Source organism: Acomys russatus, chromosome 25, assembly GCF_903995435.1.
Source record: "Acomys russatus chromosome 25, mAcoRus1.1, whole genome shotgun sequence".
Classification (NCBI taxonomy): domain Eukaryota; kingdom Metazoa; phylum Chordata; class Mammalia; order Rodentia; family Muridae; genus Acomys; species Acomys russatus.
This window is the reverse complement of record NC_067161.1, coordinates 11,574,369-11,710,422: the sequence shown is the minus strand read 5'-3', so window position 1 is coordinate 11,710,422 and position 136,054 is coordinate 11,574,369. Positions and strand designations below refer to the sequence as shown.

General features: G+C 52.0%; 10 protein-coding genes and 1 non-coding gene across 19 annotated transcripts; 5 read left to right on the top strand and 6 right to left on the bottom strand.

Annotated features, from left to right (window-relative positions):
* The first annotated feature begins 5,654 nt into the window (after positions 1-5,654).
* On the top strand, positions 5,655-10,042 carry Rab26 (RAB26, member RAS oncogene family). The gene is made up of 9 exons (XM_051168081.1): positions 5,655-5,960; positions 7,036-7,146; positions 8,814-8,855; positions 8,936-9,002; positions 9,193-9,245; positions 9,453-9,518; positions 9,595-9,651; positions 9,752-9,828; positions 9,940-10,042. The coding sequence occupies exons 1-9, from the start codon at positions 5,763-5,765 to the stop codon at positions 10,040-10,042; spliced, it is 774 nt and encodes a 257-aa protein (XP_051024038.1). The 5' UTR covers positions 5,655-5,762.
* Positions 10,043-11,260: 1,218 nt separating this feature from the next.
* LOC127208926 (small nucleolar RNA SNORD60) lies at positions 11,261-11,343 on the bottom strand. Its single transcript, XR_007833177.1, has one exon. It is a non-coding gene; the product is annotated as a small nucleolar RNA SNORD60 (small nucleolar RNA).
* Positions 11,344-11,901: 558 nt separating this feature from the next.
* On the top strand, positions 11,902-32,633 carry Traf7 (TNF receptor associated factor 7). 5 transcript variants are annotated; one of them, XM_051168209.1, is made up of 21 exons: positions 11,902-12,065; positions 22,172-22,287; positions 22,577-22,634; positions 24,833-24,924; positions 26,648-26,764; positions 27,240-27,332; positions 27,558-27,591; positions 28,157-28,340; positions 28,451-28,585; positions 29,112-29,329; positions 29,407-29,480; positions 29,660-29,708; positions 29,785-29,912; positions 30,085-30,167; positions 30,759-30,798; positions 30,897-31,013; positions 31,098-31,220; positions 31,397-31,516; positions 31,605-31,736; positions 31,821-31,940; positions 32,114-32,633. In XM_051168209.1, exons 2-21 carry the CDS (start codon positions 22,210-22,212, stop codon positions 32,126-32,128), a joined length of 2,010 nt encoding a protein of 669 aa, XP_051024166.1. In that variant the 5' UTR covers positions 11,902-12,065; positions 22,172-22,209; the 3' UTR covers positions 32,129-32,633. The 5 variants fall into 5 exon arrangements, with proteins under 5 accessions (XP_051024166.1, XP_051024167.1, XP_051024165.1 ...); XM_051168210.1 differs by having other exon boundaries at positions 24,830-24,924; positions 28,451-28,579; XM_051168208.1 differs by having other exon boundaries at positions 24,830-24,924.
* Positions 32,634-34,038: 1,405 nt separating this feature from the next.
* On the bottom strand, positions 34,039-54,143 carry Caskin1 (CASK interacting protein 1). Of its 2 annotated transcripts, XM_051168205.1 has the most exons (20): positions 53,841-54,143; positions 45,838-45,889; positions 45,629-45,726; positions 45,088-45,233; positions 44,910-45,005; positions 44,662-44,792; positions 42,392-42,500; positions 42,187-42,295; positions 42,008-42,102; positions 41,732-41,849; positions 40,747-40,848; positions 40,560-40,648; positions 40,395-40,479; positions 40,212-40,309; positions 39,320-39,430; positions 39,128-39,229; positions 37,609-37,747; positions 35,518-37,521; positions 34,599-35,013; positions 34,039-34,426 (listed from the first exon to the last, which is right to left on the bottom strand). In XM_051168205.1, exons 1-20 carry the CDS (start codon positions 53,932-53,934, stop codon positions 34,327-34,329), a joined length of 4,293 nt encoding a protein of 1,430 aa, XP_051024162.1. In that variant the 5' UTR covers positions 53,935-54,143; the 3' UTR covers positions 34,039-34,326. The 2 variants fall into 2 exon arrangements, with proteins under 2 accessions (XP_051024162.1, XP_051024163.1); XM_051168206.1 differs by lacking the exons at positions 39,128-39,229; positions 39,320-39,430.
* Positions 54,144-63,946: 9,803 nt separating this feature from the next.
* Mlst8 (MTOR associated protein, LST8 homolog) lies at positions 63,947-67,212 on the top strand. Its single transcript, XM_051168202.1, has 9 exons — positions 63,947-64,061; positions 64,537-64,738; positions 64,897-64,948; positions 65,033-65,195; positions 65,524-65,599; positions 65,682-65,834; positions 66,601-66,725; positions 66,841-67,004; positions 67,086-67,212. The coding sequence occupies exons 2-9, from the start codon at positions 64,610-64,612 to the stop codon at positions 67,202-67,204; spliced, it is 981 nt and encodes a 326-aa protein (XP_051024159.1). The 5' UTR covers positions 63,947-64,061; positions 64,537-64,609; the 3' UTR covers positions 67,205-67,212.
* A 330-nt stretch (positions 67,213-67,542) lies between these two features.
* On the bottom strand, positions 67,543-69,308 carry Bricd5 (BRICHOS domain containing 5). Its single transcript, XM_051168207.1, has 5 exons — positions 68,820-69,308; positions 68,517-68,672; positions 68,324-68,425; positions 67,920-68,073; positions 67,543-67,824 (listed from the first exon to the last, which is right to left on the bottom strand). The coding sequence occupies exons 1-5, from the start codon at positions 68,949-68,951 to the stop codon at positions 67,730-67,732; spliced, it is 639 nt and encodes a 212-aa protein (XP_051024164.1). The 5' UTR covers positions 68,952-69,308; the 3' UTR covers positions 67,543-67,729.
* Positions 69,309-71,389: 2,081 nt separating this feature from the next.
* On the bottom strand, positions 71,390-72,526 carry Pgp (phosphoglycolate phosphatase). Its single transcript, XM_051168203.1, has 2 exons — positions 71,866-72,526; positions 71,390-71,771 (listed from the first exon to the last, which is right to left on the bottom strand). Exons 1-2 carry the CDS (start codon positions 72,503-72,505, stop codon positions 71,446-71,448), a joined length of 966 nt encoding a protein of 321 aa, XP_051024160.1. The 5' UTR covers positions 72,506-72,526; the 3' UTR covers positions 71,390-71,445.
* Positions 72,527-84,787: 12,261 nt separating this feature from the next.
* Positions 84,788-96,402, top strand: E4f1 (E4F transcription factor 1). 3 transcript variants are annotated; one of them, XM_051167323.1, is made up of 14 exons: positions 84,788-85,024; positions 88,958-89,112; positions 90,687-90,798; positions 92,909-93,102; positions 93,190-93,310; positions 93,480-93,632; positions 93,714-93,880; positions 94,177-94,386; positions 94,790-94,895; positions 95,002-95,219; positions 95,403-95,601; positions 95,679-95,821; positions 95,895-95,957; positions 96,034-96,402. In XM_051167323.1, exons 1-14 carry the CDS (start codon positions 84,871-84,873, stop codon positions 96,388-96,390), a joined length of 2,352 nt encoding a protein of 783 aa, XP_051023280.1. In that variant the 5' UTR covers positions 84,788-84,870; the 3' UTR covers positions 96,391-96,402. The 3 variants fall into 3 exon arrangements, with proteins under 3 accessions (XP_051023280.1, XP_051023279.1, XP_051023281.1); XM_051167322.1 differs by having other exon boundaries at positions 84,789-85,024; positions 94,787-94,895; XM_051167324.1 differs by lacking the exons at positions 84,788-85,024; positions 92,909-93,102 and having other exon boundaries at positions 88,962-89,112; positions 94,787-94,895.
* Positions 96,403-97,216: 814 nt separating this feature from the next.
* Dnase1l2 (deoxyribonuclease 1 like 2) lies at positions 97,217-99,248 on the top strand. Its single transcript, XM_051167325.1, is given in 8 exon segments — positions 97,217-97,331; positions 97,538-97,696; positions 97,833-97,921; positions 98,010-98,093; positions 98,174-98,312; positions 98,315-98,467; positions 98,583-98,834; positions 99,143-99,248. Coding segments are annotated over 7 exon segments (915 nt in total). The 5' UTR covers positions 97,217-97,331; positions 97,538-97,552; the 3' UTR covers positions 99,197-99,248.
* A 2,327-nt stretch (positions 99,249-101,575) lies between these two features.
* Positions 101,576-116,075, bottom strand: Eci1 (enoyl-CoA delta isomerase 1). The gene is made up of 7 exons (XM_051167673.1): positions 115,994-116,075; positions 115,797-115,883; positions 109,066-109,193; positions 104,471-104,617; positions 103,479-103,600; positions 103,209-103,387; positions 101,576-101,748 (listed from the first exon to the last, which is right to left on the bottom strand). The coding sequence occupies exons 1-7, from the start codon at positions 116,031-116,033 to the stop codon at positions 101,582-101,584; spliced, it is 870 nt and encodes a 289-aa protein (XP_051023630.1). The 5' UTR covers positions 116,034-116,075; the 3' UTR covers positions 101,576-101,581.
* Positions 116,076-117,220: 1,145 nt separating this feature from the next.
* Positions 117,221-127,932, bottom strand: Rnps1 (RNA binding protein with serine rich domain 1). 2 transcript variants are annotated; one of them, XM_051167609.1, is made up of 8 exons: positions 127,888-127,932; positions 123,670-123,857; positions 123,283-123,438; positions 121,742-121,933; positions 120,376-120,478; positions 119,957-120,110; positions 118,395-118,536; positions 117,221-117,808 (listed from the first exon to the last, which is right to left on the bottom strand). In XM_051167609.1, exons 2-8 carry the CDS (start codon positions 123,738-123,740, stop codon positions 117,709-117,711), a joined length of 918 nt encoding a protein of 305 aa, XP_051023566.1. In that variant the 5' UTR covers positions 123,741-123,857; positions 127,888-127,932; the 3' UTR covers positions 117,221-117,708. The 2 variants fall into 2 exon arrangements, with proteins under 2 accessions (XP_051023566.1, XP_051023567.1); XM_051167610.1 differs by lacking the exon at positions 127,888-127,932 and adding an exon at positions 127,543-127,561.
* Positions 127,933-136,054: the final 8,122 nt, after the last annotated feature.

The window sequence follows — 136,054 nt, the reverse complement described above, 5'->3', positions numbered from 1 at the left end:
CCAAGCTGGACGTTATAAATAGTTTCATTGTGTTAAAACCTTTCCTTTTTGTTTAGACAAAAAGGGGGAAATGTTGCAGGATATTTGGTCACACTATGAGTCCTGAGATTGTGTTATTTACTGAGGGGGAAAAAAACTGTTTCTAATTGTGGTGTGGCTCAGCAGTAGCACACACCTTTAATCCAAGAGCTTTCTGTTTGAATATTGAAAACAGGATTAAATAAAGCCAACTATAGGTAAAGAGGCAGAGCAAGCAACCAGCTGGCAAGACATGAACTGTCTTGTTGTTTTGGTTTGGTTTGGTTTTTGTTTTGGTTTTTTCCAGACAGGGTTTCTCTGTGTAGCCTTGGCTGTCCTGGACTCACTTTGTAGACCAGGCTGGCCTGAAACTTACAGAGATCTGCCTGCCTCTGCCTCGAGAGTGCTTGGATTAAAGGCATGAGCTACCACCACCCGACTTCTCATGAGGATTTTGAAAAAAAAATTCTTTTTTTTTTTTTTTTTTTTGCTTTGTTTTGTTTTGTTTTGTTTTGAGACAAGGTTTCCCTGCGTAGCCTTGGCTGTGCCGGAACTCACTCTGTAGACCAGGCTGGCCTCGAACTCACAGAGATCCGCTTGCCTCTGCCTCCCAAGTTCTGGGATTAAAGACATTGATCATCATGCTTAGGTATTATTATTTTTTTTAATGATGTACTTATTTGTAGTATGTGTGTATGAGTGTTTTTAGCTGCCTGTATAAAGTGTGTTCCATGCATGCAGTTCCCACAGAGCCCAGAAGAGGGCACTGGATCCTCTAGAATGGGAGTTACAGACACTTGTGCACTGCAGGCTGGAAATGGAATCCAGTTCTTTTGCGAGAGCAGCAAGGGTTCCGACCCACAGAGTCATCTCTCCAACCCTTTCTTAGTTGTTGAACAGTCTCTCGTTGAACCTGCAGCTCAATGTTTCACCCAGACTAGATTACCATTGAGTCCCCAGAATCCCTTTGTCTCCGTTAGCCAAGGTTACAGACACATATTGTCAAACCTGCCTCTTCTGTTAGTTTGTTTAAATATGGGTGCTGGAAATCAGAATTCAGGTCTTCAAGCTTGCCCGTCTTGCACGTTACCCATTAAACCATCTCCCTGGCACTTCAGCTTGAGTGCTTTATTTTTTTTTAATATTTATTTATTTATTATTATGTATACAGTGCTCTGCCTGCACGTACATCTGCAAGTCAGACAAGGGCATCAGATCACATTGTAGATGGTTGTGAGCCACCATGTGGTTGCTGGGAATTGAACTCAGGACCTCTGGAGGAGCAGTCAGTGCCCTTAACCTCTGAGCCATCTCTCCAGCCCCAGCTTGAGTGCTTTAAACATGCGTCATTGGATACATTACCTAGACACCCATAAAACTGCTTTTGACAAAACCAGGCAGCATAAGCCTATATCCAAAAGCACCTCCCACTCTCCCCACCCCTCATAAAGAAAAAAGACACCATACAAGCTCAGTCCCAGAGAAGTCTGTCATTGGTATCTCTCGGAATTATGTGGTAAATCAAGGAACTGTTTGATCATTTCATGATAATGCTTCTTTTTGGGGGGTGGGAGGGGGTATGAGACAGGGTTTCTCTGTGTAACAGCGCTGACTGTCCTAGACTTGCTTTGTAGACCAGGCTGGCCTTGAACTCACAGAGATCCGCCTGCCTTTGCCTCCCAAGTGCTGGGATTACAGGCGTGTGCCACCACTGCCCGGATTTGTGATAATGTTTCTATCTCCCATGTTGTTCGAGGATGTGGATCCACCCAGCCCTTCTCTTGACAAAGGGTCCCACTCAGGAGCTGAAAGACTGCACCGCTGAGAACTGGTCTCCTTCCCCCCACCCCCACACCTCTGTAGGGGTGCAGATTCAGGGACCCTGGCCCCCAAGAAAATAGAGAATGTGAGTTTTATTTTCAGTGCTTTGGGTGCAACCTAGGGCCTCTTGTGTGCTGAGTGAGTGCCTGCTCACCTGTTACTACCAGACAGCAAGACACTCAGGACACCAAATTAAGGCCACCAAAATAAGTAGGCTCCTGGGGGTATCTTTTCAGGAGAATATATCTGGACCTTTTACACTGGGGTAACAGAGTCTACATACCTCTGACATCACCTGCTTTCTAGGGTGACTCTCTCTCTCTCTCTCTCTCCCCCCCCTCATACAATTCAGGGCTGTTGCAGTTCTTCTGATGTTTCCATGGCAACTTTCACAAGGATTTCATAGAACATAAGGTGTTTGAACAGGAAGGGCCCTTGGAGATCAACTCCTCCTCCTCCACGTTTCACAGAACAGGAAATAGGTCCAGAGAGGCGATGCCAAGTACCCAGGGTCACACAGTGAGAAAGGGACCCTCTGCTCTCTCCTCTGGCATTTAGAGAGCAGACAGCTGAGCTCCTCACGAAGTGCTCTGAGAACACAAGCTTTGGGGGCTCCATCTTGCTTGCTGAAGAACCCCTGAGGACCAATCTACCGTTCTGTTGCCCAATCACAGACCTTCCCCATCGGTGCCAGTGAGAACAGGAGCAGGCAGCACAGGGTCTGTCCTCAGGAAACTCCCAGATGGGTACAGAAGCTTCTGGAGAACCAGTGGAGGGCATCTAGGGTGCAGGAGGTAGGGACAGGAGGAGGGTGGGAAGCAGGGCTCCAAGCAAAACCTGTAAGGTCAAGGAGATGGCTCTCATGCCTGCCTGCACTGTTCTCCAGCACAAGCCAGACTCTGAGGTGAGGGTAAAGCTGGAAGCTTAGGTAAATGAGAGAGACCTGTTAGGCTGGGGACTCATGGGACATGCTATACCAGGGCAACTCCAGAAAGTGCAATTAGATGTTTACAGGAGCTGGCGGGCATGAGAGGATCAGCTGGTGGGCTGAGGGAAAATTCAGAGGCAAGGTTCCAGGAGACCTGGGTGGCTCCATTCGTTTGGAGACAAGAAGATGTGCACATCTTTTTTTGTTGTACTGAGACATCTTTGCGTTCCAAGTGCAGCCCACACTTTCCAAGGGCATACAGTGAGCTCTACCTCCCTGCCTTGGGGACTGGTCCCTGCCAGCGGTGCTCTTCTTTCCAAGTTTAAAGATCTCAGAGTTTGGGGGTACTCCAAGCCAGAATAAGGCTGTTACACCCTCCTTACCCTTTTCCACCAACCTGGCCTCTCCCCTCAAGCTTGCTCTGAGCTGGCACTAGTTATACACTGCTATGCAACAAACATCTCCTAAGTACCTAGGAAACTATGGTAAAGGCTCATCTCTGGAGTAATATGGTGGCCTGCACTTGAGAGGCTGACGCAGAAAGACTGTAAGTTTGAAGCCAGTCAGATCCACAGAGCGAAACCCTATACTATATGGCATCATCCACTAAGCCTATGTGTCCATCATAGACCTGGCTTATTCACTTACTCTCCATTGGCTGCTCCAGTGTTCTCTAATCATGGCGCCCAGATTCTGAAACCCACTGTCTCAGGGTGCAAGAAACTGGGGTCACTTCTGTCCTATCTTAGATTCAAGGGTAGGAGATACAGACCCACTCTATTCCTGGGGAAAATGCCAAAGAACTAGCCATCCTTTCTATTTTATTTATTTATTTATCTATTTATTGGTTGACTTTTTCTGAGACAAGTTTTTAAAAAACTAAAAAACAAACAAACAAACAAAAAAACCTCAACCAAAAAACAAAACAAAACAAAAAACCTTGTAGCCTCGGCTAAAACTCCATCTGTAGACCAGGCTGGCCTCTGCTTCCCAAGTGCTAGAATTAAAGGCATGCATCACCACTACCTAGCCTCCTTCTTCTTTTATTGTTTTGTATTTTGGGACAGGGTTTCAATATGTAGCTCTGGCTGTCCTGAAACTCGCCGTGTAGACCAGGCTCTCCTGGAACTCACAGAGATCTGCTTGCCTCTGCTTCCCAAGTGCCCCACCACGGCCACAACACCTGACTCTTTTTTATTTTAATTTTAATTAATTAATTTTGAGACAGAGTCTCACTATGTAGCGCTCACAGGCCTGGGTCTTGCTACGTAGAGCAGACTCACACCTTTAACTCACAGAGATCTGCCTACCTCTGCCACATGAGTACCAGGACTAAAAGCGTGCGCCGCCATACCCATCTGAGGCCTGTGTTTCTAACTTACATTTCTTCTGCCAATTTAGTAACTGCTTATTTAGGCCAGGAGCTGGCTGCCAGGGATATGGCAGTGACCATGAAAAGCTGCTTCCTGTGCCCAGAAAGCTTACATTGTAGAGTGAGAGACAGATGGGAACGGAAGAGCTTGAGGTACAGTGGTCAAAGATGCGGAGAAGTGTGGGGAAGAGAGAGGGCTGGGGCCTGAGGGTTCTCAGGAGGAAGCGGAGACCTGGATTTTATGTAAACGGCGCTCCTTATTTTAAGAGGCAAGTCTGTCTCCTTTGTTGCTGGAAGGCTCCCCTCCTCTGCCGCCCTCCCACTTTCTCTGGCAGGCCCTCTGTTCCTTCTCTGCTCCTAGCTGCCTGCTCCATCTTCACTCCTCACATCTCCTGCCCCAGAGCGTCCAAACTTGAACTCTTTGTTTGTTTGTTTTAGAGACAGAGTTTCTCTGCATGTAGCCCTGGCTGTCCTGGAATCATGCTCTAGACCAGGCTAGCCTCGAACTCACAGAGATCTGCCTGCCTCTGCCTCTGCCTCCTGAATGCTGGGAGTAAAGGCGAACGCCGCCACCACCCGGCCAAACTTGAACTCTTTGTGTATCCCACATACTGAACCGACTCTGGGCAGCAGCTGGAAGAAAGCTGTCTGAGCTCCTTCCTAAAGCAAGTAGGCACAGGCTGTTGAGGTTCCCAGCTGAGATGCTGGGCCAAGCATCTTGAGGTTGGCCTTGTGAGGGTGGGACAGCTGGAGTCCTCCGGGAATGCAAAGGTGGGAGCCCGGTACCCTCACTCTAGGTCAGGACATACAGATCTGGAGATCGGCCTGAAAGAGGTAGGCGGCTTTGGTCTGTTCAGGGCCAGCTGAGAAAAGCCGGGGAGGCTTCCAAGAGACCCAGAGTTTTGGTGACAGCGATCACCATCTTGGAGAACACCAAGAAATACTGTCTCAAGGGGACCGCCCTCCTGCAGCCACTGTCCTCTTCTCTGACCACTGAAGTCTCATTCTCCAGACCAGAGTATCCTGGGTAAGAGGCTTCTGACAGAGCTCCTCCAGTCAGCAGAGGTGGGGCAGCAGGATCAGGTCCTGGACCAGTTTGGAGTCTAGCAAATCAACACTGACCTCTTTTGGCTGAGAGCAAGCCATCTGTCCTAGCACCCTCATCTCAGAGGTCCCAGGTCCAGGGACCAGTCGATTGAGCTAGGTTACTGAGCTGGGACACTGAAGACTGGGAAAATGAACAGTGGACCAACGGGACACAGGGTCCTGATGCTTCTGCGCCCTTCGCACCGAATACCAGAGCGTTTTCCTAGGTGCTCACCTAGGGCTTTGATGGGACCTCCTGACCCCGCCCCCCGGGGGAAGAGGGGTTTATTTGCCTGGCTCCGCCTCAGAGCGGCCATTGGCAGCTGTGGCGGGAGGCTGGGCCTGAATGGCTGCGCCGCCTGTGGGGAGGCGGGGGCGGGGCTGGCGCTGAGTGCTGGAGATGCTGCTGTTGGTGCCACCGCCGCCGCCGCCGCCGCTGCTGCTGCTGCTGTGGGACAGGTTCGTGTCTGGCTTAGCGGGCACCTGGCGTGGGACGGTCTGGGGTGCAGTGGTAGCAGCAGGAACGCACTGAGTACCATGTCCAGGAAGAAGACCCCTAAGGGCAAGGGCGGGAGTGTGCCTGCTGCCTCTACGGTGCCCGCCGCCACCAACGGGCCCCGTCTGGCACATCCCAGGACTGCGCGCCCTGGCCCGGAGGCACCGCCCAATGGGGCCCCGCACTCCGGCCGGCCCTCACTTGGTAGCACTGGAGATTTCTACGACGTTGCTTTCAAGGTGAGCCAGGGACCTCCATGGGAATGCAGCAGGTGGCGTTGGATCCTAGACTATCCGGAGGGTGTTTGGGGAAGAGCACAGGGTCGTGGAGACCCTCGCTGAACTGGCCAAAGCAGCACCTTGCAACTGGCACGCCAGTACCTTAACATTGTCGCGGGAGCACGCGCGCGTGTTCTCTCTCTCTCTCTCTCTCTCTCTCACACACACACACACACACACACACACACACACACACACACTCCCTATTAGGCTCGGGTCTTGGGTATTCGACAGCTGGCAAGGCTTTTCCCCCACTCCGCCTACTGTAAGGCCAAGCAAGGGGTCCTGAAAGATCAGCGGCCTGAAGCTGTCCCTCCACGACCGACCTGTGCTCCAGCCTCATCAAATCCCAGCCATATGCTGCCTTCCCTCACCCCTATGGGCTGTAAAGTCTCCTTTTTGGCCCCCCTGGGAGGGAAGAGAAAGAGGCCACACCAGTCCAGACCAAAACTGAAGCTTGTGTCATTTGACCTCCTCCGAAGACAGGGCCATCACTGGTCTCTGGAGCATTTGGCTTCAGGGCTCACCGGAAGGGAAAAACTTGGATGGCCCTGTCCCTCAGGCCCACAGCTCATCCGTAGCCCCTCTTCACTTCAGACGCTAACTGACCCACCTCTCCTGAGCCTTGGTGCTGAGATTTGTGTCTTTGCTGGAATTTGAAGAAGGCCCTGGCACTGAGTCCCCACAGATCTCTTAGGAATTTCCAGCTGCACTCTCGTGGCTCTGCTCCCCCTAGGCCCCAAATGCTGCCCCTCCCAGATCAAATGTGACGTCTATGGAGGAGGGGTAGGTAAGATCCTGGATGGGGACAGCCATCCTCTCTCCCCACCGAGTGAGCTGGCACTGTGACAGGGGACTGCCAGGGGCAGAGAAGCTGGCCATCCATGCTATTGGGCGACCATGCTGCTGTGTTTCCCCAGGCTATGTTGAACCAACAGGCCTGGAACATTCATGGGCCTCTCCTGCCCCTCCCCCACAGCTCAGGGCAGACCCTCAGCTCCAAACCTGACTCCTCTGACCCTCCTGCCTGCTCTAGGTCATGCTGGTGGGGGATTCTGGTGTGGGGAAGACCTGCCTGCTCGTGCGCTTCAAGGATGGGGCTTTCCTGGCTGGCACCTTTATCTCCACTGTGGGCATCGACTTCCGGGTGAGAGTGAAGGATGAGGTCCTGATGATCTCGGACTGGGTCCAGCTCTACTATGGCTTATACATAGCCCCATCCCGTCATCCCCCACCCCCACCCCGCCCAGTATCCCAACCAACTATTTCTCCATCTCCTGATGTGTCCATAGGCCCAGGGGGTGGAGCCTAGCTCCCAAACCAGCTGCTTCCCAACACTGGAGAGTCCTCCTACCACCCAAGGTAGTAGCTGCCTTCAGCTGAAGCAGACTTTTCCTCATACCAGGGGCTGATGCTATGCTGAGCTGTATCTGTGTCCCATGGTAGTGACAGTGAGGGAACCCAAGGCCTGTTCACTCAGGAGGTCCCTGCCTTTGTATATGGAGACCCCCCTCTTAGGATCCCAGGCCTGGTCTGGGAGCTCCAGCCTTAAAGCCCTCCCACCCCCTATGCCCAGTCTGAGTCTCATGTGCTGAGGTGTTGTAGTGTTCTTGGCAAATCCTGAATTTGCATTTTTCTCACCCTTTAATTAGACCCAGTTAGCAGGAAGTTGGGAGGAAGGCCCATTCTGGAGACAGGGAAGGGGGCTCCCTCCAGTGGGAACTGTTCTTTATCTTGATTGAGGGTTGCAGGTCTCCTCAAGTCCTCTAGGTCATGAGTCTTGGATGAAGTAAATGCTGAAGAACCAGAGCGAGCAGGTGTTCCTTGCTGTCCTGTTCTCCTGTCCCCTTCCCAGGTCCCCCTGGCTCTGGGGTGGAAGGTGAGGGAGGTAGGGCTGTTTGGTTTGTACCCCTGTTCCGGGTGCAGGCAGATGGCTGAGCCTGGTTCCCTGGAGACCTAGAAGCACTGACAGCAGAAACTGGAGAAAGGGGGAGCCAGGCTTAGGCTCCCATGGCTCCAGCCTCTAGTCAACCCTTCTTTGGGGTGACAGGTGGGCAGGAACTCAAGTCTGGTGTCTAACCTTGACAGTGAATTCATGAATATCACCCATGTGTCAGCCATAGATCCAGGATGTGGGTATTAATAGAGTCAGACAGGCTTAAGTTCATCCCCTGGGAAATGGGTGTCCCAGTGATGGGGGTGTTAAAATTAGCCTCCGCAGGCGGGATGTAGTTCTCAGTGTACAGAGTAGCTCATTAGGCTGAAGATGCCCCATGTGCCCCCATCTGCAGGTAGGGAAAGTGGCAGTGTTAACAGATCATTTGTACCACTGATGACTTCCAACTCAGCTAATATCTACTTTTAAGCAGGAATAGTGCAGCAGTTACACTCTTGGCCAAGTAGGAACCTGTGTAGGACCTGGTGATGTGTGTGTGTGTGTGTTAGGGGTGGGGTGGCAGCAAGGGCCCAAAGTGGACATAGCAGTCATGATAACCTAGCATTAGGAAAACCATCTGAGGAGGGGCCCAGGCAGCCTCACCTGGAGAGGAGTACCCCAGGGGTAGAGGCAGGGAGTACCAGGCAGAGGTGCAAGGAGCATCTGATTTTAAGCGTAAATGTGAACTTAAGTTCTCAGAAAGAGAACCAAGAGGTGCTGCAGAAATGAGATGGGGGGGGGGTCCCCAACCTCCCATGGTAGTGATGGTATTTCAGCCATGGCTTCCACTACTCCCTTCCTTTAACTTGAGGAGCCTCGTCCCGCCCCCTAGGCCAGATGGCAGGCATCCTTATTGGTGCTGGCTGGTTCTGTTTCAGAATAAAGTTCTGGATGTGGATGGCATGAAAGTGAAGCTGCAGGTGAGGTTTCGGGAGTGCTAGCTTGGGGCTGGAGACACCGGGGTGGGGTTGGGCAGTATGACCAGCGCCTGTTGCCACAGATCTGGGACACAGCTGGCCAGGAGCGGTTCCGAAGCGTCACCCATGCCTATTACCGCGACGCTCATGGTAAGACCACAGACACGGGGGTGGGGACCAGCTCTCCTCCATGGGTAGTTTGGGTGACCTACGGGCGTGGGATGAGTAGGCCCACGATGGGGACAGCAGGTGAGGGTGATGCTGCCACATCCTATGACTGTGTGTGGGCACTAAGGAGCCACTGGGCCCCAGGGATGTCCTCATTGCTTTCTGTACCCAGCACTGTTGCTGCTCTACGACATCACCAACAAAGATTCCTTCGACAACATCAAGGTCAGTGGCTTTACTGGTGGGGAAATGGGTCTTATGGTGGCCAGGCTGTGCATCCATTAACCCCAATGGGCCTGGGTGACATCTTGCTCCATCAGCAGGACCCTGGATAAGGTACCAAGTGAGGTACATGGGAGGGCTTCTAGGAAAAAGCACTCAATGATATGGCACAAGAGGGCATTGGACCAGCCCCAGCCTTTCCCCACACAGGCCTGGTTGACGGAGATCCAGGAATATGCCCAGCACAACGTGGTGCTCATGTTGCTAGGAAACAAGGTGGGAATAGGGGGGGGGGGGGGCCGGGCAAGCCACAGAGGACTGACAGTAACAAAAACGTCTGTGCCTGGGCCAGGTGGACTCTACCCAAGAACGCGCGGTAAAGAGGGAAGATGGGGAAAAATTAGCCAAGGTGAGTCAAAATGGGGGTGGGGTACGAGGGTGTTGTCTGAGCTGCGGCACTTGGGTCGCCCCCATTGGGCCAGCACCCAGCTGGCAGCAGCTGTTTGCAGGAGTACGGGCTGCCTTTCATGGAGACCAGCGCCAAGACGGGCCTCAATGTGGACTTGGCTTTCACAGCTATAGCTAAGTAAGTCCTCAGTGAACAGAAAGCACCAAGCCTCAGGTTCCAGGCTCTAAGCCCCTCTGGAAGGGGCTGAGCAGGCTATCTTGTGCTCTGTTGTCACCCCCTGCTCTTCAGGGAACTCAAACAGCGATCCATGAAGGCTCCCGGCGATCCACGCTTCAGGCTGCACGACTATGTTAAGAGGGAGGGCCGAGGGGTGTCCTGCTGTCGACTCTGAACCTGGAAGGAAGCAGCCCTGCCTTGGAAAGCTGTACAAGAGTCTATAGCTTTCACGTCACCTGATGGAAGTCCCTAACGTACTTCTTTCCAAGACTCTTGAGGCTAACGCTCTCACACCTTTGCCCAGTGGCCACCACAGAAACGGTCTTGAAGAAATGGCAAACCATGCCATAGCACTTTACTGCCCCCTTCTGGGCACTTCCAGGACTACACTGTACACGTACTGCCTAGTGTCTCAAGAAAAGCCATGTTTACTGCACACTGCCCAGGAAGGACCCCACTCAGGACCGAGGGCCACGCATCCTTGTCCATTTGTCGGCCTGCTTCCAACTCACCAGAAGGCTCTCTGATATAGAAAAACCAGCTACGTGTAGGGAACCACAGGAATGCAAGGGCGATAGAGCCAAGTCACCACTTAGCAAGCTGGCCCACTCCGTATTCAAGTCACCAAACCACAACTTTTGAGTGCAAGCTTGTTCTCAAAAAGCCCTTATTAATAAATGTGTTTTCTGAAGTTTGTGTCATCTGTGGAAAGATCACCTTCTAGGGGCAAGAGGACGGCTCAGTGGGGGTAAAGGCACTTACAAGCAAGCCTGATTTGATTACTAGCGCCAGGACTCACCTGGTAGAAGCACCCAGTGGGTTATTCTAGCTTACACATGTGCAAATACCCTCACCAAAATACAGTCCCCCATGAAACCTGGATTGTCATGACTTGGGCTCCCCATGATCTGTTCCTGAGGCAGAACTAGTTTAAGCCGCTCACTCTAACACCGGGTATGGTGGCGCACTCGGGAGGCAGACTGATCGCTGTGAGTTCGAGGCCCGCCTGGTCTACAAAGAGTCCAGGATGGCCAAGATAACATAAACCCTGTACTCAAAAACCAAAAAAAAAACTTATTTTCAGGCCTCACACCCTTTGCAGACTGCATGAGGTCAGTCCAAGTTCTCTATATCACCGTGCTAACAGCACATGAAATAACTATGTTTGAAACCAGAGTAAGGTTGCATTTTCACTTTATTGCTTAAAAAAAAATTCAGACACAGATGTTTAGCTTACCACCAAACCCTCCCGGCCGTTGGATCTCTAGATTTGCAGTCAAGGTCTGCAGCCGACTCACCATGCTCTGAAAGTCAAGCAAAAGTAATGTAGGCATAAGTTTTTCCTTTGGGTAACTTTTCACTCAGAGATCTTCCACTTAAAGGCAGCGCCCCCAAGCCTCAGTCTTGCAATGTAATCAGACTGCACATGCAGTTTTCATACGAGGTGTCAGAAATTAAAGCAACTCATCACAGGCTTGGTGCTACAAAGGGAAGCCAGGCCCGAAGCGGTCTTACCTGTAGAAAAGGAGTCAGAAGATTCAGGAGAAAGGCTAAGCCTTTAGGCTAAAGCAAGGCCACACCACTGTAGCTCTCGAGGAAGGGAAGCCTGCAGCTGAGGGTGCCCTCGAGTTCTTTTGGCGACCACCGTCCACAAAACGTGCTTCATAAATGCAGAACGGAGACGAAGCTACACTACTCTCTCAATTCCAAAAGAACGCGTGCGGGCGACGCTCCAGCGTTTATAGAACTGCTCCTTATATGATTGGGCAATCTCTGAGGAAGTGCCCACCTTCCTCTGCTGCTGATATGCTCCTCCAGCGATCCTGCAGTTTCCACCAATCGTACCTTAGATTTTTCTTTTGGAGGCGGTATCTTGTTGTATCTTGTTGCGGTATCTCGGTTGTAGAGCCCATGAACGACGAGTGGACTTAGCCAATCAAATTCCGATCTGCAACATAGAGTGATCCTAAAGCCACCAATCCGGCCCTTCGGTGGCGAGGTCGCCGGAAGACGTAGTTTAGGAAGCTCAAAGCGAGAGGCAGCCGCCAGAGTCCCTGGAGTCCGTGAACTACAAGTTCCGACGTGCACAGCGCCCGGGCCCTTCCGGCTCCTGCATCCTGTATCTTTCCCGGCCGCGGGCCGAGGGGGCAAGATGATGCCGGAGGGTGTAGCCGCTGCTTCGAGGCAGCCGCGGGCGGGTGAGTGCGCGCGCGGCGCGCTGGACCTGGGGCTCCTTCTTCCCGGCTGTGCGGCGGGGCGCGGGCTGGTATGGGAGCATCGCGAGTGGTCGTGGGCCTAACCTGGGGGGCGGGACTGAGACCGCTGGGGTCTTAGCCTCCGTAAGACAGCCTTACTGTCAGCAGATCAGTGGTGTGTCACTCCTTTCCTTCACTCTCTCCTCCCGTTCTTTCTGCACTCCTGCATTTTTTTTTTTTTTTTTTAACGCTGCCTGTGAGCCAGGCAGTATCCTAGGCTCTGGAGAGTCGGCGGCGAACCGGATTCCAAACTGATAAGCTCATCTGGTTTGAGGCAGATCATTCTGCCTCTAGGGTCCTGTGCATTGTAAGCTGTTGAGCAGCTTTTCTGGTTTTGTTCCCTGGATGGTAGTAATACTCACAGCCCTGTTTTGTTACAACAAAACTATCCCAAGACTTTGGTAAATGTCTCACTCTCCAGAACTGTTATCTAAAAGGAGCGAGCAACTGACAAAAAGAGTTAAAAATCATAAGGAACCGTGATAAGTATTAGGGGGGAAAATGAGTGTTGGGCGTTCTTAGATTGTTTGGTAGGGAGTTTTCCAGTTGGCCAAAGACCTGATGAAGAAAGCAGCGAGTCCTGAGACATTCCTGGAAAAGCCTTACAGGCAGAGGGAGCCCGAGGGATAAAGGCTCTGTGAGGAAGGGCTTGGAGCAAGTGAGCAAGCACTAGCAAGCCATAGGTGAGGTGGTAGGCAGACCAGGGCAAAGTCTTGAGAACCTTCTGGTATGCATAATGATGAACTTTATGATTCAGGTGAGATGCAGGAAATGGAGGAAGCCGGACCATTGCTTTTTTTCTTTTCTTTCTTTTTTTTTTTTTTTAAGGAGAAAAGTTTACTGTGGGAGGGGGGAGGGAAAGAGAGAAATCCCAGAGAGACAGAGAGAATGAGAGACACTGAGGGAGAGTGAGACAGAGAGACAAAGAGTGGACTATTGCCTTCTAACCCTCACTAGAGGCCAGTTGTCCTAGCCTTGATTTTTATTTATTTTTATTTTTATTTTTGAGGCAGGCCAAGATGGCAGGCTGAGGCTGAGGGTCTAGAGAGACCTGCCACTTCAATCTCTTCTCCCCCCCCCTCCCCCGGCTTCCTGTGCACACTCGCCTTTTTGCAGATTTTTCACTGCTGTCCTTGATTCAACAACCATGCAGAGCCGGTTGTGGTGGCGCACACCGGTAGGATTTGCTGAAGGAGGCAGAGGCAGGAGGATCATGAGTTCGAGGCCAGCCTGGACTACACATTTAACTTTAATCCCAGCACTTGGGAGGCAGAGGCAGGTGGATCTCCATGAGTTCGAGGCCAGCCTGAGCTACAGAGCGAGTTCCAAGACAGCCAAAGCGGTTACACAGAGAGACCCTGTCTCGGAAACAAACAAACAAACAAAAAACAACCATGCAGCCCCATTCTTCAGTTTTCTTTGGGCCTCTCCATGCCTAGATACCTTTCTTGGGGCGGGTCCATGTGGCAGGCACTACTTCAGTCACAGACACAGTCCAGAAGACACTTCGTGCATTCTTGTTTCTCTGTGGAAACTCCAGTTCCTATACCCTGTGGTTCCCGCATCTGTTTGCTTCTGTCCCGTCAGGAAGTGAGAACCACTGTGTGCGCAACCTGACTGAGGTAACCACAGACCAGGAAGGCGTGGCCAGGAGTGATAACCAAATCCGAGAAGTTCCTTGATGTAACTTCTTGTAGCTGTATTATCAGAGTCTTTCTGGAAAGAGAATAGAAAGAGCTGAGTCTTTAGTTCTGATCTGTGGCCGAAGGAATAGAAATAAACGGGCCTTTGTACTCTTCCCCTTGGGGTTAGACTAAACAGTCTTTGGGGTGATCCCTATTCTCCAGCACCTAGCAGGTATAACAGTGCCTGAGGCAGAAAATAGGAAGAAGGTACAGACAGTGTAGGCAGCTTAGTTTTTGTGATGGGCTGCTTGGCTCCACTGAGCATGGACTAGCTTGAGGGTACACTGGGGCTCGTAGTTTACTAACAGCAAGGGAGGGAGCAGAAGGAACAAGGTCTGGCCAGCCTTTGGGTTCCCACACACTGGTTTGGCTGTGGGCCGGCCTTTCGGCCTTTCCCAGCGTTGACTCTCTCAGAGCTGCCGCTATTGGTATATCCACAGGTTTTAGTTATGTCACCTCTGACAGCTCCTTTCAGACTTGGATTCATTATAATGTCTCCTAGTGAGAAATACAGTCTCCTTCAAGGTCAGACAACTTACCCACTCTTTCCTCCCTTGAGTGGTCAAAGCAGAACTTGAAAACAGATCCGTCTAGGTCTGGAGCCTTGGTCGTGATCACTCTGCCATAAGTGCCATGTATGTGAAGTGCTAGCCTGTGCTAGCACTTTAAGAACAACCAGATGAGCCGGGCACGGTGGCGCTGGCCTTCAATCCCAGCACTCAGGAGGCAGAGGCAGGTGGATCTCTATGAGTTCGAGGCCAGCCTGGTCTACAAACAGTTCCAGGACAGCCAGGGCTACACAGAGAAACCCTGTCTTGAAAAACCAAAACCAGGGACTGGAGAGATGGCTCAGAGGTTAAGAGCATTACTTGTTCTTCCAAAGGTCCTGAGTTCAATCCCCAGCAACCACACGGTGGCTCACAACTATTTATAAGAAGATCTGGTGCCCTCTTCTGGTGTACAGGTGTACATGTGAGCAAAACACTGTATACATAGTAATAAATAAATACGCCTTTTTAAAAAAGAAAAGAAAAACCCAAACCCAAATAAACAAACAAACAAAAAGATCTATCAGCCGTTTGTACCTTGCTGTGGACCAGGGTCCCCTTAAGTCTGGTTTTACCAGCAAGCAGGCACCTAGCACTCCCTGCCTGACCCCCACCGAGGCAGGGTTTCTCTGTGTAGCCCTGGCTGTCCTGGAACTCTGTTTGTAGACCAGACTGGCCGCAAACTCAGAGATCCACCTGCCTCTTCTTTCTGAGTGCTGGGATCAAAGGCGTGCGCCACCACGCTCACCTTGGCACCTAGCATTTTAACAGTTCTCTGGCTTGTTCATGAGGAACATACTAAGCCCTCATCCTTCAACAGATACTCCTAGTATCCTCAGAATGCCAGTCCTAGGGAAGAGTAATATGCCTGAAAGAAAACCGATTACTAGGACTGAGCTACTAATGTAGGACTTGATGCTTGAAAGTCCCAGGCAGGGGCTGGAGAGGTGGTTCAGTGGTTAAGAGCATAGTCTGTTCTTCCAGAGGCCCAGAGTTCAATCCCCAACAGCCACATGGTGATGGCTCACAACCATCTACAATGTGATCTAATGCCCTCTTCTGGCCTGCAGGCAGGACACTGTATACATAATAAATAAATAAATCTAAAAAAAAAAAAAAAAAAAAAAAGGCCAGGTGGTGGTGGTGCATGCCTTTTATCCCAGCACTTGGGAGGCAGAGCAGGTGGATTGCTGTGAGTTCGGGGCCAGCCTGGTCCACAAAGCAAGTCCAGGACAGCCAAGGCTACACAGAGAAACCCTGTCTCGCAAAGCTAAAAAAAAGAAAGTCCCAGGCAGAAGAAGGTCACAGTGTAGAAGCCAAGAAATAGGGCTCTCCGGTCCCAAGAGATCCAGGGGAAGATACCCATTGTATGGGGGAAGGGGTGCAGGGGAGCAACCTTGAAGAAATCCAGGTTGGAGGGGTGGAGCTGCCTGGGTGCCAGAGCAAATGTATAGTGTGGGGTGGGCCTGGGCAGATCCCTGCCCTCTGCTGTCTGTCAGGCCTGGGACTTGAGTGACCATACCCAGCTTTTGTGTGGTGGGAAGACAAACACGCAAGGGAGTCAGAACCACAGTCGTGACACTAGTTGGATTTGTTTGAGATAGCAGGGCACTGGTGTGGTGACATACCTCAGAATGCTCTCTGTCTGCTCTGGCCAGGCTCCTCCTCTGGGAAGCCCTCTGCGCTTCCAGAAGAAGCCTGATTGCTGTCCACGGATGTGGGAGAGGAAGGACAGTGAGGTGCGGCAGGAGGAGTGATGAAGTTCAGGGGGTACAGAGGCTGGCTATGGGGTGCAAGAAGGGGGCAGACCGTTGGGAGGGAGAAGCCAGTTAAGGGACCCCTGCCAAGTGGAGACTGTGGACATAGACCGCAGGAAAACAGACAGGCAGGGAGAGGTCCGGCTGAGGAGCTGGGAGAGAAGGAGGTGAGCAACGCGTTTCTGCCCAGGGTTTGTAGAGAGATTCTGGGAGACCTTTGAGTCTGAGGTAAGCAGACGCACTCTAGGGACGCCGGCTGTCATACCCCGCCTCTTTGGGATGGAAAAGATGTGCTAAGGGGATGTCAAGGGAACAGCCAGAGGAAGTGCATGTGGCTTTGCTATGGCAACCAAGTGTGTTTCTATAGGATTTGGCAGCCAGATCTGGTTTTGAGCTAGGGGGGAGCTGAGGTAGGGGCTGGACATTCTTCAGGCCCTGCACTGGCTTTCTCATACATGGAACTCTGGCAAATAGAACCAGAGGGTGCTCTGGCTGAAGTCCAGCCTGCTGCCACCCACAGCTCAGATACGACTGAAGCCTTGAGCTGCTTGTCTGCTGGTGACAGCTACAGTAGATAATGCCCTCCTCCACCTCTACTGTCTGTCTGTCTGTCTGTCTCTCCCTCTCTCTCTCTCTCTCTCTGTAAGACAGAGTATCACTGTATTATATGCCAGGCTGGCTTTAGACTTAGAGTAATCCTCCTGCTTCAGGCTCTCAAACTTTTTGTTTTTAAAAAAACCAAATCTTAGCCAGGCGTGGTGGCTCATGCCTTTACCCAGCACTCAGGAGGCAGAGGCTGGTGGATCTTTGTGAGTTCAAGGCCAGCCTGGTCTACAAAGTGAGTCCAGGACAGCCAAGACTACACAGAGAGAGAGAGAGAGAGGAAAAAAAAAAAAAAAGACCAAATCTTGGGCTGGAGAGATGGCTCAGTGGTTAAGAGTGCCGCCTACTCTTCCAGAGGTCCTGAGTTCAATTCCCAGCAACCACATGATGGCTCATGACCATCTATGATGAGATTTGGTGCCCTCTTCTGGTATTCAGGTGTACATGCATATAGAACACTCATATACATAAAAATAAATAAGCAAATGTGTGTGGGTTTTTTTTGTTTTTGTTTTTGTTTTTAAAGAGAGAGAGTATTTCCTCTTGGAGGGGATCCTGGTCAGTTCTCAGCACCTATATGGCAACTTACAGCTGTTTGTAACTCCAGTTCTAAGGAATCCAATGGTCTCCTTTGGCCTTTGTGAGCACTGTGTGTTTATGGTATACAGACATACTTTTTGTTTTGTTATTGTTTTTCGAGACAGGCTTTCTCTGTATAGCCTTGGCTGACCTGGACTCACTGTGGTAGACCAGGCTGGCCTCGAACTCACAGAGATCTACCTATCTCTGCCTCCTGAGTGCTAGGATTACAGGCAATGTACCACTGCGCCCAACCTAATAAATAAATCTTAAGAAGAAAAAGCAAAGATAGACACTTAGGAAATTGGCTTAGAGCACACACTGCTTTGGCAGCAGTCTGGAGGTGAGTTCCTGGTGTTCACAGTGGGTGGCTTCTCTGACTCCAGAGATCCCAACACTTTTTTGGTTTCTGTAGGTACTGGTACACATGCATGCTTAAACACGCACGAAATTTTTTTTCCTCATTTTTTTAAAGATTTATTTATTTATTATGTGCACAATGTTCTGCTTGCATGTACACCTGCAGACGGGAAGAGGGCACTAGATCACATTGTAGATGGTTGTGAGCCACCATGTGGTTGCTGGGAAGTGAACTCAGGACCTCTGGAAGAGCAGGCAGTGCTTTTAACCTCTGAGCCATCTCTCCAGCCCTTTTTCCTCATTTCTAAGGTAAATCTTGGCAGGCTGGAAAGTTGGCTCAGTGGTTAAGAACACTTGTTGCAAAGGACCCAGGCTCAATTCCTAGCACCTCCTCAAGCACCAGCACGTGTGGTGCCCAGACACATGTGAAGGCAAAACACTAATACACATAAAATAATAAAAGTAAGTCTTAAAAAAAAAGAAAAGAAAAGAAAAGCCAAGCGTGGTGGCTCACACCCTTAATCCCAGCACAGAGGGAGGCAGAGGCAGGCGGATTGCTGTGAGTTCGAGGCCAGCCTGGTCCTACAAAGCGAGTCCAGGACAGCCAAGGCTACGCAGAGAAACCCTGCCTCGGAAAACAAAAAAAACAAAACAAAAAACAGATAAAGATTGGACTGGTGGGATGGCTCAGTAGGTAGGGGACCGTGCCACCAAGGCTGATGACGTGAGGTCAATCCCCAGGACCTACGTGACGGAAGGAAGAGAACAAATGCTTGTGAGTTGTCTTCAGACTTCCACGTGTGCCATAATCCATGCAGGTGCGCACGCATGCACCCACACACACACATACACACACACACAGAGAGTAAATAAAAGACTGTCTTGTGGGCTAGATTAGTGGTAAGGGTGCTTGTTGTCAAGCTTGGAAACCTAAGTGGAAGGAGAGACCCGACCCCTGTAGTTTGTGTTCTGACACTTGCGGTAGGGACTGTGGCGTGCGCATATACTGAAGCGCACACAGAAAAATAAGTGCGGCCAGGGGGCGGGGAAGAATCTGAAAAAGAAAAAAAAAAGTAAAATAAAGAAGTAAGATTCTGTTGCCAACTGTGGTATTTCATGCCTGTCATCCCAACATGTGGGAGGTTATAGCAGGAAGATCATCAGTCCACAACCAGCTTGAGCTATAGTAGGACTGTCTTAGGGGAAAAGCAAAAACAAAAACAAGCCGTGCTTGGTGTCCTGGGCTCCACTAACAAGCAAGTAGACTTGGATTTGGGGGAAGGGGCAAGGAAGCGTATGTGGCGACGCCTGGCTTAGCCCACTGCCCACAGCTTTTTCCAGCTTGAGAATGGCCTGCCAATCTTGGGGGACGCTGTCCTTCCACCCTGGGAGTTAGAGGGCAGGACACATAACCCCTGAGGAGTTAGTTCCTACTCTGCTTGACAGCTTTCCACCGGAGAGCCTCAGCCTAGTGTGGGCGCCACCTTCTGGTGGGTTTGACCTGCATGAAACTTTCCCTGCTGGCTGGGGCCTGCCCCCACCAGCTGGAGAGCCCTGTTACTGGAAAGCTCAGGCCCTGGGGAACTGACGTGAGTGAGCAGTGTGTTGCTCAATCCTGTAGTGCTAGTGCTGGTGGCTGCCTGTGGGTGCTGCACAGATAGGGGCTTTGGACCCTAGCCTGAGGTTAGCTTACCCTCAGGTCCCTGAAGGAGGCTGAACCCATGTGAATTCGGAAGCTGCTTCCAGGGCCCAGGGGAATCTGCTTTTCCCTTTTCCAGTTCAGCTTGGCTCTCTGCTTCTTCTCAGGCTAGCTCTGTGGGCTGGCCGCTGATTTGCATGCTGCCTTGTGTTTTCTTTCTTTTTTGTTATGTTTTGTTTTTCAAGACAGGGTTTCTCTGTGTAGTCCTGGCTGTCCTGGAACTCGCTCTGTAGATTGGGCTGGCCTAGAACTTGCCTCTTGAGTGCTGGGATTAAAGGTGTGTGCCACCTCACCTGGCCTTTTCTTTTAACCTTACTATAGAGCCAGGGAGAAGGCAGGTACTGTGCTCTTGGACTCGCAGGTCAGAGTAACAGGTGCTAGGAACAACTCTGTGGAATGTAGGTCTGCCTTGCGCTCGCGCTCTCTCTCTCTCTCTCTCTCTCTCTCTCTCTCTCTCTCTCTCTCTCTCAAATTTTTACTTTATGGACATTGGTGTTTTGCCTGCACATATATCTGTGTGACGATATCAGATCTTGGAGTTATAGACAATTGTGAACTGCCATGTGCTGGGAATTGAACCCGGGTCCTCAGGAAGAGGAGTCAGTGCTCTTAACCTCTGAGCCATCTCTCCAGCCATAGGTCTGTCTCTTAATACCACCCTATGAGCCCACCTCCTGGGTTTCTCTAATGAGCTAAACCTTTCACGCTGATGGAGCGAGCCCTGAAGCCCTAGGTTTATTTAGGCTAGTTGGACATCTGTGTGACAGAGGTGTTTTCATCTAAGTCACCATGACAAAGCAGGATCCGGGCAGGCTGTCAAGGACCTTCTTGCGCAGGGAGAAGACTGCTGGGGAAAAGGGGCAGAATATGGCCAGGCTTCCTCCTGGCCACATTCACATCTCTGCCCCTGTGGCTACCTCCTGCGCTTGCCTGTCCCTAGCAAACCCAGTCAAAAGTACCCAGAGCCTAGTCCTGGAATCATAGCTGGCCCTGGGGCTGTCTGGTGGTATTGGGGCCGGTGCAATGGGAGGGAGGAAGTGAGACCCATAGAACCTCTGGTCTGCATTGGCAGCTGTGCGGCAGGGGCTAAGGTCAAGAAGAGGTAGGCCTTGGTCGGCCTTCTAGAGAATTTCACTTACCTGTATTTGAATGTGGTTAGAGTGGCAGGTGCCTAACAGTGCCAATGACAGGCAGGGGCCAAGAGCTCCCCTGATTTGTGAGGTGGGGGGCTGAGGCCTGAGGCCCTAAGGCTATGTGGGTCCACGGCAGGCCGGTGGAATTGCAGGTGGCAGGTGAAGAGGCAGGGGAGGCCTGGGCAGGAAAGGAAAGGAATAGGATCAGAGGCGTTGCAGACAGGGTGGGAGTCAGTCCTTCCTCCAAGGCCTCTGGGTGGGGCTGAACAAGTTGGAAAAAAGCAGGACGTACTTTGTGGCCTTCCGGCGTTTGTATGGAAGAGACAGTGCCAGGAGGACCTGATGGAGAACGTGGCAGAAGCTGCCCACATGCAGAATTCCTAGGGAACTGGCATAGAGACTGTCTGTCCCTGCCTTGATCTGGGGCCTGAGCTCAGCACATGATCCACCTGGGCCCTCCTGGAGCTCGCTCCCTTCCTGTCCCTTCTTTGTCTGTGGCACAAACCAAGCCACCTTGTGGAATGGGTACTCCACCACCATGGCCTGCTCCCTAGAAGGCGGCTTCAAAGGCTCCCCTGAGGCAACAAGCCTGTGGCATGGGTCACTAGGTGGCCTCGTGTACAGTTGATTGTGACTTTTCTCCTTGCATGGAGCCCTCTGGGGCTTAAACAAAGCTGCTGCTTGTTTGCTGAAAAGCGGTGCCTTCCTAGCCCAACTCTTGCAGAGACCTGAGAGTGGGGAAGCCCTCAGGGGATGCCTGCTGACAATTCTGTGTTCCTGCAGTGTGTGCAGCTGTAGTGTCCCAGGGTGGATGTTGTCCTGGACCTGTCCTGAGTATGACCTACCGACAGGGTCTCTTTTAATCTTCCTTACCCTGCGGATGCCACATGTCTACTCTCTCCTGTCCCTTCTGGGCAGAGCAGGAACACTGGCCCTCGTATGCTTCCCTTATCCCTTCTGCCACCCTGGCCCCTGAGTGGCACCATTGATATGGCTGATCTCCATCGGTTGGTTGTCTAGGGTTCATCTTCTTCCTGTGGTGTGCCCTGTATGACCACAGTTGGGAGACAGATTCAAGTGACTGCCCGTTGGTTTTTTGGTTTGGTTTGATTTTTTGAGACAGGATTTCTCAGTGTAACAGTGGTCGCTTTTTTGGTCCTGGCTAGGTCTTGATAGCATCTCTATAGCAGAAAACACATTCGTGTTGCTCTGGTGGGTCCCCATGTGGCTAAGTCCTGGTATGTGTATGCTACACTTGAGGCCCAGTCTAACGGATGGGTAGAAAGCAAGATGCACCCTTAGCCATAGGGACATTTGAGCTGCAAAGAGTCAGGCCTCTAAGTGACCAGCTGTGACCAGGAGTAGATGATTAGCCAACACAATGGGCTTTTTCACCTCAGGGGTAGAGCTGGATGGCTTCCTCAAAAGGTCCAGGCCTGAGGGGATGGTACCACTAAAGGTCAGCTGTCCTCAGGTGCCCCCTTTTCCTGTACCTGGGACCCTTTTAACCTGGAAGGAGCAGGCTGGAAGGCCTCTGCCCACTCAACGTGGTATTAGTGGTAGGAAGAAGTTAAGGCCTCCCCTGTGATGGGCTGGCCAGAGGTCTAACAGGTGGGGACATTTGACTGACTTGCAGGAACCCAGGATGGCAACTCTCCAGCCCCTCACTTGTGTTCTCCCCATAGGGGACACTGCCCGAGGACCCTGGGTATCTCTCTAGAGTATGAGCTCAGCCAAGAGTGCCCGCTACAACCGCTTCTCTGGGGGACCCGCCAGCCTCCCTTCCCCAGACAGCAGTGGGGTAAGAGAGGTGCCTGAGGGTGAGGGTCTGCCCTCCGCACACCATACCCCAAGCTCCCAGCATGCTACACACACACACACACACACACACACACACACACACACACACAACTTGCCACTGAGGCAGAGCTACTGGCAGTCCTCTTCTTCCTGGGAGGGTCCCCTAGGACCACCTGTGCCTGTCGATGGTGTGTCCCTGCATGCGCATGCAGGTGGGCCTCCAGCAGGTAAGCATGCCGGTATGTGGAAGCCTGTGCATAGTGCACTAAGTCTTTCCCGTTGTCTATCAGACCAGAATGGAAACGACCTTTGGGCCGACCTTTTCGACCGTCACCACCATCACCAAAGGTGAGCCTGTGACCAGCAAGACTCTGTATACTACTGGGATCTAGGGGTGCTTCCTGGTGGGCTGGGCTCGGGTGCTTGTGTTGGTGAAGGAGCATTGGTCTCCTGGCTTCTGCTTCTTGCCATGGCCCAGTCGCCAGCTGGGTAGAATCAGGCAGTCCTGGCCCTGTGCGCCCGCCCCCAACCCCACCCCTGCCGCCCGGTCCTGAAAACTTGCCCATCCCCTCTCAGAGGGTCAGCTGTCTTGACTCTCGTGGCACCACTAGTTCTATCTATGTCTTATTACAGTGACCCGCGCCTCACCTCAGCCATGGCTCCTAGTGTCCAAGAGGGTGTGCGTGGCACAGCATCTTTTCTAGGGTGGGATCTGGTGCTGCCAGACAGTGTGCTTCAAGAGATCGGTTGGGGCAGGGGGGCAGCATCCTTGCTGATGGCCAGGGAAGGGCCAGGGTTCTGAAGCTCTCTGTTCTGCTTTTCCAGGACACTCCACTGCAGGAGTGCACCAGCTACTAATTGGTTTTTTAATTGCCTTCCCATGGCTGAAGGCACGGGGCTACCAGCTGCACATCGGTGCCTTTTATTCCTGGCTGACCTTAGAGGGCTCTGAAAGGGGCTCTTCTCTCACACCCCCTACCCAGGAGGCATTGCTTAACAGCTCATCTACCTGTAAAGACTAGACAGTGCCTGTCACCACTGTTGAGGCATGTGGTCTGCTGTACCCTGGTTTCTGAGTGGCTAGGGGTTGTTAGCTAGGCAACAAGGTATCAGTACTTGCCTCATCTGGCCCTTCTCATCACAGACAGAGAGACTGAGGCCTCATCACAGGCTAGGCAGTCATAGTCCTGATCTTGAATGGAGGCCTTTAGGGTTCTGGTTGCTATGACACCTGCATTTATTTCCACCTGAGCCGATTGCAGCCTGTCCCCGGCGCTGTATAGGGCCTAGGAGGAAGTTCTTTGGGTCCTATGTGACCCCTGACCTTTCACTCTCAGGAACCTTCTGCCTTCTGGGCCAGGCAGAGCAGAGTATTCTGTGGGCAGGAGGAGGGAGGCCAGCAAGGCTAGCTCCAGCCTGTTTCTGGTTGTACCAGGGAGGAGGCAGGAGACCCTAGGCTGCCAGAATGTAGCGTTAGACCAGCCATGTATTAGCCGAGGTCCTTCAGTCTCTCTGTGCCTTAGTTTCTCTTCTGAACAAAGGATGTAAGAGAATTCAACCTGACAGAGTTAACCTTAAAGGTCAAAGAGACGTCCCCAAGTGACCCACCCTAGAAAAGATGCCATGCCACTCAGGCACCACTTGAGGTTGATTGTGCACCCAGCTAGGCACAGAGGGCCCCTTGTTGGAAGGATGGAACCTTGTAGGTGCTCTGAAAGAAAGGTCTCAGTGGCCTATGGTGGTGCTTGGCTATAACCCTAGTGCTCAAGAGGAAGAGGCAGGAAAATAATACACTTGAAGTAACCCTGAGCTGTGTGGGGCGATCCTGTCGTAAAGCCAGGGTTGAGCCAGGCATGGTGGTGCATACCTTAGTCCCAGCCCTTTGGGAGGCAGAGGCAGGTAGATCTCCATGAGTTCCAGGCCAGCCTGGTGTGTATAGTGAGACTTGCTCAAAAAGCCAAATTCAATCAAGAACTGGATCTAGAGAGACACCTCTGTGGTTGAGAGCACTGGCTGTTCTTCCAGAGGACCCAGGTTCAGTTCTCAGCACCCACATGGTGTTGGATGACAATCTGCGACTCCAGTCCTAGGAGATCTGATGCCATCTTCTGGCCTCCGTGGTGTAGGCAAACCACTCATACACATAAAACTAAAAAAGAAGAAAAACAAGGGCTGGAGATCCAGAGCTCTTGATTAGCACCAGCCAAGTCTTGGGTTTTTCACACAGAGAGAGGAAAGAAATATTTTAAAAGTCTCCTGGTGGTAAGCAGGGCAGGGCAGCTGGCAATCCATCCGTTGTCTGCTGGTCCCAGCTAAGGAGCCAGGGCCACACTGCTGATGCTGCTTTCCCCTTGGAAAATAATCCTGACTAGCCATGTCCCATCCTAGGACCCTGTCATTAGAACCCTGTCATTGCTAGGGAGGCTGAGAACTAGAGGCAACCCAACAATCCCATAGACACGGGCTCTGCCAGCAGACGTCTCCCCTGCCTCATCTTCCTCCACTGACAGTCTTGTCACTCAGCCTTCCCTCTCTCTTTTCAGCAGCTGATGGGACTAGCACATACAAACAGCATCGCAGGACACCTTCCTCCTCTAGCACCCTTGCCTATTCTCCACGGGACGAGGAGGACAGCATGGTAGGTTCCCACAACGCAGGAGCCTAGTATGCCTCCCAACCCTCCCACCATGGCCTCCATCGGGAGGGACCAGGTCCTAGGAGGAGCTAACAGGAGAGCAGACAGTGGGGTGGTGAAATCCCTTGAGGTCTGAGCACTTGTTGCATTCCTGAAACTAAGAGGGGACTCCTGTAGCTGCATGGAGGCGGGAGGCAGCCAGTTTGTGGCAGTGGGCTTTAGAGCTGCCGAAGACCACTGTCAGGCAGTGTGGGTTCCCTCTTTGATGAAGTGGGAGTCACAGGAGGTTTACCCAGGCGAGTCTGCCAGTGGCACAGAGGACGGCTGGCACGGCTGGAGTCCTTGCTTGGAGGGTAGGCCAGGCAAGAGGCAGAGGGACCAAACTTTTTTTTCCCTTTTCTTTATTATGTTTTTGGTGGGGTTTGCTGTTGTTGTTTTGTTTTGTTTGAGACAGAACCCTCATTGCCCAGGAACTCATGAAACAGACCTGTCCTTGAACTCAGACATCTGCCTATCTCTGGAGTCTCTGGAATGCTGGGATTAAAGGCGTGCACCACCATGCCTTGCCCTTTTTCCTTTTTCAGTAGGAAGATAAACTCTGACTAGGTGAATTACGGGCCAGGCACTGCACTGAGCCCGAGGGTGAGTCAGGAATACTGTACTGTGCTCCCCACAGCTTCACCCATCTGAGTCTCCGCCCAGCTCCTCTGACTGCGGCCTGGGCCTTAGAAGTGAATTCATTGTGCCTTTTGGTTTTGGATAACTCTGGACCATCTGACAGGTTACAGTGACTGTACCGATGTACTGGAATCTTCTGTTTGCTGTGGGATGATGGGCAGCCATGCCCACCGCATTCCACTGGCCTGGCCTGGGTTCCTGTGCTCAGGGTGGGAGCCTGAGAGTTGCTGTAGGCAGAGAGGAGAGCACAGCTCCTCACTAGCTCCCGATCGGTACTCGCTGTTCCTCTGCCTGCCCCTGATACCTGCAGGGGTGTCTGACTCACTTCCTTTAACTTTGCCCTCTGGGTCTCACATGCCAGGTGTCGCTTGGGACACCATAGTGAGGGGAAATGGGCTGCACACAGGCTCAGGAAAGGCAGGTGAGCCTGGGGCATTGGGTCCAAGGCAGGTCATGGCTCACAAAAGAGGCTGCAGGTGTCTGTCAGCCTGCAGGGAGGAGCTATGGCAGCAGTGGCTCTTGAATACTGTGACTCTTTCACCCTAGGACCTCATCAAAGGTTGCTCTTTTCAGGTCTCAGGAGGCCAGGCCAGCCTCTGTAGAACATTCCTGCCATTACAGTGACCCTGGCTGCGTCTAGTGTCTCTCCTGGCCAAGAAGGCTGCTCAGCCCATGGGCACCTCTCCTTTCCAGGCTTTTACTCTTTGCTGTTCAGTAATCTGGGGTCTTAGCTGCCCCAGGATTGGCTGGTGGATGCAGCCTCTCTGCAGCCCACATTCCCTCACGGGAAGCAGGAAGAAGCCCGAGCATGTCCTGTAGAATTGAATAGCAGGAAATCTCTCCATTTACACAAAGAAAATTGGCAGGCAAGAACGGGCAGCCCAGTACCAAAGGCCAGGGCTGGCCACCAAGGCAGTGGGGCCGAGGCCACACCAGCCTCCCACACGCAATCCATAGCGTCGTGGGCTTGCTGAAAGTGGGGTGGCTTAGGGGCACCCCCTGCCTCCACAGGGTTCAACCCCCTGATAGGCTGCCTCCATCTGTGCAGCCCCCCATCAACACTCCACGCCGCTCTGACTCAGCCATCTCAGTCCGCTCACTACACTCCGAATCCAGCATGTCCCTGCGCTCCACGTTCTCGCTGCCTGAGGAGGAGGAGGAGCCGGTAGGTGTGGTAGAGTTGGCAAGAAACATCTTCCAGGGTTGTCGCTGCTGTGGTGGCTCTGGGCACTCTCCCCTTAGGCCACACCAGCAGAGTTCACAGTGACAATAGGTCAGACCTGGTTAGGGCCTCAGGTCCAAGTGGAAACTCCAGCGACCCCATCTCCCACGCCTACCGAAGGCTTCCTGGGGCTGAGTGGTGGGAAGGCGGGCCACAGATAGGGTGCTTTTCTAGTCTGTATGCCGGGAAAAGGGGCCAGTAAGGCTGTCTGAGACTGTGTGTGCAGATGCTGGATGTGTGGTTGGTCACGGCTCACAGCCTGCCTCGGAACACCCAGAGCGCTTTCTAGGATAGGCCTAGCCCCAGAGAACAGCCTTGGACAGGGTAGGCGTGCCACAGCGTCGGTAGTTACTGTTACTGAGGGTCTGCTTCTAAGGCCCCACCTGCCGACCACCTGCTCCTGCTCCACTCTGTCTAGGAACCATTGGTATTTGCCGAGCAGCCTTCTGTAAAGCTGTGCTGCCAGCTCTGCTGCAATGTCTTCAAGGACCCTGTGATCACTACGTGTGGGGTGAGGTCACAGACCCTCTTACTCTCCAACTCCTATGACTCTTGGGCCCCGTGGGCTACCCTATTCCCAGGACCTTAGCCTTGCTCACTGTCCACTTAGCCACTGGCTGTCCAGTGGGTGCTCTCTGCAGGGGTGTGACATGATGTGAGCTCTGGGTTCCCACTGACCTTGACTTGAGGGAAGGCAGTTACAGCTGTTCCCCAAGTCCACTCTTTGTCCCCACAGCACACCTTCTGTAGAAGATGCGCCTTGAAGTCGGGTAGGTCCATCTGTGCCTTCTATCCTGGGGAGGGTGGCAGGCAGTCCCTACCCTGCTATTCCTCTGGCTGCCAGCAGAGGTCACTGGTTTCTCATCCTGCCATGCGTGGCCTCTCTCAGCCTGGCAGAGCCGACCCCCAATTGCTGATGTCTCCAGATTCAGAGCCTTTGCTGTGGTGGACATGGGGTGGGCCCCAGGGTGAGGGCTTAGGCTCCCAACAGATGTTGTTGCCCCTGGCAGCCCCTGCTTCTGCTCCACACCAGTGTGGCTGCGCTTCTACCATCTGTCCACTACCACTTGACCCTGCCCACGACTCCTGGGTCAGCTGAGAGGCCTCTGTCACCACCTGCTCATCCTCTGGGAGGCTGCTGTGCAGTTTTTCCTGCACAGGCACCTTGGGGCAGTTGAAAGAGTGGACAAGGCACCCAGTGGGCTTCTGTCCACCTGTCCTACCATTGCACTCATACACACACACACACACCCAGGACTTGGCTTCCCACTAGGCAAAGCTGCTGGGGAGAGGAGGCTGGGTACGCAGTGGGCTCAACATGTTCTTCTCTCCCAGAGAAGTGTCCTGTGGACAATGCCAAGCTAACAGTAGTGGTGAACAACATTGCAGTAGCTGAGCAGATCGGCGAGCTCTTCATACATTGTCGGCATGGTTGCCATGCAACAGGCACTGGAAAGCCTGGCATCTTTGAGGTAGACCCCAGGGGCTGCCCCTTCACCATCAAGCTTAGTGCCCGGAAGTGAGTACCTCCTGATCCTCCCATCCCCCTGGGCTTGTAAAGCACCTTTATCTCTCTGGGGCTACACTGGGCAGCTCTCAGCTCAGCCCCTATGTTCTGCGCGTGCACAGGGACCACGAGAGTAGCTGTGACTACAGGCCTGTGCGCTGCCCCAACAACCCCAGCTGCCCACCCCTTCTCAAGATGAACCTAGAAGCCCACCTGAAAGAATGCGAGCACATCAAGTGTCCCCACTCTAAGTACGGGTGAGTGGGCGGGGGCGGGGTGTGGGCTGGTGGGTTTGAGTTCCTCAGCCGAGGGCCTCTGTGAGCTGGTGCCTGGGCTATGGACCCACGCCGATGACTGCCATCACAGCCCATATCCCGGTGCCCAGGAGAACTCAGAAAGGACTGAACAGGTTGGAAGTGAGTATCAGGGAAGGTGGATAAAGGGGCACAGATTTGAACAGGTGGCTGGAATGGATGCTGGGGGGCGGGGCGGGGAAGCAAGGGAAGGAGGGTCCTGCCAAGCTCTTCAGAGCAGGAAGGCTGCTGATGGCCAGAAGTTTTCTTCCTAGGGAGGGAGGGATCCTTGAAGCATTCTGGAGGTATATGATAAGACTTCATTGGTGAATGTCCTGTCTGCTGCCTGGTAGAGGTCGGGAAGGTGGCTGGATCTGGGGGTAATGGGCATGACCATGGTGATGACTCTCGTGGGATTTAATGGGGTTGGGGAGGGCTAAGGAGTCAGCCCTGCCTGGCAGGCAGGTGGGCAGCGCTCCTGTCCCCCCAGGTGCACATTTATTGGGAACCAGGACACCTATGAGACGCACCTGGAAACGTGCCGCTTCGAGGGCCTGAAGGAGTTCCTGCAGCAGACTGACGACCGATTCCATGAGATGCATGTGGCGCTGGCCCAGAAGGACCAGGAGATTGCCTTCCTGCGCTCCATGCTGGGCAAGCTCTCCGAGAAGATTGACCAGCTGGAGAAGAGCCTCGAGCTCAAGTTTGGTAAAGTCTAGTCTAGAGAGCCTGGGGTCCAGCACTGCTCTGGACCCCAGTAATACCTTTCTTTTCTTGTTGCTCAGATGTTCTGGATGAGAACCAGAGCAAGCTCAGCGAGGACCTCATGGAGTTCCGGAGGGATGCATCCATGCTGAATGTGAGTAGGTGAGGGGTGCAGTGGCGAAACACAGGACAGATTGGGGTCCCTCCTCTTGCCTTTGCTCCCTTAGTGCTTAGGGTTTGGGGTCTGTAATCCAGTAAGAGCTGACCTGCAGCTTCCCCAGCGGTCCTGTGAGCTCCACCCACCCATTTTCTGCTCTCTTCTTGGCCTTGCAGGATGAGCTGTCTCATATCAACGCACGCCTGAACATGGGTATCCTTGGATGTGAGTATAGCCCACTGCTGCTCCCACTTTGTCCCCTGAGCCCTACCGGTCCCTCATTGGCTTTTCCCATTTGCAGCCTATGACCCTCAGCAGATCTTTAAGTGCAAAGGGACCTTTGTGGGCCACCAGGGCCCTGTCTGGTGTCTCTGTGTCTATTCCATGGGTGACCTGCTCTTTAGTGGCTCTTCTGACAAGACGATCAAGGTGAGTGGTCCTGTTCTGCAGGCTTTGCAGCATGGCTGGGCCCAGGTGGGTACTGCGTGCCAGCCTCTGCTACCTGCGATCCGTGGTTGGGTTGTCTCCCCTAATGACTGCTAATCTGTCCTTTTGGCACCGAACTGACCCTACTGGGCCTGGTCTGGCCTGATCTCTGCAGGTGTGGGACACGTGTACCACTTACAAGTGCCAAAAGACACTGGAGGGCCATGATGGCATTGTGTTGGCGCTCTGCATCCAGGGGTGAGTCTCAATACGGGGCTCACTAACCGCAAGGCCAGGGTCACCCTGGGGGCCCTGAGCCAGTGTAGCTTGTGTCTCTTCTACCCATGGAACACTCACACCTGAGCCAGGCTAGATTCCTAGGTGACAGTCTATGAACCCCCAGTAGAGCTTGGCCCTGCCTGTCAGGTGGCTAGAAGCCAGAGGCGGCACTCTTAGAGGGTAGGACAGCTCAACTCTTACCAGAATGGCTCATACCTTGGGACTTAAATCTGGTTAAAGTCGATGTAGCGGCTGCCATGGTTAATTGTCAGTAGGCTCCTCCCAAGCCTGGCCCTCCTTTCTCATGTTGTATTGGGCCTTGTGTGCTCGTTCTAGGTACTGAGGGCGAGGCGAGGGCTTTGCTCAACTGTACTGGCGACTTGGTATTCAGGATAGGTGACTTCCCCACTCGCTTAACTCAGCCATCAAATGTTTCCCAGACTAGTTGTCCACATCTAACTGTGCCAGCTGAGAGTGGGGCTCAGGGAGCAGCAGTACTGGAACCGAGGCAGGCTGGTCCCTGGGGCAGCCAGGGCACCATGCTTCCACCTGTTGGCTTTGCTTCCCTAGGTGCAAACTCTACAGTGGGTCTGCAGACTGCACCATCATTGTGAGTGGGGCACATGGTGTGGGGTTGGGGGCAGAGATGGCCCAGTGCCCTTTCCTCCCTCACCAACCCTGAGTCCTGTCACACACACATACACACAGGTGTGGGACATCCAGAACCTACAGAAGGTGAACACCATCCGGGCCCACGACAACCCTGTGTGCACACTGGTGTCCTCCCATAACATGCTCTTCAGTGGCTCCCTGAAGGCCATTAAGGTATGGGCAAGGGGTGTGCATGTATGTGGGGGCTCCTGGGGCAGTGGATGCCTCCCTAGCCCGGGCTCCTGTCCATCCCTACAGGTCTGGGACATCGTGGGCACTGAGCTAAAATTGAAGAAGGAGCTCACAGGCCTCAACCACTGGGTGCGGGCCCTGGTGGCAGCACAGAGCTATCTGTACAGTGGCTCTTACCAGACAATCAAGGTGTGCCAAGCCACCCCTGGTGGCGGGGACTTGCCCTCTGCTGCACTTCCTATGGTGTCCTAGAGCTTCCTCCACCCTTTCCCTACCCTCCAACATGCTCTAAGGCTGTCTCCTCCTGAATCCCAGAGGCCCAAGGTAAGTGCCTGGCCTGAGATTAATGACATACTTTCCCCTAGATCTGGGACATTCGGACCCTTGACTGCATCCATGTCCTGCAGACATCTGGTGGCAGTGTCTACTCCATTGCTGTGACGAATCACCACATTGTCTGTGGCACCTACGAGAACCTCATTCATGTAAGAGGCTGCCGTGTAGCAGGCCTCCCTCTCCCCTGCCCTTGTTTGGGTCCCTCTCTCTTACTTGCTTGGCCTTGCCTCCTTTCAGGTATGGGACATTGAGTCCAAAGAGCAGGTGCGGACCTTAACGGGTCATGTGGGCACGGTATATGCCCTGGCAGTCATTTCAACACCAGACCAGACCAAAGTCTTCAGTGCATCCTATGACCGGTCCCTCAGGGTATGTGCTGCCCAGGAGCAGGAGGAGGCCAGAGGTGGCTGGGCCAGGGTAGGCCCTCATATCCCATGTGCCCCCCTCCCCCAGGTCTGGAGTATGGACAACATGATCTGCACACAGACACTGCTGCGCCATCAGGGCAGCGTAACGGCACTGGCTGTTTCCCGGGGCAGGCTCTTCTCAGGAGCTGTGGACAGCACCGTGAAGGTAAGTGCCTGTGACTCAGGCCGTTGATTGAAGTTGCACAGGATAGAGCTCTGAGAGTGGATGAGGGGCATGTCGCCCAGGCAGGTTAACAGTGGAGGGCTAGGAGACTTAGACTGGCTGGAAAGGGATCCTGGTGCAACAGGGTGATCTGAAATAGAACCCTTTCGTTGCAGGTTTGGACATGCTAACAGAATCCAGGCCAGGCTTGGCTCCCTTTGTGTCTGTCAGTCAGGCTGGTTCTACATGATGGCCTTGGAATGTCCACCTGTCTTGTGGACAGAGGTAGACAGACTCAAGCAGCTAGGCGGTGTCTTCTGCCCTGTGCTTGGCAAGGGATCTTTAGTTAGGCCCCGCTCTTACTTCTACCAGAGAAATGCCCAGGCCCTCTCTGGGCGCCAGGTACGATGCTTGCCCGGCTCCACCATTCATATCACGCCACAGATTTTTGTTTTGAGACAGGGTCTCACTATGTAGCTCTGGCTGTCCTGGAACTCACTATGTCGACCAGGTTGGCCTTAAACTCACAGATCTGCCTGCCTCCACCTCCCACGTGCTGGGATCCAAGGCATGCGTCACCACTCCTGGCAGGACCCAGATGGACCATGGGTCCTTTTTACTCACCTTTTCTACTGGTTTTAGATTGTATATAGATTTTATTACTTCCCTCTTGAAATAAAAGCTGCAGAGACTGTGGTTGTGAGTGGAGACAGCTTTCTGGGACCATGGCTCATGTGGCACCAAGGACATTGGTGTGACCAGACACAAGATGGGAGGGAAGGGAGAGAAGAAGGTGGCTGGGTGACTTCGCTTCCCTGCAGGAAGCACTTTATCAGCCCTTGGCTCCCAGCTTCCAGTCTCTGAGCTTTGCTTTTCCCACCACACATGCCCCCAAAGAGTCGAGCCAGGCAGCTCTGTTTTCTGCTGTTTATTGACAGCTGACAGCAGCTCCCTGTCCAGACCCCCCTCCCCACTTCCTAGAGCCCTATCCTGGGCCACCCAGACAGAGGAGGCTGACAAAATGGCCAGCACGTTCACTGATAAGGAAGCGCCAAGAGTGACAGTTGGAAGGGGCCCTGTGTCCACACTGCCTTAGTTGGCCCCCTCCACCAGCCTACACCACAATTACAGTTTTGTTCTTTGGGGTTTTGTTTTTGTTTTTTTAAAGAAATGTCAGTATTATTCCCAACACTTGTGGATCAGCAAACACGAAAGAGGAGACCAGTCAGTATTTTTTGGAGGGAGGAAGAGGATGAGAAGCACTACACAACACGGCCTCAGACCATGAGCAGAACTGTCCACAGGATTCAAGATGGGGAGGCTGGCTGCCTGGACAAGGCTGCCTTGGGGGATGTTGGGGGAGACACAGCCTCAAACACACATCTGCCCATAGTCTGGCATGCATGCCCTCGCACTCATGGCCACGTTCACACAGGGTTCACACTGGGTGCACCCTCACACCAGCACCCCAAGAACATGACCACACCCAGAAGGGAGAAGCACTCCCCGAGGCCTATGGGGCATTGAGGGGAACAAGTGAGAGCAAGGCACATCCTTCAAGTTCTTCAGACTCTCAGAAGCTAGAAGAATGGAGGAGAAGCTCTGGGCAGAGCTGCCCCTCCAGACTGTGCCTCCCAGGTGTGTGTGCTCATGACGAAGGGCAAAGCCACTCCTAGGTGAAAGAAGAGAAGGGCAGACAGGTGGTCGAGCCTCTGACAGCTTTAGTCTCAAGCAGGACTTGTGTCCTTCCTGTTGGTAAATGGTCTCTATAGAATCAATAATATTTCTTCTCTTTAAATATATATTTGTTAAAGTTATCTTTTTGTTTTTCTGGGGAAATCTGCCTCAGCTTATTCCCAATAAATTAATACTCTTGATAGCTTATATTCTGGGGTGCAGTGGGGCGAGCCCAACCTTGGCCCCCTGTCCCTTGTGCTGTGCCGGAGCGGCTGGCAGAGGTAACCCCAATGGGCAGTTCTGTGCTGGGCATAGGCCTGTGCTCTGCCACAGATTGGGGAGAGAGCCACAGTGGCCACCCCCCTCATCTTCCCTTGGTGTTCAGGCTGCCTAGGGTAAGGGAGGAGCTGCCCCCCCCCCCCCCGCAAGCAGAGCAAAGCCTGCAAGGGTAGGGCCCAGCGGGTGTTGCACAGGGAGCAGCAGACAGGAATGGGCACCAGCGGGCAGCGCATCTGCCCAGAGCCCTTGGAGCGCCCCCCCCCACCCCCGTGCCAGGGCGCTGATCACCAGCCTGGGCCAGGAGTACGAGTTGTGCTTGTGCAGAGCTGGGCCCGCTAGACCCCCGCCCACCGCCTGGAGGTGCCCGTCCTGAGGTAAAGGTCAAAGTGCGGGCCAGAGCTGGGAATATGGTGGGCCCATGTGGGTGGCTGCCTCACTCCAGCATGGCGTCCAGCTGGTCGGCCAGGTCGTCGAACATGCTGCCGATGTCTTCCAGGATACTGCCAGTGCTCTTCTCCTCGATGGAGGAGGGTCTAAGAGTGGGCATGCATCAGTGGGGTGGGGCAGCACAGGCCCCCTTTCTCAGGGCTATGTGGTGCCACAGCAGCCCATTCTTAAAGCCCCCAAGATGGCTCCTCCCAGTTCACCAACAAGAGCCACGCCCTGTGATGAACCAGAACTCCCGCCCCAGGCAGAAGTACTTACCGAGGGCCTTGCCCATCTTCCTGCCGGATCTTCTCTTCCACTGCCTGCAATGCAGCAGCTAAGCACGCACTAGTCTCTTCCAGCTTCTGCCGAGCGCTGTCCCCGGGGGAAGCGCAATCTGAAGCTACTGGGGGTCCCGAAGCCACTGAAGCGGCAGCGCGAGGGGGTTTGGCGGGTACGTGCAGCGCGGGTGTCCCTGGAGAAGGGGGCTTGGCGGGGCTGGCGCTCTGCGAGGGCGGTGAGCTAGCCGGCTTGACAAGGGCTGCTGGCGGCTGGCGCGCTGGCGAGGGCACAGGCGAGGGGGTGGTGCTGCTGGACTGTAGTCCCGCCAAAGCCTTGGCTGGCTTGGGCGCTGTGGGTGGCGGCGGAGGCTTGGGTGATACAGGCGGTGGCGTGCCGTGAGCGCGCTTTACCTCTGCAGGGAGGAGGACAAACGACACTGGTACCCAAGAAATAACAACACCCCTACCGTGTTCCCTGCGTCTAGCCTGCGAGATGCTGTACCCTGCGCTGTTCTCACCACAGCCGCTAGGGTCTGCGATTGCACTGTAAAACTTGTCACTGCTTCCTAAGCTCCTTCAGAGGTGGCCTGATGCATATGGCCACAATGCTTGTCTCAGCACTTTTGCACTGGTCTCCTGTCTGGAGCCTTATCAGGGAATTCCAGCTAGGCCTCCCCTGCTTATGTGCCACTACCCTTGGTCTTGTGCACCTCCCTCACTGAACAAGAGGCATGTCCACTACAGGGGTGGCAGAGCTGTCCCACAGTGGTAGTTAAGGAGGTCTGTAGACAGTCTTACCCCACACCACCTGGGCTTCATCAAGCTCGAACAGGAAAACCAGACTATGAGGTAGGGTAACAGGCAAGGGTCCTGTCCTGAGACCCCTCGGTCTGTCTCAGCTGGTTTTCTGGACCTACCTGGGCTGCCAGGGCCTGGCAGTGGCACCTTCTTGGAGGCAGGTGTGGGCGAGCCCTGGATCTTGGACACAGGCTGAGCCAGGATGGGCTTGGGAGAGACAGGTGGTTTCGCAGCCTTCCGGGCATTGCCATCAGGCAGGGGCAGTGGAGGCAGCTGCATCAGGTCGGCGGGTGGGGGCTCAGCAGGCGGAGGAGGAGGGGGCAGCTCTGGGGGCCCAGCCTGCTCTGAGGCTGGCCGTCGGCGAACAGTGGCCGTGCCATTCTGATACACAGACAGCGGCGGGGGTGGCTCAGGCCCAGTGTCACGCTCCTTAGCCTTAGGCCTCCGCTTGACCGTGTCGGACTCTGTCAGGATGAACTTGACGTTCTCCTGCTGGCTCTGCTTGGCCCGGATGCGCCTCTTGAGCGTTGCACTAGCCTCCACCCGAGCAAGGGGAGGGCCTTCCACATTTGCCTCACCCTTAGCTGGACCTCGAGGCCGTTGCCGGGCTGTGCCATCCTCCACAAAATGACTCTGTTCTGCTGCTTCCCCGGGTCCCCGGCGAGCAGTGGCCAAAAGTCCAGTGACGGGGCCACTGAGTGTGCGGCGCCGGTTCACCACTTCACCGTCAGGCCCAATTGCCTCTTTGTGTTTCACAGAGGCCAACACAGTAGCTACCCGACCTGGTTCTGGACTGGCAGGGCGAGGTGTGGGGTGGCCTTCGGGGGGCTTGCGAATAGCCCGCCCCCCGCCTCCAATGGAAGACAGCTCCAACATGGCTGCGATGCTCTTCACACTGCCAGCACTGCCCGTGTCCACACTGCCAGTGAGATCGCTAGCCCGCCGGCGCTGTGCCCGGACCCCCAGCCGGCCATCCTCCGTCTCAGCGTCTGGAGCCTGCTCATCAGCTAGGTTGGCACTGGCCATGGCTGAGCTGGAACGTTTGGGTGGAGGTGGTGGAGGGCCCTTCTTACGTGGCCGCACGGCAAAGGACTGACTGCGGTTTACATTCTTGTCGGCGCCGGCAGGAGCCCTCACCGAGTGGCTCCGACCCACTCGCCGCTGGACCGTGGCGTAGGGTCCAGCAGCGGCAGGCACCAGCAGCTCATCCCTCTCGGGCTCGCTGTCAGACGCTGCATAGCGATTCAGGCTGTGGGCACGTTTTTTGGGCCTCCCAGGCTCTACGTCAGCTTCTGGGGGCAGGCAGAGGGTGGGCACGGTTGCTGGTACTGGTGGGAGTGCAGGTCCTGGAGCAGCTGAGCCTGCCTCGCCCTCAACTGGCTGGGGTAGCACATAGGCAAAGCCACGGTGTGTGGGCGACTGAGGCAGGGAACGGGGTGACATGGGTCGGTCTGTCGGTGGCAGCAGCTGTGGGGTGGGCTTCACCTTGGCTGTGGCTGGACCATGAGGTCCCCCAAGGGCCTGAGGGGAGCCTGGCTGAGCTTTGGTGGGTGTCTGTGGGGGTGTGAAGTGGCTGGCACCGGACGGAAGGACCTGCCGTGGCTTGCCAGGCACCGGGGGCACACTGGCCCTTTTGACACTGTGGCCGTGGCGGCCAGACCGCACCTCCTTGGGTGGGGTGCCAGGAGCAGGCCCCTCATCCAGCAGGTATTCTTGACTTCGTGACATAGGACTGCCGGGCCCTTGGGGCCCATCACCCAGCAGCTCCTGAGAGCTGCTCATGTGCCGAGCACGTCCACTCAGGCTGGACTCCTGGCGCGAGGTGGCCCTTGGAGTGGGTGGCAGGTGGTTGGAGGCTTTCTCAGCAGCAGCTGCACCTGCTTCCGCTGGGCCAGACAGGGCAGCCTGCAGCTCACCACTGAGTTCACTGTCCTGGAAGGTGGTCATCTTAGGAGATTGGCACTCTGCCGCAGCAGGCTCCGATGGCGGTGGTGACTCAATAGCCATCATTTCAAGTGATTGGGGTGCCTTTCGACGCAGGGGTCCCCCCTCATACTTGGAGTATTCTGCCTTTTGCAGCTCTGCCAGTTTCCTCACCGCCAACATCAGCTTCTTTTGGTGTCCTGAGTTGGGAGTGGGGGAGAGGCTGGTCAGGAAGACAAGGCCTGTAGGGAAAAGGCGGATACGTAGGAGGCGGGCCAGGACATTACCCAGCTTGGTGATGCCAATCTCCTGCAGATCCTCCCAAGTGATATCAGTGATGAAGTCAATGTTCTCATAGCCATTGTCCACCAGCACCTTGTAATACTGGGCCAGACCAATCATCGAAAGCCACACAGCCAGGTTAGCCTGTGGAGAGGGGGACAGAGAAGGGCAGCCCAAGCTGGCTGCTCACACCATGGCCACCTACTTGGAACTATTAGAAGATGGGCCTGTGGGGGCACAGACAGACAGAAGGACAAACAGACAGGCCTGAAATGTCAGTAAGGCACAGCCTTGGTGGGAACTGCAGGCCAGCTCCTCCGCATACCAACTGTACATTAGGATACACACAAGTCAATACACGCAAACACTTGAGATATCTATCACTGGGGACAGTTTTCGGGTATAAGAAAGGGTTTCTTTGCCTGATTAGGTGGCCACAGGCAATGTCCTGAGAAGATGCACCCATACGCCAGATACAGATACACAGTGTCACATAAGATACATGTATGCACACGCACACCCGACATGCTACTTCCAGCTGCACAAAGCACAGGCACCCTTTCTTGGTCACTGTCACAGTGCTTTCCCACCCATGTCAGATGCATGCTTGCACACCTGTTACACATCCGCCACACAGCCATACCAGGGATGTGCAAATATCCACTGTCCACCAAGAACTGCCCACTCGTCCCAAGCTCCCAGCTGATGCCACTCTCGCACCCATACTAGCCCCTCCAGTCATGCAGGTGACAGAGGGAGGCGAGGTCCCTGAGACCCAGATGTGCTCCTGGGAAGATCCCAGAGCTGCTGACTGAGTAGCAAGGTGAGGCAGACGAGTGCAGCCCTGCTTACCGACAGATCCAGGACCCTGGGGAGGGCAGGCTTGGAGGCAGCCAGCAACACTTCTCCCATGGGTGAATGGGAGAACAGACCTAGTGTGCAACCCTGAGGGGCAGCATCACCTCAGCTGTCCCCATATATGGGCATCTCCTCATAAGTAAGAGCAAAGGCCACTGTGTGCAGAAGCCATCAAAGGAGGGTCGTCAGCCATTAGCACAGGCCAGCATGTGCAGCATGTGGGACCTGTGTGCATGCATGCAACAAGCATGTCCGACACCAGCCCATGTGCAGTCCACATAGGAGTAAAAGACAGTGCTATGGGGTGCTGGCCATGACTGGAGAAGGCATACCCTCCTGCCTTTAGGTTCTCCTCACAGCCCCTAGACTCTTAGCCATGAGCCTGCCTGCCTGGAAGTTTGCCTCCATGATGGACAAACAGGCTGTCTAAATAGCTCCTTGCTGGCAGGCCACCTCCGTAGCCCAGGCTGGCCTTGAGCTCACGATCCTCCTGCCTCAGCCTCCCTGAGGGCTGGTCATAGGCCTGTGCCACCAGGCCTGGCTCCATCCTCAAGTCTACTTCCTAGGGCCCCCGGAAGGCAGATGAGGGCTGTAGCCAGGGAGGCAGCCTGTCTGTCCATCTGCCTGCTGGTCCTGGCTCGGCCACCAGGGCGCAAGGAGCCTTACGGGTTTGTGTTCAGGCAGCCAGTCAGGGATGTTCAGGCCGCTGATCTCTGCTGTAATCTTCTTACGGTGGCCTGGCTTGGTAACACCAATGGCTGTGAGGTCCTAGGCAAAGAGGAGGCCCATTAACTAGCAGGTAGAAGGGCTCTGCCTTTTGGAAAGGAAGCGGCTGGCAAGAAGCCCACAGCAGCTCACCTCGGGGGTCATACGGCTGATGGTAGGCAGGTCATAGCCAGCACTGGTGAAGTTGGGTCCGTAGAGCTGCAGCTGGAATGTGGCGAGCCACTGACTGACCGCCTCTGCACTCTGCAAGACACAAGGCACCAACTGCAGCCTGCCCACTGCTGGGCTGCGCCCCAACCTCCACTGTGCCTCCTCGTCCGCTTGGTTCATGGCCAGAGGGCTGGATCCGCCGCTGTGGTCCACCACACCAGTACTCCATGATCTGTCATCCTGGGTTCAGCATTTGCCTCTGCAGCCTTCTTCTGCGAGCTCCACCAGGAAGGTCCTGCTGGATTTGTGCTGTGGCCTCCCGCCTCCCCCTCATCCCCCCGCCCCACATCTGCACCAAAGATATCCATACCATCTCAGAGATGCAGATGATGTGGCCCCATAGGAGGGGACTCTGGGGGAAGGTGGGCTCTGTGCCCTAGTTAGAAGTCCCTCGCCTCCTCTGCTGTATGGGATTCAGGCATCAGATCATGCCTCACAGCCACACAGGCGCACACACGCACGGCCTACTGCACCCACATACACGTTTACGTGTCTCACACCCATCCCCTTCCATCTGTGCAACCACACGCATGCATGCCCAGCTCATAGTTGACTGCTCCACATCCACACGACACCCTGCATACTTCTGCAAGTGTGCGCACACTAGCTCACAGCCTACACAATAGACAACACCTGCACACCTGTACAACACCTGTGTGTGTGTGTATGTGTGTGTGTACATATGACACAGAGACAGACAGAAAGACAGTCTGGTCTGTCAAGGCCTGCAGGAGCTGCTGTGACCAGGTATGCCTGTCAGACTATCAACCCCATCCCTCCCAAGTCCAGGCCTGGAGCTGACCAGGCCCTGTACCTTGCCCTCTGAGGCCGAGGACGAGTCCAGCTTCTTGGGTGGCTGCTCCCCGTATGCCTGGCCAGCATGGGCTGCTGGAGGCTGGGACCGGGCAGCACCTGGTGATGAGAGGGAGTGGCAGGGCAAGGGCTGTATAGCGGCTACCTATGTGCCAGGCCAACACAGCTGGGTACTCCCTCTTACCTGTAGAGCCCTCTTGAGGCTTGACTGGGCTATCTCCTGGGCTGGACTCAGAGACTGATTTCTGGGAAAGCACTGTTGCCAGGAGCTGGAACCCAGAAAGGCTGCCTGCTAGCACTGCTCTAGGTCTGGCCACCCCAACCTGGCCAACTCTCCCTCCTTACTCACCTTAACTCCTTCAGAGCCTGCATGCAGGGCATGGCCCCCAGTACTCCTGCCCCCGGCCACATTGCTCAAGCTGCCACTGCGATCTCCACCTGCCAGGACAGACAGGGACCATGAAGTGTGTTGGCCCAACAGCAGTACCCAGCAGCAAAAGTACTGCCCCGGTGTGTTCTGGAGGCCCCTGGCCTACCTGCAAAAGGCTTCCTAAGCACCCAGATCTCCTCCGGGGGTGCAGAGGGCCCCAATGAGCCACCTCCCTGGGGTGGGCTTGGCTCGCTGCCTGTTCGGGAACCTGTATGCCAAACACACAGCCTTCCTGAACCCTGGGCGGCCCAGGCACAGCCAGACACAGAGAGGAAGCAGCGCAGAGGCCTTGCTGTCTCCAGTAACATGAGGGACACTCGGTGTCTGAGATCAGATCAGAGTGGAGGAAGGAAGGGCCCTCAGGCCCTATAGGCAAAGGGACTGACTGAAGATCATTTATCTGTGGTAAGGGACAAGTAAGAAGCCACCCAGTGGTCCGATGCAAAATCTATCCTAGGAACCAAATGACCGCGGGTGGCTGACTATACTCTCTACCTGGTCCCCTCGCCCCATTGCCAGTCTCCATCCACGTCCACTCTAAAAGACAAATCAACCCCACCCCTACCGCACCTCCAGCCTCTTTAAACCACCCTGTGGAGCTTTCCTACTTGCTCCACCATGCCGCCCTCCTGTCCACTAGGTGCTGAGACCCTCCCCGCCCCACTGCCCTTGCCGGTACGGTGCGTGATGCCAGGACTGTGTTGCCCATGACCTGCCCGCCCTCTACCACCCGTCAGGGCCTTCTCTGATCTCCCTAACTAAGGCGGGCTTCACTTCACTTTCTCTTTGTCACTGGCTGGTTCTTTTCCTAGGTTAACATCAGTGTTCCCTGATTCCTACCTCAGGAGGAGACCAATGTCTGCCTGGGACCCTGTGTGGTTAGTGGTCGCCTAAGAACTGGACTACGGAAGCCTTGGTTGACCAAGTGAAGGAATGCATGTGCAACCCTGCCAAGACTGGGCCACCAGTAGGGCTTACTGGATGCTACTTGGCTCTGCCACCAACATGCTAAAGTATACTTCTTTCTTTTCAGTCCCCAATCCCAGCTGAGTGGGCCCTGCTTGCTTCTCTCCAGAGTGGGGTGGACTTACCTGCTCGCTTGACAATAGCCTCCCCAAGGGAGGATGGGAAGTAGCCCACCCTGTCATTGCCTGTCCGGTTGTCATGGATACAGCCTTTCCACCGGCCATCTGGATGCTGTTCAAGCACCTGACCAAACGAATGGGGTGTGTGCTCAGATGGACACATCAGCAGATGAGGCCTGCTGCCCTGCACCCCAAGCCCCGCCCCAAGTTGCAGCAGCACAGTGTCCTAGGCATGCCAGCGTGTCTCCCATCCCTGCCACCACACCAAGGGACTAGCCTCACCGTGATAATGTCCCCAGCCTTCACATTGAGACTGGTCAGATCATAATTGTTACAGTAATCCTTGGTTGCCCGGACCTGTAGAGCTGCTGAGGCCTCTGGAAATACAGGGGGTAGACACCCCAGTCCTGGGAGCTGCCCTTCCCAGCCCTGTCCCAGCCCCCAGGCCCACCCAGGCCCACCTCGAAGCAGTTGTTTGATCTCCTTGCTGGCCTGGGATGTGGTAAATTGGTGTACAATGTCCAGTGCTGTCTGGCTGTACGTGTTCCTCACCTGCGCGTTGATGCCGCTCTGCATACACCCAAGGCCAAGGCTTCGTCAGGGAGCCCCGTGTCCCCAGCTTGACCCAAATCTTCCCCCCTCTGTGTCCTGGGTCACCAGACTCACATCCAACAGCAGCCGAACCACTTCTGTCTTCCCACAGAGTGCAGCCTCATGAAGCGCCGTGCCAGACTTGGTCTGGCGGTTAATGTCGATGCCGGCCTGAAGAAGGAGTCTGCAAAGGTAGAGAGAGCAGGCAAGGCCTTTCAGTAGGAGCCCTTCTCCTCAGAACCATCAAACCAGACCGTGACCCTGTCTTCTGGGGCTGGGTGACAAGCCAGCCCCACCCTTGTGTGATGATACAGTGTCCACATTTCTGACGCTTTGCAGAAGGCCTGTCCTTCACTATGTTCTCACAGCTGTTAATTTGTTCAATCCTAGGGCATGCAATGTTGTGGGCCCTCCTCAAAGAAGAGGGAACTGAGGCTCGGGGAAGCTGCTTCTACAAGATTTCAACAGGTGGCAAGATCAAGTCAAAGCCAGCATGGAGGAAGTACAGGAGCCTCTCCTTATCCTGCCCGTTAGCTGGGCACTGAGGCCTGACCACAACTCTGCATCTCCCTTCAGGACCCGTGTACGTTTGTGTCCGTTCATATCCATTTGTAATGTACAAGTGTGTGAGTGCACCTTCACAAGTGTGCACATGTGTGCAGAGACCAGAGGTCAATGCTGGGGGTGTCTTCTTCAATCATTCTTCAACTTTTTAAAAATTTTTATTTTTTTTAATTAATATGTACTTGTGCTTGTCTGCAAAAATGAGAATGTGCAAATGTGCATGTGAGTGAACGAGTGAGTGAGAGAGAGTGAGAGAGTGAATGAGAGAGAGAGAGTAAGAGAGAGAATGAGAGAGAGAGGGTAAGAGAGAGAGAGAGAGAGAATGAGAGAGAGAGTAAGAAAGAGAATGAGAGAGAGTGAGAAAGAGAGAGAGAGAGCGAGAGCATGTGGAGGCTAGAAGAGGGCGTGGGGATTCCCTGGAGCTGGAGTTCTAGGAGGCTGTTGAGCTGCCCAACACGGGGTCCTCTGGAAGAGCAGCCAGTGCTCTTAACTGCTGAACCAGCTCTCTAGCCACCCCCCCCCACCCCCGTCCTTCCTGTTTGAGACAGGAGCTCTCACGGACACCTGAGCTCTCTGGTTCAGCTACACTGGCTGACCAGCAAGCCTCAGGGATCCTTTGGTCTCTCCCTCCCCCAGTAATGAGATTTTTATCTGGCTTTTACATGGACACTGAGGGGCAAAACTCAAGTCTTCAGCTGGACACCTTTGATCCCAGCACATGGGAGGCCGAGGCAGGCTGATCTCTGAGTTTGAGGACACCCTGGTCTAGAGAGTGATCCTAGGATAGCCAGGGCTACGTGGAGAAACTCTGTCTAAAAAAAAAAAAAAAAAAAAGGGCTGGAGAGATGAGAGATGGCTCAGATGTTAAGAGCACTGTCTGTTCTTCCAAAGGTCCTGAGTTCAATTCCCAGCAACCACATGGTGGCTCACAACCATCTAGAATGTGATCTGATCTAATGCCCTCTTCTGGCATGCAGGCACACATTTGGGCAAAATACTGTATAAATAATGAATAAACATTTTTTTTTTTTAAAAAGGGGGCCTCAGTGTTTAAGAGCACTGACTGCTCTTCCAAAGGACCCGAGTTCAATCACCTGCACCCACATGGCAGCTCATAACTGTCTGTAACTCCAAGATCTGACACCCTCACCAATGCACATAAAATAAAAATAAATAAATTATATAAAAAAATTCAAACTTGAATCTTCGTGATTGCATGGCAAGCACTTAAGTAACAGAGCTACCTCATCAGCCCCTCCCCCACTCTTGTTTATTTTTGGTATTTTGAGACAGGGTTTCTCTGTGTAGCCTTGGCTGTCCTGGACTCAGTTTGTAGACCAGGCTGGCCTCAAACACACAGCGATCCACCAGCCTCTGCCTCCTGAGCACTGGGATTAAAGGTGTGAGCCACCACTGCCCGGCTCTCCCTCCCCTACTCTTAAGACCCGGTCTCATGCAGCCCAAGCTGGCATCAAATTCATTATGTAGCAAGGATGACTCTGAACTCTTGATCTTTCAGGCTCCTCCCCCAGAGTAGATAGGCACCACCACACCTGACTCAAGACCTTTGTTTTTCATTTTTTAGTCAGTGTTCACCGGGTTGCCTTAGGTTAGCTTTGAACTTTCTATCCTCCTGCCTCAACTTCTCGAGGGCATGGCAGACCTGTGCCACTATCCTGGGGGCTCCCTCTTGTTCCCACGCTCAGAGCTTTGTGGCCCTGGATACCAACCACCGTGCCCTGGAGGCTCGAGGCTGGCCCCAGTCCTGTTCCTGACTGTACCTGATGATGTCGATGTGGCCATTCTTGGCTGCCAGGTGCAGGGGGCTGGTGCCATTGGGGTCAGTGGTATCCCCTGGTCGGGGCTCCAGCAAGGCCGCGCACATGTTGCTGCTTAGCAACAGCTGGACAACCTTGAAGGAAGGGATCAGGGTAGGGTGGTCCTGGCTTGGGGGCTGCCCCTAGCCCCACCCCAGCTGAGAAGGACAGGCAGGAGGGGCCCCACCCACCCACCTCTGGGAGAAACTTACCCCTACTCGGCCAAATTCACAGGCCAGGTCCAGAGGCGTCTTTCCGGAGTTGTCTACCACGCAGGGGTTGGACTGATGCTGCAGTAGCATCTCCGACTGCAGGACAAGGGTCCAGTTGTCCGTGGGGCCACCCAACCCTGTGCCCGGCTGCCCACCCAGACTCCCCATGAGGCCTCACCACATCGTAGTGACCATGCTGGGCGGCCAAATGCAGGGGGATGTGGCCCTCGTCGGATGGGACATTTACTGCTGAGCCTGCCTTCAGCACCAACTTCATGGGCTCCTTCCGGCCCTGCCAGGCCGCATAGTGCAGTGGCCTCATGCCTGGGGGACAGGTGTGGTTTGTTGGAAACTAAGTCCTGGCCCTAATTTTTTTTTTTTTTTAAAGATTTATTTATTTATTATACATACAGTACTCTGCCTGCATGTATACCTGCAGGCCAGAAGAGGGCACCAGATCTCATTGTAGATGGTTGTGAGCCACCATGTGGTTGCTGGGAATTGAACTCAGGACCTTCGGAAGAGCAGCCAGTGCCCTTAACCTCTGAGCCATCTCTCCAGCCCCCCCTGGCCCTAAATTGAACCCTCACTAAGGACACGTCACACTATCTCTAAGGTTCTGTCTTAACCCAGGCAGATACCATGGGCTGAGACCTCAATGGCGGGACCATCAAGGCTCCATGGCTGCCTCCCCTGCCCCCATCCCAGGCCAGGCTTGCCTTTGTTGTCCTTGATGTCTACAGCAGCTTGAGCCTCCAGCAGCAGGGAGATCAATTCCGTGTTGCCGTTCAGGGCGGCGTGGTGCAGGGCTGAGAAGCTGTGCAGGTGAAGGACAGGTCTAGGAGAGCCGCTGCCGACAACACCCAGCCGTTTCCCCCAGGGCCCACCTACCCCATCCACTCTGCCGCTGCCCAAGCTGACCACTCACCCATCTGGGTCCTGGAAGTTGACATTGATCTTCTTGGTAGAGCCCAGGAGCTCTGTGGAGAGAGGGAGGCCCAGTGAGGAGAAGCGGTCCAGACCTTCCTAAGATCTGCCGGGCTGCTCAAACTTGCTTAACTCTGCAGTCCCGCATCCAGCCCAGCAGGGACTCAGCTCTAGGTGCCAGCAACTTGGGCCTTGGTCTCCCGTTGTATAACATGGGAACTCGGGCCTGTCCTCATCTGGGAACGCGAGATGAGACCATGCACCCACATGGACACACACATGTGCACATGCACCCCTCCCTTGAGATGCTGGCTCGGCACCTGCCACTGGTGGGAGGGAGAGAGCCAGCCCCATCTGTCTTCTCTCAGAAGGACCCAGATGGGGCCGGGGGTGGCTGAGGAGGCTGGAACACCCGGAAATGGGGTATTTCTGGGGGAAAGGACTACAGCTCCAAGCCCTTGGCTGCCAGCTTTGGCTGCCATGTGGGTAAGCCCTACAATTCTGTGAGGAGAAGGGCTGTCTCGTGGGCGTGGGCCTCCAGGTGACCCATGCCAATGGCCACTTTGCCCACAAAGGCCATGTTCAGATTGACTGGAGCCCCGGGGGTCCACACTCTCTCTTCTGGGGTCTCTCTCATACTGGGGCCTCCCTCACCCTGACCCTCCTAGTGCTTTCAGAAGAGGGAGCCCACCGGAGCCATCCCAGTGGGCCCTTGTCCACCGGACTCTTGCCAACCCCCTGCTTGTCTGGGCCATGGTTATATAACCCATTTGTGGGTCAGTCACTCTGAGAGGGGGGGGCGCCTAGAAGGACAGAAGCCCCTTTGTCCAGGCTCAGGACAGGGGTGGGGGTGGGGGACCCAAAGGCAGGGGAGCCAAAAGAGTAGAGTCACAGTGGGCTGGCTGTAGGACTTGGCTTGGATTGGCTCAGCCTCAGCATGTGGGTCTCTTGACAACCCCTGAAGCCCAGGAAGCCAGCTGCACCTGAATTTGAATTTTCTTTCTGACACTTTCTAGCCCTGTGGCCTTGGCTGCTGATCTAAGGTGGTGTAGCCTGAACTGACACCCCTCACTTCACAGTGGGAAGCTACTGCCACCTCCTGGTTCCTCCCATGTCCTCAGACACTACTGGCGGCAGTTCATCAACTGCATACCTCTTTCCCAGTGGTCAGCCAGACCAAGCCTTGGCATCAAGACTCAACCCTGGCTGCCCGGTGTGGTGGTGCGTGCCTTTAATGCCAGAACCTGAGAGGCAGAGGCAAGCTGATCCCTATGAGTTCCAGGCCAGTCTGATCTACATAGTAAGTCTCCGTACAGCCAGAGTCACATACTGAGACTGTCTCAAAATAAATAAATAAATAAATAAATAAATAAATAAACTGGGCAGGGTGGTGCACGCTAGTAATCATGGCACTCAGGAGGCAGAGGCAGGCAGATCTTTCTGAGTTCGAGGCCAGCTTGGTCTATAAAGCGAGTCTAGGAGAGCCGGGCGTGGTGGTGCACGCCTTTAATCCCAGCACTCGGGAGACAGAGGCAGGTGGATCGCTGTGAGTTCGAGGCCAGCCTGGTCTACAAGGTGAGTCCAGGATGGCCAAGGCTACACAGAGAAATCCTGTCTCAAAAAACAAACAAACAAACAAACAAATAAATAAATAAAGTGAGTCTAGGTCAGCCAGGGCTACACAGAAAAACCCTGTCTTGAAAAAACAAACCAAGCTGGGCGTGGTGGCACACGCCTTTAATCCCAGCACTTGGGAGGCAGAGGCAGGCGGATCGCTGTGAGTTCGAGGCCAGACTGGTCTACAAAGTGAGTCCGGGATGGCCAAGGCTACACAGAGGAAACCCTGTCTCGAAAAACAAAACAAAACAAAAAAAGTAAAAAAAAAAAAAAGAAAAAAAGAAAAAAGAAAAACAAACCAGGCCGGGTGTGATGGCTGCGCCTTTAATCCCAGCATTTGGGAGGCAGAGGCAGGCGGATTGCTTTGAGTTCGAGGCCAGCCTGGTCTACAAAGTGAGTCTAGGACAGCCAAGACTACACAGAGAAACTCTGTCTCAAAAAACAAAACAAAACAAAAATGAAAAAAACAAACCAAAATAACAATAATAATAATAAAAACAATAATAATAATAATAATGAATAAAGAATAAGCTGGGCATAGTGGCACGCACCTTTAATCCCAGCCCTTGTGAGGGAGAAACAGGTGGATCACTGTGAGTTCAAGGCCAGCCTTGTCTACAAAGCAAGTCCAGGACAGCCAATGCTACACAGAGAAACGCTGTCTCAAAATAAAAAAATAAAAGGCTAGCCAGGTGGTGTACACCTTTAATTCCAGCACTTGGAAGGCAGGACAGATGGATCTCTGTGAGTTCAAGGCCAGCCTGGCCTACACATTGAGTTCTAGGGGAGCCAGGGCTACACAGAGAAACCCTGTCTCAATTAAAAAAAAAAAGTCAATCTTGGGGGTCTTCCTCATGGATGCTTGGGTTCTCAGGTACAGATATACTCAAAACACACCAGGTCCCATGCTTTTCACCACGTTATGGTTATCACCATGGGCCCAACTGGCACTTCAGGCAGGATCCCGGCCTGTGCCTTCCCGTTGGTGTCACTGGCGACTCCTTGTATTCCTTGGCTTGTCCTCTGTACACACAAGTTGGAACACTGTTAAAATGCAAGTCACAGCCGGACGTAGCGGCATACACTTGGTAATCTCAGCACTTGTGTGATAAAGAGAGGAGGAGGAGTTCAAGGCCAAACTTGGCCACATACTAAGCTTGAGGCCAACCTGGGTCACATAAGACTCTGCAACAAGAGAGAAAAGAAGGCAGGAAAAACAAAACTTCTGAAAACCCCAGGGGACAGCCAGATGTGGTGCATATGCCACTCCAGAGGTGAAGGCAGAAGTGGTCCAAGCTCCAGCTCAACTTGAGCTGCAGGTTAGATCCTGTCTCAAAAGATAAGTGAATGAATAAACAAAATAAAAACAAAACCACTTGGGGGCTCGGGGAGGGGTGCCCAGCACTGAGATAGCTCATCAGGTAAAGGTGGATGCCAGCAAGGCTGACAACTTGAATTGAAGCCTTGAAACCCACCTGGTGCAAAGTGAAGATTGACCTATGCAATTTGTTCTCTGATGCATGCACCATGACATGTGCACACACACGTAAATAAGTAAATAAAACATACATACTAACAGCCGGGCGTGGTGGCGCACGCCTTTAATCCCAGCACTCGGGAGGCAGAGGCAGGCGGATCGCTGTGAGTTCGAGGCCAGCCTGGTCTACAAAGTGAGTCCAGGACAGCCAAGGCTACACAGAGAAACCCTGTCTCGAAAAACCAAAAAAAAAAAAAAAAAAAAAAAAAAAAAAAAAAAAAACATACATACTAATATGAATGCTTAAAAAAAAAAAAAAAGCTGGCCACCCATGGTGGCACATGCCTTTACTCCCAGCACTCAGGAGGCAGAGGCAGGTGGATCGCTGTGAGTTGGAGGCCAGCCTGGTCCACAAAGCGAGTCCAGGACAGCCAAGGCTACACAGAGAAACCCTGTCTTGAAAAAAACCAAACCAAAAAAAAAAAAAAGAAAAAAACCAAACCAATCCAATCCCCACCACCACCAAAAGAGCCAGGAATGGTGGTGCACACCTATAATCCCGGTACTTGGGAGCAGAGGCAGGTGGATCTCTGTAAGTCCAGCCTAGTCCAATGAGACAGTGAGACCCCATCACAAAACAGAAACCCACAAACAAAACACCAACGTGAGAAACAACATCAGGAGTCGGACCTCGCGGAAACCCACCTGTGCTGTCTCACTGGGCTGGAGACTGAGGCTGTAGCGTTTCACGTGCCTCGGCCCTTACTTTGGCTCTGGCCTCTTCCATCCCTGTGCCAGCCACACACCCTCCCTGATGCAGCTCTAACATGGCCACCAGCACGGCCACAGGGCCTTTGCATGATACCCTCCTCCACGTCCAAGGCCTCTCCTCCGAAATGCTGTCCTTCCCTTCCTGGATTCATTGTATTTTTCTCCCTAGCCCTCACCAACACCAGGGTATCACATCCATTTTCTTGCCTTTGGTGGCTAAAACAGTGCCATCTCCACCCTACATGTTGTCTGTCCACCTTTGGGACCAGCTTCATGGCTAGGCGACCTGTGCAGTTACTCAGAGAGGCACGCTACTTGAATACTTTGATTCCAAATAAGGGTCCTACACGATCGTCTCAGCCGTGAATTGCCGCGGTTCCCTGCGGTGAGCTGATGTCATTGTCCCACGGCATCCCCTCCAGGGCCATGCTCAGGACACTGCCCCATTCTTCTCAGGGTCTCCAGGGCTTCCCAAATCCCTGTTCTCCCTCCACTATGGAGCTTCCAGGCAGCCTCGGAGTCAGGGTTAGGGAGTGGAAACCCCTGGCAGGCTGCTCTGAGGTCAGACAGGCTGAAGCCAATTTTTTATTTTTTGTTTGTCTTTCGAAACAGGGTCTCTCTGTGTAGCCTTGGCTGTCCTGAACTCACTTTGTAGACCAGGCTGGCCTCGAACTCACAGTGACCCGCCTGCCTCTGCCTCCCGAGTGCTGGGATTAAAGGCATGTGCCACTACGCCCAGCTGAAGCCAATGGAGAGCAGCCCCCCAACCCCACCCCCACCCCCATCAAGAATGGAACCGCCAGCAGGGCGTGGCGGTGTTACACTTGGGAAGCTGAAGTAAATGGATCTCTGTGAGTTCAAGGCTAGCCTGATCTACATAGCCAGCTAGCCAGTCAGAAGCACATAGTGAGAATGTTTCAAAAGAAAATTAGGGCTAGAGAGATGGCTCAGAGGTTAAGAGCACCATCGTGGCTCACAGACCATCTGTAATGAGTTCTGGTGCCTTCTTGTGGCGGGAAGGTGCACATGCGGGCAAAATACTGAATATATAATAAATAAATTAAAAAAAAAAAGAAAATTAATTAATTTTATAAAAGAAGGAAACTTCCCCATGTGGGGAAGGTCATCCTTCCAAAGACACAAATTTATAGTCCCATAGGGAGGGGAGCAGTGTAAATGCTTGGAGGGCCGTTTGAGGTCTCAGGGCGCCTGCAGGAGACACCGTGGAAGGTGTGGGGCTGGGGTGGCCATCTTACAGCAGGGCAGGCTCTAAGAATGAACTGGAAGCGAAAGATAGCAGGAGGAGGCCTGAGGACTGAGAGGGGGTTAAGCGGTGGCCAGGCCGGGGGCCTCAGGAACCCCTCTCACTTTTCAGTAGGTTTCTGCATCAGCACAGTGCATAGGCATGTCATGCAGTTGTATGGCCGAGAGCTTACTGACTCCAGCCTTGCACTACACACACGCCAACAGTGCACAAACCCTGCCCATTTCTTGTGACCCTAGACCTCAAGCTGCTCCTCACAGACCGAGGTCAGATCCAAACTCCAGGCTGGAAGGGATTTATTTTTGTTTTGTTTTGTTTTTTGTTTGTTTGTTTTTTTGTTTTTTTTTAAGTCAGAGTTTCTCTGTGTAGCCTTGTGTGTCCTGGGAACTCGCTCTGTAGACCAGGCTGGCCTGGAACTCACAGAGATCCACCTGCCTCTGCCTCCTCCCAAGTGCTGGGACTAAAGGTGTGTGCGCACCACCGCCCGGCTGGAAGGGATTTAAAACAGACATATAACCAAAACCACAGATGCTGCCCTGGCTAGCCTGGAACTCATTATATAGACCAGGGTAGCCTAAAACTCACAGTGATCCTCCTGACTCCTAGAACTAGGACTAGGACTAAAGGTATGTGCCACACACCTGCTGGAAGGGAATTCTTTGTGGGCCAAGGTGAGACAGGAAATTCCTCTGGGAATTTCTACAGGGTGTCGTCAGCCTGCCTTGGGGAAGAGGCCAGGCCACAAAACTAGACAAGGACCCTTTGCCAGCCACAGAAGGGGCAGCCCCCTACCAACATCTTCCTTCCAAAACCGTCTCTTTTTTCCTCAAGAATGACTGACTGCATCCACAGGCAAGCCTCCTTGGAGGCGAGGTGGGGGCTAACAGGGCCATGGGATGGGAGGGAATAGCTGGGCACCCAAAGGGGCTCAAAAACAAGACTGTGGGAAAATCTCTAGGCTGGGCTGGGGGGACACAGTCTCTTTTGTTGTTGTTGTTGTTTTGTTTTGTTGAGACACAGTTTCTAGAACTCACTGTGTAGACCAGGCTGGCCTTGAACTTAAAGAGATTCCCCCTGTCTCTGCCTCCCAAATGCTAGGATCAAAGGCGTGCGCCACTAGGTCTGAATGATGTGTGTAAGGGAACACACTCTCGAGGATACTTATGGACACCCCACACACACACCCCATGGCCCAAACTCCAGCTGTACTTTGCTAAATCAAAATACATCTTACTCCGAAGCAGGCCAGCGTTGCCATGACAACTGAGCTAATTCATGGAGGGATTTCTCTGTCTGATTTATTACACCGCCCCTCTGACTCAGAGAGTACAGACAGAAGGGCCAAGACAGGTGCCTCTGCTGTCCCTAAGCCCACACCAGTCACGGGCAGAGGTAGAGACCCAGGCAGAGGTGATGGCCGTCTCTCACCTCCCCAGGGTGGCCAAATGGAAGGGAAGAGGATCCCCATATTTGTGGTTCCCACAGGCTGGCAGCAGAAAATAAATAAATAAATAAATAAATTTGAAAAGCCAGCACCATTAGCATTTACCAAACTGGAACTGTCCCCTCTTCACCAGTATCCTCTTACTGTTTCCGTGATGCTGTGAGGTGACAGGGACCACCACAGATGTCCCATCCTACAGATAGAGCCATTAAGGCCTAGAGCCAGTATGACCAAGGGCACAAGGCCACTAGGTGGAAAGCTGTGCCTTACCTTCTTCCATCTGCCTCTCCCTGGCCGCTCCTACACTCAGCCTTGAGGCCCTAAAGCCAGCCCTAGTAAGTGGAGCTTTCCCAGGCAGCCCGTGGGCCCTGGAGGCACCAGTGTCCTTCTCCCGCAACAGTAAAGTAGACAGGAGCCACTCTAGGCAGTGCCATGTCTCAGGCAGCTCCTGGAGAAATGACATTTCCCCCCCACCCCTACCCCCACATTCCACCCCCACCCCAATTATATGCAGTCTTTGGCGGTGGGGAGGAAGTAAAGGCACTCAGGTCCCATGTGTTGACCTGCAGAGCCTGCACAGGTGCCCTGACACACTGACACGGTCATACGTGCGCAGCTGCACAGTCGGGCTAGTCTACACGCCCATCCATCCATCTCCAGAGGCCCCTAGGGAGCCTCCAGGCTAAGCAGGGTTTGAGAGCTAGAATCAGAGCTCCAAGCTCCTAGCCCTTCCCTTGGACCCCCGGGGCACAAGCTAGGGATGGTGTGGGAGCTCCTTTACAGATCCTTGGCCCCCTTTCCTGGCAGGAAAGCCGGGGATGACCAAGATCTGTAGAAGCCTGCAGGAGCCTACAGTCCGTATCCCCCAGCCTGCCCCAGAGCTGGGCGACCTTGGGCGCCTCTGTTTCACTCCCTCTCTCATCAGTAAATGGCCCCCACTGGCCATGCCTGGGCAGCCACACCCCCAGCGTGGTCCCCCCCCCCCTTTTCCATGCAAAGAGTGTTATTAAACATAGGGTGGGGAGGAGGTCTGACAGAGATTGTTAGCCTCTGGGTCGCCCCTCACTGCAAGGGCCCCTCCCTCTCTCTACAGTGTGTCTTGTGGGGGGTGGGGGGATCCGCCTAGCCCTTAAATGCCCAAGTAGAAACCATCAGCCCGCAGGCTGGGAAGGGAGGGGGTCCGAGGGAAGATGTGATCGCCAGCGGCCTCAGGGACAGTGGGTGCCGCAGGTGCCCGCAGGGGGCTGGGCAGACGGTCCGGCGCTGGTTGCCTCCCCTCCTCCAGAGCAGGGGCGAGAAGGGGGGGGCGCGGAGCAAGGGTCTGAGCGCTCCTGGCCCCGCCCCACCCCCGGAGACCCACAGCATCCCTTCCTCGCCCTGCACCGGGGCGGTGTGGGCCCCGCCCGCTCCCCGCGCGCCCCCCGCACTCACTGGCCTTCCCCGGCCGCGGCCTCTGCAGCAGCCTCTGCGCGGTCCCCACGTCCTCCGCCTTCACTGCCTGCACCAGCTCCTGCTCCTTCCCCATGGCGCCGCCGGGCCCGCAGCGACGCGGCGCTCGGTGCTCTCGGCGGCTCAGACGCAGCGGCGGCCCCGCGTCTGCGATCGCATCCTTTCCAGCCCGCGCTGCCTGCGCCGCCCAGAGCCCGGAGCCCTCCGCGGGTTCGGGCTCGGGCTCGGGCTCGGGTTTCGGGCTCGAACTGGGGCTGGGGCTCCGACGCGGAGGGACGGATAGCGCGTCACGGGCGGGGGGCGGCCCGGGGGCGGGAGCCGGCGACGGCGGCGGGCACCCGGTGGCGCGCCGCGTCTGAGCCGCCTCCCGGACGCCTGGGTCCGCTCCCGAGGCCGCTGACCTCCGTCAGCCCGCGCCGGCCGCGCGCCCGGCACCGAGGCTCCGCCCCCGCATTGGCCCTTCCCCACACCCCCGTCCCCTCCCCCGCAACGCCCGACGCCCCCTCCCCACGTTTGGGTCCGCGGGTCAGGCTAGGCCTCTGCGGACAGCGGGGAACGGAGGGCGACCGCCGGGGACAGAGGACGGTGCGCAGGGGGGCTGGCCACCGAGCACCGACACGGCGGCGGCGGCGGCGGCGACGCAAGGCTAAACCTAGGAGAGGTTTCTCGAGGCTGCGGGACCTGAGGGGGAGGGACTCTGAGGCAGTGGGAGGGCGGGGAGTCGGGCACAAGTGCCACCGGGGCCGGCCCTCCAGAGGCTGTCAGACATTTCTGGCCCGTGGTTCCTGTGGGAGGTGTTGAGGGATTGCGAAGAGGAATCTCCCAATAATGAATTCGGTGTCAGGGAACCCGTACCCCCCTCCCCCCAACTACACCTTCTTCCCTAGCAGCCTCTGGCTTCTCTCCACAACAATGCAGATGACAGTTCTCCTTCGAGGACAGCCTGGAAGGGAGCTTGCCTTCTCCGTTCTCAGCATCTGCTGGGATGTAGCTGCCTCTATCCACTAAGAAGGACCCTAACCTCCCATCCTCAGCACCACTGAAGGCCCAGCCCTGCCCTGCCCTGAACCATTCTAGCCCAACCTAAGCAGTCTCCTAGCCACAGGTCAGGACTTCCTGCTTGACCAACCTCTCAAGAGGTCTCACCTTTCTTCTGCCTGCCCGAAGGCTCGGGCTGCTCCAGGCCTCCTCTTATCTCGCCTGCAGCATTGTGGACACACATCAGCTGAGTTCCAAGTCTTGGGGAAGGGTCTGCTCCCTCACACCATCATCCAACCGGCTGATACAGTCTAGAGATTTGTTGAGGGTTCACTGGAGCACGCGTGCACGCACACCCCACACACACTGTTCTTGTGACCCTGGACTGTGGGGTGGTCCAGAAAAGGCAGGGAAGAAGCAGCAACAGGTTCAGAGGTTTCCAGCATTACGTCATTCTGATCATGACAAGGTCTCTCACGAGACTCAGAGAATGAGCCTAGGCCTATCTAGTATGTGTTGGGCTCTCAGAAGAGGTCTCCAAATGTGGAAAAAACGAAAAACAAAACCAAACCAAAAACAAACCAGCACTCTGAGAGGCAGAGGCAGGTGGATTGCTGTGAGTTCGAGGCCAGCCTGGTCTGCAAAGAGAGTCCAGGACAGCCAGGGCTATTACACTGAGAAACCTTGTCTTGAAAAACAAAACAAAAAACCAACAACAAAAGAAACAAAAACAAAACAACCGCCCCCTACCCCCAAATTCTCATCTAACCTGTTACAGTGACCCCAACTCCTGGTTAGTCTCAGGGTCAGGTGCTGTGCTGGTCATTTGGGATAAGGCTCAACTTATTGTCTACATTTTATAGGTTGAACAACCAAAAACAACAGTGAAGGTTTAGGAATGCTGTGCACTCCTGAGTATGTGCTACAAGGTCCCTGGGTCTCAAGGTTATGAGACTTGGGAATCTACATTGATCCCTGGGTCTCAAGGTTATGACATGAGTCTGGACTTGGAACCTACGTTGATTCCTGTCCCAGTTCTTCCTATTACTGGTTTTGTCACCCTGAACTGGTCACTCTGTCTTTCTGGCTCTCTTATCCCTGACAAAGGTGGGTCAGCAATGTGGCCCCTTCATCCACACCAGGGTTCATGGCTATGCTGCCCACAGTTAGTCCTGGATCTAGTAAACGCCCAGCACATAGCTGCTGTGAATATTGTGATGTCCTTGGGCTTCCTGCAGGGGCTGCAACTGTATTAGCTTCATCTTCACATGGTACAGTGCCAGGCACACAGGAAACACCACCAAAAAAAAAAAAAAAAGTAAATATATAAAAAGAAAACAGCTATTATCATGACTATTATTGCTGTGTTTGGAGTTTATAAGGTAAATCATCTTTGTAGGACCTGGGGCAAGAAATACAAACAGAAGCCTACACACCAAATGTCTATTTCCATGTTGTAAATTACACTAATAACCTGTTAAATAAAATATGTTCCAGCCTTCTACCTTAACAAATATACCTTTACCAAGACCTGAAAGGGCAGGTTTAAATTTAGAATTCTTGGACTGCTTTTGGGTAATGAACTGACCCTTGCCTGTAGCTGTCACATTCTTCTTCTCAGATTGTCAGTACTCCATACGCAAGCACCCCTGGGCCACTCCTCAGGCCAGGCGTGGGCATCCCACTGTGTAGCCCACCCAGGAAGCGGAATGCACAGACCCGGGAAGTGGACTGGATCCTTTTGGGGCAGGAAAGTCAAGTGTCCCAGTTAAATGTGCACATCATGGTCTGGAAGGGACACCTGGGCTCTCGGTGGCCTCTGGATCCGGCGATTGCTTGCCTCCAAGGATGGATGATGGCAGAAGGAAAGCCAGAGGCTTCGCGGCCAGGTCAGACTAGAGCCCATAGGGGATCCAGAAGACCAAGGTCAGATGCTGCTGACTAGTGACCATGGGTGGACAAGTTCCTGGTGCCCAGATGCTTCAAAATCTGTAAAATGGGACAGCGGCTGTGCCTGGAGAGTTGAAGAAAAGGTCTGCGGGGGATACAAAGATGGTCTTCACCTGGCTGGATCTCCTCGCCATCCTCCTCAGGATGAGGGCAGCATAGCAGGCAGACAAATACCTCTCCTGGGGCAAAGGATGCAGGCTTGTGAGACTGGGGCAGCCCTCCAGAATGTCAGGCCTCTGAAGAAGCTCCTGGGAGGAGGGGCCGCTGAGCCAGCAGAATTACTGAGCTGATGGCTGCTTCGCTGCAGCCCTGACTGGCTTTCTTCCCGGATGCTTAGCTGCCGCCAGCCAGCCAGCCTGCAGCCCCTGCCTCTGCCTACCAACTGTGTACCTGCTTAGGGACATCCCCCAAGCACTAGTGCCCAGCTAGCATGTATACGATGGCAATGCTGAGCAGGGTTGAGCAGGGTTGTTCTCATGGACTGCTGGAAGCATGTGTCAGGTGTCATTTTTGTGGGTGCCACCTCTGTAAAGTGCTGTGTCCATGAGGAGTTACCTCACAAAGGCTCAAAAGCTGCATGCTCCAGGTTCCTTCTACCCCACAGAGATGCTGGGGCTGCTCAGAATTTCCAGGGCCACGCCCAGCTTAACAGCTCTCTCTGGGTTGGACCATCTGCAGCAACCTAGCCTTTAGCTCCTGGCTCCACACAGAGTCCCGAAGAAAGAGTAACAGCTCAGGACATGGGCGGCACACATCTGGCCAGGACAAGGGTGGCACACAACTGGCCACACTTCTCCTTTGTTCTTGGGTCCCACCATGGTTGACATTACTTCAGACATCCTTCTGGTTCTAGCTCTCCTCCCCCATGCAGCAGGCCCAGGATTCACCAAGGCTGCCTCTGAACCTTCAGTGGAATTTTTTGGGGGAGCTTATGCTTCATCAGAAGGAATACAAGGAGGTATAGGAGGTGTAGCGTCCCTGTGGAATAGTCTCCTCAGCTGGCCAGAAAGGAGGAGGTCAGGAGGGAATGAGCTCCAGACTGCGTCTGGGCCAAACTGGGATCCACCATCTCCCAGCCACGAGCCTTCAGTGGTGGCAATGCAATTCTACAGCTCTGAGCCTGTTTTCTGACAAGATGTCCCCGACGGGGACAGATCCTCCTGATTGAAGGCATTGTAAGAACACTAAGTATGATTTAGTGAAAACACTCACGATGTTTTGGCAGTTCCTCAAAAAGTTGAACACATCGGACTGGAGGAATTGCTCACTGGCTGAACATAGAGCTAACATGACCCAGTAATTCTCTTCCTAAGGTAGTTCTAAAGTAGCTGGGCAGTGGTGGCACACACCTTCAGTCCCAGGGCTCCCGAGGCAGAGGCAGGTGGATCTCAGAGAAACCCTGTCTCAAAAAAAAAAAAAAAAAAAAAAAAGCCGGGCGTGATGGCGCACGCCTTTAATCCCAGCACTCGGGAGGCAGAGGCAGGCAGATCGCTGTGAGTTCGAGGCCAGCCTGGTCTACAGAGCGAGTCCAGGACAGCCAAGGCTACACAGAGAAACCCTGTCTCGAAAAAACAAAAAAAACAAACAAACAAAAAACAAAAACAAAACAAAACAAAATAGTTCCAAGACAAATGAAAACATGAATGCAAATGCTTGTACATAATCATTTACAGCAGCACTATGTCACAATGGATGGAAAGAGGGAAATAACTCAGATGTCCCTTATCAATGGACAAATAAAATAAAGTCCATCATACAATAGGATACTGTTCAGCCATAGTAAGGAATGCCGTGGTGATACTACTGAATGAACCATGAAAACAACACTAAGTAGAGAAGCTAGACACAAAGGAGTGTAAATTAGCCGGGCGTGGTGGCGCACGCCTTTAATCCCAGCACTCGGGAGGCAGCGGCAGGTGGATCGCTGTGAGTTCGAGGCCAGCCTGGTCTACAAAGTGAGTCTAGGACAGCCAAGACTAACATAAAGAGACCGGGTCTCGAAAACCAAAAAAAAAAAAAAAAAAAAAGGGTGTGTGTGTGTGTAGATATGTAATTCCATGGATATGAATATCCAGCAGGGGCCAATATACAAAGGCAAGAAGAAGACTAGTAGTTTCCAGGGCCTGGTTGGGGAAAGAGGATGAGGAGTAACTGCCTAGTCTCTTAATAGGAGGATAGAAACATGGTTGCAACACTAAATGTTGATTGAACTGATTTTTTTTTTTTTTTTTTTTTTGGCTTTTTGAGACAGGGTCTCTCTGTGTAGCCTTGGCTGTCCTGGACTCACTTTGTAGATCAGGCTGGCCTCGAACTCACAGAGATCCGCCTGCCTCTGCCTCCCGAGTGCTGGGATTAAAGACATGTGCCACCACTGCCCAGCTTGAATTTTTTTTAAAAATACAGATCTCATTATGTATCCCAATGAACCTGGCCTTGAACTCACGATCATCCCACTCAGTCTCCCAAGTGCCGGGATTACAGAGGTGACATCCTGACTAAGAGTTCACTCTGCTTTTCCTTCTGTATTGTTGGGGCGGCTTAGAATGTGTCAGGCTGGCTCTCTACTACTGACTTTCATCTCAGATCTAAACTGTTCAGTGTTTTGGGGACTGAAGAGCAATTTCTGGATTTGCAGAGGACCAGAGTTCAGCTCTCAGCACCCACATCAGGCAGCTCACAACCACCTGTAACCCCCAACTCTAGGGAATCACAAACCCTTTTCTGGCCCCTGAAGGCACCTGCATGCATGCATGCATACTGACATGGACACACACATATCCATAAATTAAAACAACCCTTTTTGTTTTGTTTTTATTTTTGTTTTTTCGAGACAGGGGTTCTCCGTGTAGCCTTGCCTATCTTGGACTCACTTTGTAGACCAGGCTGGCCTCGAACTCACAATGATTCGCCTGCCTCTGCCTCCTGAGTGCTGGGATTAAAGGTGTGTGCCACCATACCCAGCAAAAACCAAACCTTTTTATAAAGGGATAATTTTATGCCATGTGATTTTCATTTGAACCAGTAGAAAGTCCCACAAAGAACAAGCTCATGAAAGAAAAGGTGCTGAAAGCCAAGAGCTGGGTAGGTGAAGGGGTGGGAGGAATGACAGGGTAAGGACAGGCAAAGGACCTAAGTGAGGCTGTGGCCAGGTGAGAGACTGCCTGCCACCAACTCTGCTGAGCTGGTGGCCTGTGGGGAGGAACATTGGGCAGAGACAGGGGCTAGACCCAGAAGGTTTCTGGAACCCCTGAAGGCGCTTGTGGATTAATAATGCCAGATTTCAGTTTATAAAGGACCATATAGGCACATCTGTGTTTCCAGCACTTGAGAGGTAGAGGCAGGAGAAGGGGGTCAAGGTCATCCTTGGTTATAGAGCAAATTCCAACCAGCCTAGGATGCATGAAATTATGAGAAGAAGAAGAAGAAGAAGAAGAAGAAGAAGAAGAAGAAGAAGAAGAAGAAGAAGAAGAAGAAGAAGAAGAAGAAGAAGAAGAAGAAGCAAGAGGAGGAAGAAGAGGAGGAGGAGATATGGTGGTGGCACATGCCTGTAATCCCAGAACTCACCCCTGAAAAACAATGTTTTTATTTTTATTTTTTTAAGGTTTTTCGAGACAGGGTTTCTCTATGTATCCTTGGCTGTCCTGGAGTCACTTTGTGGATCAGGCTGGCCTCAAACTCTCAGCGATTTGCCTGCCTCTGCCTCCTGAGTGCTGGGATTAAAGGCATGTGCCACTATGCTCAGAAAAAAAAAAAACAAAAAAACAATGTTTTAAAATAAATGAAAAGTATAAGGAAGCTGGGCTTGGTGACACACACCTTTAATCCCAGCACTTGAGAGGCCAGCCTGGTCTACAAAGCTGGTCTACAAAGTCCAGGACAGTCAAGGCTACACAGAGAAGCCCTGTCTCGAAAAAACAAAACAAAAATAAATAATAAAAAACATGAGGAGGTGATGGGTGTGAGGTGAAATTGGTGGCTGAAGGTGGCAAGGATGAAGCGTGCACTCAGATGATAGCCAGTGATAACATAGTCGGGCCCTGAGGAGTTGCTTTAGGCAGGGAAGGTGACCCCTTTGTGGCATTTGCATGTTGTATATAGCAGAGGGCTGGGTATGCTTTGAGAGCCTCGGAGCTGGAGGTGAGAGTGGCAAGACACCAGAGTAAAGATGTCACAGGAAGCCAGGGAGCCTTTAGTGTAAAACAAAGAGAAAAGGGGTGGAGTGTATGGAGGAAGATGGGGGGAGGAGAGAGAGAGAGCCCACTGAGGAAAATCTGATGCTCGCTCATGCTAGGGCACAAAGGAAGAGATGAGATTTTCTGTCTGCCACAGTACACAGGGGCCAAGAGTTGGAAATAAAGTATCTACCGTGTTGTTTGACAGATTATGCTGGGCAGTGGCCTTGAGGAATTTTCCCAGAGAGCTGAGGGGTAAAGCTGAGGAATGAGGGGGAGGTGGGATGCCGAGCGACCAACATAATGAGGGCAGCGCTCTGAAGGAGAGAGCTTCAGCCCTAAGGAGAATGTTGGGATTGGTTTTCTGGTGTTAAACGCTAAGAGGGAAGCTGGAGTGAGCCTTGAAACCCAGATGACAGAGCATGCACAAGCTCTGTGATAGATTGCCGACATGGGTGTGGTGACAGCCACCGGTAATCTCAGTACTCAGGGGGAGACCGACCTGAAGTCAAGGTCATTGTTGGCAACACAGTAAATTTGAAGCCACTGTGGGAAAAATAACAAAAAACATACTAAGGAGGGCAGTGGCGTCACACACTCAGTGCTTGGGAGGTATAGGCCGGAGGGTCTCTGAGTTCAAGGCCAGCTTGATATACAGAACGAAAAACCAAGGGGAAAACAAAAACCAAAACCTGTACAAGGACTGGAGAGATGGCCCAGAGATCTACAAAGAGAGTTTCAGGATAGCCAGGGCTGTTACACAGAGAAATCCTGTCTCAAAAAACCAAAACCAAGGAACAAACAAACAAACAAAAAGAACACTGGCTGTTCTTCCAAAGGTCCTGAATTCAATTCCCAGCAACTACACGGTGGCTTACAACCATCTATAATGAGATCTGGTCCCTCTTCTGGCCTGCTGGCTCACATGCAGGTAGAATACTGTATAAATAATAAATCAAGCCGGGCGTGGTGGCGCACGCCTTTAATCCCAGCACTCGGAGGCAGAGGCAGGCGGATCGCTGTGAGTTCGAGGCCAGCCTGGTCTACAAAGTGAGTCCAGGATGGCCAAGGCTACACAGAGAAACCCTGTCTCGAAAAAAAAAAAAAAAAAATCAATCTTTAAAAAGAAACAAAAAACATGCTAAAGAGCTGGGTGTGGCGGCTCATGCCTTTAATTCCAGTGTTTAGGAGGCAGGGGCAGAGGCAAGTAGAGCTCTGTGAGTTTGAGGCTAGCCTAGTCTACAAATCAAGTCCAAGATAGCCAAGGCTACAGAGAAACCTGTCTCTGAAAATCAAAAAACAAACAAACAAAAGCATGCTGAGGAGGTAAAAGAGGGACTGGGGAAAGGTATGGGAGGAACCTGGGGGCATGGACACGGTAACTGGCCTTGGCCAAGGAGTGGACTCACCCTGTCTGTGGCTGGAGGAAAAGGTGGGTTGCAGCCCCACCTATAGGTGCAGAGGGAGGAGATCATAGGAAAGTAAGGCCAACTTTGTGAGGCTCAGAGAGCTGTAATAAAAATGGAGGCCTGATAGCAGAATCATCATCAAAGAGACCAGAGAGACTTCAAGCAACTGATGAGAGCAGACGTATAGTCCGGAAGCCAAACATTACTTGGAGCTCAAGGACGTATAGTCCGGAAGCCAAACATTACTTGGAGCTCAAGGAGTCCTGTGGAGGAGGGGGGAGGCAGGATCAGATGAACCAGAGTGGTCAGGGACGCCAGGAGAACGTGGCCCACGGGGAGTTAACTGACCCGGACTCATGGGGGACTCACAGAGATCAGGGAGAGCCTGCAGAGGTCTGACCTAGGTCCTCTGTGTCCTTGTGGGCATCCTAACAGCGGGAGTGAGGCTGTCCCTGACTCTCTTGCCTGCTCTTCCTGCTGGGTTGCCTCATCCAGCCTTGATATGATGTTATGAGCTCGGTCTCAGTGTAGCTTGTTATGCCATGTTTGGTTGATGTCCCTGGAACCCTGCACTTTTCTGAGAGGTGGCGGGGTCGGGGTGGGGTGGGGTGGAGGTGGATCTGTGGGAGAGGGGAGATGGAGGGAGAGACCGGGGCTACTGGAGGGAGGAGAAACTGTGGTCGAAATGTAATATGTGAGAGAATAACAAAATTAGGTTGTATAAAATAAAATATTTTACAGTATTTAATGTTTTAATAAACATTTGTTTTCTTTTTTGGTTTTTTCGAGACAGGGTTTCTCTGTGTAGCCTTGGCTATCCCGGACTCAATTTTTCAGACCAGGCTGGCCTCGAACTCACAGAGATCCACCTGCCTCTGCCTCCCGAGTGCTGGGATTAAAGGCATGCGCCACCATGCCCCGCACGAATCTGCAGTTTTAAAGGGGTTCCTAGGCTAACTATGTTCCGTGAAGATCAGGCTGGGGCTGGGGCTGGACAGGTCTGAAAGGGCCCAGGCTAGAGTCATCAGATAAAGCAAATATAAGTACAAAATACCCAGTTGCATTTGAACTTCTTGTACTTAAGAAAGTAATTCTTCAGCACCCGGGAGGCAGACGCAGGGAGATCTTTGTGAGTTCGAGGCCAGCCTGGTCTACAAAGTAAGTCCAGGACAGCCAAGAATACGTAGAGAAACCCTGTCTCGAAAAAAAAAAAAAAAAAAAAAAAAAGTACTTCTTTTAGTACAATGTTTGAGATACGTTTGTACTAAAAGAAAGAAAGGAAGGAAGGAAGGAAGGAAAGAAAGAAAGAAAATATTTCTTATTTGAAAGTTTTGTATTTGTCTAGACATTCAAGCTTGGTAGGGGACTGTGTACAAGTATGTTTGCGGGGGGTGGAGGATTACGACAGTGCAATCCCTCCTGGGAGCCAAGCCTGGAAAAATAGGCGTCTGCACCGCGGCTGTAATTCCCAGTGAGTTCAAGGCTAGGGTCGCGGCTGACGCCCACTCCGCGCGCGATCACTCCTGGAGTTCCTCCCCTCAGAACTTTGGTATCACTGTCAACCCCCCACTCCCCGGACCCATGGTCTCGCCCTGAGACGCTATCGATTACTCTACGCTCGGCCCGGCTTCGATCGACTCGCTCCTCCTCGCCTCGCCGTCCTGGACCAAGGCAGAGTGCAGAGCGTGTGTAAGGTACCGAGGCCGAGGGACGAGGGCTGCGTGTCGGCTGCTGGGTGGCTAGGAGGGTGCGGTCGGGGTAATCAGGCCGGTAGGACAGTGCCAGGGCGGTCTGCAGAGCACGGGGGAGCTCGGGGGTCCGGCCAGACAGCGCCCCCACCCATCCGATCCCAATGCCGGTCAGCTACGCATGCGCAGCAGTAGCAGTGCCGGGCTTCCCTAGTCGCCCTGCGCATGCCTTGCCTATCCTTGCGGCAGACGGCGCCTGGGGATTGCCCTCTGCTTGTGACTGCCTCCTGCTGGCTGCAGACGAGGTGGCGAGTCCACCCTGCGGGTGAAGCTGAAAAGAACACAGGTGGGAAGCGGAGGACCTGAGTCTCGACCCTTGTGACTGTCAGCATGACCCTAAACACTCTCATTTTTCTTTAAAATGATAATATTTGGCTGTAATGTTCGGATTGTTATACATGTATGCATCTTTTCTCTCCAGATGTTTTGACCTTTGGACCTTGCCTATCAGCTCTTGGCCCAGTGCAGACCTCATTTTCCCCAGCCATCAAACAATGAATACCACTCCAGGCACAGTGGGCAGTGACCCTGTCATCTTGGCAACTGCAGGCTATGACCACACTGTGCGCTTTTGGCAGGCCCACAGTGGAATCTGCACTCGAACAGTGCAGCATCAGGACTCTGTATCCTCTTGTGGGGAGCAGGGTGGTGCTGGCCAGGATTAATTATAAATGACAAATGCCTGGGGAAACTCAGGCCAGGTGGTGGTGGTCTTGATTGCCCATGGCCCCAAGGCCTCCCTTTCCAGGCTTCCCCTTCCCACTGTCCTTAACATACTCAGCAGGTGAATGCATTGGAGATCACACCAGACCGGAGCATGATTGCTGCTGCAGGTACCTGTGATTCTTGACCTCTGACTCCTCACTGGTGGCGGGACTACCTGGTACCCCATGCTTCAGTTCAGCCTGTGTCCCTAGGTTACCAGCATATCCGCATGTATGATCTCAACTCCAATAACCCCAACCCCATCATCAGTTACGATGGCGTCAATAAGAATATTGCATCAGTGGGCTTTCATGAGGATGGCCGATGGATGTACACAGGCGGGGAGGACTGCACAGCTCGCATCTGGGACCTCAGGTGTTACGAGCTGGGCTGGAGAGGATGGCTGCCTGGGGAAGGGGCGGGGCAAGGGATTGTCTTGGGGCAGGTTATTCTACAGACGTGCTAAGCTAGGCGGCTTTGAGTAGGTGGTTGAGGGAAAGATGGAGAGCCATTACATCAAAGAGCCAGCCCTGCCTTGAGGCTAGGGGGCCAAGACTTTCTCTTTTCACTAGCCTCACACTGCCACCTGTCGGGGGGAAAAGCCAAACTTGACAAGCATTTCTCCTAAGGTAGAGAATGGGGCTTTTTGGTGGGGCACAAATAACATTCATTAGACACCGTGTGTAACCTTAACTCCCCACAGGTCCCGGAATCTGCAGTGTCAGCGTATCTTCCAAGTGAATGCTCCCATTAATTGTGTGTGTCTGCATCCCAACCAGGTGAGGAGAATTCATGGGCCAAGTCCCTGGGGGCTTTGGAGGGTGGGGGTTACTGCCACATCTCACCCCTACTGCATCTCAGGCAGAACTCATTGTGGGTGACCAGAGCGGTGCTATCCACATCTGGGACCTGAAGACTGACCACAATGAGCAGCTGATCCCCGAGCCGGAATTTTCCATCACGTCTGCGCACATTGACCCGGATGCCAGCTACATGGCGGCGGTCAACAGCGCTGTGAGTGCTGGGATTGGGCAGAAGGACATCTCAGCATCTTTCCCCTTGTCTTCTACAGATGGGATGATTCCCTGCTTGTCTCTCAGGCCTCTCTGAGCTTCCACCCAGCCCCCAAAGAATGGCACCTGGGTACCATTCCCGATGCTCATCTTCTTGTCTGCCATAACCTACCCGTCAGACTAGACACCTCACCCAGCCTTTGTCAGGGCCAGTTTTTTCCTCCTTTCATGTTCCAGTCCATGACTTTGATCTTCCTTGATACTGACAAGCTTCTCTGTGGCTTTCCTGGGATGTCCAATCTGTTCTCCTTCAACCATAGAAAGGTCCTTTAGCCTTTCTGGCAGGCTGCACTATTCTGAGACCTTACAAAGCGCTGGCTCCTCCTCATGGACCGCAGATTGCTTTGGTTTGGTCCCTGCTCTCATCTCCAGTCTCATTTTCTCCTTTCAAATCCCAGAACATCGGTTGTTCCACATACCCGCGTTCCCTCCTCCCAGCCTTGGGTTGTCACATCATTTATCTGGGTGCCCTCCTTACCGCCTCCCCTCCTGAACATCTCTGTTGGCCAGCAGCCTCTAGGGAGCTATGTTTGAGTCCTTGGCTAGTGTGGCCTCCTGCTTTTGGCTGGCATGGTTCCTTGTTAGGGCCCAAATCTCCTATAGACATGACCCAAGATGCCACTGTCCTTCCTATCCTGGCTGGCCCAGGTGTCCCAAGTCCATATCTGAGGGTCTGGGTTTTGAATGGTTGCCCTCCTGTCCTATAGGGAAACTGCTATGTCTGGAACCTGACAGGGGGCATTGGTGACGAGGTGACTCAGCTTATCCCCAAGACCAAGATCCCAGCCCACACACGCTATGCCCTGCAATGCCGCTTCAGCCCTGACTCCACGTGCGTGTAGGGCCCTGGGGGGAGAGGGGATCTACAGGCCGGAGGCACTCCCTGGCATGTGGGAAGTGGATCCAGGATAGTAGTAGCTCCTCAGACACCCCATGTCCAACCCCAGGCTCCTTGCCACCTGTTCAGCGGACCAGACATGTAAAATCTGGAGGACATCCAACTTCTCCCTGATGACAGAGCTCAGCATTAAGAGTAGTAATCCTGGCGAGTCATCTCGTGGCTGGATGTGGGGCTGTGCCTTCTCAGGGGACTCCCAGTACATCGTCACAGGTGAGCCCTGCCTTCTTCTCTCCCCTGCATTGCCCAAGCCTCTAAAGTGGCAGTTCACGGTTGCCTGATCCCTCCTTGCAGCTTCCTCTGACAACCTGGCCCGGCTCTGGTGTGTAGAGACCGGAGAGATCAAGAGAGAGTATGGCGGCCATCAGAAAGCTGTCGTCTGCCTGGCCTTCAATGACAGCGTGCTGGGCTAGCCTCTGCCCCTTGTAGCTGCACTGGGCAATCACGGCTGCCTGGTGTAGTGGCTCTAAGTGGATTACCTGAACAATTCCCTGGTCCAAGTGAGACTCTCAGGTCAGCCTGTGCATGTCAGGCCAGCTGGACCTGACCAGACTACCCCTGTTGGCCAACCTAGACTTGTTGACCACTGTATCCTGGACTCTCTCCATGCCCAGTTTGTTGTCAGAAGGCTCGGTAAGCCAGGCTACATGCACCTGGACTGGGAGTCTTTTCTCCCTTTAGAGAGACTAGACCCAGAGGGTTTGGAACTGTTCCGATCTGAGGTTGGTGCCCATTTCCCAGATAACTGTTACTCCACTTGCCCCTCCCTACCCCTGTGTGGGCTCTGAGGCCCCAGAAATTACCACTGTGGCCAGGTAATCTGGGTTTATTCATCCCTACTGTCAGCTGCCTTTCATTGGTGCTGGTGACCTGGCCAGCTTGCTGATCTACGGGGACTGGCCTAGGGGACAAAAGGCTGGGAGGGCTCAGTATGAGTCTTAGTCTGGGAGGTAATAAAAGCAGACGGACACACAGATGTTGCTCGGGAAGCAGATGTCAATGCAGAGGTAGATCAGCCGCTGTCTCTGGGGCCCTGGGGAGAAGGGAACTACATGAGTCACGAGGGCCCCCACCCAGTACTGCCCTGCGGGAGCCATAGGCCTCTTCACTCGGCCTACCCCAACTTACCCTCTGCTCGTCGGGCCCAGTAGATGGGAGTGTCCGCGCAAAGGTGTTGCACTGAAACTCCCACTTGGGCAGGGTCCACAGTATGGCCCCCCAGAACCGCCAGCAGTTCCTGGGCATAGTGCGTGTCCTGGCCAGGTACCAGGGACTCTTGGGCCTGCAGAAAGAGTCTGGTGGGCCACCGTGTAGTACTTCCTTGATCCTGACTGGGTAGGGCATTTGTGTCCCACCCCAGCCTGATGGCCCTTCCACCTGCTCTTGTCAACAGTCTTAGTCAGGGGAAGATAGAGCTTTCTGTTCCTCTGAAACTAGAGCCTTGGCTGGCTCAGCTGGGCTATACAGAGGACCTTTTGTTTGTCCCCTGGCCTTGGGGGTGGGTGGGTGGCAAGCCAAGTAGCACTGCTCACCCTGGAAGCGTTCACCAGCAGCTGCAGGGTCTCCCGATCTTGGGCTTCCATCAGACGGAGGAAGCAGGCCTGGTGTTCTGCGGGGCGGTAACAGATGTAGCCCTGGGCGGGGGGGGGGGGGGGGGGGGCTCAAATAGGTAAGTCAAGGCCACCCCTGACACCTTCACTCTTTCCCTCTCCCAAGCCCACTCACACTTTGCCCGTCGAACAGCACGGCCCAGCTGTGGTTGCTCTGAAGCGGAGTCACCGTGATTGTTGCCATGTTCAGGGCCACGTCCACTAGAGTGGTTTGGTTGGGCCAGGGTACCCTGGAGCTGGGGAGGGTCTTTCGGAGCATCTGCAGCACTGGCTGAGGGGTATTTAGGGTTCAGCCTTTGTTCCTTCTGGTTCTCTCACCATCTGCTCAAGGCTAGTGCTTAGACCTGGCCCCATGCAAACCTGCCTGGTCCTCCTGCCCCCTTCCCACTGTGTCCCCTAGGCTTAAGGAGGTGCTCACCTTGGGAGGGCTGTACATGAAGCCAAGAAGCCCTCCAGCCATGACTCCTGCAGTGACCAATGTCAGCAGCAGCAGCAGGCCTGCAGCTGTCCAGCCGCTATGGCAGGCTTTCTTCTTCACCTGAGGGCACATTACTGTCAGTGGGGCTTCCGGGTCAGAGAGCAGAGAGCTAACTTGCTCAGGGAAGGGGCTGAGGATGGTAGGTAGTGACACTCCTCCCTCCTCCTATGGCATCCCAGTGTTCTTGTCTTGGGGGTGGTGGAGACACTTACCTCAACAGGCCTGGCCCTGAGGCTCTCAGTGCGGCTGTGCCCTTGCTTCATGCTGCAGCCCCTGCCGACAATGCACTGATTGTCTGCAGCCCCTTGGAGGAGTCAGCCAGGGAAACCTCAGGATGCCTTTGATGTATCCTCCCCTCCCAATTACACTGCTTCCTTCCCAGCCAGTATCTGATATCCCGAGTCAGAGCCAGGACAGCCCTCTCCCCAGGCTTGCTGGTCACCAGGCTTGTCTCTGGAGCAGAACATGGGGTTCTTGGAGGGTGTGAGAGCCTGCCTGGCCTCCATAGGAAGTCAGCAGCTGTCTAGGTCTTGGCCAAGATGATTTTATCTGGTTGGGCAGGTTTTTTTCTTGGGAGTCTGTTACTTCCCAGGAGTCTGGACTCCTGGGCTAGACCCAGGAACCATCAATAAATGTATATGAACCATTGATATAAGGCTAATTGCTTTCTTACTTTCCCCACCAACTCCTGAGCCTCTTTCCAGATCCTATCAGCATCAGATGGGGCTGTGGCTATTTCCATGTGCATGACCAAGGGGGCTCTGGGCTGGACCGTGGACAAACACCTTGCTTCACACCAAGGCTGGTTGAGCCAGCCTCTGTTCCCCAGCATGTTTTCTCTAACCCAGCTCTGTTGTTCTGGTCCCTTATCTGTCTAGGTGTGTAACATGGTGGCCGAGCTGTACACACATCCTTTACACTTGATCCAGTGGCTTTATTCTTCTTTGGTTTTATGTCATGCACTTCCTGTTTCTTCAGGACCTGTTCCTCACAAGCAGGGTGGGGCCGCAATGACCACACCCCCTGTGTAAGATTTTGGAGTTGGAATCCCAGCTTACCAACTAAATTCTCCTGCCTGGCCCCTATCCATAGCTAAGACAACTACTCAAAGAACATAGAGGAAGGCAGACCTAGTCAGTGTGAGTTTGAGAGTTTAATGTGCATTTGAGTTCACACAGTCAAACAGGCTGGAAATTGCACACACACAGGCTCTCTGGCTACTGCCCAAGAGAAGAGGGGGGCATCTCTGGCTGCTGTACCTGTGTGGGTGACAATGCCATGACAGGTCTGCTCATTGTCCAGACTCACAGAGGCTCAGCACCACCACTGTCACAGGTACTGCTGCCTTCATGTCCAGCTACGGCACAGTCCACTCCCGGCCACCGCAGGCCTGTGAGCGGCTTCAGGCACGGGATACCTTTCATTGCTCTGAGAACTTGGTCAACAGGTGAAGTGCCACTTGGTACAGGGCGAGCTGCCAGCAAGGAGTCAGCCAAAAGGAAGTTCCTGGGTGTGCCCCATGAATGCCTCCCAGTCTGCTCAGGCTCGTAAAGGTCACAGACATGCAGAGCAGAGGAAAACTGAGAAGCCAACTGGCTGGTGGGTCACCAAGAAGGAAGTCCAGAATGTAAATTGGTGGCTTCATGGAGCACCGACACCTAACCCATCCACAACCCGAGGTGGCCTAGGCAAGGGAGGCTGGATGCCCTGTTAGAAGATTTAACTATTCTCAGGACTCCTCTTTCCCTCCTAACCAGAGGGTATTCTGGGAAGCAAGGCAATCCTCTGATTGCACTCTGGCTGAGCTGCTGAGTTGGGCACGAGATTTCTTCAGTGGGATTTTCCCTTGAGACAGACCACAGCTATTAATCCACACACAAGAGCCAACCCCACACTTGACAATGTCACTCACTAGTTTAAGAAAAATAAAAAACAAAAATAAACACTGTTCTGAGCTCCCTGGGCTGTTACTGTGCATGAAGGGCGGAGGTGCTGGGCATCTCAAACAGCAGACAATTGTGACAAAGTGGTTTCCACGAAAGCAGGAGTGAGTGGAGGTTAAGGGCAGCATCCAAACCCAAACAGCGCTTGCCTCTGCTGCGTGATAAATAGCACTGGGGGAAACCCAAGTTTTTGGTCTGCTCAAATGTCTCTCAAAAGCCCTTTCTTTCCTCTCTGCCCATCTGAGAGCCTAATCCCTGAATATATTTTCAGTAAAAAGTGAGACACACAACCCTTGACCCATTTCAGAGTCATCCACAGGGCCTGAGGTTACCTGAATGCTGAGCAGATGCTATGCCCACGGCAGCCAACATATACAAAGCCCAGAGCCCACCCCATGATGCCTTCCAAGCTTCAAAGTGCATCTTAAAATATAATCATCTGTAAACAACACCCCCCCAACATTTACTTACAAGGTTAACTACTGCCTTTGCCTAACTTTAGTTAGCTTGCAGCCAGCTAACAGCAATCCCTAAGCCCCACCTATTAATTTAGGTAACTGGTTTTCATTTTCTTTTCTTTTCTTTTTTTTTTTTTTATTCCAGAGATTAAAGACACTTTATCTTTAACCTTGAAGGGCAGGCAAGAGGTCGGCTATGCTGTCAACATAGAAGTCAGGGACCATTTTCTTCTTGTTCATGCAGTCACTTTCCTGATTACTCTTCACATCCTCAAGACTGGAGACGCCGGTGAGGGTCAGGATAGTCTTCAGGCTACAGGTGGCGCCCAGAAGGATGTCTGTGTCCAGGCGGTCTCCTACCATGACTGTGCGCTCGGGGTTGATACCATACTCCTGGGACACGCAGTCGAAGATGAAGCGGCTAGGCTTCCCGATGATGTCCGCCTGGCGCTGGGCGGCCATCTCCACGGCTCGCACCAGACAGCCGGTACCTGCAGAGCGAAGGGAGGGAAGGGGACGCGGGAGTCAGAGGACACGGAAGGGCTGAGCCCGCCCTCCAACCTCCAGCCCCTAGGGCGCACGGACCCGCAATGAAACGGCCGTTCTCCAGCGGGAGCCGGTTGTCCATGTTGGTGCCCACGAGCAGACAGTTGGGCTGCTGCAGGTACCGCACGGCCTTGGTGAGCTTCATGTAGCTGAAGTGTGGGTCGAAGCCCACCACTACCGCGCGCACGTCGGGTTCGAGCGGCGCGGACAGCCAGTCGGCCGGCCCTTCGCCGTGCAGCGCCTCCGGGCCCACGCCCACGCTAGTGACACCCACGGCCTCCAGCTCGGCGGCTAAGGCCGGGCTGCCCAGCACGTAGGCCTTGGGGTCCGGCACGCCGGCCAGGCGTTGGCGCAGATAGAGCGCGCTGCAGTAGGCCGTGCCGAAGACCTCGAGGCCCGCTTCGGGCCCCACCGGGCCGCCGAAACCCAAGCGCTTGAGCTTCTCCGCGTAGGCCGTGCGGGTCTTGCTGCTGTTGTTGGTGATGAAGCCCAGTCGCTTTCCGCGGGCCCGCAGCGCCCGCAGAGTCTCCGGCGCGCCCGGCACGGCCGTCTCGCCGCGCCACAGCACGCCATCGCAGTCGAACAGCAGCGTGTCCACCTCGGCCAGCAGCGCCCTGGCCCGCTCGGCGTTCAGCCGCAGGCAGCGGGCTTCGTCGCCGCCGGCCTCTGCCTCCGCCATGGCCGACCGCTGGCCGCCACCGCCGCCGCCGCCACCCGCCGCCGCCGCCGCCGCCGCCGCCACCACCGGCCGCTCCTCGCAGCCGCCCGCCGCGGCGCCCGCCCCGCCTCCGGGACGCTCATTGGCTCCGCTCCTCGCGCGCACCGCCCACTGGCCCCTGCTTGCGCCAATCCGTCTCCGCTTCCCGTGAGCGGCGAGGCGCACAGCGGTAACCGTCGCGGGCCCGGCGAGCGGAGGCGGGCAGCCATTGGCTGGCTGGCCCGGCTGCAGCAAGGATTGGCTGGCGGAGCGCCAACCGGCAAGGGTCAAGCGTACGCCGCGGAAACGCCGGGGGCCGCGGACGGCACGGGCCATAAGGAGGCTGATCGTAGGTGGCCGCGGGACAGCTCGCTCATTGGAAACCGGTGGTCAGTCTAGGTGACGGAGACTCCAGGTCAGTGACCCCGGGCCAGGATGGCTGCTGATTGGCTGCTTCTTCTGGTTGGGCCGGGCTAACCTCAGGAACGAGGTGGGAGGGGCCGCCAGCACCCCAAGTCTCTCGTAAGCGCCTTAGATGTGAAGTCAGCGCTTGAAACGAATACCTTTCAGTCTTTGGAGCCATCCTGGAACTTCTTTTCCCAAGGGTACTCGCATTCTCACCTTCAGTTCTTCAAAGACGGTTTCCCGGTACCCGGAAGTGACATGACCCGGTGATGGCAAGGCGGGTGAGGTTGAGATCCAGGGGGACATTGCGTACAGTATGCTATTCAGCAATTGGTCGCTAGCAACTAATTGGTCCTCATCAACTATTAAAACTTTTACTGAGCCATAATATGCACCGACGGGCTTAAGTCTTTTTTTTAAAGATTTGTTTTTATTTATTATGTATACAGTGCATATTAGGTCACATTACAGATGGTTGTGAACCACCATGTGGTTGCTGGGAATTGAACTCAGAACCTCTGGAAGAGCAGTCAGTGTTCTTAACCGCTGAGCCATCTCTCCAGCCATTAAGCCTTAAATGCAGTTTCATCATGTACATTCAAATATCAGATATAGAATAATTTCAACATTTCACAGAAGTATCCTTATATCACCAAACGGTCAATTAAGGACAATCCCTTCCCAACCACATCTCTGACTTTAGTATACATAAAAAGAGGTTCGCTAGGGTGTGGTGGCTCATTCACGCCTTTAATCCCACAACAGTAGAGGCAGAGGCAGGCGGATCACTGTGAGGCCAGCCTGGTCTACAAAGTGAGTCCAGGACAGCCAAGGCTACACAAGAGAAACCCTATCTCGAAAAACAAACAACAAAAAGATCGTACTTTGTTAATCCCTAAGACAAGAGAAGGAAGGACTGAAAAACTGTAAAATTATAAAATATAAGATGCTTGTTTGCTTGCCCAACCTTGCTTGCCCAGAACCTAAACTTCTGACCCCAGAGGTTTCTCCCAGTTCTCGGAACTGCTAACCTCAAGAGCTCTTCCCTAGTTCCCAGAATAGTTACATACAAGTTTCCAAATATCAGATGTCCCCATATGGTTTCCAGTAACTGCCCTAGGGACCCACACCCAAGTCCCCACAAGAGGTTTCCCAATGCCAGATGTCCTAAAGTCCATATGGTTTAACTTGGTAAGCAACCCCACCTGCTTTGCGGTTTTTGCCTTTAAAACTAGCCTGTACCAGCTGCTCGGGGTCTTTCGCCTCTCGAGTGCTGAGGGACCCTGACGCGTCAGAAATAAACCTTTGCTTTTGCATCAGTGCGTTGTGTGTTTCGAGTGGTCTCTCGCGGCGACCCCCTTCCCAAGTTGGGCGTGAGGGTCCAACATTTGGGGACTCGTCTGGGATTTTGGGGTCGCCCCGAGACCCCCGACTCACCCACTGAAGGTCTCCCCTGGCCCTGGCCGCCGCCGCCCGACGTGTACATAAGTTACTTTTGTTTTGTTCTCATGTGTGTCCTGTCTCTCTGTAGCGCGCAAGTCAGTAGCGGGGTGAGAAGAGGGACAGACGTGTCCGGCACCTTCTCCCCCACACCCTGGAGGATGCTCCAGTGGTGGTCTGGAGGAACTCTGACAATACCACCAGTCTCCTCAACTCTGTAGGCGACTGCACAGCCGCGCCGCCATCAGAATCTGTACTTTTCGGTTTGGCGCCGATCCTTCGCCACGCGGCTTGTGTCTTCCTGTCTGCTAATTCTGTTTGTGTGTGTTATTGGCTTTTTTGTGTTGACTGAGACAACCAACACTGACATGGGACAGACTGTGACCACCCCCTTGACTCTGACTCTTGACCATTTCAAAGATGTGCGTGCCCGAGCGCACAACCTCTCTGTAGACGTCCACAAAGGACGCTGGCAGACTTTCTGCTCCTCGGAGTGGCCCACCTTCAATGTCAAGTCTATTGTTTTTAGCCCAGGCCCACACGGCCATCCCGACCAGGTGCCCTATGTTCTAACATGGGAAAACCTGGTCTCTGATCCTCCTCCTTGGGTCCGCCCTTTCCTGCCACCTAAGCCGCCGATGAGACCTGAATCTACGCTCCTACTGGTGACCTCCTCAACTGCCCAGGACCAGACTCCGACTACCGAGGACCCTGATTCCCGACAAAGTCAGAAGCCCGTCCTGCCCTCAGATCCTGCCCAGGACCTTCTCCTCCTGGATCCTCCTCCTTACCCCCAACCCCTGACCCCTCCGCCTCCATCCCTTCCCTCTACCTCTTCCTTGTCTATTCCCTCTACCGTCTCCCCCACCGCACCGCCTCCCCCTACCCTCGACCCTCCTTCTATTTCCCCAGCACTCCCTCCCTCTCCACCTCGTCTCCACCTCCGCCAAGGCCCAACCGAGAGTCAATGGCAATCCTCCCTCTTCCCTCTCCGGACAACCAATGGAGAGATCGCTTACTGGCCTTTCTCCTCCTCAGACCTCTATAACTGGAAAACTCACAAACTTCCTTCCTCCCAGGATCCCCGGGCTCTAACCTCTCTAATAGAATCCACCTGGGATGACTGTCAGCAACTGCTCCAGGTCCTCCTAACAACTGACGAGAAACAGCGGGTCCTCCTGGAAGCCAGAAAAAATGTCCCCGGTCAGGGAGGCGTACCCACACTCCTCCCTAAAGAGATCGATGTGGGATTCCCCCTCACATGCCCAGACTGGGATTATGAAACCCCTGAAGGTAGGGAGAGTCTCCGTGTCTATCGCCAGGTTCTGTTGGTGGGTCTGAAGGGAGCCGGAAGGCACCCTACTAATTTGGCCAAGGTAAGAACCATCACTCAAGGAAAGGATGGGAGTCCTGCTACCTTTTTAGAAAGGTTACTAGAAGGGTTTTGTATGTATACCCCGTTTGACCCTATGGCAGCTGAACATAAAGCAACAGTGATACTGTCCTTCATAGACCAAGCAGCTCCTGATATCAAGGGAAAATTACAGTGACTAGATGGTATCCAGACTTTTAGCATTCAGGACTTAGTTAGAGAGGCAGAGAAAATATATAACAAGAGACTCCTGAGGAAAAGGAAGCTAGGATAGCTAGAGAGCAGGAGGAACGGGAAGACCGCCGAGAGAAGTGGAGAGATAAGGAATTGACTAGGATCTTGGCCGCAGTGGTAGCAGATAAACCTAGGCCTAGAGGACAGGATAAAGAGGGTGGAGACTGAAGGCGGCCCAGGGTAGAAAAAGACCAATGTGCCTACTGCAAGGAGAGAGGCCATTGGGTCAATAGTGACTGAGGAGGTCGGGGCTCTGAGGCCGCCCCCCCCGCCGAGCCCAGGCTAACCCTCACAGTTGGGGGGCAACGTACCACCTTCCTGGTAGATACTGGTGCCCAACACTCAGTCTTAACTAATGCATCCAGACCCCTGTCATCAAAAACCTCATGGGTCCAGGGGTCCACAGGAGGCAAATCACACCGATGGACTAACAAGCGAACAGTTGATCTGGGCACAGGTACTGTGACCCATTCTTTCCTCGTGGTCCCCGAATGTCCCTACCCCCTGCTGGGGAAAGACTTACTGACTAAAATGGGGGTCCAAATACATTTCTTTGAAAAAGGGCACAGGTCCTCCCTTGATTCAACTGGGACCCCTATACAAGTCCTCACAGTAAAAATTCAAGATGAATACAGACTATTTGAACCCCCACCCCAAAGGCCCCTTCCAGACCATAGCCCATGACTCCAACAATTTCCCCAAGCATGGGCAGAGACCGGAGGGCTAGGACTAGCCCATCACCAGCCACCTATTATTGTGACTCTTAAGCCTACAGCTGTACCAGTCTCAATTAAACAATACCCAATGAGCCATGAAGCCAGGATAGGAATAAGCCAGCATATCCGCTGGTTCCTAAAGCTGGGGGTCCTCAAACCTTGTCAGTCTCCTTGGAACACCCCCCTCCTGCCTGTCAAGAAACTGGGAACCCAAGACTATAGGCCAATCCAGGACCTCCGAGAAGTTAACAAATGGGTGATGGACATACACCCTACGGTGCCCAACCCCTACAACCTCCTGAGCACCTTAAGGCCAGACTTTACCTGGTATACGGTCCTAGACCTTAAGGATGCCTTCTTCAGCCTACCCTTACCCCCCCCAGAACCCCCCAGATTGGGTTTCTTGAGACAGGGTTTCTCTGTGTAGCCTTGACTGTCCTGGACTCACTTTGTAGACCAGGGTGGCCTCGAACTCACGGAGATCCACCTGCCTCTTCCTCTGGAGTGCTGGGATTAAAGGCATGTGCCACCACGCCTTGTTATCCTCATTTTGGGTTTTGTTTTGTTTTTAATTTGTACTGAATTGTCTCCTGGACCATTGTAAAAATCACACCACCACTCGACCTGTGTGTGGTCTTATCTGTTTTCCCGCTGATGAACACGCTTATATCTAGTTGAGGCTGTCATAGTTTCCCTGTGGCATTCTTGTTCTTATGTAGGAATATGAGGATTTGTGTCCCCATATCTGGGGTGTATCATTTGGAGTGGAAATTCTGACGAGAGCCAGGTGTCAGAATAACAGTAGTTCCTAGTTTCCTATAGACCCCCAATTCCCAATGTGCCAATCTCCCAGTTTTCTCCAAAACATTTTTTTTTTTTTCTGAATCTTTTCTACCTTTAAACTCATCGGACAAGCCCACTGACCTCAATACTCCTATGGAGGGTCGTGTTTGTGGACCATCCCATCTCTGCTGGTCTGGAAAACCTGAAGGACAAGGGCCACAGCCTTGGAGGGCAGGGACTGCAGGGTTCCTGCCGGGAGTATATACTATCTAGGAGAACTCTCTCATCTCCGTCTGCACGTTTACTTTGGGGAGCTGAGCTGACCCTGAGAAGAGCTACATTTGACAAAAGACTGCAAATACTGTTTTTATCACTTAGAAACCCCAGGCCACAGTGGAGAATGCCAATGTGTCCAGATGTGAGCAGACTTCTGAAACTTACTTGATTGCCTTGGTTTACCCTTGGACACTCAGTAAGTATGCAGACAGTAAGCACCACTCCTGTTGTCAGAATCACAGGACAGTGTAGGCTCCAACTTTTCCAAACCTACTTCATTTGTGGTTCTTTAAATGCTTATACCTCCCTTCCAACCCACCTACCCTAGATAGCAGAGAAAGGAGGTTTATGGGAACAGGGGAAGTAGACTCTGTTGAATTCAGTTCCTGGGAGCGAGTCCCCTGGTGTAGTCGGCAGGATTTCAGCAAACCAGCAATTCCACCAAAGTTGCTGCTGGAACCTGGAACAGCAGCTGAAGCCCGGAGCCTGGAAGCCGTCGCTGAAGCAGTCTCTCTAGGAGCGTGTCTTGAAGTGCAAGGATGAACAGCCAAACAGTACCAAGACCACCCGTGTGTGTGTGTGTGTGTGTGTGTGTGTGTGTGTGTGTTTGTGTGTTTGTACTAGGATGTTTTTCAGCTGGCAAAAACCAAACCCCCACATGAGGTGGTTAGACCGCCAAGTGGATAAACATCACCTGCTTTTTCACAAGTCTGTTCCCCATCCCACACTTGAGATCAAAACAAAAACATGCTGGGCGTGGTGGCACACACCTTTGATCCCAGCACTCGGGAGGCAGAGGCTGGCGGATAGCTGCGAGATCGAGGCCAGCCTGGTCTACAAAGTGAGTCCAGGACAGCCAAGGCTACACAGAGAAACCCTGTCTTGAAAACAAAACAAAACAAAACAAAACCAAACCAAACCAAAAACATATCCACATCCATTACATATCCCACACTTGGGATCAAAACAAAAGCATGTTTATATCATCCACTGCAGGAAAATCCTGAGAAGTAGGCATTGTTAGAGCACCTGTGCTATAGTGAGGAAACTGAGGAACAAGGCGTTGACAGGCAGGGCGGGGATGGAACTCAATTGACTCCAAGCCTGCACACCGCCTCATCTGCTGAGGGGACTGGTCGGCATGTCTGTCAGTGAGAGGGACTGAGCCTACACAGTGCAAGGGACATAAAGGAAGATGGCTGTGGAGAGGGCCCTGGAAGAGTCTGAAGGGGACAGTGGCCTTCACGGTGGAGTGGCCCTGTGGATGGACAGAAGCCCATCTTGATGTGTTCCTCATACAAAGTTGGCACTCGGTAAATGTTTTCTAGTAGATGGTGCCAGCGTCATGTCCTCCCAAGCGAGGAACATCTCACACGTGAACTAGGCAACGGTGCGGGAGAGAGTGTGATGCTCGCGCTTCATTGTTCTAGACAGGGTCTCGTGCATCTCCAGCTGTCTTAGAGCTGGCTGCACAGCTGAGGCTAATCTTAAGCATCTGAGCCTCTTGCCCATCTGGCTCTGTTTCCCCACTGCTAAAATTACAGGCATATGACACCATGGCTGGTTTCCGCAGTGTTGCATGCTGAGTGCAGGGCTTCTGGCATAGTCTACAACTGAGCTCCACCCACCAACCATTTCTGTCACCGTTATGGGGTGTTCCCTCAAATCAGGAGCCAAAGTAAACCCTTCCTATCTCTGCTCGCCAGGTGTTAAGTCAGTGATGAGATTAAGTAACTAACACAGACACTAATTAGAATAGTTGCACAAATTTACAGTTAGAACACATGTAGGCATTATTATCAGTGTGATCAGTGATCTAAGTACAAAGCAAGGTCATGGCTGGGCATAGTGGCAAGAGGAGAGTTTATTTTATTTTTCATTTTATTGATATAAGGTCTTATGTAGACTAAGATGGGCTTGAACTCATCTGCCTCCTGAGTGCTGAGATTAAAGGTGTGTACCACCACACTTGGCTCTTTACTTATTATTTTTACTGTGTGAAAACACACACACACACACGCAGAATGCTACGTGTATATGATGTGTGAGTATCTATGACTGACTGTGCTACATGGACCCCACAGTGCACACAGGTTGGAGGACAGCCAGTTTTTCCACTGGTTCACTGCTACCACTGTGAATGCCAGGCATCAAACTCAATATGCCAAGCTCGTATGGCAGGTGTGTTTATCCGTTTAGCCGGCTTGCTTGCTCAGGAGAAGGATTTCTGTGAGTTCCAGGCCAGCATGTAGCTACAAAGTAAAACCCTGTCTCAAAACAGCAACAGGGGTTAAGGCTATGGCTCAGTGGTAGAGTGCATGTCTAGCATGCACAGGACTCTGGAGTTCCTTCCCCAGCTGAATACCAGGTGTACATACCCACAGTAGTGTGGAAAATGGAGGAAGATCAGAAGGGCTGGAGATGGGGCTGGAGATGGCTTAGTGGTTAAGAGCACTGGATACTCTTCCAGAGGTCCTGAGTTCAATTCCCAGCAACCATGGTGGCCCACAACCATGCATAATGTGATCTGGCATCCAGAGATAGAGCACTCATATACATAAAATAAATCCATCTTTAAGAAAAGAAAAAAGTCTAAAAAAAAGGAGGGGGCTGGAGAGATGGAAGTTCAAGCCATTGACTACATAGGGAGGTCAAGGCCAACTTTAGATACCTAAGACTTTTTTTGTTTTGTTTGTTTCTGAGACAGGGTTTCTCTGTGTAGCCTTGGCTATCCTGGACTCAGTTTGTAGACCAGGCTGTCCTTGAACTCAGATCTACCTGCCTCCCAAGTGCTGAGATTAAAGGCCTGTGCTACCAACGCCTGGCGATACATAAGACTCTGAGAGAGAGCGGGGCGGGCAACCTCACTGCTCTTCTGAAGCCAGGTCAAATCCTAGGAGGCTGAAACAGCCGGAATAACTTATCAAGATCCTACCTCAAAATTTAAACAACAGGTACTCCTCCCTTGTAACCTCTCCCACTCTCATGTGGGTATTTTTTCCTCCCTTAATAAATCTATGTTCTCTTTGGAAAGAAAAATCCTCCCCAAGAAGAGACTTGATACCCTATGAGCATATACAGGGGGAGGAAATCTCCCTCAGGAACAGTTATAGGGGAGGGGAATAAGGGGAAAATGGGAGGGAGGGAACAATGGAAGGATACAAGGGATGGGATAACCATTGAGATGTAATAAGAATAAATTAAATTTTTTAAGTACAAAAAAAAAAAAAAAAGAAAGAAAGAAAGAAAGAAAGAAAGAAAGAAAAATCCTCCAATTTAAAAAATTATAAGGGTGGACTTTTGAGTTGATGACCATGGGACATTAACACTTGGAGTCCAGGTCAGGAGGCCGGCTGAGGTCAGGGAGTCTGTCTTGCTGCCTTGAAGATTGGTCTTTGCTACTTTGTGGTGTTGTCTGTTCCCCCACCCTTTATTTCTCTCCCCTCCCCCAGTTTCATCCCCTAACACTAGATAGGAGAGAAAGAAGGATAGAGGGGGAAGAGAGAGAGATTCCTAATTTCTTTCCCAACTGGCCTTCCCAGTGTCCAGCCCAGCCCCTTCAAATGCTTCTCCCAAAGGTCCCTCCGGCAGTCCCCAACAGTGTGCTGTAACAGTCTCTTCTCCCAGCTGGACTCAGCTTCTCCTGGCCCAGCTGTCTCCTCTCTGTGTCTTCTGCCCCAGCTACTTCTCCTCTCTCCCTCTACTCAGTCTCTTTTCTCAGCTTCTGCTGGCTTTCTTATATCTCACACTGAAGGTCATAGGGTCAAGCAGTTCTAAGGGCTAAGAATTCTTGAAGGGCCAGTGGACTAGGAACTGGGAGTCATTTAAAGGGCCAGGAGCACAAGATACAGCGCCCTACACCACCTGCTAATCGCAGCGATCTGCTTCTGTGCCTGCTGATGGGCATGGGCCAGGACATCCTAGTCCAGGTTCCCAGTTCTGACCTGCAGGAAGTGACCTGCGCAGGAGCAGGAGTCCTGTTCTGCCTCTGAGGATTCTGCCCAGCAGGTTCTCTGTCTCATATACACTCTCAAACAATAGTAATAATAAAATAAAAAAGAAAGAAAGCTGGGCGCACACCTTTAATGCCAGCACTTGAATCACCCCACAGATAATATGTGCATATTAATTTGTAACTATAAACATTACATTACTCTCAATAGCAATCGATACTTTGTAGTATGGATAAATCAACATCCAAAAAAATCTTGTAATTACAAAACAAAACAGGGCGCATTGTGATCCCAGCACTCTGGGAAGCAGAGGCAAGTGGATATCTTTGAGTTCAAGGCCAGTCTGGTCTACAGAGCAAGTCCAGGACAGTCAAGGCTACACAGAGAAACTCTGTCTTGGAAAAAAAAAAAAAAGAACAACAACACTGGTTGTTCTTCCAGCGGGAGAGGTAGTGGTGGTTGAACTCTAGAGCCCACATGGCAGCTAGCAGCCTTCTGTAACTCCAGTTCCATGAAGTGGGAGCCCTCTTCTGGCTATTGTGGGCACTGCATAAATGTGGTGTATAGACATGCAGGCAAAACACCTATACACATAAAATAAAGCCTTTTCGGGCTCAGGAGTTGGCTCAGAGGTTAGGAGCATTTGTTCTTGGGGCTGGAGAGATGGCTCAGAGGTGAAGAGCAGTGGCTGCTCTTCTGAAGGTCCTAAGTTCAAGTCCCAGCAACCATATGGCGGCTCACAACTATCTATAATGAATCTGGTGCCATCTTCTGGCCTGCAGGTGTTATATGCAGGCAGAGCATTGTATACATAATAAATTTTAAAAAATTAAACAAAACAAAACAAAACACTTGTTCTTGCAAGGGGCCCAGGCTTGATTCCCAGTACGGACTTGGAAACTCACCACCTACTTGGGCATCAGACATGCATGATAATAATTCTGTAAAATTTTAAATAAAAAAATAAAATAAAGCTTTTTTTCCCCCCGACCCAAGACAGGATTTCTTTTATAGTCCTGGCTGTTCTGGACTCATTTTGTAGACCTGGCTGGCCTCAAACTCACAGAGATCCATCTGCCTCTGCCTCCTACGTGCTGGGATTACAGGCATGTGCCACCATGGCTGGCCTAATAAAACATTTTTTGTTTTTGTTTTTTTGGTTGTTTCAAGATAGGGTTTCTCTGTGTAACAGCTCTGGTTGTCCTGGAGTCGCTTTGTAGGCCAGGCTGTCCTCCCAACTCACAGCTGGGATTAAAGGTGTGCGCCACCACGCCCGGCTTCTGAAGTTTTAAAAACTCCATTTATTTATTTATTTATTTACTTACATATGCGTGTCTTGTGAGTGCCATGATGTGTGTGGAGGTCAGGGTACAACTTGTGAGAGTTAGTTCTCCTCCTACCATGTGGGTCCTCAGAGTGGAATCCAGGTCATCAGCCTAGGAGGGCAGAGTTTCTGCCTCATGAGCCATCTGAGGGATGGTTTTTGTTTTTTTGTTTTTGTTTTTAGACAGGGTTTCTCAACAGGGAATGGTGGTGCCTGCCTTTAATCCCAGCACTCAGGAAGAGGAGGCAGGCGGATTGCTGAGTTTGAGGCTAGCCTGGTCTACAAAGGGAGTCCAAGACAAGGCTACACAAACCCTGTCTCTGAAAAACCAAAATAAGTAAATAAATAAATGGAGCATGGAAACAATACAAAAATACAAAAGCAACTTGGATAAGAATGTTCAGAGCAGCACTATTATAAGAGCCAAAGGATGCCCCAGGCTGGCCTTGAACTCCCTATTTAGCTAAGGATGGTCTTGAACTTCGGTCCTCTTGCCTCCGCTTCCTCCCAAGTGCTGGAATTGCTTGGCCTGAGCCACTCTGTTCATTTTTATGTAGTGCTAGCACTTTCTGCATCGTAGGCGAGCTTTCTGCCAAACTGAGCTACAGACGCTGTACAGGTGTCGATGATGAAAATGTTCTGGAATGCCAGGCATTTAAGACCCTGTCTCAAAAAAACAAAACAATAAAAGCGCACGCCTTTAATCCCAGCACTCTGGAGGCAGAGGCAGGCGGATTGCTGTGAGTTTGAGGCCAGCCTGGTCTTGACAAAGTGAGTCTAGGACAGCCAAGGCTACACAGAGAAACCCTGTGTCAACGCCCCCCCCCCTAAATGTTCTGGAACTAAATCAGGCATATTTCCAGCACTGAATTACTAGCCACTGTGAGCTACAAAATCAGACTGTCTCCAACCAACCAACCCATAGCCAATGATGGAACTAAATTTTGGTGATGAGCACTGTCAGTATACTAAATTTCACAAGCGGCCATTTTTATGTGTACTTTATTTATTTACTGTTATGTATGAGTGTTCTATCTGCATGCACACCTACATATCAGAAGAGGGCATCATCAGATCTCATTATAGATGGTTGTGAGTCACCATGTGGTTGCTGGGAATTGAACTCAGGACCTCTGGAAGAGCAGTCAGTGCTCTTGACCTCTGAGCCATGTCTCCAGCCCCCTTTATATGTACTTTTCAAAACTTAAAAACTGAATGAAAGTATAAAAGTCTTTGGAAAGCGGCCCAGGAACTATCTCCAACTGGGCTTATTTTCTCAGGACCAGATTAATTATCAGGGAATATTGACATTGCAACCCTGGTCTGAGCCCAGGATTCTATACTGGGTATCGACCCTAAAGAGTTCAGATTCTGCCAGTGGCTAAGAGCACATTGGCTGTTCTTCCAGAGTATGTAGGTTCAATTCCCAACACCTACAAGTAACTGCAACTGTAATTCAAGTTTCAGGAGATCAGACACCCTGTTCCGGCCTCCGCGGGCGTCAGACATGCACACGGTGCACAGGCATATATGCAGACAAAATATCCATACACATTAAAAATAAGAAAGCGTGAGAGATTCAGATTATTTAGTCCACTGTAAATCACCTCCCTCCACCCTGCCACGTTCAGCTAAATTAGCACAAGCCACGCCCACTTCCGCCCTCAAATCCGGCTCTAGACGCCCTCAAAGAGTTAGGCCACAGCTTGCAGCTCCGCCCCTTTGCCTGCCCGTCAAACTCGTCCTTGTTCCGCCCCTGCCTGTCCTACACGCCGACCTCGGTGCGGCCCGTTGTTATGACGACACGGTCGTAAATCCGCCATCTTCCTGTGGTGCGTTGCGACATGGAGGGCGCGATGGCAGTGCGGGTGACGGCCGCTCATACGGCAGAAGCTCGGGCCGAAGCCGGGCGTGAAGCGGGCGAGGGCGGGGTTGCGGCGGCGGCGGCCTTGTCCTCTGGCGGCTTCCTTGGCCTCCCAGCGCCCTTCAGCGAGGAAGGTAACGAGGCCACAGAAGCCTGGTGCGACCGGGGTGCGGGCGGCTGTGCCGGGGCTGCCGTGTGCAGTCTCGCCCGGATCCAGGCTCCTCGAGTGTCTGCAGACCTTCACAACTCTCACGGGTTACCCTGCGGGCCACGTCCAGCCTGCCGGGCCCGGGTGCAGGGGCTCCCGAGGGAACCCATTTCTCCAGCCCCTTGGACTAGACCTGGCCGAACAAGTCCTGCTCGTGAGCGTTTACCAGCCCTAGCTCCTGGGTCCCAGCCGCCGCTGTGGCCTTAGCCAGGGCGGAGCTGGAGACTGGGGCGGGGCCTCCCCGCCGGGAAAGGGGATTGGGGACCTGACCTGGAGAGGCAGCATCGCCCCACTGAGGACCTACCTGGGTTTTCACCACCGGGTGGAGCAACGACTCCAGGAATGTGTGGAACACTCCCGGCGAATCGGCCTTTACCATTCCTTAAACCAACCTCCAAAGGCGAACTCCTATTACTACTTCAGAGATGGGGGTAATTGAGGTTCAGGGGTTGTAAAGTGGCTAGGTCACCCATCTCGTTCCTGTCAATGGTCAGATTGGAGCCAGGACTGTAACTCCTCTCCTAAACCCTTTAATTTCTTCTAGGAGGATGGGGAAGAGTTAAAAACATGCCTGTATGCCAAGGGCTGTGTTGGGTACACTAAGGATCACTGCTCTAGATACTGATGTCGTTCAGGGATGCTTTAGGTATCTCTTCTGCGTTAGTGCACAGAACTGTAGATTTGATCAGACACAAGTGGTTTCGCAAATGATAATGGTTTAAGGGATTCAATCTCATTGTAATCTTTTTTCTTCCTCATTTCGCCTTGGAGAGGGTCAGTTACAGCCTCAGAGGGATCTCTTTGGAGAGTCTCTGGTTTTTGTTTTTGTTTTTTTTTTCAAGGCAGAGTTTCTCTGTGTAGCCTTGGCTGTCCTGGACTTGCTTTATAGACCAGACTGGCCTCGAATTCACAGAGATCCACCTGCCTCTGCCTCCTGAGTGCTAGGATTAAAAAGGTGTGAGCCACCAGCCAGACTCTTGTTTTTCTAGACAGAGTTTCTCTGTGTAGCCTTGGCTGTCCTGGACTCGCTTTGTAGACCAAACTGGCCTGGAATTCACAGATCCACCTGCCACCGCCTCCCAAGTGCTGGGATTGAAGGCGTGTGCCACCACTCCCTGTTTTGTTTTTTTAAGGCAGGGTCTTACTATGTAGAGACCTGGAACTCACTATGTAGATTAGGCTGGCCTTGAGTTTACAAAGATCCTCCTACCTCTCCCTCCCCACTGCTTGGGATTAAAGGCGTGCGCCACCATGCTTGGCTTGTAGATTTTTGGGTTTGTTTATGGTTCTCAACCTTTCTAATGCTGGGACCCTTTGATACAGTTCCTCATGTTATGGTTCCTCCAACCATAACACTATTTTGTTGCTACTTCATAACTGCAATTTTGCTATTGTGAGGAGCTGATGGTGACCCCCAAGGGTTGAGGGTCACGTGTCTATGGCCTTTTTAAGTGTGGAATGGGTTAGGTGTGCTCTTGTCTGGGTCAGGAGCTCTTTGAGTAGCAATATCTTGGTGCTGAGTCAGACTGTCAGTGAGTGGAGTGGGAGGGGTAAGGGGGTGATAGGCACCTCAGTGCCTGTTGTGAGTGTGAGCCATGCAAAGGACACCACCCTCTTTCAGGTGGCCTGTGGGCCAGTCATAGCTTGGGTTTGGCCTTTTATTTGATCATTACTTTGTTATTGACTTGACTCCTCCTTTGTACAGGTTGGTTTTGGCTTTGATGTGGGACCCAGTGTAAGATAGAGGAAACTAGCAGGCTGTTTTGGAAGCTGAGTCTGGCTGGTTCACCTGATTGACCTTGACTCTTAGTAATGTTTCTAGGATGTACTTAGTCAGCCCTTCCCCCGGGTGCTGCCGTGTTTTGGTTAAATTCTTAGATACTGAGCTAGAAGGATGGCTCAGTGGTTAAGAGTACTTGTTGCAGCCAGGTAATGGTGGTGCACGCCTTTAATCCTAGCACTTGGGAGGTAGAGGTAGGCAGATCTCTGAGTTTGAGGCCAGGCTGGTCTACAAAGTGAGTTTTAGGACAGCCAGGGCTACACAGAGAAATCCTGTCTCAAAAAAAAACAAAAACAAAAACAAAAAACCAACAACAACAAAACAACCCATTCTCCTACCCCTCAAAAAATACCCTTGTTGCTCTTTCAGATGACCCATGTTCAATTCTCAGCACTTACACAGTATCTAATGATTGGTTTTCTTTTTAAAGATGCTTTAAATTTTGTTTTATGAGTGCTCTATCTGCATGTCTGCCTACATGCCAGAAGAAGATATCAGATCCCAGTATAGATGGTTGTGAGCCATCATGTGGGTGCTGGGAGTTGAACTCAGGACCTCTAGAAGAGCAGACAGTGCTCTTACCGGCTGAGCCAGCTCTCCAGCTCCTAATGACTGTAACTTTCGTTCCAGGTGATCTGATGATCTGATACCACCTTCTGGTCTGTGTGGGCACCAGGCACACATATAGTGCAGAGACATACATGCAGATAAAATACCCATTCAAGAAGTAAAACTAAGCAAATCTAAAAGAAAGGGGAGGGCAGGAGTGGTGCACATCAGCACTGGGAAGGCAGAAGCAGGTAGATCTCTCTGAGCTGGAATCCACCGTGGTTCTAAATAGTGAGTTTCAGGACAGCCATGGCTGTGTAATGAGACCCTGGCTCAGAGAAAGAAAAAGGAAAGCAATTTTGTTCATCATACATTAGGGCGTCCGTAAGTGGGAAGTGTCTCTTGCTAGTGAGGGGCCCAGATGCAGCAAATCTGGCATGTGTAATTGCTCTTTACTGCTTTTTATCCTTGGAGTATATTCTGGAACAGGGTGCTACCCAATGGGGACTAGTGTCGCATCAGAAGAGAGAAAAGTGTGGTCAGGGCGTCGGTGCATCCCAGTGGTAGAGTGTTTGCTTAGTGTGCTCAAGGCTCATTTGCAGCACCATGTATATACACATTTACAAGACAGTAAGACTAGTCAGGGGTGGGGACACCTGCTGCTCTGTGTTTTTAAAAGCCGGCTGGCCTATTAGAGCTTTGTGGATATCAACCTTCTAAGTCCCTGCTGAGCACTAGATATAAGTAACTATTTAGCCCACATTATCTTTCTCAAAATGTGGAAATAATTTCAAGTTGGCAAGAGAGATGCCTACACACTCAATCACCAGCAGTCCTGACCAAGTTTTTAACAATTCTGGGGATCCAAACGCAGGGGTCTTATGTATGCTGGGCAAGCACTAGATGATTGAGTGACATCCCCGACTGCTCAGTAATCTTTTTTTTTTTTTTTTTGGTCTTCTTAATATTTTTTTTTATTAATTTATTCTTGTTACATCTCAATGTTTATCCCATCCCTTGTATCCTCCCATTCTTCCCTCCCCCCCATTTTCCCATTATTCCCCTCCCCTATGACTGTTCCTGAGGGGGATTACCTCCCCCTGTATATGCTCATAGGGTATCAAGTCTCTTCTTGCTACTCAGTAATCTTAAATCAGGGTCCTCTGTTGTTCGCAAACTTGCTTAGGTGAGTTCCTATGCCTCCTATCCTCTCTCTCTGGAGACTAGAGTGTGGGGACTTTGGATGTGACAGCTTCAGTGTGCCCTTGCAGGATAAATGTGTGGTCAGGGTAACTGTGTGGAATGTGGGTCTCCCTGGTAGGCCTTGCTTCTATAGACTTCTAGAGGATTGGGCTAGGGTCCCCCAGCCCTGGATGTACTCCTCCAATGTGTTCTCAGTAGCTCCTGGGTGAGCGGGCAGATCAGCTCTGGTTTTGATGCCATCCTCAGGTGTCCCTTGCCTCAGCCTTGAAGGGAAGCTGGAAGAGGCCCTGATTGCCCACAGCCTCCCTAACGTCAGGCTTATTGCAGATGAGGATGACGTGCACAGATGTGGCCGCTGCCAGGTGGAGTTCACTGCCTTGGAGGACTTTGTCCAGCACAAGATTCAGAAGACCTGCCATCGAGCCCCTCAAGAGGCCCTACCCACCACTCCTGCTGCTGCTGCTGCATTGCTGGCCCAGGAGGTGAGCCCCTACCAGCTGCCACCATCCGCACTCCTCTGGTCTGGCTCCTCTATGAAACAGTGCTTTGACTAGCCTGTCCAGCTGCCTTATGGCATGTGGCCAGTTAGAAGGCAGACACGGCTGTGAGTGAAGGCAGACCCGGCTGTACGAATATTAGTGGTGCTTTGGATGGCCTGGGCTAACTCAGCCTCTCAGCAGCTACACAGTTGGTGGCAAGGGTGGGGGTGGGTCCTTCCTTTCTGGTGTCTGAGATCATGGAAACTTTTTGTCTTCTTCCTTATCTCGTGTCCTATACACATGGTTGTCAGGGATCTCTTTGAAGTAGGGCCTGCTGGGTTCTGGTACCTATAGGAAGATGGCTCACTAGATTGAAGCCCAGTGCTTGGGGATGCACTCACATAGCCTTACTAAATTAGACAGCATCCCTATGAGATGGGTGTTCTCCCATCAGTCTTATTGGGTAGACTTAAGAAGAGGCTCTGGCCAGGCCTGGTAATAGAGGCCTGCGATGCCAGCTACAGGAGGCTAAGGCAGAACGGTTTCCAATTTAAGGCCAACTTGGGCTGCGGTGTAGGTTGAGGCTGCCTTAGACAACTTAGACTCAAAATAACATTTAAAGGGGGCTGGAGAAATGGCTCAGTGGTTAAGAGCATTTGTTCTTCCAGAGAGCCCAGGTTCAGTTCCCAGTAGTTGTATGGTAGCTCACAACCATCTGTTACTCCACTTCTGTGGATTCTGATCCCTCTTTCTGATTTCTGGGGGTACATAAATGTTCATACATACACACGTACATATATACATATAAGCAAAACACTCATACAGAAGATGGAAATAAATGCATCTTTTATATCTTTACTAATGCAAAGAGGCCTAGAAAGATAGCTCAGTGGTAGAGTGTTTTTTTAACCTCTGGGTCCTGACCCCTTTAGGAGTGTCAAACAACCCTTTCACAGGGGTCACTCAAGACTGTTGGAGAATACAGATATTTACAGTATAATTCCTAACAGTAGCAAGATTACAGTTACAAAGTACAACAAAAATAATTTTATGGTTGGGGTCCCCACACCATGAAGAACAGTGTTACAGGTCGCAGCACTGCTAGGAAGAGTCAGTGGCCTTAAGCTATCAGAGAGTGGGTAAGGTGACTTTAGAAAAGGATGAACTCTCTAACTTTGTCCTTATTACTTGCCCCCTCCCTGGGTGCCTTCCAGGAAGATATGTCCCACAGCCATGGGGTCCTTCTGCCCACCCGGCTGGGCTGCCTGTGTGGACACTGCACCTTCACTCCTGCCGCTAGCCCATCTTCATGCCTCTTAAGACCCTGTGCTGTGTCATTCAGCCCTGTGTCCAGGCCATAGTGGCCAGAGGTGTTCAACTGACGGGGCTGACCGTGACTGCGGCCAGGCTTAGAGCCGTGCTCCTTGGCGAGCCCACCCTTCAGCCTTCCTGAAGGATATGGACTGGCCAAGGCCTGTGTTTCCTAAGTCTCCCTCTTCCACAGAGGGAGCCAGGTTCTTCCTGTAAATTTTGGAACCCACAGGTGCATCGCATGTGTGTTTTGATGCCATTGACAGGTGGTGCCAACGGCAGCAGAGGGCAGCCCAGAGGAGCCCATTACTGTGGCCCACATCGTGGTGGAAGCCACGTCTCTGGCAGCAGACATCAGCCATGCTCCTGACCTTGTTGGTAAGCCAGTTGTCCGTGGGTTGCCCTCACTCCTGAGGCATTGACTTGATGGTTGATTGTAGTCGGAGCTGGAGGATCTCCGCTGCTCATAACCTCCACTCTTCCAAGTGCATGGCCTGTCCACAGAGGGGCCCAGGCCTTGTGAGCCTTCCCCTGGGCAGGCCTTTCAGGAGGAGGGTCTTTTAGGAAGGGGAGCCAGGACATTTACTGCCCCAGAGTTCTTGGAGGTACTTAGGAATCTAGAGTCTGTGCATCGTCATGGACTTACGTGCTTTTCTAGGCTGTGTCTGCCCTGGTCCTCCTTAGCGTCCTCTCCAGTTCGCTGCCCCCTCGATTCTTCCTTCCTGTCCTCAGGCAGTACCATTATTGTACCTTCACATGGTCCCTTGCCCCAGCAGTAGCCTTTGTCGGGTCAGTGGGGTGCACAGGGGAAGCTGCTGCTTTGGCGGGCCCTGACTTGCTGCTTGACCTTGGCTTTCATGCCTCTGCGTGCTTAAGCTGGCCTGAGGATTGTTGCCCTGGTTCTTGATGGTTTTTATGAGCGTAGAATGCCAAGCCTCTTTGATGGCTGATGCTTTCTTTCTATTGAAGTGCTCACTGATGCGCACTGGGAACAGGGCTACTGAGAGGCCTGGGTTGGGTCAAGTGGTCATTAGCTGGAGACTGCCGAGTGTGCAGGCAGCATTCAAAGAGCAGGTAGAGGGAGCCGGGGACTGAGCTCAGGGAAGGGACGGGTGGCGAGTGTTCAAAAGCCCCTGGAGGCTGTTTGGAAGTCAAGGAGTGCTCTGCAGGGACCAGGGCAGCTGGGCAGGAAGGAGCTCTGAGCACATCACCCCTGCCGAGGAGGCACCTGGACAGCTGTCTGGGGTTCCATTGCCTTTCTCAATGTCCTCAATGCAACAGGGAGACTCGGCCCTTGCCACTCAGACTTAGGAATGCTGTCATGTAGGGGTGGGGTCCTGCTCCTGGCCTGGCACATAGTTTAGTTTCTATGGTGGGTGGTGATGTTGGGAAAACAAGTTCTCTGGGCTCTGGTGTATAACCAGGCCCTGCCAGGTACGTTCTTCTCCACCCACTTCCAGCTTCCATGAGCGTCAAGCTTGTGCTTAACACAGCACTCTCCACTTGAGGGGTCCTCTACTTCTGTACCCTTTGTAGGCATCCCAGAGGGAGGGGAGCCAGGAGCCCCCACTGTTTCTCACGGCTGCGGCTGCGTAAAGAAAGGGCCGTGAGGGAGGTGGGCTGCTGGCGTGGCTGAGCTTTAGCTGCTTCTCTGCGTCAGGTGTTGATACTAAGGAATTTCCTCGTGGCTGGTGCACCTGTAGCCCTCGCCCTTCAGGCTCTGTCCTTTGGGAAGGCCCTTTTGGGGCATGGTGACAGATGCCCCTAATTGTTTCTGAGTCATGGTGCTCATTCAATTTGAGAGAGTGACTTGTCAAAACAAGACCAGCTGGATAGAGAGGGTTTCTAAGGAGTAGTTTCCCAGCTGATTCCCACTCATCACTTTTGTGAGTAGAAAATGTGAAGTATTTTTATCGTACGGCTTTGCTCATTGTCAGATTCCCCAGCAACCCGTGAGAAGTGCAAAAACCTGACACCCTTTTCTCTAGCCACCTCAGGTGTCTAGTTTCTCCAGTCAGTTGTAGGTAGGGATCTGCCTAGGCCTGCCTGTCTACCCACTGCCAGCTCCCAGAACTCTCTCTCCTTTATATTTGTGGGACTGGGACCATCCAGCAGAAAAAACGCAGGGAGCTGAACTAGGATGTCCACTGCCCATTTCTCTGGGCATCCTGTTGTAGGATGTCGCTGTGTCTCTTGGTTTAGAGGATGGGCTATCTCCTCAGGGAGAGTGTCCGTGTTGGGCACAGTCTGGGGGCTCTGAGCTTCAGGCAGCTCTGCTGAGTTGGAGGTGGTCTATCTGCCATGTCAGGTTGCCTGTAATAGCTGCTGCATGGATTTCCCTCAGTGCAGATCGGATACAGGTTCTAAGCCCTCAGGCTGGGGTGGTGTGTGGTCTGGACAGTTCCATGGCTTCCAGTGGGCTCCTGCGGAGGGATTCCTATGTAGTAGTGATAGGTCTTGAGGCTTATGTTAACTTGCCTCTCCTCAGGAAGTGGGCACATCAAAGAGGTCATTGTGGCCGCTGAGGCAGAGCCAGGGGATGGCGAGATGGCAGAGGCTCCAGGCAGTCCTAACCGTCAGGATCTTGGGCTTATTGGGGAGGGCGAGCAGGCCCAAGTCAAGCTGCTGCTGAACAAGGAAGGCCGCTACGTGTGCATGCTATGTCACAAGACCTTCAAAACGGTGAGCCCCTGGGGCCACGGGCCCGCTGGCTCCCCCGCTGCCCCTGTCCAGGGAGATGCCTTGAGCCTTACTGCCCCCTTCCCATAGGGCAGCATCCTCAAGGCCCACATGGTAACGCACAGCAGCCGCAGGGACCATGAGTGCAAGCTCTGTGGTGCCTCCTTTCGGACCAAGGGCTCTCTCATCCGGCATCACCGGCGGCACACTGGTGAGTGAAGTGGGGCTTAGAACTACACTAAATAACCTGCTGATTGGCTCTGGGGGCACCCTACAGCTTGCCTGTGTCCTTCCAGATGAAGAGACAGCCTTCAAGCTTGGTGGTCTCTCAACACAGGGCATTGTCCATCCCTCATGGGGGCTGACTGTTCTCTCTACAGATGAGCGCCCTTATAAATGTGCCAAGTGTGGAAAGAGCTTCCGGGAGTCAGGTGCACTGACTCGGCACCTCAAATCTCTCACTCCGTGCACAGAAAAGATCCGCTTCAGCATAAGCAAGGACACAGTTGTGGGCAAAGAGGAAGTGCCTGCAGGTAGCTGGGTGGGGAGGCTGGGACTGGCGTTCCCAAAACGGCTGCCAGGCTCTTGAAGGGCTCACTGATCTCTGCCTTAAGGGTCCAGTGCCTCCACTGTGGGGCCAGTTACATCATCAGTGGCAGGGGAAGCCATGGAGACATCACCTGTGATTCACCTGGTCACAGATGCCAAAGGCACTGTCATCCACGAAGTCCATGTCCAGATGCAGGAGCTTCCCGTGGGCATGAAAGCCCTGGCCCCAGAGGTAGGTGCTGCCTGCCCTTGACCACACAGTGCCAGGCTGTGTTCAGACAGTGCCTCAGTAGGACCAGGACAAAGTCACCCCTCCCCCAAGAAAGCAAGGAAGCTGCTAAGAGAGCGTGGAGTCTAGGGAGATTGGGATGGAGTTTACTCAGCGAGAGCAAAGGCAGCCAGCTGGCTGCGCACCATATGGGGCTCCAAGGATGGGCCTGCCATGTGCCTGCTATGTGGGGTGGGTGGGTGTGAACGGCTGCCTGACAGGCCTCCCTCCTTCCTTCTATTCCTCTCCCTCCCTCACAGTCCCCAGACCCTGAGGAGCTTCCCTGTTCTGGTGAGAATAGCCATGAGAACCTGCTGCATCAGGCCATGCAGAATTCTGGCATCGTCCTTGAGAGGGTTGCTGGGGAGGAGAGTGCTCTGGAGCCAGCCCCTCCCTCTGGGTCCAGTCCCCAGTCCCTGGGAGATGGAGCTCCAGAACTGCCGCTGCTGGAGGTGGAGCAGATAGAGACAGTAGGTTTCTATTACAGCCATGCTCCTTCTGCTGGGGCTGACCCGGTGTCTGTTTCTCATGCCAGGGGAAGCTGCTAGCCTCCACATGCATTTTTAGGTTTTTATATATATATATATATATTGAGACGGTCTGATGTACCCAGGCTGCCCCAGCTTTACTATGTAGCCAATATTGGCCTCAGTTCTTGATTCTTCTGCTTCCACCTAGTACTGGATTTAGAGGCACACACCTCTGTGCCTAATTTGGAAAGTAGTGTTGCTTTCTGCTATAACTGCCCTCTAGTCTGTTAACTTCCTTACCTAAGGCCAGGAGGGAGGAGGGAGGAGAGCTGGCTCTTGTTTTTGGAACCATAGGAGCACAGCTTACATTACGTGCTAGAGGTTGGTCTGTGGTCCCCAGCAGGTGGCCAGTGAGGCCTCAGCTACGCCCAGGACCCACCCGTGCCCTCAGTGCACTGAGACTTTCCCAACAGCAGCCACCTTGGAGGCCCACAAGAGAGGTCATATAGGTGTGTAGCAGGGAGGCAGGTGGGTCCGTGGGGAAGATGGCCTGTGGACTGGCGACTGGTGGGCTTGTGGGTGGTGAAAATGGCCTGACATTGGGTGTGGCTTCAGGGCCGAGGCCATTCACCTGCACACAGTGTGGCAAGGCCTTCCCCAAAGCCTACCTGCTCAAGAAGCACCAGGAGGTGCACGTGCACGAGCGCCGCTTCCGCTGTGGAGACTGTGGGAAACTTTACAAGACCATTGCCCATGTGCGCGGCCACCGACGTGTCCACTCAGACGAGAGGCCTTTCCCTTGTCCCCAGTGTGGCAAGCGTTACAAAACCAAGGTAGGCCTTTGGTCCTAAGATCCTTATGCCTGAACCTGCCCTCCGTTGTCCAGCTGTGGGTCTGGCTGGTCCCCCAGTGCCCTGCCATGTCCTCGTCCTAGCCTGCTCTGCTCACTCTTGGCCTCTCAGACCTGGGGTAGGAGATATGGCTGAGAACAGGCTGTCACAGAATGGTCTCCCTAGAATGCCCAGCAGGTGCACTTCCGGACACATCTGGAAGAGAAGCCCCACGTGTGCCAGTTCTGTAGTCGAGGCTTCCGGGAGAAGGGCTCGCTGGTGCGGCATGTGAGGCACCACACAGGCGAAAAGCCTTTCAAGTGCTACAAGTGTGGTCGTGGCTTCGCGGAACATGGCACACTCAACCGGCACCTGCGCACCAAAGGTCTGTACCACAGGTGGCAGGAGAGGGTGAGGGCTGGGTCAATTGGTCCCAACTAAGCTGAGTGTCCCTGTTGGCAGGGGGCTGCCTGCTTGAAGTGGAGGAGCTGCTGGTGTCTGAGGAGAGCCCCTCTGCGGCTGCCACTGTACTTGCAGAAGACCCGCACACCGTGCTGGTGGAATTTTCCTCTGTGGTGGCTGATACCCAAGAGTACATTATTGAGGTGGGTATAGAGCTGGTGGGGCGGGTTTGGACTCAGGAAAGACCAGGATGACCTCTGTCATCTGTCTGTCTAGGCTACCGCAGATGACACAGAGACCAGTGAAGCCACTGAGATCATTGAGGGCACCCAGACAGAGGTGAGGGTCTGGGTGAGGTGTGGGAGGGTTACTGGGCAGCTGAGCGGCCCCTCAGGCTGAACCATGGTCCCTGCAGGTGGACAGTCACATCATGAAGGTGGTACAGCAGATCGTGCACCAGGCTGGTGCTGGGCACCAGATTATTGTGCAGAATGTGACCATGGACCAGGAGGCAGCACTGAGTTCAGAGACAGCTGCTGCTGACACGATCACCATTGCCACTCCTGAGAGTCTCACCGAGCAGGTGGCCATGACACTGGCTTCAGCAATCAGTGAGGGCACTGTGCTCACAGCCCGGGCAGGTCCAAACAGTGCTGAGCAGGCCACTGTGACAATGGTGTCATCAGAGGACATAGAGATCCTTGAACATGGAGGAGAGCTGGTCATTGCTTCCCCAGAGGGCCAACTTGAGGTGCAGACAGTCATCGTATAGCTTGAGGCTGCTGGTGTGACAGAGTGAGGACCCCAGAGCGTGCCTGTCCACACCTGCCTGCTCAGAAGACATTGAAGTTCAGGCACCCAAAAGAGACAGAGTGAATATGAAGTTCTGTTTTGTTTTTTAGTTTGTTTTCTGCTTTACAATAAAACATGAAAACCTGTAGCTTGTGGTGTTGGGGTAGAGGCAGCCTCTGGGGCTGGCAAAGGTGCCTTCATAGGTACCCTCTGGACACACGCTTGCCTTCCAGCCCAGGTGGTGCCTCAAGGCACGTGGGTGTCTGGCATGTTGACAGCCTCTGCCCTACCTAACTGGATCTGTGACTCCAGCTTTCACAGGCCTGCCAGGGTATGAGGTGTTCTCAACCTCCCAGTCTTGACACTGCCAGGGGTTATGGGGTTGGTCTGGACACCGTGGACTGGTCTAAGTGGCCGATGCTTTCCTCTCTGGCTGGTAGTTGCTGGGGAAGCAGGAGATGCCAGAGCAGGCTGGGCAGGGCTGGTCTGTCTTGATTTATCAGCCTGTCTCATGAGAGGCTGCAGCTCACGGAGGCTGATCCCGGGCCGACTAGTTTCTGGAGAGGTGGAGACAAGAATGTGGCTGGTTGTGGGCACTGCTGTCTCTGTGTCATGTTGAGGCTCTTCTGGGGGCTACTAGGGACTTGTGCCTTGACTCTTAAGTTAGTGGAAGTGGCTTAGCATATGCCCTGTCCCTTGCCCTCTTGTGTTTCTGGAATCTACTCCATGGAAGGGGCGGTTCCCATTGTGGTCCAGCCCCTCCCTGGTCCAGGGCCTCAAATACCAGGGGCGCTTTGAAATTGGAGTTACTGTAGGTGCAAGACTGCAGTTCATCTTGGGCCACGTTAGGCCCTCGGTCTGGACTGAAGCTCACTGACTCAGGACCCCTGAATTTTTGACAGCACCTCATCCACAGCCCAGGTAAGTCTAGGGGTCTGGGCCAGGCTAGAGGCTGGGTAGGAATAGTCTTTCCATGGCTCTTTCCATCCACCTGACTCTACACACTATGGAAACATGGGGTGTATCAGCAGGATGCAGGCCAATCCTGGATGCCAGATCTAGTTGGTTTATAGCTATGCTACGGCCTGGTATGAGTTGGTGTTACTCTGACACATTCCTGTCTTCAGGCTTTCTGCTTTGCCATGGGTTGGCCCTGGGCCCTGCTGACAGCACTTTGGGCACTGGGGGCCGTGGGGACCACAGCACTGCGCATTGGAGCCTTCAACGTTCAGAGCTTTGGTGACCACAAAGGGTCAGATCCGGATTGTTGCAGTGTTATAGCACAGGTGAGGCCCAGTGGGCGGCAGGTGGAGAAATGGGATGGAGGATGAGGGGAGAGGGAAACTTGGGAGGGAGACAGGGAGCAGGTGGGAGTTAGCCTCTGAGCAGTCAGACCAGTGCATCAATGGGTTCTTCCTCCAGATCCTGGCTGGCTATGACATCGCCCTGGTGCAGGAGGTGCGAGACCCAGACCTAAGTGCGGTGTCTTTGCTCCTGGAGCAAATTAACAGGTGTGGCAGGGCCCGGCACCATAACCCCAGCCATTATCACAGGCTTGGTTTGGTGCCTTGACCTAGGGACTGGCGTCTCTCCCCACAGCGTGTCCAAGCATGAGTACAGTTTTGTGAGCAGCAAGCCACTTGGCCGTGACCATTACAAGGAAATGTATCTGTTTGTCTACAGGTGAGAGGTGGGCTGCAGGGAGGGGACACGGGCAAAGATGACCAGCTCCACAGACTGACCACTTTATTCTCTGCTCCCAGGAAAGATGCAGTGTCAGTGGTGAGCACCTACCAGTACCCAGACCCAGAGGATGTCTTCAGCCGGGAGCCTTTTGTGGTGAAGTTCTCAGCTCCCAGCTGTGGTGAGGCTGATAGCGCCCCCTCCCTCCCAGACCTATTTCTTCCAGGCTTTTCCTGACTCTCAAATCCCCACTTTCCACAGCTGCCAAGGAGCTAGTGCTGATCCCTCTGCATGCAGCACCACACCAGGCGGTGGCAGAGATTGATGCCCTCTACGATGTATACCTTGATGTGATTGACAAGTGGAGCACGGATGTAGGCAGTTCCTCCCACCCCTCCCCCAACTCATGACCCAGAACACCGTAGGTGTGTACTCAGAGGTCTGGACCCCTGAGCACTGCTAAGAGCTACCTGCTGTGCTTGCCCACAGGACATGCTGTTTCTGGGTGACTTTAATGCTGATTGCAAGTATGTGAAGGCACATGACTGGGCATCAATCCGCCTGCGCAGTAGTGAGGTGTTTAAGTGGCTCATCCCAGACAATGCGGACACCACGGTGGGCAACTCAGACTGTGCCTATGACCGGATAGTAGTGAGTGGTGCCCACCTGCGCAGGAGCCTGAAGCCCCAGTCAGCCACAGTTCACAACTTTCAGGAGGAATTTGGCCTAGATCAGACCCAGGTGAGTGTGGAAAGGACTAGTGAAGACGGGTACAGCAGACACGCTAGGGAGCCCACTTGGGAGAGGGCTGGCTTGCTGTGCCTTTACTCTGATGCTCCCTCTAGCAAAGGCAGTTATAGCTGAGGAGCCTTAAAGAGCCAGTCCCCTGGGAGGGACTGTTGGCACGGTTTCTGTTCCTCTGCCACATGGGGCACTATGGGGCCCAAGGGTGGCCACCAAGCCTCTACTGGCTCCTCAGATGAGGACAGCCAGAGGACACACTGCCCCACTGCCCTGCAGTTGCTGAGGCTCTCCCCCTCTCCTCCCAGGCTCTAGCCATTAGCGACCATTTTCCTGTGGAAGTGACCCTCAAGCCCCACTGACAGCCAGAATATGCCACCTGCAGACTCTGGCCAGGGCCAGCTGGTGTGGACAATGCCTATGGACACACTACAGGATCACCGAGAGCCCCGTTGCCTCATCTGTAAGGTGGGCTAACATCACCTATCTCAGCCAGCTGTTGTGAGAACCCGTAAAAGGCACGGAGCACGTGGAGGACCCACTGCGTGTGTAATAAACAAGCTGCTCCCGACCATGGCTGCCCACAGGGGAGGCCTCTGCTTTCTGAGACCTGTCCCTAGGCTGCAGAACTTGGCTTTAATGGCCAGTAGGTCTTTTCATTGCTCCCAGGGAACTGGATGGCTTCACTTGTCCACTGCACAGCATGGAGAAAACTGGCCGAGCCAGCTCCCTGTCCTTGCTTCCTTTGTTGTTGGTTATATCCTTCTGGACCCTGCCGGACTTAAGAGGGCCAGGCTCATTCTGCCCCCAGGGACCTCGGCCCCTCATCTGAAACACTGCAGGAAGCAAGGGATGCTGCACCTCCCCTAGAAAGGGCACTCTTCTGGCACCATCTTCTGGTACCCTGCGGGGCCTGGACCCTGGCTTGGGCTGAGTCCTTCAAAGGTGCCTTATGGAGTTTCTTCCTTTGGCTGGGCAAGGCCTCAGGAGGCTTATGCTCAGGTGGGCCATCACTTTAGCCACAGAGATAGCTCTGAACACAAGGCTCATGAGGTGTCTGGTGGCTAAGCCTCTTTGTGTGTCTGTGTGTGCATGCGCCTATGGAGGGAGGGCAAAACATCTTTTGTGGGCCACACAGAGAAACCCTGACTCAACAACAAACAAAAACCCTTGTGATGAATTAGAAAAGCTTGATTCTGTTTTGTCATTTCTGGGAATTGAACCAGGGACCTAGTACATGCTAGGCAGGCAGTCAGGCCTCATTCTTAGCCTACAAATCTGGTTCTTGCAAAATCTAATGTAAGATTCAGGACCTTGGCACTCAAAAAGCAGTACTGGGCTAGGGATGCAGCTCAGCTGGCAGAGTGCTGGTCCCTGCATGCAGGCAGCCCTGGGACTGACTGCACCACGGGAGTGTGTGTTGTAATCCCAGCAGTCAGGAGGTGGGCGCAGCAGTCAGGATTTAAGGCAGTCCTCAACTGAATAGTTTGAAAGTCACCTTGGGCTCCGTGAGGCCCTGGCTGGAGCAGGAAGGGAGGCGTGGGCAGGGAGGAGGGCGGTGTTGCCCACATTCCTGCTCCCCAGGTTCCTCTGATGGCTATCTGCTCTTTCTAAATGGAAAAGTATGTGGCCAGAAGGCCTACTCCAGTGTGTGACTAGGCAGACTGGCCTTAAAAGGTTCCAATCAGGCAGTAAAGGCCAGGGATGGGCTGCAGGGCCAACCTGAGGACAGGGTTCACACCTGTGCTTTAAGAAGGCGGGTGCAGTGTGACCCACCTGAGGACAGGGTTCACACCTGTGCTTTAAGAAGGTGGGTGCAGTGTGACCCACCTGAGGACAGGGTTCACACCTGTGCTTTAAGAAGGTGGGTGCAGTGTGACCCACCTGAGGACAGGGTTCACACCTGTGCTTTAAGAAGGTGGGCAAGTAGTGTGACCTTAGGAAGTCCAGGGTGACTTCTGTGCTCACTGAGCAGAAAGGTACTTATTGCAGCTGTAGCACCCTAGGCTTCAAGGAACAGCTTGTGTGTGTGTGCACACTTATATACGCTGGAGGCCAAGGACTGAGACAAAGTGTCTCACTGGCATTCACTAATTATGCTAGACTGGGACTGGCTGCCAGAGAACCCCAGGATCTGCAGGCTTCTGCCCAGCTAGTCCTGGGATTACAAGTGCATCCTCCATGCCTTGCTTTGTATCGACCTCCATGATAGCATGGTAAGCCCTTTGCTGGCAGACCCACCGTGTGTGTGTAGGTGTGTGTGTGTAGGTGTGTAGGTGTGTGTAGTGCCCTCGGGCCAGAGGGACATCTGAACCAGAGTTACAGAGGGTTGTTAGAACTGTGGGTGCTGGGAACTGGACCTGGGCCCTCTGCGAGAGCAGCCAGCGCTGTTAACCCCTGAGCCACCTCCATTCTGGAACAGGACATTTTACGGTCAGGAACAAAAGAGCTAAGAGTTTTTAAATTGAAAAATAACCTTGTTGCTGGGCAGTGGGGCGCACACCTTTAATCCCAGCACTCGGGAGGCAGAGGCATGTGGATCGCTGTGAGTTCAAGGCCAGCCTGTCTACAGAGTAAGTCCAGGACAGCCAAGGCTACACAGAGAAACCCTGTCTCGGAAAAAACCAAAAACAAAACAAAAAAAAAAAAAAAAAAAAGAAAAATAACATTGTTTCTAACCCTTGGAGCACGGGGCCCCCAGAAGGCGCGTGTGACTAACACCTCCTCCCCCTCGCAGCAGCCTTGCTTTAGCTCCTCTTTTGCTTGAGCTTTTCCAAGTACATGTGCAGAGACTTCTGGATGGAGTCTCGGGAGATGAAGTTGACGAAGTTCTGGATGTCGGCCTCGCGCTGCTTGATGAGGTGGTCTGCGGTGGCCTTCCGCATCATGCTCTTGGTCAGCTGCCGGGAATGGTCTGAAGGAAGTGGGTTACTTATGAGACTCTTAGAGATAAGGGGTCACTCCTGCAGCGCCTGACTTTCTCCAAGTACTGAGATAGGGACTCTCCTAGAGAGTGCAGAAAGTCACCGAGAAGGTCTGGGTGTCCTAGCATTTGGGCAGCTGAGGCAGGATAGGGAGTACAAGGCCAGCCTGAAACACATATGAACACCCGGCCTAAACACACCAATACAAACAAAGCTAAGAGCAGACGGGGTACTGCGGGAGTGTTTAGGACTGTTGTTGCTGAGACAGTCTCTCTGCAGCCCAGCGTGGTCTTGAACTTGTAGCACTTCTTTTACTCTGAGTGCTAGGATTACAGGCACATGCCACTATGCCTGGCTCTTAAAATTTGCTTTTTTGTGTCTTTTGTTCATTTGTTTGAGACATGATCTCTCTGTGTTAGCCTTGGCTGTCCTGGACTCGTAGTGATCCACCTGCCTCTATCTCCCAAGTGCTGGATTAAAGATGTGTGCCACCATGCCCGACTTTTATGTCATTTTTAGGGCTGGGCACACAGGTCAGTGGTAGAATATGTGCACAAAGCCCTGGGTTCCATCTCCCAGCACCGCCAATAACTAGCATGTTATTTTTTGTTCAATTCTATTACTGAGCACATTTTCTATATCAGTAGATTGTTGCTTGCGCATATGGGTACTGGAAACTGTCTTCACAGAAGAGGGCTCCAAGGGGGCAGGCCCAGACACTTAGCAACATTTGGGAAGTATATTAAATGACATTAAAACTTTAGTGTGTCGGGGTGGTGGTGCTGGAGAGATGGCTCAGCAGTTAAGAGCACTGGCTGTTCTTCCAGAGGACCCAGGTTCAATTCCCAGTAATCACATGGCAGCTCACAACTGTCTGTAACTCCAGTTTGAGGGGATCATAAATACAGGCAAAACACAGATACACATACATACGGACACAGTGCTCTGCCTGCATATACACCTGCAGGCCAGAAGAGGGCATCAGATCACATTACAGATGGCTGTGAACCACCATGTAGTTGCTGGGAATTGAGCTCCAGGACCTCCAGAGAAACAGTCAGTGCTCTTAACCTCTGAGCCATCTCTCCAGCCCAAAATAAATAAATCTTAAAATCAAACAAACAAACAAACCCCTTTACTGTCTTAACTGGTGGTACATGCCTGTATCCCAACATTGAAGAAATGAAGGCAGGGGATTCCAAATTTGAAGACACAGGGTAAGTATGTTGTTTCAGGGAAATCTTAGCTACACAGTAAGACCCTGACTCAAAAGAGTCTTGGTGTCCCTGTAGTTCACAGCATGCAGCTGTGAGGCCAGCTGTGTTTCGGGTGGCTTCCCTCCTGTAAGAGCCTCACTCAGCAGCAGTCTCCTGCTCCACAGGATCACAAACAGATCACACAGATCCTGACTGACCACTTGCCCCTTGGCTGCCTGCTGCTTGCTCCTTACCTGGAATGGCCAGCCACTGGGCCATCACTGAGCGAGCCCTGCTGTGTACCTGGTCCTCAGGCACCACCTCGTCCACCACACCCAGCTTGAGGGCCTCCGCTGGTGGGAAGAGCATCCCCAGCTGAAGGGCGCGCTCTGCTGCTCGGTGTCCGATGGCGTTCACAAAGGCGTCTTTTAACCTGGAACGAAGACACCCTTTACCTCTGAGCCAGGGAGAGGAGTTGTCCCCACAGGATTCAGTGAGAGTAAGGGTGCAGTCCCTTGTCTTACCAGAAGGGGGCAACAATGCCCAGCAAGGTCTCGTTCAATCCTATGATGTACTTGGCGTTGTCAGCTATAACCCTGTAGTCACAGGTAAGAGCCAGGAGGCAGCCACCAGCTGGAGAGGCTCCCTGTAGAGAGAAGCAGAGACTCGGTCTGTAAGTGCTCAGCCCCCAGTAATAGTCCTTAGGACAGAGAGTGCCTGGGCTTCCCAGGGCTAAAGATGGGCACGAGCTCTCAGCACTGCATTGGCATCTGGGCCAAGTATGTCTGATAGCTATGGGAACTGGGATTGGCCACCCAGGAATCAGCAGCTGGGGTCTTAAGAGATTCAAAGGCCTCGGCATATGGCTTTAGCTTTCTGGGGCCAAAAAATTACATTTCTATAAACAGCAAGTTGCTTTTCCTTTTGTAGCTTTTATCTGACACTGTTTAGACAGAGCTGTCAAGCCATGGAGCCATCAGCATGCAGTCCTACCAGGATGCCTGGGAACCCCAAAATGGCTCAGTGGCCTCCTTGCATGCACCCTAATGCCCCATCAGTGTCTCTTCTCCATCGCCTGCTTGCATCAATCCGTCCCTTCAGTTCCCATGGCTATGATCCTCACAACCATCTCCTCAGAGAATCTGGCTTTTTATTTTTCTGTTGTTTTTTCGAGACAGGGTTTCTCTATGTAGCCCTGGCTGTTCTGGAACTCACCCTGTAGACCAGGCTGGCCTTCAACTCGGAGATCCACCTGACTCTGTCTCCCGTGTGCTGAGATAAATGGTGTGCGCCACCAGCAGCTCAGGGCAAGAACCGTGCTTTTTGAAGCTGAGCCCCAATCCTTTCCCTACTGCTCTGCCTTCCCAAGGTCAGGTCAGAGTATCACTTTACAGGTGTAGATCTGCTCAGGGCCCTACCCGGTGCCTTTTTCTCTGCTGTTCTGTCTGGCCCGGGGAGTACCCCTGCTTTGGGGCAGGCCCTTGAGAACTGGGTGTGGGGATTGAGGAGCACTCACGTTGATGGCAGACACTAAAATCAGGTTGGACAAGTAGAGTCTCAGCCATATCTCCTGCACAGCCCTCCAGTACTCAGCGTAGTGCGCTGGGTTCCGGCCATATAGCTCCATCAAGTCCAGGCCTGCTGAGAAGACGCCTGGGCGGTCCTGTGGGGAGAAGCCATTGTCATGTTTGGCCAGTAAGATGCTGGTTCCAAGGGGTCCAGAACTGTAGTATCAAGGACATAGCCTGGACCTTCCTCTGGACTGATCACCTGGACCGTTTGTCCTTTCTGGCTTTAAACTGGAAAGAAGGACACAACAGGTAACAGTGGGTACTGCTCAGAGATATATTAGGTACCGAGCTGTCCGATACCTGAGCACACGCCTCTGTGCTCAGTTCTGTTATCCAAGCTGAAGACCTCAGGTGCAGGTGACCTCCCAGGTCAAGCGAGGGCAGAAGGAAAGTGCTGGTCCTCAGCTGATGTGTCAGGTCCGACCCAGCTACCACAGTGGGTAGGGGAGAGCACAGGTGGAGGGGAAGCGCTGAGGACAGCTAAGCCATGTGTCAGGAGTCAGCATCAAATCCCTAGGAAATGGCTCCGCAGCTTCCAGGTGAAAAACCCACCTGGGGACTTAACCTCGATGTGATTTCTTAGCCAGGGTTTGAATTCATGGGTGGTAGATTGGTTACAGGACAGCAAGAACTAGATGTTTTGTTTGCTTCATAGCACTTCCTGTCAGGAGGTGGACCCAGACAGAGATCCTCCTGCCTCCATCTCCCAAGTGCTGGGATTAAAGGCGTGCGCCGCCTCACCTGGTGGAGCATCCATACATTAGCAGAACTGTTTATCCCCCACTAGCTGGGGTCCAGCTTATCCAAGAGCATCCATCCATTAACTGTTTTCTCCATTAAGCTGATGTTTCATCCACCCTGGGTGCAATTAACTTTATTATTACCATCATTAACATAAAACCCACTGCCATAACACAATAGCAAATCCCATTGTTGCAGGGTTTTTTGTTTTGTTTTGTTTTTCAAGACAGGGTTTCCCTGTGTAAGCCTGCTTGTCCTGGACTCACTCTGTAGACCAGGGTGGCCTTGAATTCACAGAGATCCACCTGCCTCTGCTTGAGTGCTGGGATTAAAGGTGTGTACCACCACGCCTGGCTATATCATTGCTTATTATTCAGGCAAAACACCAACAAAAAACCCACAAAAGTCCAAGCCTGTTGGATTTATAGGAGTCTGAGCTATGGTATCTATTGCTTTCCTAGGATTTATATATCACATGAGGTCATCACATATTCACAGCGGCCTTATTTCATGTCAGCTACAGTAATCATTACAGCTGGAGGCACAGTCTCCAGCTCACTCGTGCGCTTGGAGGCCGCATCACTGCAGGGCCCTGGCTTTACTCCATTCAGAGTTGGAGCCTCACCCTTCTCTTGTCCTTCATGGCACCTAGGACACAGCTGCTGTCTTTTCTACAATGCCTAATTCTGTCCACTGGTTTCCACTATTCCCAGGGTTTATTCTAGATGACACATAAGCAAAAGCTCATTTTAAAAATTATGTTTGTAAGAGTAAACATCCACTTTCTCAACGTTTTCTAGGGCCCTCAGACATTCCATGACACCGCTCTGATTACCCAGATGCCTACAAACAGGATCATTCACCTTGCTGACGGCTTTCGTTAGAATATATTTTTTTTAAGATTTATTTATTTATTGTTATGTATACAGTGCTCTGCTTGCATGTACACCTGCACAGGCCAGAAGAGGGCATCATATCACAGTATAGATGGTTGTGAGCCACCATGTGGTTGCTGGGAATTGAACTCAGGACCTCTGGAAGAGCAGGTGGTGCTCTTAACCACTGAGCCATCTCTCCAGCCCCGCGTTAGAATCTTTATAATACGAATTGCCTCCAAACAAGAGGTCCTCTCAGTCACCCCGCTTCATGGGAATGCCATTCATTATCAGGTGCCTGGTTATTAAGGGGACTAAAAAGTTTCCAAAGCCTCCAGTTATTATTGTATTACCATAAAGAAAATTATGGAAAATGCAGGGGCAGTAACAACAAAAAATGATGCTTTGAAATGGTCTGAGGCTGGGAGAACGGTAAAGGACAGTCTTATGTCACCGTAGCTGGTAAGGCTTAGTTATGTGACTACTTCCTTCCATGAGCTGTGATGAGCTCACGCCATGGAAACCGGACACCAGGAGGGCTGGTGTAGTAAGCAGGTGCTTCAAGTGGGTTAACTGCAACAGTGCCTGTGGGTGCTCAACATCCACCTAGCCATGTGCGGGTGCAAGGCTGGAGAGACAGAAAGCCCAGGAAAAAAATCTGTGGGGGCTGGGGGCAGGCTTCAGAAACAATAAGGATGATTCCATTACAAAGGCCTTTCTGTACAACAGGGGCGCGGTGGCCTCGGTATGTTCATTACTGACTAATGTCACGTCATCATCGGCATAGTTGAGAATTTGGTATGAGGACAGAGGACAGTAAGATACAAGAGATGACATGGAATCACATTACTAGGCCAGAGGCCGGAAGCAGGGTAGAGGGGGCTCCGGGGAGTGGTGGTGGGCTTGGGTTACCTGTGTGGTATGCGTGTATTTGGTGGGACATCATGTGTTATGATGTAAATAAAGACTAACTAGGAGGGTAAAACCAGAGGCTTAGATAAGGCCCACAGCAACATCTGGACAGCTAATGGGGTTAAGAATACTGGATGTAATTGTGGCAATTCGTAGACTAATTAATGCTTATTAATACTAATGTAGCACCAATTAGATGCATTAAAAGGTGGCCTGCAGTAATGCTAGCTGTGAGACCAACTGCCAAGGCTATGGGATGAATAAAAGAACTAATGGTTTTAATGAGATAACAAGCACAGGAATTAATGAGACATGAATCTGGTGGCCTTTGTCCAGGGTAGTGACTGTTTCCCTACTGGACAGCCTGGCCCTTTTGGGGCTTGATGACTTTAGCTTCCTACACCTTTACTGACCAGTCTGGTCTCTTTATTACTGTGACACACAGCACAGCGAGACACCTATGCTTTGAGCCTATTGGAAAAGCAATGGCAGCCAGGCGAGGTGGCGCACGCCTGTAATCCCAGCACTCAGAGAGGCAGAGGCTGGGGGATCTCTGAGTTGGAGGCCAGCCTGGTCTACAAAGTGAGTACAGGACAGCCAAGGCTACACAGAGAAACTGTCTTGAAAAAACAAAAACAAGTTTTAGCCGGGTGTGGTGGCGCACGCCTTTAATCCCTGCACTCGGGAGGCAGAGGCAGGTGGATCTCTGTGAGTTTGAGGCCAGCCTGGTCTACAAAGCAAGTCCAGGACAGCCAAGACTACACAGACAGATCCTGTCTCAGAAAAAAAAAAAAAAAAAAGAAAGAAAGAAAGAAAAAAAGAAAAAGAAAAAAGAAAAACCAAAAGAGACAAACAATGGCACTGTTACCTTACCTTATCAAGGGGCTGAGGGCATATACGGTGACAGAACACTTCACAGTACTCAGATGACCTGGCCTCAGTCTCCAGTATTACCCCCAAATAGGAAGGAGAGGGAGGGAGAGAGAGAGAGAGAGAGAAAGAGAGAGAGAGAGAGAGAGAGAGAGAGAGAGAGAGAGAGAGAGAGAGAGAGAGAAACAAGGGGGCTGGAGAGATGGCTCAGTGGTTAAGAGCACTGACTGCTCTTCCAAAGGTCCTGAGTTCAATTCCCAGCAACCACATGGTGGCTCCTAACCATCTATAACGAGATCTAGTGCCCTATTCTGGTGTACAGACACACATGCAGGCAGAATATTGTATGTATAATAAATAAATAAGTCTTTAAAAAAAGAAAACAATAATTAGACGTAGCTCAGTCAGCAGAGCTCTTGACTAGCATTCACGAAGGCCTGGGTCTGGTTCTCAGCGTCTCACAGACTGGCACGTGGCACTATAGCCTTCACTATATAACAAGCTGGAGGGCACTGTGGGACACGAGACCCTGACTCCAAACAACGACAAGACCAAAGGGGCTGAAATAAACTGGCTCCACAGCTGAGGAGGATAGGGGATGTGGTGCTCAGTCTGGCCAGAGACCACGCCTCTGAGGACTTCCTTGTCCACCCCTCAGTGGCTACTGATCTGTTCCTGGCATTTGCCAGCACTTGTGGGCAATGCCAGGTTCCCCTCAAGGACTCAGATGGCAAAACTTGCGCTCTGCTGCCTGACCTAAGATGACCCAAAGAAGCGCAGACCCACGCTCGCGGGCGCACGTCCTGCTGGGACTAGATCAAGCACCTGCAGCTCCTGGGGGGAAAGCAGCCTGGGACCCCCTCACCATGTTTGCTAGTGACTAGATGATCTCAGGTGGCTCCTGGGTAGACTTTGCTCCCAGGAAAGTTCCCACGGAGACTGCTCAGCAGGTTCCTGAGGACAGTCTGGGCCTGGGCCTGGTAACTGGGAATCTCCTCGCCAGGAACCTGTCCTAGAGGCCCCTCGTGGAGATCAGGGCTGCCTGGTGACTCAGTACCCCATAACGGAGGGCTCCAGATTTTCCAGGTTCCCACTCTGACCGCAGCCAGGGCTGGGCGTGTGTGGCTTGGACAGGCACCTACCGAGGTGAGGATGACCCCACGGAAGGACTTGTCATTCTCCAGCTTCTCCAGACTGATGACGAACTCTGTCAGAAACTCCAAACTGAGGGAATTCACTGGAGGGTTCTTGAATTTCATCACCGCAACCCCTAGTTTGAAAAAGAGGATCGTCAAAAAGGGCTCAGTCTACACCAAGACTGGCCGCTCCTGGCCCTCTGCTTGGCCACAGAAATGCAGACTTTGGGGTTTAGAAACCTCAGGCAGGCCATGTAGTAGTGGTGGCAGCGCACTGAAGAGGCAGAGGCAGGCGGATCACTGTGGGTTCAAGGCCAGCCTGGTCTACAAAGTGAGCCCAGGATAGGCAGGAAAACCAAATCAAAAACATTCAGGCAGGGGCTGGCAAGTTGGCTCAACAGGCAAAGAAAGCATGTGGTTTGGGAAGTCTGGTTTCTGGTGAGGTGATGAACTCTGTGTGCCCGTGGGTAGCCTTCATCTGCTACCTCTGTTTCTCTGAGTAACCTCTCTGCCTCCTGAAAGATCAAGGTTAAGAGCTGTCCCAAGTACCCAGGACAATGTCACCAGCCCTCTCGAGAGCAAAGCTTCTCCAGCTGCCTGTAGTACTCGCGACACATGGACAGCCAAGCACATGTTAAACCCTGAACCACTCATCTCATGCTAAGGCAGGCGGAGGGCACATGGAGACAGACACCAGGATGTAGGGTGTAGGGTACCACCATCACGACTCTTGCCCCACGTCCTTGATCCTTAGAGGCCACAGCACCCTAAAAGGCAGAGCTAGTACGGGAGGGGGCTATATGCTCCCCTAGCCAGAGGCACAAAGTTGAATTTGCCAGAAACTTCTACTTCTGCCGAGGGCCTGAGACCTGCACAGGTAGACTCCCTGAGGCAGGCATGCAGCTGCTCAGGCTGTCTGTCCTGCTTGTGCATAAGGCCTGACTTGAAACTTTTTGTTTTGGTCTTGAGGCTTTGAGCGCAATCTTCTCATCCCACCGGCTTTTTGAATGCTGGCAGGACAGACTTGCAGCATGACCCTTGGTCTAACAGCCACATCCAGTCTTTTGATATTGCAACATGACATTATCACTTACAAAGTTCACATTCAAGAACTGTACAGTAACCTTGGTGACATCACCAGCCAAGATGGCTGCCACCCACATGATGGCTTCCATGTTGGTGAGGTCAACAGCCAAGATGGCAGCCAACAATAGTTACTGCAAAAGTTTGAACTGTGACAGACACCCCAAACACAGAGAAGTATCCAAAGAGAAACATAAATAAAATTTGAAATTAAACTAAATATACAACAAAGTATAACTACCTACCTACCTACCTACATATCTATCTAGGCTACACAAAGGAACTCTGTCTCAAACCAAACCCGAACGAATTAATGAGTAAATAAACGAGGAACAGACAAATGAATACACAAAACAAAGCAAACAAACAAAACCCCTCATCTTTTAAGTTTACAATTCTGGATTAGGCTCTCCTTGGCTACTGCAGCCCAGGTGCACACACCTGAAAACTGACTTTAACGTCTCACACCTCAAAAGAAGCAAGTGAGCCAGCACTGTGGCAGGACACTCTGGATGTCCCATCTTTGTCTCGGTTTACCCTTCAGGTCCATCCTTTCCAGAGGCAGGAGATGGGCTCTCTGGCAGTTTAGTCAGGCCTCGCTGGCTTTCCTTAGTTAATAGCTGCAAGGGAGCTATGACAATCTGGGAAGGAATCACTGAAGACTCACCTGAGTAGAAACCTTGGGGAAACCAGGCAGATGGGGCCAGCCCACGTGACATGCAGGGAGAGGGAAGAGGAAGATAGTCCCATCTGTGCTGGCGTAACAATAATAAACCAGTCTTAAACCCAATTCAACAGGCCAAATGTAAAACTCTATACCAGAACTCTCCACCCCCTCTTGCTGACTTTCCAGCACAGGGCTAAAGGTCTTAAGGGAAGGCCCTGGGAATAGATATTTTCAGCTTTGCAGGCAACACAGTGACTGCTTACAAACACTCAGCTCAAAGGCAGCTGGGGAATGAACGTGCTGGAGAAGGCCGTATGAGCAAGGACAGTGGCAGAGAGCTGGGGTCATGGAGTGGGCATGGTCGATAAAGCACTTGTCATCTAAGGGCAAGGCCTGGGCTTCTACCACAAAAAGCTGGCCAAGCAAGGCCATTGCTGGCATGGACCCAGCACACAAGAGCAAGCTGGCTAGCTGTACTAAGTGGAATTTGCAAGCTCTGGGTACAGGGAGAGACCCTGACTCAAAAAAGTGGAATACACACACACACACATACACACACACCCACACATACACACACATGCACGCACACACATACACATACCTTTATTGGACTCTACGCATTCACTCCTAATCATATATGTGTACCCACATTCACACTATATATACACGTAAAAAGAAAAATTGAAAAATAGAAACAGAAGCTGGGCGTGGTGGCACACGCCTTTAATCCCAGCACTCGGGAGGCAGAGGCAGGTGGATCACTATGAGTTCGAGGCCAGCCTGATCTACAAAGTGAGTCCAGGATGGCCAAGGCTACACAGAGAAACCCTGTCTCAAAAAACCAAAAAAAAAAAAAAAAAAAAAAATAGAAACAGAGTAAAAGGAGGCGCCCACAAGTCAAGGAACACCAAGGGCTGAGGCAATACCGAAAGCCAGAGATGCAGGGGAGATTGGCCTGGAGGCTTCAGAGGAGGCACAGCCCTTCCGTCCATGTCTGTGGGCTTCTGTTCTTTACAATTGTGAGAACAACATATCATCAGCCCGGTGCACTGTGTTCTGTACCCACGGATTCAGGGAACACTTGGACTGCCATTATCATGAACCTCCATTTTCAGGCAGAAGCTGGGAAGTCCTGAGGGCACAGGGGGAGGGCCGTGTTCCCTATCTTTTCAGTATCTGTACCTCCCAGATGTCTGATTGTTTTTTAAAGTTTTATTTACTTTGTATGTATGTATGTATATAGTATTTTGCCTACATGTGTGCCTGCAGGCCAGAATGAGCCACGATGTGGTTGCTGGGAATTGGACTTAGGATCTTTGGAAAAGCAGCCAGTGCTCTTAACCTCTCAGCCATCTCTCCAGCCCTGTTTTTTTTTTTTTTTTTTTTTTTAAAGATTTATTTATTAAGGCCACACAGAGAAACCCTGTCTCGAAAAACTATTAAAAATTTTTATTTATGTATTTATTACATATCGCATATACAGTGTTCAGCCAGCATGTACTCCTCCAGGCCAGAAGAGGGCACCAGAACTCATTATGAGCCCACTATGTGGTTGTTGGGAATTGAACTCAGGACCTCTGGAAGAGCAGCCAGTGCTCTTACCCTCTGAGCCATCTCTCCAGCCCCCTGACTATCTGACTCTTAAGGCAGGCCACCTGCCTGGGGACGTGGCTGTTTCATTTGACGCCCCAAACCGAACAACACTGTAGCTGCTTGTCATTGGCACTCTGAGCAGAGTGCACCGTGCTCCAAGCTGAGGAGTTGGCAGCACAGATGGATCCGTGCTGTGACTTTGATGTCATGCAAAATGACAGTGGGCAGAGCTCTCCTGGTTGCTCTTTTTCTTTTTTTCTTTTTTCTTTTTTTTTTGGTTTTTCAAGACAGGGTCTCTCTGAATAGCTTAGGCTGTCCTGGTCTCGCTTTGTAAACCAGGCTGGTCTTGAACTCATAGCGATCCGCCTGCCTCTGCCTCCTGAGTGCTCCTGGTTGCTCTTAACAGCCAGTCCTTACACCTGTCTTGTCTTTGGCTCACCAGTGTGTGTAATTGCTCTTGTTCTTCTGTACTAGGAAGTCCCACATCTTCAGAGGCAGAAGCACAGACACACCTCAGGCCCAGATGTGCACACACTCAGTTAGCCACTGCAGCCGAGGATGCTGGAGTCCAGTGCCCTTGCCCTGCCCTTGGCTCCTTGTGCAGAAGTGCAGAGCGCAAGGGCCTATCTCAGGGGCACTACTACAGCTGCATGTGATCGTCCGCTACTGCCTGAAGGGCTTGCAAGTCATCAGCTGAGCACCCAGGTGCCAAAGAAAGCCCTTCTCTGAGAATGAGCGCCAAGTCTTGGTGCCAACTGGGTGTCTTCTCTCTCTCTCTCTCTCTCTCTCTCTCTCTCTCTCTCTCTCTCTCTCTCTCTCTCTCTCTCGCGTTTTTTGAGACAGAGTTTTCTGTCCTGGACTCACTTTGTAGACCAGGCTAGCCTCAAATTCACAGAAATCCGCCTGCCTCTGTCTCTGTAGTGCTGGGATTAAAGGCGAGCGCCACCATGCCCAGCTACAAGTGGGTTCTTTTAAGACCTTTTTAAGTGGGCTAGGCGTGGTGGCGCACGCCTTTAATCCCAGCACTCCAGAGACAGAGGCAGGCAGATCACTGTGAGTTCAAGGCCAGCCTGGTCTACAAAGTGAGTCTATGATAGCCAAGGCTACACAGAGAAAACCCGTCTCAAAAAAACCAAAACAAACAAAACAAAATGAAACAAAAAAACCCAAAACAAACAAACAAAAAATAACAAAAATCTTTAAGTGGAAGAGGTAACTGTGACCCAGTAACAGGCCTGTGTAAAACAAACACCTCAGGTTAAGTTGGAAGGAAAATACCTGAGAAGTCTGGACTAGCAGAGGGCACTAGGGAAAAGGTAACGAGGGAAAAGGCGAACAGAAGCAGGGAGAGCTTAGATGAATTTGGTCACCTCGGGATAAGGAACCAAATTCCTAGATACACTCTTCTCTAATGAGGACATGAGCAGGTTCTAAAACCAAACATAAATGCCCCTGACTTTTGGCAGAACTGATTTGAGAAGTACGCCATTCTGAAGTGCCTGCTGGACAACACGAGTAATGGTGAGAGAAGCCGAAAAGCCCGTCTGCATACGAGACGGACCTTCGCCAAGACACTCAGTAGTGACAATTTTCTGTGCTAGCAGTGTTCACAACTTAGGGTGTTTATGTGCTGGGGACTTAAAAGTGTGAGCTCGACGGGGCTGGACAGATAGCTTAGTGGTTAGGAACACTGGCTGCTCTTCTGGAGGAGCTGGGTTGGGGGATCAACCCCAAGGCCCACCCGGCAGCTCACAACTGTGCAACTCCACTTCCAGGGGATTTAACTCTCTTTTTGGCCTCCACGGGTACTGCGCAAACATATAGGCAGGCAAAACACAAAAAACCTAAGTACATAAAATAAAAATAAACAGACTGTAAAAAAAAAAAGGAAAAAAGTATGCCAAACGCTTGTAATGGTGGGAGGTAGGTGGGTGAGGTTCACGGTCAGTCTCAGCTGCACAGTCTCACTCTCCAGCTTTAACACCTTTTTGTTATAATTTTATTTATAAATACAAAAAATTTATGTTTATAAGATGCTCTTAACTTTTGAGCCATTTTTCCAGCTGCTGGTGTCAGAATCTTTTATGCATTTTTCTTATTTACAAGAAGGCCAGCCTGGCATAAATGAAACCCGGTCTCAAACGACAAAACCCCATAAACTAAAGTACTAGGACATGCGGACTTCTCCATTTTACCTTTGAAACAGAGGTAACACTCTATCTACAAAACCAAAATAAGCAAACAAGTAAAGCCAGTTGCTATTTTACCTTTTTTTTTTTGTTACTGGATATGTATGTATGTATACATGCATGTATGTGTACATGCTACTTACTTATTACCAAAGTTGCGATGAAATATATATATATTAAGCCTAAGCATATCTTCTCACCTTTAAGTGTGTACTCTGGTGACTTTGGCATGGTACACAGTTGTTACCGCTACCCACTGTACTATTTTTATTTATTCACTTTTGTGTCCTGGGATTAAACCCAAAGCCGGGCAAATGTTCTGCCATCAAGGTAACTCTCTCCAGTCTGATAATATTTCTAAATGTGTTTCTGCGGTTTGTGAGAGATTAAACTCTGTCAAGGAACGATCCTTTTAGCATTTCCTGCTTTTGTTGGACTCATCAGGGCTGAGTAGCAATCCTGTCACAGGGAGGACCCTGACTTTGACCTCCAAGTCCACCTGGGACGGCCTTAGGTGCCAACGCTTAGTGTTGAGAAGACAGGGTCAGGGTTGGAATGCGGTCCTGAGCTCTGGGCCCAGCTGTGTGCTCCTCTCCCAGGTTTTCCTTTCATAAATACATTACCTACTTTTTCTGGAAAAATCTCACCTTTTTCCTACAGCAGCCTCACTTTGAAACACAAAACAAAGCACAGGGGAAAGGCCCTATATGTAGTGCAGGCTGGCCTCCCTTTCCCCACCCTCCGCTTCCTAGGCGTTCTGAGGGGGTCAGGGAGTGAGCCTACTTGCAGCTCCCAACTTTAATTGCCGAGGTCTGCACCACACGCCAGTATTAGGAAACTATTTAAAAATACCAACAATCATTTTCGTGTCGGGTATTTGAGCCGCTCTCATGTGCTTGAGACTGGCTTCAGCTGTGTTTACAAGCACGAGCCACGAGTGCAAGCTACAATCATTTTAAACTAATGGTTTAGGTAACAGACCATAACTTTTAGAAATTTAACCAAAACTTCAAAAACGCACACTTTTGTCACCTGGTGTGAACTTAAGTTTTAAACAGAATCTGAGTTTATATATTTTTTTTCCTCACTGCTTTTGGAAAAATGCAAAGCGCTCAACATCAGGCCGACTTCACACGGGACCTGCGCGCTTGGAGCCGGTGGACCTTAGCCAGGTGCGGGGCCCCACCCGGCGCCCGCTCACTCACCCGCCGCGTCCTCCGTCTCCACCAGCACCTGCTTGTTAGCGAAGCGCCGCGCGCCGTCCACGGCCTCCCTGCGCCCCAGGCGGGACCCTGCGGACAGCCCGGAGCACGTTAGCCAGCGCGCCCACTCTCGCCACCGCCGCCCGCGCCCCCAGCCCTCCGTGAGGCCGTGCACCGGGTCTCCCGCCCTGGCCGCGCACCCGCGTGCAGCAGAACGCGACCCGCAGCCGCCAGCGCCATCTTGGCTGTCCGCGGAGACTACGGGACGGCGGAGCGAGGGCGCCCGGTTCTAGTCGGGCCCGCAGACCCCGCCCCCGGCAGGCCCCGCCCCCACAAGGTCAGGGCAGCCAGCCACTCCGCGGCCCGCTGGGGCCTGGGCGCAGCTACCAGGCCCGGTTACCTAGCTCAGGGTGACTCCGGCTCCCCTAAGGCCCAGCGCGGCAGGCAGCGGACTAGGGAATGAACGAGCTGGGGGGGGAGGTGGGAGTGTGCCCAGTCAAGGGCTCCTGCCAGAGAAGCAGCTGCCGGATCTCAGGCGGGCAGTGCAGAGGAGCTGCGATTAGGAACACCAGTTGAGGCTGGCAGAACGGCCTTGCCAGCACAGGGATCTACCGAGGTTACATGCCCTCAAGAGTGCATTTTTCTTTCTTTGCATTTCTATTTATATAAATACTGAAAAGCAAAAAGGGAGTGGCCTGTGTGGCGTAGGCAATGCAGTGAGAGGCAGCCTCAACGGTTTTTTTTTTTATATTTTTATTTTTGGAGATAGGATTTGTGTAGCCTTGGCTGTCCTGGACTCTTTGTAGACTAGGCCTCGAACTCGGAGATCTGCCTGGGATACGGGCGCCTGGCATCCAGCCGGTCTTATTCTCCCATTTCTCTAAGTCTTCCTTCTTGGCAAAGACTTTTCCTCTGTGGTGCTGAAGGGAATTGGAAACTGGACCCCGCCACCACCAGCTCAGAACCAGTACAGTCAGCAAAGTATCCCCGTATCTTCCCAACACAGCAGCAGAAGTCTCAGGCAGAAACAGCTTCTCCACTACAGGACTGATCTCACCCCAAACACAAAAGCCCTGAGTCCTCCTGGCTGACAGCTTTCAAACCTAAAGTGAGTTCTTAGCTGGGTGCTCAGCACAAATCTTGAGTGTTATGGACTAAGAAGAAAGAGGCAGTGAAACCAGTACTCTTGGCATTCTAATCCTAAATTTATTCAACACAGTCCTTTCACTCTACACAAATACAAACACAACCTTATCTGAAATGCTACAAAGTTATAAAACTCAAAACAAACTTTATAGTACTGACTGTACAATAAAAGCAAAAAGGCAATGTACGCACTGCCAAGGGTAACCTGCAACGTGAATGGCAGGTGGTAACGGGGTGGGGGTGGGTTCCCTGTAGAAGTGGCTCGCCAATTTTAGAGAGTAGCAGAGACATGGGGACAGAACAGAAACTATGTCTGAAGACCCCTTCAAAGGCTTTTAACCCTACAAGTTGCAGAGCATCAGCAGGGACACGGTCAGGCCTTCAGCACAGCAGCCTGGTCCTTTTGGCAGATGTGACACAGCAACGGCAAGGGTGTGTGAGCGGCTGTCTGACTGGTTCCAGGTCATCTGTGGCAAACGGTGTGCTGCCGTATGGAGGCTTGCTTGTCCCAGTTGGCTCTGCTACCAAACAGACTCACAAGAACTGGAAGGGGTGAACTTTCTAGCCAGAAAACTACAGGGCACCTCTATGGGCATAGTCCGGAACCAACAGCACCTCTGCAGCCAGAACCCTCTGCAGAGGAAGTATCCCAACTGCTGTCTTCAACGCCTACCCTGGTAAGGGATCCTTCCCTACAGATCTTCATTTGCCTAAAGGACAGAACTGAGTGGGGAACGTAAGTTACAGAGGTACCCATCCATGTCCCTGCTTATCGAGAGGAGTTGGAACTGGAGCGGCTCCTATGGCGGCGGCGGCCGGGAGACCGAGACCTCCTGCGCACAGGGGACCTGCGCCTCGGGGAGCGGGACCTGCAGGAAGAGAGACCATGTCAGCCAATAGCACAATCCCACAGCTATTTGATCAACTGGTCATTTCTAGATAGTCCCGTTTTTGTTTACAACCCTATAAATTGTTGCTTCTGCTATGTCTGGCCCCAAAGCTCCTCTCCTAAGCCCTCCTGTAACCTTTTTTCTTTCTTTCTTTCTTTCTATCTATCTATCTATCTATCTACCTACCTACCTACCTACCTACCTACCTACTTTGGTTTGAAGACAGGGTTTGTCCAGGCTGGCCTCAAACTCACAGCAATCCACCCGCCTCTGCCTCTCAAGTGCTGGGATTAAAAGTGTGTGCCACCCTGCCTGGCCCTTCCCTCACGAGCAAGTGCAGAGGGTCTCCTGGGACGCATGCCAGCTCAGACTCTAGAGGTGGTTCCTTCACAGGGCCTCATCTGCCTATCAGTAACATATTTTGACTGCCCTTTCTCTGAACAGTTCCCAAGTGGAGCATGCTGGCCTACTGTCTACATTCAACCCCAAAGTCACCATCGCCATTCATGTTTACAAACCATACAAAGAACCAAGATGGGTTAAGGACAATTCCAAATCACCGCACCTTCTCCTCATCCGTGGGGGTGACCTGCGCCACATGGGAGGCGGCGGGAGCATTCTCCTGGGTGGGCTGAATCGCCGAGGGGGTGGCCGAGGCCAGGGTGCCAACACAGCAGTGGCAGTGATCTCTTGGCCATCAATTTGCCCTGTAGGAAAAAAAACCAAAACCATAAAATCTCTAATATTAAAAACTTAGAAGCTGGGGGTGGTGGCGCACACCTTTAACCTGGACTACAGAGGGAGTTTCAGGATAGCCAGAGCTATTACACAGAGAAACCCTGTCTCAAGAAACAAACCAAATAAAAAACCCTTAGGGCCAGGCGTGGTGGCACACGACTTTAATCCCAGCACTCTGGATGCAAAGGCAGGTGGCCTGGTCTACAAAGCAAGTCCAGACCAACCAAGGCCATACAGAGAAACCTTGTCTCCAAAAATCAACCAACCAACCAAAAACTCCTTAACATACTCGCACCTGTGCTAGTGTGATGGCACATGCCCGAAATCCCAGCATTCAGGAGGTGGAGGCAGGTGGAGCACCCTTAATTAGCCTAGGCAACATAATGATATAATGCCTTAAAATGAAACCAGCCAGGTATGGTGGCCCACACCTTTAACCCCAGCATTGATTGAGAAGCAGAGACAGAACAGATGGATCCCTAAGAATTTGTAGCCAGCCTGGTCTACATAGCAAGGTCCAGGCCAGTCCAGCTAGGGGTACATAAAGAGACCCTCTCTCAAAAACAAAACAAGGCTAGGCATGGTGGCTCACATCTTTAATTCCAGCACTCAGGAGGCAGAGGCAGGCAGCTCTGTCAGTTTGAGGTCAGCCTGGTCTACAAAGTGAGTCTAGGACAGCCAAGGCTATACAGAGAAACCGTGTCTCTGAAGAAGAAAAAAGAAAAAAAGTAAAAACAAAACCCCAACTAAAACTGTTAAGATATTTATAAAGCCTAACAGACTTCTGAGGACTCTGAGGTTCCCCTCAACAGATGGGCCAGACCATACTGTGCAGTGCCAGTTCTCCGTCCCAGCTGCGGAATACCCTAGCACTAGACACAAATTCTGCATTCCCTAAAACGCTGATTCAAAGACAAAATGGGAATTGGCCACCAAAAACTATTCCTAAGTGCTTGTGCTTCAAAAACCATGATGTTGTAAATATTAAAACAGTCTTGAGAGAGATTCATTGTGTGAAGTCAGTATATGTATCACCAGCAAAAGCAATCCTAAAAACACTAGAATGTTAGCAAATAGAAAAGGACACTTAGAAACGACCACAGAGAATATTCCTGTGTTGAAGCCAAATACATTCTTTGTAAGGAAAGCTACATCTGATGCACAGATTTTTAACAGACTGAAAATTTCTTAAAATGCTAATATATTCATATTTGCTGGATTTTTCTTCTCAAGAATAGCGAATGCTTTATAAAACATGTTTTTGGTAAACACGCCCCCACTGAATAAGAACTAGAATTTACAAAGGGCTCCAGTCAGACACAGAAGCACCTGGGTAGGAATCCACTTCAAGGGCCCCACAAGCCATCAGATCTGAGGCGACAGGCTGACCTCCATCCATGTGCTTGAGCGCCTTCTCCGCTTCGTCTGGATTCTCAAATTCCACATACGCGTAGCCTTTGGACAGGTGAGGGTGCATCCTCTCTACAGGCATGTCAATCATCTTAATTTTCCCGTAAGTAGAAAATATTTCCATGATATGATCCTAGAGAAAGAAGGTCACATCCCTGTTTGCCCATCTATTACTTAATGGTCAAAGGGCACTCACACGTGCTGAGTAGATCTTCAGTGCTGTGAGAGCATGCTGCCCCTGACAGTGTAGGCCACTGGGGCCTAAGTCTCCTGGACATAAATGTCACAATTAAGCAGGGCTCCCATCAAGTCACGGACTACATTCTAGGGTCACCTGCTGCTGCCAGACACCAGCTTGTCCGGCCACATACCCCAACCTCCGTGGATGTGGTTCTTACCTTGGTCACATTCCTGGTGAGCCTCCCAATGTGCACTTTGGTGGGTTTAGGTGAAGGGCTCCGCCTTTTCCTCTCCTTTTCATCTCTTTTAGGTGGCTTGGATCTGAAAAAGCAAAAATTGCCCAGAAAATTTCAATTTCTCAAAATTTCAATACACTCAAAGGGGTGCAGTTCAGGCCAAGTTCCCAGCTTTGGGCCCCAGTACCAAAAAAAAAAAAAAAAAAACAGCTGAGTGGGTGTGGTGGTATATGCTTAACATCACAGCACCCAGGAGGCCTAGGCAGGAGGAATTCTAGAAGTTTAAGCCAGCCTGCACTGCCTAGTGAGACTGCCTCAGCAAGTGTGGTTTGCCCTTAGCTTCAACAGCTTCTAGAAGGTTTCTTACCAATTCTCTTTTTTAAATCAAGGTTATCCTACCATCTTCTTTTTTTAAAATATATTTTATTGATTTATTCATAATATATCTCAATTGTTATCCCATCCCTTGGATCCTCCCATTCCTCCCTCCCATTTTCCCCTTACTCCCCTCCCCTCTAATTCTCTTATATTATCTAAAAAAACAAAACAAAACAAAACAACAACAACAAAAAAAAACCCCAAAAACCAAAAACACCCCCACTATCCTTAGCCAGGTGATGGTGGCACATGCCTGTAATCCCAGCACTCAAGGAGGCAGAGGCAGGTGGATTGGTGTGAGTTAGAGGCCAGCCTGGTCTACAAAGTGAGTCCAAAACAGCGAAGGCTAAACAGAGAAACTCTGTCTCAAAAAACAAACAAACAAATTAAAGGACATTATCCCTGATTCAGAAACCAAACTAAGACCCCTTCAAATATATGTGCGTGTTTTACATTTATTCTGTGTGGGTATGAACCAGGGCAGCATATGTGGAGTTAGAAGATGACTTCTGGGAATTGCCCTCAGCTTCAACCATCAGTATTCCAAGGATGGGCACTCTGGTTGATAGGCTGGCAGCGAGCACTCCTACTGACTAGGATGCCCTCCCCACCCTCTAACTCCTTTGATCACTCATCCTCTTTTATTTGTCTTTTTGAGAAAGGTTCACATGCAGCCCAGCATGGCCTCAAACTGCTAACCAATTACAAACACTGAGTGCTGGGATTTTAGGCATGCACCACACTTCATTTTGATATACTTTTTAAAAACCCCACATTTATGTATTTGTGCGCTACAGTTCTTATGTGGAGGTCAGAGGACAACCCGTGGGAGTCATCACATGCCACCATGTGGGTCCTGGGATTGAACTCAGGCTGTCATAGCTTTACGTGCTGAGCCATCTTGTCCGGCCCTGGTCTACTTTTTTTATAATAACTACAGCAAGGAGCAGGCTAGGCATTCTGGACTCACTTGGAGCGAGAACGCCGCCTGTTGTCGTGCCTGCGCCGAGATGGGCTGGGGGAGCCCGAGGAGCTGCTGGAACTCGAGCTTCGAGACGTGCTGGAGCTGCCTGAGCGGCTGGACGCAGAGGACGAGCTGGAGCCACTGCTTGAGCCTGTGCTGGTGCTGGAGCCCGAGCTGGAGGTTGAGCTGGACCGAGACCTGAGGACAAGGTGGGGATGTCACAGAGTCAATGAGCAAGAGGGTCACATTTCTACACAGAAGACTGAACAGTAGAGGACTGGTTTTTGAAGCCTCATTACTTTCATCAGTGTGGTGACAGGAAAGACAAGCTGTTGTCACCTATACAGAACCCTTAACTTGTTTTTGATTTTCAAGACAGGATTTCTCTGTGTAGCCTTGGCTGTCCTGGACTTGCTTTGTAGACCAGGCTGGACTTGAACTCACAGAGATCCCCCTGCCTCTGCCTCTCAGAGTGATGGGACTACAGGCGTGCACCACCATACCTGGCTAACTTTTTACCAATGGGGAAAAAGCAGGAGTCTAGCAAAAGTCAGACCACCCACCTAGCCTGTAACAGAGCTGCAGACAGACTCAGACAAGCTTCCAACTACCAAAATGAGCGTTTGGGGCTGAGGAAATGCTTGGCAGGTAAGAGCACTTCCAGAGGACCCAGGCTTGGTGTCCAGCCCCCACATGGCAGCTCACAATTACTGTGATTCCAGTTTCAGGGGACCTAATGCCCCTTTCTGTTGGAGCTAGGAACACATGGGCGGAGGCGGGCACTCCAGACTTAAGCTACCAGGTGTCAATTCAGAATGAGTACATTCTCAATACCGAGTGAGAAACAATTCATACACCTCTCCAACATCACATTTCTTAGAATCACATTATTAGTTCATACCCATAAACAACACACACTATACAGCAAGCCCATACATCATATATAATGAGATGAAACTCGAAACCAGAATGCCATAACTTAGGGTCTTAAGAAAAGGCAGACTTCCCTTGGCCAACTAGCTAAGTCAACTGGCAAAGCTCAGGCACCAGTGAAACCCGTCTCAAGAGAGAAGGTGGGCAATTGCTTGGGAAGGACACCTGGTGCACAGGACTGTCCTCCAGCCACACCACTATCCTTCTCAGCTGGGCTGTCTCTCTTGGAAGGAAGGGGCAGGTTCAAGAGATCTCAAGCATGCAATTCTGCCCTAACTGCACGTTGCCTCAGGTCTCAGGCAAGGCTTGAAGCAGGGGATTGTGGAGGGACCCCATCCATCTACACAAGCACAGGGAAGCTATCCCCACTCCTGCCAGCACCTCACCCACTGCACTGTAAATAGGCCTAATAACTCTCACTGGTTTCCTAGAGTGAGCTCTGGTGGACACAGGAGGGGCAGATTTTCTTTGTGTTTCTCCAAGGGAAGGAATTTAACACCCAAGACTGATCTCCATAACACACATCACCCTCCCGCCCCAAGACAGAAAAGGTGTCCTCAGTGGGCTTCACAGTGAGGGAAGATGCGGTCGCAGCAGTGGTCCCTCTGCCCCACCTGGTGCTGCTGCTTCCACTTGAAGCACTGCGTCTCTTCCGAGTCTTATCCCTGCCACGATCCTTCTCACTGGACTCTTTAGTGGCCCCTTTATCTTTAGAGCGATCCTTGGACTTCTCGTCAGAGCGGTCCTTGCGTTTGGTAGGAGAAGGAGCCCTGCATGATGAGGAAGCATATTGAGGTTGCAAGCTCTCCCGACCAAACCCTGAGACAGCACAACCCAGCAGTGGGGTCCACAAGGATTACTACGCTCCCCACTGATCACAGAGCAAAATGATCTGTGAATTAGGACACTCACTGTAGAACACAAAAAATCTCCCCTCTTTGAGGGTCCCTAAACAGCAAGCACCCCCAAAATAGCACTAGAAAAATCTTACAGAGGATTACCTAGTGCTGGACTTTTTATTATTTTCTTTGACTCCTAGCAAGCTCTTCTTTTTCACTCCTGATAAATCCATTCTCCCCTTCTGAGGTGTTCAAAGCAGCAATGTCGGCCTCACTTATCTGAACTCTCACTTCTAACTTGAGTCTGAGAAACGATCCCTAATCGATTGCAATTTACGCCAAAGAGCAGCCTAGTAACAAGATAAAAGGGTTTAAATAGAGTAAACGAATTGTCAAACATCAAATCTATTTTACAACAAAAAGTTGAGCACACAAGAAGGGAGCAAAGGAGCACAGCAACCAGCAAGTGTCCACACAGCCTGCACACTCAGGGGACATCCTTCATTTCTTCATGGAGGCTTTTCCTACCCCCACAGGAGGCCACGTTAGTTTGTCTTTTTGTTTTGTTTTTTTCGCAGATTTTATCTACTTATATATAAATGTTCTATCTGCATATATGCCTGCACGCCAGAAGAAGGCATCAGATTCTAGTATAGATGGTTGTGAGCCACCATGCGTTTGCTGGGAACTGAACTCAGGATCTGAGAAAGTGTTCTTACCTGATGAGCCATCTCTCCAGCCCCCCTCCCTTTAATTAGAAAAAGCAATATAAAATGTTACATGTCTTAGGTACAGGAGTATTAAGGGTCACTGTTTTCCCTAATGAGATGGAGTGGTAACTGTACCTGTCATTGTTCTTTCAGAGCCTGAACCACACTGGAGCTCATTACTAAGTTTGATGATGAACCACTTGTTAGATGGCTTTCAAAACACTGAACACCAAAATGGCTTCATAGGAGAAAAAAATCAATTTGTAGATAGGCTGACAGGCTCTTACTGCCATAATTTTCTTTGGGGATACACTAAGTGATAACCAGATATCATTTTGAGAGTGACAAGCACCAAAACATTACTCAACACAAATGGACAAACCATCAAAGCACATTAAATGAGCCCTAAGCTGGGCAGTGGTAGCACATGCCTTTAATCCCAGCACTCGGGAGGCAGAGGCAGGTGGATCACTATGAACTTGAGGCTAGCCTGGTCTACAAAGTGAATCCAGGACAGCCAAGGCCACACAGAGAAACCCTGTCTCAAAAAACAACAAAACAAAAAGGGGTGTGTGTGGGGGGGGGGGGGGGGCTAAAGCCAGGTGTGGTGCACAGCTTTCACCCCAGCCCTCAGGAGGCAGAGGGAAGTGGACACAGAGGTAGTTCCAGGGCAGCCAAAGCCATACAAAGAAACCCTGTCTTGGGGGATGAGAAGGCAAGTAAGGCTGTTAGGTAAATTATAAAGCAAAGAGAGGACAAATGTGATTTGTTGGATCGAGTCAGAAGTAAGGTAGGCACAGCTGTTTAAATTTTTTCTGCACTTTGAAGCTTTTGAAAAAGGTGAGCTCTTATAGGCTGTTAGGGTTTAACAATATGCTAAATAACAGTAACAATAACTCAAATAGAAACCGCTAATTTTTCCTGTGCCCTAGTCTCAGGGAGCAAAACACAAGCAAAGGCCCAGGAAACATCTTAACTCTTCTTTCTCCCCTTCCTTAACTGTAATTGAGAAAGAACACACCACTGGAATTCTGATTTGAGACAGGGCACATCTAAACCATGCTGAATAGCTGTTCCAGCCCCAGAGACAAGCCCCCATCTTCTGTTAAATGAAGGTGGCAACTGATGACCTATACAGATCCTTTCCACGGTTATAAAATCTTTTCAAGCTTTTGTGCCCTTAAACATAGGCACTAGGGAACACTAGTACCTCATGGGCTGGAGTAAGCAGGCAGGCCTCACTATTGTCATCTTAGTCACAGCACTCACTCCTCATAATTTTGTTTGTTTTTGAGGCAGGATCTCTCTTATTATACAGCCCAGCTGTCCTAGAGCAGAGTCCTGGCCTCTGCCTGAGTGCAGGGATTAAAGGCTCATTTTATTTTTATTTTTTTGTTAAAGATTTATTTATTTATTATTGTGTATACAGTGCTCTGTACACCTGCAGGCCAGAAGAGGGCATCACATCTCATTACAGATGGTTGTGAGCCACCATGTGGTTGCTTGGAATTGAACCCAGGACCTCTGGAAGAGCAGCCAGTGCTCTTGACTGCTGGACCATATCTCTCCAGCCCCCAAAGGCTCATTTTATTAAAGACAGGTCTCTAGCCCAGGCTGGCCTCAAATGTCCTGTTAGGGAGGATGAGTCTCCTGTTCTCCTGCCTCTGCATCTGGGCTTATAGGCTTTATGCATGGGCTGGAGATGGAAACCAGGGCTTCATGCACTACAGGCAAAAGCACACAACCAACTGAGCTATTGCTAGAGCCTCATCTTTCCTGATAGTTCCCCAAGGCCTTAGGCTAAATCAATCTATAAATCTGACAAGGCACCTAGCTAAATGCTCAATGATAAATGATACCAAAGGGTTGTTTCTTCCCATCAGGAAACTATACAGACACTCACTGCTACCTCATTCACGACTTCTGAATGCTCAATAAAGTCCAGAACAGGCCACTTCACTTTCAGGGGAGGTCACTTAGAGCAGCACTGTCCAGTAAGAGCATGAGCCATTAATTCAAATTTCTTTGCAGCTACAACACAAAAATCAGCGAAGCCTTTCCCCCCCTTTTTGTAGTGCTGGGGAATGAAACTGACAGCCTGGCCCGACCAGGCAGTGGTGATACATGTCTGTAATCCTAGCACTCTGGAGGCAGAGGCTGTCCGAGAGTTAAAGGCCAGCCTGGTTTTCACAGCTAATTCCAGGACACTCAAGGCTACAGAGAAACCATGGACCTGGTGCACTCAACAAGGACTCTACCACTAACATATACTGACAGTCCAAAATTAAGGGTTTTTTTGTTTTGTTTTGGTTTTCCTTGAGACAGGGTCTCACTATACAGTCCTGGCTTGACCAGGCTGGCCTCAAACCTAGTACCCAAGGGCTGAGATTAACAGCAGTGGGTCCCAAAGTTAGTTTTTAATAAGATAACTGGGCCGGGCATGGTGGCGCACGCCTATAATCCCAGCACACAGGAGGCAGAGGCAGGTGGATCTCTGTGAGTTCGAGGCCAGCCTGGTCTACAAAATGAGTCTAGGTTACACTAAGAAACCCTATCTGAGGGTGGGGGAGGAGGAATAACTGCCCCCCTAACATATAACCAATATAAAATAATTACTAAAAATTTCGGTGAGTTTTCTGTACTAAGTCATTTCAATTTGGCTGTGGTTTGGTTATCCAAGCGATCCACAGCTACCAGTGGCAGAGGAGAGATTACCGCCCCCTCCCGCGCGCACCCCAACCCAACCCGTCCAGAATGTACTTCACGAAAACAAGCAGAACCTGTTATTTCTAAGCAGTCTACACATTTCAAACCACAGAGCAAGCGAACACTTGGCTGGGTGTGGTCGAGTGCTAGAAAGCAAAGGTGAGGTTCTCTGTTCACCCAAGTTCAGGTAACAACAGCTCAGGGCCACGGTCACCTCTCCCCATCCTCCGGAAAGGTGTGCGTCCAACAGCCAGAGAGGGAGGAGAAAACAATCAGTTAAATCTCGAGCAGAGGGCGGTGCAGCAACCTTCAAAGCGCTCTCCACATTTAAAAAAAAAAAAAAAAAAAAGGCACGTTTGAGACACACAGCCTACGGAATAAGCCAGGGTACAGGAAAGGAAGCCTCCGCCACGTCCCCCTCCGAGCTTGCTAACCGTCCTCAGCGCACGCCGGGCCGGATCGCCAAGGCCCAGAGCTGAGAACCGCACACGGGAGCTCGGCCAACACTCGCGGAGAGAGATCTACAAAGGAAGCCAGCCTTTCAGGGCGGCTCTCAACCTGCTGGGGGCTCCGCGCCGGACACGCGCACCGACCTCCCCCTCCCGCCCTCCCCACTCACTACTCAGGGGGGGCCCGGCGCGGCGAGCCTGTCTCCAGCCCGGACAAGGAAACGGCTGCTGCTGGAGTCCCGCAGGCTAAACGGGGGTCGCCGCCGAGCGAGCCAACGACGCGGGGTCGCCCTTCCGTCCGCCTCGACCACTTCCGGGCCGCGGCCTCGACGCCTCCCACTCCGCCCGCCCGCCCTGACCCGCTCGCTTTTCTCTTCGGGCTCCGCGCCCAGCAGGCGGCGGGCCTCCGCCACGCAGCCGGGCTGCGGGCCGCCAGCGGAGCGGCGACGCGCCCCGCCGAGCCGGCCAGGAGGTCCCCGAAGGTCGGATGCGGCCGGATTCCGTCCCCAACTTACATCTTCCCGAGGCCGCCACCGCCGCCGTCGCCGCCGCCTCCTCCCGCTCTCCTCAGACCCCGGCGCCGGCGCGGCTCTGTCGTCAGACTTAAGAAGCGGGAAGGCGCTGCGGTCGTCGCGCGGCGATGACGTCAACCTCTCAACGAATGCGCGCGAGCGGTGGGGAATTAAAGGACAGCACCTGTTGGTGGGAGAAGGGCCGCAGCGTTTAGTTTTTTTGGTTTTATTCTGTTTTTTTTTTTTCCTCCCCCCCACCCAGAGTGGAGGCTCATGAAAGCTTGCGGGGACTCGCTTTGCGCGTCAGAGGATGCGCCCTTTGGCACCTCGCATCTGTGAGGATGGAGCTGCTCCTACTGCCTCTGTTGCCCCTAGGGTCACAGCAAAGCCGCGTTATTCTACTGGGACAGGCTGGTTCAGATAGTGAGTTCGTGCTGTCAAAACCCTCTGGTAGCGTAGATCGCGTAAACGCGGTCTCTGCGCTTGGTGGGATTCAGCCGACTAGGTGCGGAGGCCAGTGAGGCCAGAACGAAAAGGAAGGAGTTTGAGGAAATGTTGAAGACAAGGTGACGAAGGGGAGGCTTCTCCAAGGTGACGTTTCTGAAAAGGATGGTTGAGGCAGAGGGATAAGCAAAGGCTTTCATGCCAGCCTGGAGGAGAAACGGGACGCCATTCTGGGCGAGGGTAACTGTCAGGACCTTCAGTGCAAAGACACAGAGGTCCTGATCTTTGCCCAAGGCTGCAGAGTAGCGCCCGCCATGATGTCCCCGCCTCCCAGCTCTGCAGTCACCCCGCAGTTATTTCAACAGGTTTGAGGCAGGCAGGAAGAAAAGAGGAGCAGATCTTAGGTGAGCTTTAGGAGGAAGCAACGAAGGTGACTTAGATTTGGATTACACATTGCAGTGAAAGACAGGAAACAAGGCAGCGTGCAGCTTGGTGACCTCGGAGTAAGGAGCTAGGGTCCTAGGAGCTGGACACAGGACAGCCAGGAAGAGGAGCCTGATTTTGGAGTTGGCTCCCCTGAGGCACGAGTTCATTTTTGGGGATGGAGTTGGCAGATCGAGACAGCCTGGTGTGGTACCTCTGTTAAGATTATTTGACATGTGGGATATTTAGTATAAGCTGGTTTTCCTGCATTGCTGTGGTCTGACCTGAGTGGTATGTGGATGTATTAGCTGACCTCTAGAGGAACAGAACTGATAGAATGAAAATAAATTTATTATGTTGACTTATGTGATTCAGTGTGGGTCATTCATATTAAGAACCAATAGCTTTCTTTCCTTTTTTTTTTGTTCATTGTTTGTTTGTTTTTGGTTTGGTTTGGTTTTTCGAGACAGAGTTTCTCTGTGTAGCCTTGGCTGTCCTGGTTGTAGACCAGGCTGGCCTCGAACTCACAGCGATCTGCCTCTGCCTTCTGAGTGCTGGGATTAAAGGTGTGCACCACCACACCTGGCTTGTTTTGTTTTTTTCAAGACAGGATTTCTCTGTGTCACCCTGGCTATCCTGAAACTCACTCTGTAGACCATGCTGGCCTCGAACTCAGAGTGATCCGCTTGCCTCTGTCTGCCCAGAGTGCTCGGATTAAAGGCCTGTGCCACTATAATCTAGGCTGAAAGGGTGGAGGGTTCCTGGTGTTCACCACAAGTTGGGAGAATAAAGAAGGTGAGTTCTGATGTCAGTGAAAGATGACAACAAAAAGGTAGCTGAGCTTGCCAGGGAGAAACAATCAGCGCAAGCTTTGGACCTCCTGGGGAGCCACAGGGAAGCTCCGCTTACATTTTAGGGTGATCTTCCCACTTAACAATCCTTTACAGGTGTGCCCAGAGCCCACCTCTTTGTTAATCCTAAATTCAGTCGAATTGACAACCAAGATTAACCAATCCAGGGGCTTCAGGCTGTTCTTACAGAGAAAGGGCCCTTGAGGCTTTACAATGGGGTGGCGATGGTCAGCAGGCAGCACATACAGGTGTCTGAAATTTCATGGAGTCTGTGACTTGAGAGGCTTTTGGCTGGGCGTGGTGGCGCACGCCTTTAATCCCAGCACTTGAGAGGCAAATGCAGGTGGATCGATGTGAGTTTGAGGCCAGTCTGGTCTACAATGCTAATCCAGGACAGCCAAGGCAGAGAAACCCTGTCTTGAAAAAGGGGTGGGGTGGGGGGTGGTGGTGGTGGCGGCTATTGAAGGCCTCCGACCCAGAGCTTTGTGTTCAGAGCAACACTGACACGCTAGAAACCTAGTCACCCAGAACTAGTTGGGCTACCAGCCTCTCCCATGCTGTTCCCCTAATGTTTAAAGTAAGTTAATTTGGCATGCATGTAAGCTTTAACACATTTTATATTAAATCTAAAAGCATGATTTACTCAGATGCTTCGATAAAATTTGTTTCTAAATATTATGGACTTTTATAATCAAGAGTACTATCAGCTGTTGAACGCTGAAGGCTGAGCATCCTGGTTTTTGCTGTTTTGGACCCCTTCCTTTTTTTTTTTTTTTTTTTTTTAAGATTTATCTGTTATGCTCTCTTACCCCTAACCCTTCCTCTCTTCTTCTCACTTTTCCGGTCTGTCTCTCTCCGGGATACCCCTCCCCCTTTTCCTCCCCCCCCCCCACCTCCCATGCTCATTTAATAAATTCCTCTACAACATTAAAAAAAAAAATTTATCTGTTATGTGCTCTGCCTGCATGTACACTTGCACGCCAGAAGAGGGCATCAGATCTCATTATAGATGGTTGTGAGCTGCCCTGTGGTTGCTGGTAATTGAACTCAGGACCTCTGGAAGAGCAGTTGGTGCTCTTAACCTCTGAGTCATCTCTCCAGCCCTTTCTTCCTTCCTTCCTTCCTTCCTTCCTTCCTTCCCGTTCAACCATTGCTTATCCTGGCCTGTTGCTAACTCCTGAGGCCAAAGTGGCTAAGGGCCACTGAACTGGATTTCCAGAGGCCCAGGGCATCCTTGGCCCAGACTTTCTGGCAGAAACGTGAATAGCTGGCCGAAGTTGAGGGGTGATGTGAGCCCTGGCTGGTATTCTGAGTTCCTTTTCTTCCCTTCTCAAGGTTCAAAGCCAGCGTAGTCTAAGAGTGAGTTCTAGGACAGCCAGGGCTGTTACACAGAGAAACCTTGTCTCAAAAAACAAACAAAATCAAAACCAAAAACACCTAGGAATCATCCTGTCTCTGCTTTCCATTTGGTGGGGTTGCAGCTATCTGTCATCAGACCTGGCAGCCCTTTTTGTTTAAACCTAGAAAAACAGTGAGGGCCTGCCTATGGTCTTGCTCACATTGGGGCTTCCCTACTCTCTTATGTCCTAAGCAACAAGATCTGCACGCAGTGACAGAGTATTTCAGCCAAGCCACTTTGTTGGGCATATAGGACGAAAGGAAGAAACACAGTGGCTGTCCCACATGACTTGCTCTTGGACCCATAGGAGCTGGGTCAGGTCCTGGGAGCAGAAGAAACAGCCTTGTCTCCTGGGTCCCCCAGAAGAACTAGGCAGCAAGGCAGAGCAGCCACCTGAAGACATCTGAGCCATACTGGTCTGGAAGGAATGGACGTGGAAAGACAGGATAGACTTCTGTTGCAGAAGTCCATGGCTCCCTCTTTGCTATTCCGCAGAACTGCATAGCTCAAAAAAAAAAAAAACCAATGGAGATCAAAGGAGAGAGAAACATGTTTTTTGTTTAGATCACAAGTGGGGGATGAGAAAAAGACTTGTGAGAGAGCAAGTGATGTTAACCCCTTAGAAGTCGAACCACCATGTGGGGATGACTGGTTGTTAACCATGCTTGAACAGATGCTGAGAGGAGGTATAAATGTGAGCCATCAACCAGAGGCGGGCCTTTGGAGACTTGGGATAGTTTTGGCTGCGAATCACTCCACTTTGAGAAGCTTCTAGAGAAAACTGCTCGAGGGAAGGCTTCCAGGCTCTGGGCTCCCGCTGAGGTTCCAGCAGAAGAAATCCTGCTGCTGACACCAGGACAATCGTTCCTTGGAACTGATGTCCTTACGCTTTTGTTATTGTATTCATTAGTCTTCTTTTCCTATTGTTTAGGTTAGTCAGGTTATAAGTGAGGTACTCTCGGTTAATAAGTTTGTAATAAATTATAATTGTTAAGAAAATTGAGCCTACAGGAGATGGGTTCCTGGGGCCTGTTCTTCCTTCTGCTGTTGATACTCCAATGTTGAATACCCTGTGGGGTACTGCCAGCTGTCCAGGACTGGCTTTGTAGATCAGGGTGGCCCTGAACTCACAGAGATCCGCCTACCTCTGCCTCCTGAGTGCTGGGATTAAAGGTGTGAGCCACCATGCCCTGCATCCTAGGGTTGTTGTTGTTGTTGTTTTAATTTATTTTTTGGTTTTTCAGGACAGGGTTTCTCTGTGTAGCCTTGACCATCCTGGACTAGCTTTGTAGACCAGACTGGCCTCGAACTCACAGCAATCTGCCTGCCTCTGCCTCCCAAGTGCTGGGATTAAAGGCATGTGCGACCACCACCCGGCTTTATTTTTATTTTTTAACTGGGCTGCTGTCACTCAGGTTTTGTTCTTGGGTGCAGCCTTTGGCTCCTCTAGACATTTAGAGTTCTGGGTTCAGCCTGTGGCTGTGTATGTATCTGTCATTCTTGATCCCAGAGCAGTGACCTGGGCTTCTTTATATAGCTGTGCAGTTAACTTGACACAGCCTAGGGTCATCTGAGAAGCCTTTAATGAGTTACTGCCTAGATCAAGTCGATCTGTGGGCATGTCTGTATGGGACTGTCTTAATTATTGATCTAGGAGGGCCCAGTCACTATGGGCAGCAGCATTCCTCAGGTTGGTCATCTTAGGCTGTGTTAAAAATCTAGCTAAGGCCGGGCATGGTGGCGCACGCCTTTAATCCCAGCACTCCAGCACTTGGGAGGTAGAGGCAGGTGGATTGCTGTGAGTTCGAGGCCAGCCTGGTCTACAAAATGAGTCTAGGACAGCCAAAGCTACACAGAGAAACCTTGTCTCGAACTACCGGAAAAAAAAATCTAGCTAAGAAGCTGGGCAAGGTGCCTCACACCTGTAATCCCAGCATTCAGGGAGGCAGCGGCAGGTGGCTACCCAGAGAAACCCTGTTTCAGAAAAACAAACAAGCAAGCAAACCTAGTTAAGCATGAGCCAATGAATAAAGCACAGAGCGAGTGAGCCAGCTTCCTCTGTGTTTCTAGAACAGTCTGGCCCTGATCTATTTTCTTTTAGTTTTTTGAGACAGGGTTTCTCTGTGTAGCCTTGGCTGTCCTGGACTCACTGTGTAGACCAGGCTGGCCTCGAACTCACAGAGATCAGCCTGTGTCTGCCTCCGGAGTGCTGGGATTAAAGCCACCCCAACTGGCTTGAGTGATCTATTTTCTATCTTTCTCTTATTTTTCTTTTCCCCGAGACAGGGTTTCTCTATGTAGCTCTGGCTATCCTGGACTTGCTTTGTAGACCAGGCTGGCCTCAAACTCACAGTGATCCACCTACCTCTGCCTCCTGAGTGCTGGGATTAAAAGTGTGCGCGACCACCGCCCGGCTCTCTTATTTCTTATTACTCCATAGATTCACAAGTAAGTTAACAGACTTGGGGCTCCCTGAGATGAACAGGCACACTTTAATTCAGGGAGATCTCTGCAGGGGGCCCTAGATCAAAGGGCTTCATTCAAACCTGTGAGGCTTTTAGTTAGAAGCAGCTTCTCGAGCTGGGCGTGGTGGCGCACGCCTTTAATCCCAGCACTCCGGAGGCAGAGGTAGGCGGATCGCTGTCAGTTCGAGACCAGCCTGGTCTACAAAGTGAGTCCAGGATGGCCAAGGCTACACAGAGAAACCCTGTCTCGAAAAACCAAAAAAAAAAGAAGCAGCTTCTCACAGCCCAGACTGCGGGGGGGGGGGGGGGGGGGGGAGTGGCCAGAGAAGGGGCTGGAGAGATGGCTCAGCGGTCAAGAGCACTGTCTGTTCTTCCAAAGGCCCTGAGTTCAATTCCCAGCAACCACATGGCAGCTCACAATCATCTACTGAGATCTGCTGCCCTCTTCTGGCAGGCAGGCACACACTCAAGCAGAATATGTATAAATAATAAATAAATATAAAGTGGCCAGAGAGGAAACCCTCTCTCCTCCTCTCCTCCCTGTCCTTTCATCAACTGTCTTTACTGGTTGCCTCTTGCAGTCTACAAATTTCAAAGGTTTTGAATCTAGGTATAGAGCGCGAGAAAGAGACATCAGTCACCAACTGACCCCAATACTGCAGTGTGTATCTTAGGCGGGACCCTTTTCCTCAAAAAGACTACCCCCAAAAAAGAAGTCACAATGAAGGGCCAGTGAGGTGGCACTGCTGTAACCTACTTAACTAATCAAAGTGATGAAATGCTGCCTTTCCCCTTGCTTCCTCCCTGGTTATGGCTTTTCTTATAAAAGGCCTGCCTTAGAAACCGATGGGCGGCTGGGCGGTGGTGGCGCACATTTTAATTCCAGCACTCAGGAGGCAGAGGCTGGTGGATCACTGTGAGTTCCGGGCCAGCCTGGTCTACAAAGAGAGTCTAGAACACCCAGGGCTACCCAAAGAAACCCTGTCTCAAAAAACAAAAAACAAGACAAAAAAGAAAAACAGGGCTGGGCTGGAGAGATAGCTCAGAGGTTAAGAGCACTGTCTGTTCTTCCAAAGGTCCCGAGTTCAATTCCCAGCAACCACATGGTGGCTCACAACCATCTGTAATGAGATCTGGTGGCCTCTTCTGGAACGCAGGCACACATATGGGCAGAAATAAGTCTTAAAAAAAGAGAGAAATGGATTGGCATTACAGTCTGGTTCCCAAAAGTATACGTGGCCCTGACCCAGTCAGTTTTTGTTCAGCGTTCATCAATCTGAGTCTGGTGTTCAGCATGATATTCCTGAACTTGTAACAGCCACATAGTGGACGAACAGAGCAGACTTGTCCAGGTTGACCCCTGACTTCTGCACATGCGCTAAGGTGTATGTGTATACATTCATATACATACACAAATCTATTTTCCACTTTTATTTATTTGTTTGTTTTTTTGAGACAGGGTTTCTCTGTGTAGAACTGGCTGTCCTGGACTCACTTTGTAGACCAGGATGGCCTCAAACTCATAGCAATCTACCTGCCTCTGTCTCCTGAGTGCTGGGATTACAAGTGTGCCACTGCCTGGCATGTTTTAAAAATGCCAACAGCCTGGTTTACAGAATGAGTGCCATGACAGCCAGAGTGACATAATAGATTCTGTGTCAAAAAACAAAAACAAAAACAAAAACAAAAAACAAAAAATAAAGCAAGGGCCAGGTGATGGTGGCTCACACAAACCTTTAATCATAGCATAATCCCAGCACTCAGGAAGCAAAGGCAAAGATACCTGGTTTGTTTTCTCAAGGCTGTCCCAAACTCTCTTTGTAGACCAAGCTGGCCTTGAACTCTCTAAGATCCACTTGTCTCTACCTCCTGAGTGCTGGGATTAAAGGTGTGCACCCATCACCAAGGCAGAACTCTGAGAATTTAACGCCAGTCTGTTCTACAGAGCAAGCTCCAGGACAGCTAGGACTACACAGAGAAACCCTGTCTCGAAGCCCCCCACCCCCCCCCCACAAAAGAGAAAAAATTAAAACAAACAAAAACCAAAATTCTCCCAAAGAGATGACATCATGGTTAATCTCAATTGTCAGTTTGATGAGACTTAGACACCCCTAGGAGATGGGCCTCTGGGCATGTCTGTGGAGGATTACCTCAACCAGACTGACTGAAGTGGGAAGGCCTGCCCACTGAGGGTGACACCATTCCCTAAGGTTGGGGCCTGAACTAGTTAAGAAAGATGAGAAAGGTGTGCTGAGCACAAGCAGTGGCTGCTCTCTACTTTGACTTGACTGCAGATACAATGTGACCAACTCCTTCAAGCTGCTGTGACTTGGACTTCAAGGGTCATACCCTACAAACGTGGGCTGAAATGAAGCTTCTCCTTTAAGTAGCTTTTGTCTGAGGTCACCAAGAGTGATCGGCCCCGTAGTTCCCTATTGCCTGTGTCACATGTCCCTCAGTCTTTTTCTGGGTACCAAAGAGATGGCCATTCAGCTCTACAGTGGTTCCTCACCATTCTGTGGCCATGACTTCTGAAAAGCAGTTTTTCTGAAACTAGCCGATCCTAGAAGAATGGATGTAAAATGTGG

Coding starts and splice junctions, on each gene's coding strand:
- Rab26 (XM_051168081.1), top strand. CDS start 5,763: ATGTCCAGGAAGAAGACCCCTAAGGGCAAGGGCGGGAGTGTGCCTGCT. Junction 5,961..7,035: donor TCTACGACGTTGCTTTCAAG/GTGAGCCAGGGA, acceptor TGCCTGCTCTAG/GTCATGCTGGTGGGGGATTC. Junction 8,856..8,935: donor GCATGAAAGTGAAGCTGCAG/GTGAGGTTTCGG, acceptor CTGTTGCCACAG/ATCTGGGACACAGCTGGCCA.
- Traf7 (XM_051168208.1), top strand. CDS start 22,210: ATGAGCTCAGCCAAGAGTGCCCGCTACAACCGCTTCTCTGGGGGACCC. Junction 29,913..30,084: donor CTTCTGACAAGACGATCAAG/GTGAGTGGTCCT, acceptor TGATCTCTGCAG/GTGTGGGACACGTGTACCAC. Junction 31,014..31,097: donor GCTCCCTGAAGGCCATTAAG/GTATGGGCAAGG, acceptor CCATCCCTACAG/GTCTGGGACATCGTGGGCAC.
- Caskin1 (XM_051168205.1), bottom strand. CDS start 53,934: ATGGGGAAGGAGCAGGAGCTGGTGCAGGCAGTGAAGGCGGAGGACGTG. Junction 42,501..44,661: donor GGCCACATCGACATCATCAG/GTACAGTCAGGA, acceptor CTACCTTTGCAG/ACTCCTTCTTCAGGCCGGCA. Junction 37,748..39,127: donor GGCTGCCTGAACACAAACCC/GTAAGGCTCCTT, acceptor CCCTCTCCACAG/GCTAACCTGGCTGTGTGGCT.
- Mlst8 (XM_051168202.1), top strand. CDS start 64,610: ATGAATACCACTCCAGGCACAGTGGGCAGTGACCCTGTCATCTTGGCA. Junction 64,739..64,896: donor CAGTGCAGCATCAGGACTCT/GTATCCTCTTGT, acceptor TAACATACTCAG/CAGGTGAATGCATTGGAGAT. Junction 67,005..67,085: donor CTCCCAGTACATCGTCACAG/GTGAGCCCTGCC, acceptor CCCTCCTTGCAG/CTTCCTCTGACAACCTGGCC.
- Bricd5 (XM_051168207.1), bottom strand. CDS start 68,951: ATGTGCCCTCAGGTGAAGAAGAAAGCCTGCCATAGCGGCTGGACAGCT. Junction 68,426..68,516: donor TGCTGTTCGACGGGCAAAGT/GTGAGTGGGCTT, acceptor CCCCCCGCCCAG/GGCTACATCTGTTACCGCCC. Junction 67,825..67,919: donor CTGGGCCCGACGAGCAGAGG/GTAAGTTGGGGT, acceptor CCTTCTCCCCAG/GGCCCCAGAGACAGCGGCTG.
- Pgp (XM_051168203.1), bottom strand. CDS start 72,505: ATGGCGGAGGCAGAGGCCGGCGGCGACGAAGCCCGCTGCCTGCGGCTG. Junction 71,772..71,865: donor GAACGGCCGTTTCATTGCGG/GTCCGTGCGCCC, acceptor TTCGCTCTGCAG/GTACCGGCTGTCTGGTGCGA.
- E4f1 (XM_051167322.1), top strand. CDS start 84,871: ATGGAGGGCGCGATGGCAGTGCGGGTGACGGCCGCTCATACGGCAGAA. Junction 93,311..93,479: donor GCATCACCGGCGGCACACTG/GTGAGTGAAGTG, acceptor TTCTCTCTACAG/ATGAGCGCCCTTATAAATGT. Junction 95,602..95,678: donor CCGGCACCTGCGCACCAAAG/GTCTGTACCACA, acceptor CCCTGTTGGCAG/GGGGCTGCCTGCTTGAAGTG.
- Eci1 (XM_051167673.1), bottom strand. CDS start 116,033: ATGGCGCTGGCGGCTGCGGGTCGCGTTCTGCTGCACGCGG. Junction 103,388..103,478: donor GGCATTGTTGCCCCCTTCTG/GTAAGACAAGGG, acceptor TCTTCGTTCCAG/GTTAAAAGACGCCTTTGTGA. Junction 101,749..103,208: donor CCAGTGGCTGGCCATTCCAG/GTAAGGAGCAAG, acceptor CACTTCCTTCAG/ACCATTCCCGGCAGCTGACC.
- Rnps1 (XM_051167609.1), bottom strand. CDS start 123,740: ATGGATTTATCAGGAGTGAAAAAGAAGAGCTTGCTAGGAGTCAAAGAA. Junction 120,479..121,741: donor AGGCGGCGTTCTCGCTCCAA/GTGAGTCCAGAA, acceptor TTGCTTTTTCAG/ATCCAAGCCACCTAAAAGAG. Junction 118,537..119,956: donor GCTCAAGCACATGGATGGAG/GTCAGCCTGTCG, acceptor TTTTTCCTACAG/GGCAAATTGATGGCCAAGAG.